The 126,835-nt window shown below is 32.8% G+C and overlaps 9 protein-coding genes, 3 long non-coding RNA genes, 1 other non-coding gene and 1 pseudogene across 19 annotated transcripts; 10 read left to right on the top strand and 4 right to left on the bottom strand.

The window, feature by feature from the left end:
- Positions 1-1,304: 1,304 nt before the first annotated feature.
- Positions 1,305-3,124, top strand: LOC146919444 (metalloendoproteinase 1-MMP-like). The gene has a single exon (XM_085712802.1). It carries the CDS (start codon positions 1,913-1,915, stop codon positions 2,984-2,986), a length of 1,074 nt encoding a protein of 357 aa, XP_085568928.1. The 5' UTR covers positions 1,305-1,912; the 3' UTR covers positions 2,987-3,124.
- A 2,099-nt stretch (positions 3,125-5,223) lies between these two features.
- LOC146919443 (Pentatricopeptide repeat (PPR) superfamily protein) lies at positions 5,224-8,220 on the bottom strand. Its single transcript, XM_085712801.1, has one exon. It carries the CDS (start codon positions 7,934-7,936, stop codon positions 6,377-6,379), a length of 1,560 nt encoding a protein of 519 aa, XP_085568927.1. The 5' UTR covers positions 7,937-8,220; the 3' UTR covers positions 5,224-6,376.
- A 1,094-nt stretch (positions 8,221-9,314) lies between these two features.
- LOC146919442 (WAT1-related protein At5g47470-like) lies at positions 9,315-12,811 on the top strand. Of its 2 annotated transcripts, XM_085712800.1 has the most exons (8): positions 9,315-9,699; positions 9,808-9,873; positions 10,095-10,208; positions 10,385-10,628; positions 10,714-10,875; positions 11,145-11,296; positions 11,964-12,058; positions 12,308-12,811. In XM_085712800.1, the coding sequence occupies exons 1-8, from the start codon at positions 9,518-9,520 to the stop codon at positions 12,313-12,315; spliced, it is 1,023 nt and encodes a 340-aa protein (XP_085568926.1). In that variant the 5' UTR covers positions 9,315-9,517; the 3' UTR covers positions 12,316-12,811. The 2 variants fall into 2 exon arrangements, with proteins under 2 accessions (XP_085568926.1, XP_085568925.1); XM_085712799.1 differs by lacking the exon at positions 12,308-12,811 and having other exon boundaries at positions 11,964-12,297.
- Positions 12,812-27,161: 14,350 nt separating this feature from the next.
- LOC146919441 (uncharacterized) lies at positions 27,162-30,926 on the top strand. Its single transcript, XR_015011496.1, has 4 exons — positions 27,162-27,538; positions 28,784-28,845; positions 29,577-29,643; positions 30,498-30,926. It is a non-coding gene; the product is annotated as an uncharacterized LOC146919441 (long non-coding RNA).
- Positions 30,927-31,964: 1,038 nt separating this feature from the next.
- Positions 31,965-33,224, bottom strand: LOC146919440 (uncharacterized). Its single transcript, XR_015011495.1, has 2 exons — positions 32,898-33,224; positions 31,965-32,242 (listed from the first exon to the last, which is right to left on the bottom strand). It is a non-coding gene; the product is annotated as an uncharacterized LOC146919440 (long non-coding RNA).
- Positions 33,225-33,256: 32 nt separating this feature from the next.
- LOC146919439 (uncharacterized) lies at positions 33,257-34,523 on the top strand. Its single transcript, XR_015011494.1, has 2 exons — positions 33,257-33,590; positions 34,246-34,523. It is a non-coding gene; the product is annotated as an uncharacterized LOC146919439 (long non-coding RNA).
- Positions 34,524-39,191: 4,668 nt separating this feature from the next.
- On the top strand, positions 39,192-40,238 carry LOC146919438 (zinc finger protein ZAT9-like; annotated as a pseudogene).
- Positions 40,239-41,773: 1,535 nt separating this feature from the next.
- Positions 41,774-41,874, top strand: LOC146919437 (small nucleolar RNA Z157/R69/R10). The gene has a single exon (XR_015013075.1). It is a non-coding gene; the product is annotated as a small nucleolar RNA Z157/R69/R10 (small nucleolar RNA).
- Positions 41,875-56,807: 14,933 nt separating this feature from the next.
- Positions 56,808-66,262, top strand: LOC146919436 (protein transport protein SEC16B homolog). 3 transcript variants are annotated; one of them, XM_085712786.1, is made up of 14 exons: positions 56,808-56,979; positions 57,185-59,333; positions 59,529-59,849; positions 60,270-60,398; positions 60,476-60,598; positions 60,743-60,913; positions 61,049-61,174; positions 61,256-61,390; positions 63,304-63,431; positions 63,503-63,611; positions 63,685-64,005; positions 64,101-64,229; positions 64,344-64,642; positions 65,236-66,262. In XM_085712786.1, the coding sequence occupies exons 2-14, from the start codon at positions 57,264-57,266 to the stop codon at positions 65,756-65,758; spliced, it is 4,584 nt and encodes a 1,527-aa protein (XP_085568912.1). In that variant the 5' UTR covers positions 56,808-56,979; positions 57,185-57,263; the 3' UTR covers positions 65,759-66,262. The 3 variants fall into 3 exon arrangements, with proteins under 3 accessions (XP_085568912.1, XP_085568911.1, XP_085568910.1); XM_085712785.1 differs by having other exon boundaries at positions 57,088-59,333; XM_085712784.1 differs by having other exon boundaries at positions 56,808-59,333.
- Positions 66,263-68,996: 2,734 nt separating this feature from the next.
- Positions 68,997-69,638, top strand: LOC146919435 (small ribosomal subunit protein eS30z/eS30y/eS30x). Its single transcript, XM_085712788.1, has 3 exons — positions 68,997-69,082; positions 69,179-69,316; positions 69,416-69,638. Exons 1-3 carry the CDS (start codon positions 69,079-69,081, stop codon positions 69,460-69,462), a joined length of 189 nt encoding a protein of 62 aa, XP_085568914.1. The 5' UTR covers positions 68,997-69,078; the 3' UTR covers positions 69,463-69,638.
- A 2,774-nt stretch (positions 69,639-72,412) lies between these two features.
- On the bottom strand, positions 72,413-75,809 carry PME5 (Pectin lyase-like superfamily protein). The gene is made up of 5 exons (XM_085712783.1): positions 75,359-75,809; positions 74,958-75,147; positions 74,355-74,561; positions 72,944-73,182; positions 72,413-72,839 (listed from the first exon to the last, which is right to left on the bottom strand). Exons 1-5 carry the CDS (start codon positions 75,649-75,651, stop codon positions 72,683-72,685), a joined length of 1,086 nt encoding a protein of 361 aa, XP_085568909.1. The 5' UTR covers positions 75,652-75,809; the 3' UTR covers positions 72,413-72,682.
- Positions 75,810-79,626: 3,817 nt separating this feature from the next.
- Positions 79,627-83,678, bottom strand: LOC146919433 (putative glucuronosyltransferase PGSIP8). The gene is made up of 5 exons (XM_085712782.1): positions 83,195-83,678; positions 81,781-82,039; positions 81,242-81,443; positions 80,985-81,132; positions 79,627-80,554 (listed from the first exon to the last, which is right to left on the bottom strand). Exons 1-5 carry the CDS (start codon positions 83,479-83,481, stop codon positions 80,014-80,016), a joined length of 1,437 nt encoding a protein of 478 aa, XP_085568908.1. The 5' UTR covers positions 83,482-83,678; the 3' UTR covers positions 79,627-80,013.
- Positions 83,679-94,406: 10,728 nt separating this feature from the next.
- On the top strand, positions 94,407-104,961 carry OWL1 (DNAJ heat shock N-terminal domain-containing protein). Of its 2 annotated transcripts, XM_085712776.1 has the most exons (12): positions 94,407-95,034; positions 96,087-96,284; positions 96,377-96,491; positions 97,005-97,091; positions 97,325-97,413; positions 98,717-98,801; positions 99,691-99,744; positions 100,496-100,576; positions 101,195-101,272; positions 102,435-102,674; positions 104,169-104,276; positions 104,373-104,961. In XM_085712776.1, the coding sequence occupies exons 1-12, from the start codon at positions 94,604-94,606 to the stop codon at positions 104,427-104,429; spliced, it is 1,623 nt and encodes a 540-aa protein (XP_085568902.1). In that variant the 5' UTR covers positions 94,407-94,603; the 3' UTR covers positions 104,430-104,961. The 2 variants fall into 2 exon arrangements, with proteins under 2 accessions (XP_085568902.1, XP_085568903.1); XM_085712777.1 differs by lacking the exon at positions 99,691-99,744.
- A 1,079-nt stretch (positions 104,962-106,040) lies between these two features.
- Positions 106,041-111,137, top strand: HINT4 (histidine triad nucleotide-binding 4). 3 transcript variants are annotated; one of them, XM_085712780.1, is made up of 7 exons: positions 106,053-106,234; positions 106,313-106,359; positions 106,532-106,608; positions 106,915-106,981; positions 109,747-109,824; positions 109,916-110,015; positions 110,817-111,013. In XM_085712780.1, exons 1-7 carry the CDS (start codon positions 106,148-106,150, stop codon positions 110,862-110,864), a joined length of 504 nt encoding a protein of 167 aa, XP_085568906.1. In that variant the 5' UTR covers positions 106,053-106,147; the 3' UTR covers positions 110,865-111,013. The 3 variants fall into 3 exon arrangements, with proteins under 3 accessions (XP_085568905.1, XP_085568906.1, XP_085568907.1); XM_085712779.1 differs by lacking the exon at positions 109,916-110,015 and having other exon boundaries at positions 106,041-106,234; positions 110,817-111,137; XM_085712781.1 differs by lacking the exon at positions 110,817-111,013 and having other exon boundaries at positions 106,060-106,234; positions 109,916-110,134.
- The last annotated feature ends 15,698 nt before the right edge of the window (positions 111,138-126,835 follow it).

Genomic DNA, 126,835 nt, shown 5'->3' with positions numbered 1-126,835 from the left:
TAATAATAGTAAAAAAATTGGACATTTTTCAAAGATTCATATTAGATTGATACATAATAATAATAATAATTATTATTAATGTTAATTATAAACCGATTTGTCATAGATCATAAGTGACCGCAAGAGTAAGTGCGATGCGGTTGAGAACGATTGCTCACCGGAGTGGGGTGATTTACCTACAAAGACACTGCAACACTTAAGACAATGATTCTCCAAGAACTTTGAGTTTTTTTTTTCTTCTCATATTTAGACTGTGTATCATTTTGTGTTAACGGTTGCTCCTCTTGTAGGTTGTTGAGAACTTCAAGTAAGCATTGCAGTTAGGTGGTTGCGCCCTTTACAGCGCGCTGGTAGGACGACCGTTTGATCGTAGTTTGAGGGATTAGATTGATATGGTGTCTTATTCTTTGTTTCACAACTCGTCATCGATGTTGGTAGTATGTAGTTGGACTTATGCACCTTATTGGGCCAAAATTGGACCGCTTGGAGAAAAATAATTCTTTCTTTCGACCTTTTCCTATTTGTGGAGCCTAATAACTTAGATTTGTAGTCGTGATCACACAAAGATCGCTAGTTGTTTATATATATGTTTCTCAATAATAAACAAGTATCTTCTTTAAAACTTAACATCCGATCTAAATACGACTAATTTGGAGGATAGTTTTCACCGTCGACTAACGAGGTTCGTTTGAAATCAGAACAAAACATTATATAAACCAGTCTAACACAAAAATTGTTAGCACATGTAGAAACTAAATATGAGACTTTAAAGAGTATACTCCGAGATCACAAACTTACAACATAACACAATATTCTGGATTAGTTTGTGTTGCATATTTAAGAAATTTTAAGAGATTATCACTTAATATCATTGTTTTTTGCTATTCAAAAGTAGAAGTGAGAAAAAATTATGAGATATTGAAATGGAAAATTATATCCGTGAATCTAACAACTTGATGATGAAAGAATGAAAATTGAGTTACATAACATTGAATCATCACGTATTCTCTTTCATTGATAAATTTAGAGTGCTTATACATAGACACACATAAGTGACATACACCCCTTAAACCCCACACATAAATGCAACATGTGGTAATGTGGGTTCAAAATAACTACATATCCTTTGTGGCACATTACCAAAATACCCTCTCACATAGGGTGTGTACAAATGGTGTAAAAAAAGGGGTCTCTATCTATATTTTTCCTAAATTTAAGTTTAGATCGTATCTATAATCAAATGTGGGACTCATAAGTAACACACTCACCTCCTTAAAAACTTAAAAGTGAAGTAGTATATACCCTTGGAATGCCATGTCCAGATTCTGCTACGAGTACCATAGAAATAGAAAAAATGAATAGAGTTTGAATCAATTGAGGAAAAAATTAAGCAGAGAAAGCCTTATTTGTCACGCAATGCGTAGTTATTTCCCAAATAAAATCCAAAATCTTTGTCGCGTCTCTGACGAGTTAAACCCTTTTATCGCCACCAAATTGGGTCAACCAACATTAGTCTACTTCTTCATTCAACTCAACTAAACTTGAACAAATCATATTTTCTATGCAATTTCCATTTGACAAATCAGTTACCTCACCACCAACAACCCAAACAACAAACAAAATTAAACGGCCAAACTTAAAAATATACTATATACTATATACTACTACTTTATATACAAACAGAAACATTAGTAGTTTACCCACCCATCACACTTCAAAAGTCAGGATCTCCCTTCAAAAGGGTCAGAATCTTCTTATCTTTACATCATCATCCTAATATTAACTTCCCTATACGCATGTATATAAATGATTCTAAACTCATAATCATATGATACGATACTACCATTAATTCATTTATCATAAGGTTCATATTCATAATAATAATTCATCTAGCTACACATAACAAATAGTTATGTTTCAGTTTTTCAGTTACATCAACTTTTTGTTCTTCTTTATGACCCTCTTTTTGCAACCCTGTTTTCCCGCGAGGATTATACCAGAATCTGTAACTGTAATAACCACCACCCAAAAACACAACGCCACGTGGCATGATTTCTCGCGGTTTCTTCACGCAGAACCAGGCAGCCACGTCAGCGGCATGGCGGAGCTCAAGAAATACTTCCACCGCTTCGGTTACCTCTCTCCGCCGCTAACCACCGCGAATTTCACGGACACGTTCGACTCAAGCTTCCAATCCGCCGTTGTACTTTATCAGAAAAACCTCGGTTTACCGATCACTGGAAAACTCGACTCTAATACTATCTCAACGATCGTTTCTCCGAGATGCGGCGTTTCCGATACAGCAACTCATAGAATCCACACCACGCAACACTTCGCTTACTTCAACGGTAAACCACGGTGGCTTCGTGGTTCTCCGATGACTCTAACCTACGCTTTCTCACCTTACAACATGATCGACACGTTGAGTTTATCAGAAATTCAAATGGTTTTCGAACGTGCTTTTGCGCGGTGGGCGAAGGTGATTCCGGTGAGTTTCCGGTTAACGGAGAAATATCAATCGGCGGATATTAAGATCGGATTCTACAACGGCGATCATGGTGACGGAGAACCGTTCGACGGAGTATTAGGGGTTTTAGCGCATGCTTTTTCACCACAAAATGGAAGGTTCCATTTAGATGCAGCTGAAAACTGGGCCGTTGATTTTAATCATGATGATTCAAGAGTAGCCGTTGATTTAGAATCAGTTGCAACGCACGAGATAGGTCACGTGCTTGGTTTGGGTCATTCTTCTATAAAAGAAGCGGTTATGTACCCGAATTTGAGTCCGAGAAGGAAAAAAGTTGACTTGAAAATTGATGACGTGGAAGGGGTTCAATCTCTTTATGGGTCTAACCCGAATTTTACTTTCAGTTCTTTGTTGCAGTCTGAGAATTCGTTTAATCTTGCGGTTCGGTTAAAAACCGGTTTCTTTAAATGGATATTCTCCTTGTGTGTTTCTTGGTTGGTATTATTTTTGGGTGGTTGAAGATTGTATTCATATACATGTATTTTCATTCTTTGATCTTTGTATGTAAAAAGAAAGAAAGAATACGAAATGATAGAAAGAAAAAAGAAAAGTTGAATCACATGGGCTAAACCCTAATGATTCATAGTTTATATGATATATTTTTTTAAGATATTTTTCCTCTTTTTATTGTTACAACATAGAAGAATAGATATTTATTTAATCTGTCAATTTTTTGAATAGAAAGAAGATATAACTTTTGAGGAGGGAAAGGTGTATGCACTTTAAGTGGATTTTGAGCTGTGAAGCCCCGATACTTCAAAATGGATGACGTACCGTATCCCCTGCGTATCCTGCATCGATACCTGCCCGATACTTCCCGATACGTATCCGGAGAGTATCCAAATATTAAATTTTATTTTTTAAAAATTAATTATCCGATACTTTCCGATACGTCCCGATACACACGGATACTTGTGTTTTTTTATATTATTTTGATTTCTGTTTTAAAAAAAAAAAAATAAGAATAAAAACATTATATTACTATAATATATATATATTCCTTTTATCTTTCTTTGGTGCCAGTACGACCCACACCACACCACACAAACAATTGCATCTTTCCCTTTCTAAGAAATTAGGGTTTCAACTTTTTCTTTCAAAGTGGTCGCCGTCCACTTTGGCCACCGTCGAAGTCTTGGTATCGGACGACTTTGGTATATATTGCGTATGTAATTGACTAATGACCACTCTCTTAATCGTCAATATTATTTATATTTATGTTAATGTGCTACGAGCCTGGTTTCTTGTGTTTGTTAATATATTTGCATATTAAAAAAATGGTTATAATTATATTGTACATTTAATTATATAATTTTTTTTATTAACGTATCCCAGCCGTATCGTATCTTGATTTTTGAAATTTTTCCGTATCGGCGTATCGGTGCAGTATCGTATCCGTATCGTATCTCGTATCCGGGCTTCACAGATTTTGAGAGTTGAGACAACACTCATATAAAAAGGCCCACAAAGAGTGTAATGGGAAACCAATGAAAAAAGATAGGAATTGTTGTTAATTGGTATATAAAGGATGGAATAACATTCCTAGAGTATATGCCTAACCCAAATAGTGGAAGGAAGGAACTGAGGTATCTTCTGCTTGTTTGTTTCAGCTTATTTTTAGTCCAGAAGCAATTCTAGAGCTTCAAAATTGGAAAAGGCAATTTCTCACATGTTTGGTTTAGCTTTACAAAAAGCAATTTTCTTCTCGAAAAGCAATTCTGACTGAAGCTACAATTTCTAACTTTTGAGTTAACTAGAATCAATTCTCCATCAAATTTTATATTTTAATTATTACAACTCATTATTTTCCTTTATCGTCCCTTATCAATTCTCCTTCTTTTTGGTTTGTATTTAATTTGATGAACCAAATTTAATCAAACAATTTAACAAACCAAATTAGCCTCAAAAATATTTATAGTCAAGAGTTACCAAGTTTTGGATTTTTCTTTACGGTTTTTCCGTTCAGATTTACTGTATTTTTCTTTTACGCTATATTTATCATTTTTGGCAACCAGCTCTATTATTATTTAACTTAAATATATTTTATCAAAAAAATATAAAATACATAGAACAAATATTTTGTCAAAAAAAATTTGGTTTAATGATCGTATTTATTATTAAATTAATATATAGAAAAAAAATTATTAAATTAAATAATATATCTATATTTAGTATTGATCTACGCATACATTCAACTATGTCCATTTATTTGTATTTAACTATGTCCATTTTAGTAATTATACATTCAAAAGCAATTTTGATCAAAACTATCCAAACAACATTCATTATGTTTAATCAATTCTACATTATTGTATCCAAACATAAATCAATTCTCTCAAAATCAATTATGTCACAATTAATTTTATCAGAATCAATTCTATCCAAAGCTAAACCAAACACATAACTATCATTTATCAATATCATACCAGGACACCTTTCTCCCAAGTTGGTTGCGGACAAATGAAACTGATTCGTTCTCTGTCCAAAGTGTGGTCCAAAGCTACTTCAATTTGGCAGCAGTAGTTGTGATAATTGTTCGCTAGGATACGGAACGAGATAGCTAGAAGGACACTTCCACACTCAAGAGAGGAATTAAATATGAAAGTATATGTCAATTCTATGATGTGCAATAAGATAAATCTTGCATCATACACAAATTAACTTCAACTATTTGTTAAATAAATCACACTATTTGATTGAATGAAATATGATAAATTTATTGATCAAATAATGAAAAATACATTTGTTCATAGGCTCATAGTGCAAGACTAGTTTACTAGTGCACATTAGAGAAAACATATATGAGAAAAAAATACCCAATATACTCCTTAATATGTGATGGTGCCTTCAACAAAAGGCCACGTAAATCATAAACTAACTAATGTCTATTGCCAAATAAGAAGCTATCGCAGATTCGGACAGATGGGATATATCCGGAAGTACAAAGCAAGTGATGTGTATAGACTTGAAAGTTGATTTGATAATTATTGGAACATGATAAATGCTTGCTGTTTTGAAGGTGGGACCTTTTTGTCTGACCTCTTAAAGTGTAGGATAATACGAGAGAGAAACTGTACAAATGCTACATAAGCGCATTTTATAAACCATAGATAATAAGCACAAGGTTTTATACTCAAGCATGTTATCAGTTGAGTCTTTGTTTCTTTATATATTTCTGTGTAGATTGATCTTTCAGTTCCAGGGTAACCTATTAGAAGAAACTGAAGAATGCATTCTAACTTTTGTAAGGTTGGATAAGATGCTATATTCATTGATTCTTTCAGGATAAAAAAACAGTACATCTAGTTCACATGCATTTTCTTATTAAGCATAAAAGGGAGGGAAAACTGTGTTAGGCCTACCTCTGTTTTCTAATTAGTTGGTTAACTCTATCAAGTTGAAAAACCGATTACTCATCTCACACCCCTTCCACTTCAGGTTGATCTCTTGGAATGCATATCTCCTTTTGTGTGTAATTTCTACTTCATTTTCCTCTCACTCAAACAGACTGTTCTGATATCCGATTGTCTATTTCATTCTCTAATGTCTTCTCTCATGCTTTCCATATTCCTTTTAATCATGAATTTCTCCGAAATTCTAAGTGTGTAATTTGATACCAAGGGATTGAGCCTGTAATTTTTGCTCGAGTTTTCACTTAATCGAACCAGTTGAGTTAGGTTGTGAGACCACCTTGGTTGATTCTTAGGGGTGCGGGAGCCAGAACTATACTCCGGGGCATTGCCAACTGTTCAAAAAGCTGGAAGAGAGCAGATAATTGAACAAATGACTCAATATTTATGATCAGGCACACAGCTTCTTTACTGTAGTTTAATATGGGACAAAGCTATGCTATCTATTTACTTCTATCCAGCTAGAACCTGCTTCTTTCCTAACCCTTTTCTTACTCATGAGGCTCCTAATTACATTAACATCTTCCCATCTTCCAAAAGATGCATACATATTAGACAACATCACGTAGACGTAATCTTCATCCTTCTCCAGTTCAATCACCTTAGCAGCTGCAATCTCTGCTACTTGTAAATCTTCCTGAGTTCCACAAGCAGCAAGCAAAGACCTCCAAACCACTCCACATGACTCAAAACCGAGTTCATGTATCATCTTTTGTGCTCTCGACAACTCTCCTTTTTGCCCCATTAGCCGTATCATTGAACAACAATGCTTAATGGACGGTGCAATCCCATATTCATTAATCATATCATCAAAATACTGAATACCCATCTCAAATGGTATTTGGCTATGTGAACATGCCGATATAACATTAAGATATGTGATACCATCAGGTTTTGTGTCTCTTTCCATTTTCAACAACTCGAATAGGCTAATAGCTTGTGCAGAATCACCGTTGCGAGCATACCCATATATCATTGCATTCCAGCTTACCAAATTCCTATTAGAAAGCACGTTGAATATTGATTCGGCATCGTTCACCTGCCCACATTTTGAGTACATGTCAATCAGGGAACTCCCTACAACAACCGATGAATCCAAACCATACTTTATTGTACAACAATGAATCAGCATCCCCCATGTTAATGCTGACAGACTAGCAATTCCGTTTAGAATTATTGAAAATGTGAACTCATCCATCTGCAAGTTTCTCAAATGCATTTTACTGAACATTTCCAAAGCTTCAGGAACTCGACTCCTATTCACAAATCCAGTAATTACAGAGTTCCAAGAAGATGAATTTGGGCACGGCATAGTTGACAAAATCCGAACAGCGTCTTCTATCTTCCCAGCTTGAGCAATTCCATTTATCATCCCATTATAAGAAACAACATCAGGGTTAGGCATGAGTTGCAAAAACTTGAAACCAAGTCCATTGTTTCCATTGTTTGCACATGCGGCTATAACTGAATTCCAAGAAATAACATCCTTGTCAACGATATCAGAGAATATCCGAACAGCACGTTCAACAGATCCGCATTTGCCATACATATCAATCAAGCAGTTAGCAACAACGGTGTTATTATCCATTCCTAATTTCACTGTCTTGGAATGAATTGAACTACCAAGTTTCACCAGGCTAAGTTGGGCACAAGCAACCATAGCAGACGTGAAAGAGAACGCGTCAGCACGAATTTGAGATCTTTCTAGGTTTGTGAAAAGGGACAATGCTTTTTTAAACTGGCCAGCATGGACATAACCAGAAATCAAAGTGTTCCAAGAAACGACATTTGGTTGAGGAATTTCAACAAACAGATTGTGGGCATGAGTGAAAAAGTGCATTTTGACATAGAATTTGACGAGGGAAGTGGAGACATAGATATTTGAATGATGATAACCAGAACGTATTGCATAACTGTGGATTTGTTGTCCGAATTTGAGGCAGCAAAGGTCAGTTGCAGTTCGAATGAGGTCAACAAGAGCCAAGGCATTTGATTTCATCCCAATTCCCAATGGTTAACATAGGGCAGCTATAACTCACCAATCATTAGTTTCACAAGTCACAACCTTTGCCTAATTATAAGTTGAGCCATTTTTACTCATCTAAACTATTAATAAGTCCATTTATGCCAACATGCAGAGCATAATGTTTGTGATTCGATCTCTTGAAAAGTCTCTAATATAATCTTAAAATTTAGATTGAGTCTAACTCGTTATAGAAGTCGTATGATGAGGAACGTCTTCTGCTTATAAATGAATTTAGTTTATGGAGGTATTCTTACATGGTCATAAGACTAAATCAATAATGTTTGGACACACACAAAAAGATTCTCCTTAAAATATTCAATCATCTTTTTTACTAATTTCCTCCTTATTATTAAAAAAAAATATTTTTTTATGTGTGTGTGACCAAACACTATTTCTTTGTTCAGGTGACCATATTAAAATTTCTCTAGTTTATGTTCCTTTTTAAGTTGACATCACATCACATCAAACATGTGTCTACATTGAAGTTCTATTTTGTAGCTTCGATGGATTCCCTATAGGAATGCAGGATGCGAGATTAAAGATTTCACTGTAGATTCAACAAGTGCTTAATAAAAAAAATTAAAGAGCTAAGGGTGAGTTTGGTTCGAGGAGAATGAAAAGGGAGATGAATGATTATTTCAAGAGTTTAGACACATGTTAAAGAACTCAATATAAAAATCATGTATTGGAAATTGTGTCGATTTATTATGCTAAAAGTATAAAATTAGTTTTTATCAATAAATATTTTTTATTAGTAAAATATTTAACACGAAGGTTTATGTGTATTCAAATCTACGGTCTAACATATCAAATAACCATTTACCATATGAGGTGCACTTAGGGACTAAACTTATTATCATATATTGCTCACGTAAGATGACTAGCAGCTCATGGTGGAGAGTATGAGATTTTGTTGTTAATTGAAAATTGTGTAGAAGATCATAATGTAACGCTTTATATTTATATTCTAAAAGTATTTGAAAAATCTAATATATTTTGTAATTTTGTAGAATTTCTGTCAAATAAAGTACTACGTGGTCTTTTATATTTCAAATTTATCACCATATGTAGATGTGGTGGAATTGTTGCAGGGTCACCAAGGCACAAGAAGAGGCGTATGGTATGCATTTTTTGAATTCATATCGTTCATTGCATTTAATAATGTTTTAGAAAAATGATATGTCCAAATTCATCTGCAAAATAAAAAACGAGAGTGATAAACCTTCTCTATTTTTAAGGAACAAAATCTAGAATTAGATAAGACAATATTCCAACGTTAACCAATTACCATTGCTTAAATATAGGAAATATAAATAACAAAACAAATCAAAGAGAGAGGTTGGTAGAAAACGAAAATAAACATCATAATGATTATCTGGGCTTCAACATGGAACATAGCTTCCATTTTCTGAAACAAATAAACCTTATATGAAATTTATTTCTTGATTGATGAGAATTTGAAATAAAGGATAATAGGAGAAAATGCAAAAGAAAGAAAGAAAACAAATTCTAAATTTGATATAATTGGTTCAATTTGATTAGAAGAAAGAAAAGATGGGGGTGGTGGAAGATGTGACATTAATTGGAGGGTTAATAGGAGTACAATTTATCTATGCAGGAAATGCTGAGATAATGAGTTATTCAATGTCATTAGGAATTAGTCCTCTTACCATTGTCATTTTAACTTCCATTGCTACATTCCTTATTCTTTTACCTGCTGCATTTTGTTTTGAAAGGTAGGTCCTCTTTCTAAATATAAAAATGTGAATTTTTTTTCTCTCTTTATTTTATTGGGATGGAATTTTTGAAGATTAATTTGATCATATCATGTGTCTATTTTGTAGGAGTAAGTGGCCTAAGAATTGGAGTTTAAAGTTTATTATGCAGATATGGTTTCTCTCATTTGGAGGGTAAGGTATCTTATAGCTTAATCTTAATTTCCTCTATTGTTTTTTTTCTTCATAAGCATTGGTGTGAAAGTAGGTTACTATTTTCAAAGTCAATGTGACATTGTGATTTTGAGAAAACTTACGGTGTAGTTTTTGTTAGAATTATGATGACTCGATTCTCCTAATTTTTTAAAAAAGTACAAAGATGTTGATTTAAAATTATCTTGGCAATTGTGATGCAGATTAGCTTTTCAGTCATTATTCTTGAAGGGAATCAATCTAACTTCACCAGCAATGGGAACTGCTATGCCAAACCTTGCCCCAGGTTTTATCTTCATCATCGCATGGACTTTTGGGTAATTTTATTATAATGGGTTTTGATCATATTTTCACCAATGCTATAAACAACCAAGGAGGAATAAAATGTTATAACTCACATCTAAGCCAAAATTAAGTATGCTCTCAAGAAAGACAACAAAAGCCTTTTAACTTAATCCCTTGGTAACTAATTTGAAATTTTTGTATTTGCCAGGTTAGAGAAAGTTAACTTGAGCAACAAGTATAGTATATTAAAAATCTTAGGAACATTGCTATGTGTATTGGGAGCTTTCACAATGAGCATAATGCAAAGTATTTCTGCTTCTATAACCGAGAAAGAGGCTATACTTCCATCATCATTAGCACCATCAGATTTTCTCTTTGACATGCAAAAGATTATCGGTTGCCTCTATCTAATGACTTCAGTTTTAATATTGTCAAGCAATGTTGTCCTGCAGGTAACTAATTTGTAATGAAACAAGATAGATGACACAAAAATATACTTGAATTTCTTTACCTTAGCAAAAATTGTTGCATTCTTAGGCTTTTGCTCTTGGTGATTTTCCTGCACCGATGTCATTAAGCGCGATAACGTCATTGTTTGGAGGGTTCATGACTACAGCTGTTCAATTATTTGACAGCGACAGTCTTAAAACTGGTTTGCAACTTGTGAGTTATGGAGATCTAATTGGCTTTTCCATTCTGGTAATTTCTACTATTCCTTATCTAGCTCGATTGCATTTTGATATTTCTGTGAACCATCGGTCTACTCTTTGAAATTGTAGTATTTAGCAATTTGGTTAATGAAGTTAACGAAATTTTAAAATGATCACTGAAATTAAAAATATTCGATAACATTAATATTTTTTAATCGGTCAATTTATTTCTTAAATTGTCCCAAAACACTAATGTAATCAATACTTTTCAATTTCATGGACAACAAATTGACACACCCTACAATTCAAAATTTATAGGCTGGTTCAGTGAGTGGAATAAGCTTAAGCTTCAATGGGTGGGCACTAAAGAAAAGAGGACCAGTATTTGTCTCCATGTTTAGCCCAATTGGAACAGTGTGCTCAGTTATTCTCTCTGTCTATACCATTGGAGAAACTATAAATACTGGAAGGTAACTTATAAAATGTGCAAACTAACCTACATACTAAATTGGGCTTAATGGTGTCTTTCGCCCCTGCAAATAGGCGGCGTTTAAAAATTGGTCCCTGTAATCGCTAATCCTGGCATTTTACCCCTGCAATTGTTAATCATTTAAAATTTGGTCCTTTGACCAACTTAATCACTGCCACGTCACCAGATTAGCAAAAATGGCATGGGAAATGACGAAATTACCCCTGGCTTATTTATTTTTTTTGTTTTTTTTTTCCTTAAAAAAAATTCAGTTTTTTTACGATTTTTTCCCGAAAATTTTTCAGTTTTAATTTTAACAATTTTTTTTTGACTTTTAATTATTTTTTCAGATTTTTTTAATTTAAAAAAGAATTTTCAAAATTTTGAAAAAAAAAAAATTTTGAAGGAAAAAAAAAAAATTAGCCCAGGGGTATTTTGGTCAATTCCCATGCCATTTTTGCCAATCTGGTGACGTGGCAGTGATTAAGTTGGTCAAAGGACCAAATTTTAAATGATTAACAATTGCAGGGGTAAAATGCCAGGATTAGCGATTACAGGGACCAATTTTTAAACGTCGCCTATTTGAAGGGACTAAAGACATCATTAAGCCTACTAAATTGTATAATCTTATAGTTCATCAATTTTTAACAGTGCATTTAATATTGCAGCATTGGTGGTATGTTCCTTATGTTCAGTGGACTCTACTTAGTTCTTTGGGCCAAAGGGAAAGAAGGATATGCAGATGCTGGAGACTTCTCAGAGAGTGAGTTTGATGCAAGCAAGCCTCTCTTATTATGTTAACGTGTTTGTTTTTCAAATGTGAATAAATAATAATATGTACAATGTACTAAACATAATTATTATGTTTATAATTACACAAGTAATAAATATTAAAAATCAAAAATGATTATGGCACATATTCTAAACAATGTAGTTTAGAATGTAATGGCGTGTGTATGTAACAATAACATAATATATATATAAAAACACCTATGTTTTCAATTTTTTGCAGAAGATTGAAACAACTGCTACAGTGGTGTATTGTGACAAAGAGCAATCCGAAGAGTACCTGATTAGAGGTAGAATTGAAGTCTCTTGGGTTTGAAGGAATGAAATGTTATGGAATTGTAGTTTTTTTTTTTTCTTTATACAATTTTTGGGTCAAGTAGATAACTAGATATGATAATTTAATTAAATAGAGATGGAGCAAAATCACACCTCTAGGTGGTAGGAGCTAAAGAGAAATGATATTTTGACAACCATTTTTTGACAACTTTTGGACAACTTTCTCTCTCATACTCACATGATGTTGTTATCCTCTCTCTTCCTTTTTCTCTCTCCATTGTTTTTGACCAATAAGAAATGAGAAAAACAAGGTTGTCAACAAAGTTGTCATCAAATGGATGTCAAAATATCATTACTCGGAGCTAACGCTGCCCAGCTAGCTATTTTTTCGTCAATAGTACGTAAATAAGTATGTTATTCATGTGTGAAGAATGAAAATTATTGTTTTGAATTGTGGTTTCTTATTTTGTTTAACAAGTCTCTCACGGGTAATTCTTACATGATCACAACCTTAAATAAATTTTATTTAGGCACACACGTGAATTATAAAATTTAAAAGATGGATGATATTAAAATGATGTGACTAAATTATTTCTCTTTTAAATTTTATGATTCATGTGTGTATCCTCAAATAAAATTTATTTGGGGTTATGACTATTCAAGAGTTGTTTGACTCTTAATGCCTCTTCCAATATTAGTCTAACCAAATCTCTGCTTTAGGAATAAGAAACTATTTTATAAACAAATAGAAAATAAGTTTATAATGTTTACCATCATGTTAAGTGTATTTTTCTATAAAAAAAATATAAAATATAAAATCCAAAATTTATAAAATATTCCTTCATTTCAATTATTAATTTTTTATTTAAAAAAATAAAATTACAAATTAGAAAAGAGAGGAAAAAAAACAAAAATTAGAAAGGTTAGACTTCCTCCTCTTTCGCCAATCGACTACAAAAAATGAAAGAAAAAGAAAGACAACAAGCATGTGTTTTATTACTGGCTCCGACTGCTATTTTGTTGAGCTTCATCCTAATTCTTCTTTTTCGTTTGTTTTTTCCTTATAGAATGTGGCATCTTCCTCATACCTTAACATACTTTTTTTTTGACCAAACCTTAACATACTTTTTAAGTATATATATGAACAATAAATCAAAGTAAAGTGATGAGACAAAAATAAAAAGGAGAGCGGAGTTTTTAGTAACCGAAACAACGTAGAATCAAAGAAAAATAGAGTATAGTAGTTTTTGATCAAATACACAAACCCTCATCCCTATTAAAAATCAAATACACAAACTTCCACTAAATGAATAAAATTCAGCCGAAGATCAGATTGATCTTTTCATTATGATAATTTCTACTATTTCCCTCGCACGATTGCATTTTGATTTTCATTTGAAGCATCGCTCTACTCTTTGAAATTGTAGGTGGTATCCAGCAATTTGGTTAATGAAGTTAACCAAATTTCAAAATGGTCACTGAATTGTAAATATTTGATAACATTAATATTTTTTAACTGGTTAATACTTTTAAATTTCATGGATAACGAATTGACACATCCTACAATTAAAAAAATGCTTACACCCTATGGTCACTATTATAAGCAAAAATTTACATTTTAGATTCATACAATTAATGATGTATATAGTCTTTATTATAAACCACATATATCATTTACTAAATGAATATAAAATGTTGATTTTTGTTTATAATAAAGATTGGAGAGTGTATGTTGGTTAAATAAGTGGAATAAACTTAAGCTTCAATGGGTGGGCATTAAATAAAAGAGGGTCGATGTTTGTCTCTCTGTTTATCCCCGTTCGAACAATGTATTCAATTATTCTCTCTATCTTTATTATCCGAGACACTATTAATATCGGAAGGTAACCTATAAGATATGTAAACTGCATATTAAATTAAATAATCTTATAATTTACTCCCTTTGTCCCTGATTATAAGCACTCATTAGGAAAAAAAATTGTCCCTAAATATAAGCTCTCTTCCAACATTCAAGATGCATTTATTTTATTTTTTTTCAAACATAACCCTAATTAGTATTACTCCCTCCGTTGCACAATACTTGTCGCTTTTGAGGATATTACACATACCAAGAAAGAAATCAAATAAATTTTGTTATTTTTTATGAAATTTTTTGTGTTTTTTCTATAATACCCTTACCCATTTATTATTTCATTCTATTATTTCTCTCTATAATAAATAAGTAAGGGTATTATTGATAAACCAATAATTAATGTTGCATTGAAACTTGAAAGTGACAAGTAGTAAAATGAAACAAAATTATTCTCTAAAAGCGACATGTATTGTGAAACGGATGGAGTACTGTTTTACCTTGGAATTTGAAATGTCAATATTGAATACACTACAATTTAATAATGTTAACACACAAAATAGACACATTAATTATACTACCAAAACTTGGCTCAACACACTTTAATCAACTCTTTACAAAACACATTTGTATATTTTAAAAGTAAATACAACTCCAGAACTTCATTATAGCTCTTTTAACTAGTCTCTACAAAGTAAAATGTTCACATTACTGCGAATTTTAACCTTTAACACATTAAAGAAATATAATATCTAATATTGAAAACATAATTAAAAATTACTTGTAGCAGATAATTATTTTGTGAAATAATACAAAATAAACAACATATTATTCCATTGTTAAAAATTATATGTAGCGGATGATTATTTTGTGAAATAATACAAATAAACAACATATTATTCCCTTAGCTCAACGCACTTTAATCAACTCTTTACAAAACACATTTGTATATTTGAAAAGTAAATATAACTCCAAAACTTCATTCTAGTTCCTTTAACCAGTTTCTACAAAGTAAAAGGTAGACATTACTGCCAAATTTAATCATTAACGCATGAAAGAAATATAATATCTAACATTGAAAACATAATTAAAAATTATTTTTAGCATATAATTATTTTGTGAAATAATACAAATAAACAACATACTATTTCTTTGGCTCAACTCACTTTAATCAACATTTTACAAAACACATTTTTATATTTGAAAAGTAAATACAACTCCAAAACTTCATTCTAGTTCCTTTAACCAATTTCTTCAAAGTAAAAGGTTTACATTACTGCGAAATTTAACCTTTAACACATGAAAGAAACATACATTTAACACGTAAAAAAAATATAATATCTAACATTGAAAACATAATTAAAAAAATTTTGTGGCAGATAATTATTTTGTGAAATAATACAAAATAAAAAACATTAGTTCATTGTTAAAAATTATTTGTAGTAGGTGATTATTTTGTGAAATAATAGAAATAAACAACGTACTATTTCTTTGGCTCAACGCACTTTAATCAACTTTTTAAAAAAACACATTTGTATATTTGAAAAGTAAATAGAACTCCAAAACTTCATTCCAACTCCTTTAACCAGTTTCTACAAAGTAAAAGGTTGACATTACGGAGAAATTTAACCTCTAGCACATGAAAGAAATATAATGTCTATCATTGAAAAAATAATAGTTTAGACTGTGAAATATTTACATTTACATAAGATCAAATACACAAGTCCAAGAACACAATAATTTGATATAATTTATCATGCATTTTTATTCATATGTCATACAACATTCCAGGTAACAATTTTAGTATTTTTAGTAGTTCCATGATATTTGAGCTGCAATCAGAAGAGAAAATTAAATATCACACTTGATAATTTACCAAATTTTATTAAGAATATGTATATTGTTGAAGGAGGCAACATATGTATCAACCAAAGCAAGTTCATCCACTACAATAATATTTAAATCACTTAAAATCTTATTTGTTTTATATTGTTGTTGCTCCACAATCTGCCAAGAATTAAAATATAAAGTGAAAAATCACATGCACACTTATTAATATATTACGTAACATACATGTTTGAATTTTTACATTTTCTCATCAAGTCACAAAATGTTGACCCTTAAAAAATTAGTCACTTTCTCTTTGTTCAATATTTGAGGGTATCTCGGTCTGGACACAATTTAAAAAAGCTACAACGAATAAAAACACCACAACAGATTTGAAATATAACACAATATCATACAAAACATTAATATAAATAAAGAAGATTGTGGGGAGAAACACTTTCACCGGCAAATATGTGGGCCTCGTGTGACTACCAGTTTGGAGAGCATGAAGATGTGATTGTGTTGTGTTACTTTTGTATTTGTCCTCGATATAATCAACAACCTTCATGCTTACGATGTCATCTAGCATTAAGAGTGAGATCAAACCTAAAGATGTAAAAATAAAGCTCGGTCAATAAATATACAACTCCGCCTCAAACAAATCGATAATATTACTTTTTTAAGTATCACACAGTACCCACATTTCAAATGGTGACTAACATTTCAAACTCTTGGTATGAAATTATTTGAAAATAATGGCTTATTTTCAATCACCCCGTTTAATAAAAATTCATTACATAATAATAAAAATAATAATCCATCACAAATACTGTCATACCCCAAATTTTGACAACCTTTCTCGGTTTTTACCCATTTTTATCCGTATTTTAAAGCGGTTCAAATTCTCTGTTTTTCGTTTTAACCAGTTAAAGTTTCGTTATTCGTTGTTTAATCCCTTAAAACCTTTTATCTTGTATTTTAAAGCAAGTAAATTTTTATTCATGTTTCATGTGTTTTAAAATCATTTTATTTGTTTTCAAAATTTTCACGCGTACTTTTACAATATTTGAGGACGTCTTAGTTCGTTTCTTTTTAACCTTTTTAATTAATTTCCTTTTCATTTGTAATTAACACGGTGTTTTTAACCGCTTCAGTTGGTTTTTCGGCAGAGAGGTATTTTAAAATACCTCATTTATGGTAAACTTTTGGTCTATCATTTATTTTATTATTATCTTTCCTTTATTTCCTTTTATGGTTATTATTATTATTATTATTATTATTATTATTATTATTATTATTATATAGGTGTAATTGGTGTTGGTAGAAATCACGTGGGTTGTCCCACATCCATAACATTTTATTTGTTCATTTTATTAGTCCATTTGTGTCCACGTGTCATTTCCTTATTGGTCATTGTAGAATCTTGGTCCCCAAACTTCATTTTGTGGTGCTGGCATTTGGTATCAGACCCAATTGAGGGTATTTTGGTCCAGTGAAAGGGACACCTAATCTGTTGAACCTGCAGGATTGACCTAATTTTGCACAGTATATATAGTAGCATTTATTGCAGAGACTGACCGGAATCACTGCCAATCACTGTAGCGCCGCAGAGTTCCTTTTCAGAAACCCTAATTCTTCTTCTCATTTCCCAATTTCGAATTAAATACCAAAAAATAAAAAAAAATATGAATGTTCATAAACATTCATGAACATTCATCCTCAAAATTTTCAGTAACACTAATATCAAACCCAAACCGATTTTAACAATATAAACTCAATTCTAAGTTCGAATCCACCGTTCAAATTCGTTTCAAAGCTCATAGTCAACCAGATCGAAGCTTGAAGGTATCAACAGAGAGCTTTTAGTTGAAGTATTCCGAAGTTTTCCGTTTCCAAGCAGTTTTCTCCGATAAAATCAAGGTAGACTTTCGATTTAAATCACTTTTGAACCACTTTGGATCGGATTTTAAAACATATACGTTCATAGATCTAAACCCTCGGTTTTCATCCATAAAACATTTTAAAAAAAGAACACAGAGGTTTAGAAATACGAACGTTGCTCAAAGTCATGTGTGTCCTTAGATCCGTGAACAAAAACTCGTAGATCTATTCTCGGTCCCGAACTCCTTCGAACAAAAAACTTCGAATCTAATGTTTAACTGAAAAGAAAATATGAAGTTGATTTGTTCGAAGTGTTCGCTGGAGTCACCGGTTTGATCCAACGATGAAGATGAAGCTCAGCTTCATATTCATCCTGAGTTTGCAGATCGGATTCAAGAGAAATAGAGTAGTCTAAATGTGTAACATATGAGTTTGTTATGTTTAAGAAATTTTTTTGAAAAAAGATGAAGAAACAAAGAAGAACTAGAAAGCCTTTTGCTGTGGGTTTAGATCTATATGTGTTTGTGTTTGGTTTTGAGAAGCACCTAAAAAGAAAAATGATGAAAGAAACAGGAAGGAGTAAGCAGCGCCGTTGGCCTAAAAGGAATATGAACTTGTTGATAAAATATGTTGTAAACCCTAAAATTGTGTTTTTATATGGTGTTGATATGGGACCGGTTCGGTTGACCCGCTCCAGGTCCTGAACCGGTCCATGTCCATGTCCATGTCCCTTGGCCTGGCCCATTCCTGCTCTCCTTCAGCCCTTTCTGCTTTGTCTAGTACTTCTGCTATGCACACACCCCCCTTTACTGCTACTGCATACCCCCCTGTTTTATGATAAAACTGATTTGCTTTTTGTTTTACCATGTTCGTCATTTGCATCCTAGCATATTAACTCTACTTCTACATTTATGTGTTTTTGGTTTAAATCATTTTCCTTCTATCATGCACTCACTTAATAGCCAAATTTTTATATATCATGCATACTTTTACTTGTTTCATGTAGACCTTCGAAAGAATTTACATCATGTAATTTTTCTGTGTGTTCAAACCATTTTATTAATTCATGCATTTGTTTTTACAATGTTTCCTGCTTTTTATTAAATGTTTTAACCGTTATATCATGCATTTTGGTTCATTATGTAGACCTTTTATGCTTTTTGTGTCTATTCCAAGTGCCGTAACACTTTGGTACATGCATATTCTTAATGTTTTGTTTTGCATCATCTCTAATATTGCATCATGCATCTTTTAACTCTTGATAAGTAATTTATTCTTTTATTTTGCTTACCTTTTAGTGTGTATAATTAGGGAATGGATGTAATTTATTTTTATGTTTTTATTTCTCTTAGAATGCCCCTAGGATGGTATGTAATAGCTTAGTAATTGCACACACCGACACAAGCACCGACATTACACCATTTTTATTCATACTTGCTTTACTTTTCGCATCATTACGCTAATTTACCGTTAGTTTAGTAAAACCTTTTTATCCCAAAAATCAAATGAGCAAAAGTCAAATTATTTTCTTAATAAACCTTGGATCCAAATCCAAGTGATTTTCCCTTTATTTTCTTAATCAAATTCCTAATTGAACTTTAATTAAACTTAGACTAAATTTCTCAAATAAAACGAAACAACCTCACTTCTATTTTCTTTCTAGAGCCTTGAGGCCCCTCAATCCCCTTCTTAAAAAACCATTTTCAAAAAAATTAAAATCAACCTAACCCACAAAAAATATTTTTATAAGAATGAACTACGGCGGTTTTGATCCCTTTTAAGGGTACGTAGGCATGGGTTTATTCCTTCCAAATCGATCAAATAAAAATAACCAAAACTCCAACTTCTTCTCCCTCCATTCTTTCACTTCAACTTTAAACAATAAATTTTCAAATAAAAATAAAGTTAGAAAGAGGTTCTCACGGAGTACCGTGAACGACGCGGGTGCCTAACACCTTCCCGAATCGTAACCGACCCCCGGATCCAAAAAGGGTTTTTCAATCTCATTTTTCCCTTCCCAAGAATAAAATCGAGCAAGTCCGGTAGATTGAAGGTTCAAGTCCAATCAATGGATTGACACCCGAAAATCTTGGTCTACAAATACCTTGACATGTTTTTCAGTAGATAGTTACCTTGAGACATTCAAATTCTTAAAAACAAAATCGTATACAAGAATTGGTTCATAAAATACACTTAGACAGGACAGTCTCATATGTGTTGGAATAATGCTTTGATAATAGCCTCTGAAACATTCTGTTCCATCGCAAGTTAATTTTTCTCAAAAATGGGAGGAAAAAATTGACCATCCTACAATAGGAGACAAGAAAAAACCGTTGATTAATTACAATAAAGTTACATAAAACACAAAATTAGTAAATCAAAATATACAACTCACAAAAACAATAATGTAATTTTTCACAAAGAGACACCCTCAAAGTAATACTAAGGGCTTATATGAACTCATGAACATAATCCCACATTGAACAATAAAGAAACTGAGTAAGATTGTAGTTGTTTAGGCGTGAAACATGAACATAATTGTAACCTTAAATTATTTTTCACGTTTTTTTTATGACAATATAAAATCAACAATCCATAACACACATTAAACGTAAAAGTCATATTAACAACAAATTCATATTTATATAATCAAGACATTTGCAAGGTAATTCACCTATAAACATCAGATGATGATCCTTCTTTGTCGTCAACAAGGTTAATAAACGACCAGCAATAAACAACCTTCGTTTCCCCTATCAAATGCAATAAAGAATCTTTAAGGCATTCATTTTTGATGTCTTTTAAGTTTTAACTAATTAATTCATAGTGTCTTTGGAAAATGATTTCAAAGTGATTTTCTAAACAAATGATACCTAAAAACATTAACTCAAATTTTTAGCCTTTTAAAATCCACAAAACACAGTAACTTTCTAGTTTTATTAAAAAAACTTCTGGCAGCCAGAAGTTAAGAAAAATATAAAGCTCAAAGATGTCATCCTGCAACTTTGACAGTGTCTTAGTTATCACTATTCAATTTTTTGATTCAATGCTCATCAATGTTTTCGACAGCATTGTGTTCTCTTTTAGCACTAGATGAATATGATCTACTATGGTGTAACACCATTCAATTTTAGGGAGTTTAGACTCCTTTGCGATACAAATATCAGACCCAAACTGTGCAAAGGGATCTTCAGTCTTCAAATCAAGATACTTCACGTTTTTAGGTTGGGAATGATACTATTAATCTTATTAACCCAACAGTCGACCATCAACTTAGGTGTCACAATCAAATGAGGACCATTAATATCCCTGATTTGGTGCAAATATGACAGAAGATAGAACACTTGGAGAATATTTTGATACATCTTATCATGGGCTAACACCCGACTCATAGATCAATTGAAAAGATTTATTAGCCAATTAATACTTAAAGTATCATGATATTCCAGCTTCACTTTACTGCAATATGGATATGATTTCGTAAACTTGTCTTCCTCTTCTGTGAAGCCTTCTTTTCTATGTGGTTTGCTATTCATTAGATCAAGAGTCTGTTGCAACAAATCCTCAAACACGACCTTATCATTATCGGAGGAGCTATCGTCGTCCGACATAGTTTGTATTTCATTTGAAGTTGCTTCTTCTTGGAGTCAGTTAAAAGATACCATAATATTAGGGGTTTTAAAACACCATTTGGGGGAAGATAATTGTGTTTCAGAAGCGCAATTTTCTAGTTTTATTGTTTCAAAACAACATAACAGAAACAAACCTAACCACTTTTAAATAAAAATACATCAACATAATAAAAAAACTCCAATTTCTCCAAATCCAAAAACATATTATGCCAACCAATAACATTGAAAGGTAACTTATAAAATGTACAAACTACATAATAAATTGTAGAGTCTTATAATTCATCAATTTTTAACACTGTGTTGAATATTCTAATCATGGTGGTATGTTCCTTTTATTCAATGGAGTCAACTTAGTTTTGTGGGCCAAAGGAAAAGAATAATATGCAGATAGTAAAGATTTCTCTGAGAGTGAGTTTGATACAAGCATATCTCTCTTATTATCTCAGTGTGTTTGTCAATTGAAACATTGTGCCTAGTTACTCTCTCTCTACCATTTGAGACCTTGTCAATATTAGAAGATAACTTATATGATAAGCAAACCACATTCTAAATTGTAGAATATTATGATTCATCAATTTTTAACATTGCATTCAATATTCCATTATTCTTGGTGGTATGTTCTTTATGTTTAGTAGACTCTACTTAATTCTTTGGGCCGAAGAGAAAGAAGGATATGTAGATAATAGAAATGTCTCGGATAATTAGTTTGATACAAACAAGCCTCTGTTATTGTCTTGTTTGTTTTTTCAAGTGTCAACAAGTAATGATATGTACAATGTATTAAACATAATATTATGTCATAATTACACAATAAATTTAAAAATACAATGATTTGACACATATTCATAGACAATATAATTTAGAATGTAGTGATTTGTGTATGTGACAATAACATATATAAAAACGCCTATTTTTTCATTTTTTTTTTGCAGAAGATTGAAACAAATGGTACTATGGTGTGTTGTGGCAAAGAGCAATCTCAAGAGTACCTGATAAGAGGTAGATTTTAAGTCTCTTGGTTAATAGTACGTAAAAAAAAGCATTTTATTGTTATGTGAAGAACGAACATTATTGTTTTGAATTATGGTTTTTAATTTTGCTAAACAAGTCTCTCATTATCTCTTCAAGTACTATCCAACTATGAGGATGTAAAATTTTTTGCTTCAGAAATAAAAAAAACTATTTTATCAACAAATATAAACTAGTTTTATAATGTTTACATTGAGCATCATCATATTTTCACAATATAAACTAATTTCAGTATTGCGGTGTTCATTTGATTGATATTCAAAGATCGATCATTCAATCAAAGATTTGGGCATCAACGTTGCAGATCCGGAGGCATGGGTATATCCCGGTCACTTTAATTTGAGCATTGTGTCATTATATATTATTAACTTGGATGTGAGTTTGTTCGCAGATTCAACTTTTACGTTTTTAGCTGTGTTGAATGATGTACTCTATTGATTTGAATGAATGAATATCGTTTTTTTGTAAAAAAAAAAAACTCTTGATTTTTAATCGTAGTACCTATTTTATTTTTAATTTTCAAGATTTGCAATTAATTTATTTTGTAATTTTTTTAGACATCTTGGAGACACAATATTTAGGCTCGAATAATTTAGGTTGGTTGACTAAACTTCGTCGGTGAGCATAACTCAAGTACCATTATTTTGTTAGTTTTGTTTCATTATTTTTTTCGTATAATATTTTCGTGAAAACATGCATTTGATAGTGAAAAAAATAGGAGGAGAAAAGAGTGTTAGAATTAACATGATCACAAAAGGGAGCAATAGATAAATTTGTATGTAAACAAATAGAAGAGACTTCCGTTTAAAAAAAAAAGTAGAAGAGTCTACAAATAGCGATGGATTGGCCGTAGAAGAAGATAATCCTGAACAATCTAATGAAAATTTGAATAATGATAATGTCATCATTGACCATGAAAATTTTCCTCTACCAACTTCAAGATCCTCTCCTACGAACCCCCATACTTCGCCTTACTCCCTCCTTAAGTATACATTTTAACAACTTAAGCTTCTCCTTTAACACATAGCCCATCCACCCCGTCACACTTTGACATTTGACTCCTCCAAAACTTCTCCATCACACCTTTAAAATTCCGATTCTCCAACCAATAATTATTAAATTGAAATGGTTTTGCCCCCAATCTCAACCACCACCTTTAAGCACCAAAGAACAATGGTCCGACACATCACGTGGAAGCACCCGAAGGGATGAGGTCCCAAAGCATGGGTCCACTCTTCCAAAACGAGGATGCTATCTATACGGCTCATCGTTCTACCATTTGGGTGATTTCAAGTAAAACACCTCCCAACACATTCAATTCGCATCCTCCAACTCCAACTCCACCCTTTGTTGAAGGACCAATTCTTTCACTTTGCTTATCTTCACCCTCCCACCCAAACCTCTAACATTAAAGGTTATACCAATCATTGATAACACGTTCTCCCTTTCTTCTTTCCTCATTACTTCCAATTCTTCCAAAACAATTAATTTATTAATCATAGCGTCATCCACCATTGTGAAGGACAACTCAGCTGTTTTTTGGATGCCAAGAACCCTTGATGCCTCCAACACTTTCAACTGTGAAGTTGCGACTAATGAAAGAGGGGTTTGGGGCACCTTCAAAAATGAATCCCTTATTGGTATCTAAACCCCTGACGTTGAACTAGATAGTATCACATTCCTTTGAGCCACAAAATTTGAGTTCTATGCACCACTGACCCCTTTTACCTCCACACTAGCACCCGACGACCTATGCCCCTTGACCTCCTCTGTACTCTCCATCGACCCAAAAACAATCTGACTGCAACTCCAACCACCTTTCATGCCTCCTATGTGTTCCTTGACTGACTCCGCCAAATAAAAAAAATTTATGCGACCCCATATGGTTAAAATAATTCCACGCTTTTTTGACGCGGCCTTCGGTTTCTTATTCCTTTTTGTCTTCCGCATTCCTGCGAAATTACTTAATTATATGATAGACAAAACTTGCATCTTAAAGTTTTAGTTTGATGAGTTACTAGGATGTGTGATAACATGTAAAATACTTTGTTGGGTTGCATGACACCCTTAGTTGGTGCTTTGATAGCTTGATATATACCTTGTTTTCATTAATTCATTTGCTTTAAAAAAAAATGTTTGAGTATCTTGGGGAAATTTTGAGACATATGAATGACTAATTTTTTGTTTTTTAAATAATTTTTATCTAAGGTAATCCTATTCGGGATTACTAAATTTATACGGTTACAACTTATTTTTTTGATGAATAAACAATTAGAATTTGAAAACCAAAACTGTACAATAAATATAATACACAAGTAACAAAACTGCAATTAAACTTTTTAACAAACACATTAACTTCAATTAAACAGTGAAAAAGTAGTTATGTCTCATGTCTCCATCTAAAAATGAAAAATTAACAAAAACATATTTCTTTTGGTATTTTCAGCGGAGAAATAATATTTGTATAATCATTTTATGACAATTTTTGTGATAAATTTATTTCTCGTATTCATATTATGTTTTAATTTTTTTTTCTGTTGATTTGGTTTTCATGTCAATATACTTTTGTTTTTGTTTTGTAAATTTATGGTTATTCCAAAAGTTGTCTCATAAATAGTTTTTCAAAGGCAAAATTACTCAATGTGTCTTTTATCTTATTTTTTGTAACAATTGAGTCATTTATCTTTTTTTGTCTCATTCAAATATTTTATCTTATTATTTATAACACTTGAATTCTTTATCACTTTTCTGTCTTTGTTCAAATTCTTTATTTGTTAAAACTTGTACAAGTTAATCATTTCCTCATTTTTTATTAAAAAAGTGTTGAGGTGGCTTGCTGCGTATGATTGTTAGTAATATATTTTTTTATAAATATTTTTATCGTTAAAAAAACTTAGGAAAAACAAATATTCATCTTCTTTTCCATATGTTCATCATCTTCACCATCATCGCATTTTTCATCAAATCCGTAAAATTCAAATCAAAACACCAAGTTTTAGTGTTTCAAATCAAAATCTAGAAAACACCAACCCTGATAATCATATGTGGCTAGTCTCATCAATGTTTTTTTTTTTAATAAGGCTAGTCTCATCAATGTTTTTTTTTTAATAAAAATGAAAAAAAAACTAACTTACAAACATTTCAAAAGATAAATAATTTGAATGAAAAAAAAAATACTCAACTAAAGATAAAAAATTATGAAATAATTTTGTCTTATTCAAATAACATATCTCTTTTCTGTGTGTGTATGTGAGAGTCACGAGCCCAATAACAAAAATCATAATTTGAAAAAGATATTTCATCCAGGGCAAAGTTTCCATGTTGCACATTGCTCTTTCCATGTTCGCGATCATGCTTTTCTAACTTATTCTTTTGCTTAAATAAAACAAAAATCTCTCACCATTTATCTGTATTATTCTCAGTACTGCTATGGCAAATAAAATATTTGCAGCAGTGTTGACCGTGCAGTTAGTAGTAGCAGTATCACGCCTTTTTTTTTGAACGAGCATCACACTTTCTTAATTATGTGGCACTCAAAAAAAATTATTCACCTGTTTGTTAAAGTTTAATTTGATTTAGTGTAATTTTTTTTTCCTGTACATTTTGCAAGGATATCAAATTTTAATGTAACTTTTTTTCTGTCATTTTACTTAAGTAAATAACTAAAATTTTCCAAATAAATGGATATAGCTGCTGCTCATCTCTACACTATTAATCTTTATAAAAAAAAATATACACTAATAATGGATAGGCAGAAAAAATCAACGAAGGTTTATTAGGTTGATAAGGAGTTGATTCACTCGCAAGTTTGTAAGTTAAAATTCCGTTGTCGATGTAGAAACTTCTATAGTGGGTGATTTGTAAGTATCTATATTCTATATGTGTTATTTGTGTCTTATGGTTTGCCCCGACCCTAATAAGTCATCAGATGATGATAATAATAATAATAATAATAAGTTTTAAGTGACATATGTGTTCATGATATTTGAACAACAAAAAATGTTAGAACTTTTTGGGACACCATAAAAATACACATAAAGTAAGTGTTAATTTGATCAAAAAGAAAAGGAGAAAATTATTAAATTGACAATCATATAAAAACACGGTGTAAGATAACTTTTGAGTTCTTAGATCCACTATAAACCGATACTTAAAATTAACGAAAAATCCCAATGAAGGTCTTTAATACTATTCAAAAATAAATAAATAAAAACTCATGACATTTCTCGTATTTACAACCAAGACACTCATTTGATTGATGTCTATTTAATATGAGCTGCATATTTATTTTATGTTCTTTTAATCAAAATAGTTTCAATTAAATCATTTTTTAATTATAAAAATGAATTTTAAACATTTTTTAAATATTAATCAACGGTAGGAGTGTTTATGAAGGTGATACATATTATAATATAACTTTTCTCAAACCAAAAAAAAATAACAACCTTACTCTATCAAGGAAAAAAACAAAACCAAACCAACGTAACTTTTGGGTTATGGGTCGCATTGGTGGTGGGATTCTTGTGTGCTGCTACTCCTTTTTAGTTTCCAAATTCCTCTAAACACATACTATCACAAGAATGCTGATACGTGAACCACCTTAGGTGGACGTACCACTTCTACACCCTTCCACTTGTCACAATAAAATATAAAAAAATGAATCATAATCCATGTCAAACCAAAAAGAAAAAGGAAAAAGGAAATCTGAAAAAAGAAAGTCCTCTCTCTCTCGTCTCATTCATCCTCGCCTCCTTCTCCCATCCCTGTTTTTTGCCCCTCGTCGATGGAAGTTCTCCTCTCCATTTTTGTGGATTTGATCGTCAGTTACTGAAAGCTTTTGTCTAGCAGTTCCATCTCCTCCCGCATGTTTTCCGTCACCGTACTTTTCGTTCACTCTCTGTCACCGTTCTTAACTCAATCTCTCCATTTCATCTCAATCCGTGTTGCTCCACAATTGAAGGTGTGTCTTTTTTGTTTTTGCTTCTTCAATTTCTGGTTTTAATTGTTTGCATTTAGGGATATTTGAGTTTTATATGGTTTTGTTAAAGAGATTGGGTTAGGGTTAAGATGATTTTTTGAGTTTGGTACACATGCTTGTTGAGAAAGAAGGTTCTGCTTAACCTTGTGCTGATTATCTTCTTTGTTTTTAGATGTTGGGTTTGTCTCTTATTAAATCCATATTTTTGCTAATTAGTTTGTTAGATTCATTTGTACTTAATGATTGTGGGGTTATTGTTTTATCGAAGGCTTGTTTTAATTTGTTTATTTGAGATTCTCTACTACCCTTAGAATTTATGAAATTCTCTAGGAGAGATTATTGAAACAACCTATAGCATGTACATTCGGTGTTTTTAGCTTTTTTTCCATTAGCTCTCCAATGTAGAATTTATGATCTCTTTTATTATGAAGGTTGTTGTTTCTTTATTATTGCTTTCACATCTCTCTATTTGTCAATTCAAGCTGCTCAATCTTCACTATGGCGCAGCCAATTTTTTTTATCGTAAGCTTGTGTTCTGGTTCAGTTTCTGGTGTTGTATTGTGGGACTGTGATGCAGGTGTTAGTGTTGAAATGATGGCCTCTAATGTTGTCATATTGAGCTCGGTAGAGAGTTAATTGGCTAGAGTATATGGTTGGTGTTGTGATTCATCTATTTGGCCAGAGTACGATGGCCTTTTATGTGAAGATAGCAATTTGAAACCCTTTGTATGAGATTGTAGTTCACAGTGTAAACCTTTTTATGCCTAAATAGAAGATGAAAGGTGCTGTCTTTTTGGATCTGCTATAGTGATTTTTGTGGCTCGACTCCTCTGTTAGCTAGTGCAGGTGTTTTGTTGGTTAGCTTGTAGGATTGGTCTTTGTACATTTTTGTTTTTGGCTTTTAAGTCCTTTCATGTGGCTATTTTGGTTATGTGCTAGCTCTGTTTGCAGCAGGTTTCTTTTGTATTGTTTGCCTGTTTGTTTGTTCCTCTGCAGCCACTTTGCACTGCTGGGGCTGGTAATTTAGATCTGTGTGTATTTTAGTGATGAGTGGCAGATTATGATCCTTTGATTTCTTGCTAAAAGAAAATTAACAGCTTTCACAACAGAAAGAACTACAGCAAGATAAGTTGTTTGATTGGATTACAAATACGTTTGAGTGATTTCACATTACTCCCTGGTACTTAGTACATAATATTAATGACAGTTGTGAATTGCTTTTTGCAGAATTGGTGGTGTTACTATCCTAAGAAAAGGAAAATCTGATCTAATAAGCGATGGCGACACAGGTAGATCTTCGATAACTATAAAATCCCGGTTTTCCTTCTTGTCTAGTTTCTTAGTTTGAGCGGGTGGGATAATGAATGTCATTTCCTTGTTCTTCACTTGACCGACACATTTTCAAATCCAATCTAGAATGTAATGTTCTTTTTGGTAGATGAAGCATGAACATTACATTCTGAGATTAGAAAATGTGAAAATGATTGCATTTGTTTGACCATTTTTATTGAGAGAAAAAACTCTTGAAAACTTAGATGGTCTAGATAGGATTTTGAAAAGAAAAATAAATCTAAAATTGTCGTATTTGTGGTTGTGTTGTGAAGCTACTTTGAATAGCTTTAGAAAGAAAAAAAAACAATTACATAAAATGAGAGAGAATGTTATGGGGGGAAATTTTTAAATTATAACCAAATGAACAATTCTGCAAAAATAAAAATAAATGAACAATAGCCTCTTTTACACAAAATCTTGTTTATATCATGCACAACCATAAAATTACTTTTTGGTTGATGTTTAAACAAATGGGCCTATAACTGTCCTCTCTGAGATTAGTTTATGGAATAGGGGCTTTACGTTATGGAAATTGAAACAGACAACAATGGTAGATGAAGCATGGCATATATTTTATGATATAGATTAGAGACTTTTAAATACTTGGCATGGGGTTTATAGGGAATTTATATTAAAGTGATCCATAGATGTTTGGAAACCATTTGATTTGGTTCTGTTATTTGTGCAGTCAAATCAGTTAGCATCTATGGTTCTCCTAGACGCTGTGGTGGCCAAGGCGATATCCTTTCTGGAAGGCAAGTAATTTTTTTTTTTTTTTGCATTATATTTGTGAAATTCCTTCCAGGAAACTTTATGATGCAGTATGCTTAAATTGCTCTTCGTTATGTCATATGGAGTTCTCATTAATCTTGCTCATCTTTATGTTACACAGAGTTCTCTATTTTTATCATTGGTTTATCTTCTCATTCCCTTGTTAGTTTGTTACTGTTAGGCATTCAAGAAACAGTTGGAAGATGTCTAGAAAAATCAGAAGAAATTTTAAAGGCTTCATCCCTGAAAAGAAATAGAAAGAGAGAAATTACTCATTCATTTCTTGTTTGTTGTGTTTGTATCTTTTGATTCATTGAAAGCGAGAAGCAAATCATACAATTACTGTCCTTGTGGTCTTTTCATGAGTTTGACCATTAGTTGTTTTAAAGTAATTAAAGTTGTTAAGCTTCTACAGTTCGCTAATTCACCAAGTCTACTGACCTTGTGGACATTTTTTGTTTGCGAATTGTGGAGTATTGCATCCTGCGGTTTTCACTTATTCCATCCCTGGCTATTCGAAAGAGGACCTATAATACTGTTAAACAAAGCAATTAGTATTCATTAAATCTAGTGATTAGTAGAAAATAAGAAATAAATGTCAGTTAAGTATTTGTGTCATATGTTTATTTTAAATAAGAAATAAATGTCAGTTAAGTATTCAGCGTAACTACTAACTTAATATTGGACTATGATACTTGAATTATTATTGTTATTTCTGCTATTCACAAGAATTTACAAGGCCTTCTGAAAGTATTGCTAGACTCTCTTGTACGTATCTATGTGAATTGCTTTCTTTGTTTTCTGGCTTTAGGTATTATACTTATCACAACTTTTGCAGGGTATATTCACAGGAAAATGTGGGACAGCATTAGACCATGGTGTTACCGCTGTTGGGTATGGAACAGAAAATGGAGTCAATTATTGGATAGTAAGGAATTCATGGGGTAAGAGCTGGGGAGAATCAGGCTATGTAAGAATGGAACGTAATCTAGCAACAAGCATGGGAGGCAAATGTAGAATTGCAATGCAGTCTTCCTATCCCATAAAGAAGGGCCAAAATTCCCCAAATCCTAGACCATCTCCTCCTTCACCTATGAACCCACCAACCGTTTGTAGTAGATATCCCAGTTGTGCTTCAAGCACTACTTGTTGTTGTGTACTTGGAATCGGAAATCTTCGCATGTATATATTTTGCCTAAAACGATATTATTTACTCATGGGAAAGATAACTAGCCAAATATATGGTCTGTATGACCACATTTTTACACATGCATGACCACTATTTTTTAATATGCGTGACATTTATTTTTTCAGAAATTAGAACTTGTCCGTCTTTAGGCGTGATAAACTCGCATATTGTAAAATAGGTTATTTATGGTTGGAAAGGCTTTTAGTGCAGTGATCAAATTAGATTATGTGTTTGATTTGCCTAAAACAAGATTATTTATACCTGGTAAAGATAAACTAGCCAAATATATGGTATGTGTGACCACATTTTTTAATATGCGTGACCACTATTTTTTCAGAAATTAGAATTTGTCCATCTTTAGGCGTGATAAACTCGCATATTGTAAAATAAGTTATTTATGGTTGGAAAGACTTTTAGTGCAGTGATCAAATTAGATTATGTGTTTGATTTGCCTAAAAAGATTATTTATACCTGGTAAAGATAAACTAGCCAAATATATGGTATGTGTGACCACATTTTTTAATATGCATGACCACTATTTTTTCAGAAATTAGAATTTGTCCGTCTTTAGGCGTGATAAACTCGCATATTGTAAAATAAGTTATTTATGGTTGGAAAGGCTTTTAGTGCAGTGATCAAATTAGATTATGTGTTTGATTTGCCTAAAACAAGATTATTTATATCTGGTAAAGATAAACTAGCCAAATATATGGTATGTGTGACCACATTTTTTAATATGCATGACCACTATTTTTTCAGAAATTAGAACTTGTCCGTCTTTAGGCGTGATAAACTCGCATATTGTAAAATAAGTTATTTATGGTTGGAAAGACTTTTAGTGCAGTGATCAAATTAGATTATGTGTTTGATTTGCCTAAAACAAGATTATTTATACCTGGTAAAGATAAGCTAGCCAAATATATGGTATGTGTGACCACATTTTTTAATATGTGTGACCACTATTTTTTCAGAAATTAGACACATGAAGGAAAAAAACGGTTAACCCTTTGTTAAAAAATGGATAAACGCTTCAAATATTTGGTTAGTTTGCAAGTTCCTGTCAAAACTTTGAAATTTCACACAACTTATCATCAATATTAGAAGACTCAAACCAAATCGCGCATAATCAATAGTTGTATCATAGCCTCACTAGTTACTACATTATGTACATTATGTCCCAAAACTACTTTACAAATTTTTTAGCAGTCAATAATCCTACATACATTCAACTAATTTTTCATTTGGCAATGAGAAAGCTTCAAATTATCTATAGTGATTTGTCCTTGGCCAATGAGAACACTTTAAATTCTTCATAGTGGTGTCAATACCTATTTGACTTTCTGTAGAGAAATCTTTGCCCGTCAACAATTGATTTTGCTTCGTTTTAACATAACCTGCATTAAACAAAAGAAAATTAAAACAATAAAGTGATAAACTACTCACCTAAACAAGTTAATATTTGGATTTTATATGAGAGCAATACACAAAGCTTCCATTATCTAACAAACATAACCCAGCAAGTTCAATGTTGAAAACAAATTGAAATAACACCAAAAGAAATTCAATATCACATATTGTCTTTACATCTAGCATAGTGAAAACAATAGCACACCACTTATCACAAACACACCTAAGAAAATCTCCAACATCATATTGTTACACCAAACTCATAATTTGTGACTGATGGTAATAAAATGAGAGGTGAATGATATTTATTGTTTGACAGACTTTAAGCAAACTAACCAAAAATGATTTGTCCTTAACCAATTATTAACAAAGGCGTATCCATATTTTTTTCATTACCAGTTTGTCTCCTTTCTTACTATTTCTTCACAAACCTCATTCATTTTCAACCTAGTAACCCATATCTTAATTCATAACCTAATCTTGCAGAAATTTACCCAAAAACTTAAATTAATTAGCTGTCTCATATCAATGTGTAACTCATATCAAATATGAAGAACAAATTTCAACACACATAAACATATAAAACCCTCAATGCAAACCCCCAATGTAGAAGTTAAAGAAATTTTTTGAGATGGAACTCACCTTCAAGAACAGAGACAGTTATGACGGTGAATCCAACCCCAAAATTCTGACAAAACGTAGAGAGGGGAGGAGACAGTGTAGGTGTGGGTGATGTATGGAGTGGAGGTGAGAAAGTTGTTGGCAGAAATGAAACTAAGAGAGAGAACAGAGAAGGTTTGGAGATGAAACAGAATGAGAGAGAGAGAGAGAGAGAGTGGGGATTTGTTTCTCTTCTTTTTTTCCTTTTCACTTAACATAATCTATTTCTTATGTTTTTTCATTTTTTTTAATGCCATGTCAAGGGCCATGTCAAGGGTGTAGCAAAGGGTGTACCAAAAGAGTGGTACATGAAACATTTTATGCCATGTCCCAATGGAAAATGTTTCATGTACCACTCTTTTGGTACACCCTTTGCTACACCCTTGACATGGCCCTTGACATGGCATTAAAAAAAATGAAAAAACATAAGAAATAGATTATGTTAAGTGAAAAGGAAAAAAAGAAGAGAAACAAATCCCCACTCTCTCTCTCTCTCTCTCTCATTCTGTTTCATCTCCAAACCTTCTCTGTTCTCTCTCTTAGTTTCATTTCTGCCAACAACTTTCTCACCTCCACTCCATACATCACCCACACCTACACTGTCTCCTCCCCTCTCTACGTTTTGTCAGAATTTTGGGGTTGGATTCACCGTCATAACTGTCTCTGTTCTTGAAGGTGAGTTCCATCTCAAAAAATTTCTTTAACTTCTACATTGGGGGTTTGCATTGAGGGTTTTATATGTTTATGTGTGTTGAAATTTGTTCTTCATATTTGATATGAGTTACACATTGATATGAGACAGCTAATTAATTTAAGTTTTTGGGTAAATTTCTGCAAGATTAGGTTATGAATTAAGATATGGGTTACTAGGTTGAAAATGAATGAGGTTTGTGAAGAAATAGTAAGAAAGGAGACAAACTGGTAATGAAAAAAATATGGATACGCCTTTGTTAATAATTGGTTAAGGACAAATCATTTTTGGTTAGTTTGCTTAAAGTCTGTCAAACAATAAATATCATTCACCTCTCATTTTATTACCATCAGTCACAAATTATGAGTTTGGTGTAACAATATGATGTTGGAGATTTTCTTAGGTGTGTTTGTGATAAGTGGTGTGCTATTGTTTTCACTATGCTAGATGTAAAGACAATATGTGATATTGAATTTCTTTTGGTGTTATTTCAATTTGTTTTCAACATTGAACTTGCTGGGTTATGTTTGTTAGATAATGGAAGCTTTGTGTATTGCTCTCATATAAAATCCAAATATTAACTTGTTTAGGTGAGTAGTTTATCACTTTATTGTTTTAATTTTCTTTTGTTTAATGCAGGTTATGTTAAAACGAAGCAAAATCAATTGTTGACGGGCAAAGATTTCTCTACAGAAAGTCAAATAGGTATTGACACCACTATGAAGAATTTAAAGTGTTCTCATTGGCCAAGGACAAATCACTATAGATAATTTGAAGCTTTCTCATTGCCAAATGAAAAATTAGTTGAATGTATGTAGGATTATTGACTGCTAAAAAATTTGTAAAGTAGTTTTGGGACATAATGTACATAATGTAGTAACTAGTGAGGCTATGATACAACTATTGATTATGCGCGATTTGGTTTGAGTCTTCTAATATTGATGATAAGTTGTGTGAAATTTCAAAGTTTTGACAGGAACTTGCAAACTAACCAAATATTTGAAGCGTTTATCCATTTTTTAACAAAGGGTTAACCGTTTTTTTCCTTCATGTGTCTAATTTCTGAAAAAATAGTGGTCACACATATTAAAAAATGTGGTCACACATACCATATATTTGGCTAGCTTATCTTTACCAGGTATAAATAATCTTGTTTTAGGCAAATCAAACACATAATCTAATTTGATCACTGCACTAAAAGTCTTTCCAACCATAAATAACTTATTTTACAATATGCGAGTTTATCACGCCTAAAGACGGACAAGTTCTAATTTCTGAAAAAATAGTGGTCATGCATATTAAAAAATGTGGTCACACATACCATATATTTGGCTAGTTTATCTTTACCAGATATAAATAATCTTGTTTTAGGCAAATCAAACACATAATCTAATTTGATCACTGCACTAAAAGCCTTTCCAACCATAAATAACTTATTTTACAATATGCGAGTTTATCACGCCTAAAGACGGACAAATTCTAATTTCTGAAAAAATAGTGGTCATGCATATTAAAAAATGTGGTCACACATACCATATATTTGGCTAGTTTATCTTTACCAGGTATAAATAATCTTTTTAGGCAAATCAAACACATAATCTAATTTGATCACTGCACTAAAAGTCTTTCCAACCATAAATAACTTATTTTACAATATGCGAGTTTATCACGCCTAAAGATGGACAAATTCTAATTTCTGAAAAAATAGTGGTCACGCATATTAAAAAATGTGGTCACACATACCATATATTTGGCTAGTTTATCTTTACCAGGTATAAATAATCTTGTTTTAGGCAAATCAAACACATAATCTAATTTGATCACTGCACTAAAAGCCTTTCCAACCATAAATAACCTATTTTACAATATGCGAGTTTATCACGCCTAAAGACGGACAAGTTCTAATTTCTGAAAAAATAAATGTCACGCATATTAAAAAATAGTGGTCATGCATGTGTAAAAATGTGGTCATACAGACCATATATTTGGCTAGTTATCTTTCCCATGAGTAAATAATATCGTTTTAGGCAAAATATATACATGCGAAGATTTCCGATTCCAAGTACACAACAACAAGTAGTGCTTGAAGCACAACTGGGATATCTACTACAAACGGTTGGTGGGTTCATAGGTGAAGGAGGAGATGGTCTAGGATTTGGGGAATTTTGGCCCTTCTTTATGGGATAGGAAGACTGCATTGCAATTCTACATTTGCCTCCCATGCTTGTTGCTAGATTACGTTCCATTCTTACATAGCCTGATTCTCCCCAGCTCTTACCCCATGAATTCCTTACTATCCAATAATTGACTCCATTTTCTGTTCCATACCCAACAGCGGTAACACCATGGTCTAATGCTGTCCCACATTTTCCTGTGAATATACCCTGCAAAAGTTGTGATAAGTATAATACCTAAAGCCAGAAAACAAAGAAAGCAATTCACATAGATACGTACAAGAGAGTCTAGCAATACTTTCAGAAGGCCTTGTAAATTCTTGTGAATAGCAGAAATAACAATAATAATTCAAGTATCATAGTCCAATATTAAGTTAGTAGTTACGCTGAATACTTAACTGACATTTATTTCTTATTTAAAATAAACATATGACACAAATACTTAACTGACATTTATTTCTTATTTTCTACTAATCACTAGATTTAATGAATACTAATTGCTTTGTTTAACAGTATTATAGGTCCTCTTTCGAATAGCCAGGGATGGAATAAGTGAAAACCGCAGGATGCAATACTCCACAATTCGCAAACAAAAAATGTCCACAAGGTCAGTAGACTTGGTGAATTAGCGAACTGTAGAAGCTTAACAACTTTAATTACTTTAAAACAACTAATGGTCAAACTCATGAAAAGACCACAAGGACAGTAATTGTATGATTTGCTTCTCGCTTTCAATGAATCAAAAGATACAAACACAACAAACAAGAAATGAATGAGTAATTTCTCTCTTTCTATTTCTTTTCAGGGATGAAGCCTTTAAAATTTCTTCTGATTTTTCTAGACATCTTCCAACTGTTTCTTGAATGCCTAACAGTAACAAACTAACAAGGGAATGAGAAGATAAACCAATGATAAAAATAGAGAACTCTGTGTAACATAAAGATGAGCAAGATTAATGAGAACTCCATATGACATAACGAAGAGCAATTTAAGCATACTGCATCATAAAGTTTCCTGGAAGGAATTTCACAAATATAATGCAAAAAAAAAAAAAAAATTACTTGCCTTCCAGAAAGGATATCGCCTTGGCCACCACAGCGTCTAGGAGAACCATAGATGCTAACTGATTTGACTGCACAAATAACAGAACCAAATCAAATGGTTTCCAAACATCTATGGATCACTTTAATATAAATTCCCTATAAACCCCATGCCAAGTATTTAAAAGTCTCTAATCTATATCATAAAATATATGTCATGCTTCATCTACCATTGTTGTCTGTTTCAATTTCCATAACGTAAAGCCCCTATTCCATAAACTAATCTCAGAGAGGACAGTTATAGGCCCATTTGTTTAAACATCAACCAAAAAGTAATTTTATGGTTGTGCATGATATAAACAAGATTTTGTGTAAAAGAGGCTATTGTTCATTTATTTTTATTTTTGCAGAATTGTTCATTTGGTTATAATTTAAAAATTTCCCCCCATAACATTCTCTCTCATTTTATGTAATTGTTTTTTTTTCTTTCTAAAGCTATTCAAAGTAGCTTCACAACACAACCACAAATACGACAATTTTAGATTTATTTTTCTTTTCAAAATCCTATCTAGACCATCTAAGTTTTCAAGAGTTTTTTCTCTCAATAAAAATGGTCAAACAAATGCAATCATTTTCACATTTTCTAATCTCAGAATGTAATGTTCATGCTTCATCTACCAAAAAGAACATTACATTCTAGATTGGATTTGAAAATGTGTCGGTCAAGTGAAGAACAAGGAAATGACATTCATTATCCCACCCGCTCAAACTAAGAAACTAGACAAGAAGGAAAACCGGGATTTTATAGTTATCGAAGATCTACCTGTGTCGCCATCGCTTATTAGATCAGATTTTCCTTTTCTTAGGATAGTAACACCACCAATTCTGCAAAAAGCAATTCACAACTGTCATTAATATTATGTACTAAGTACCAGGGAGTAATGTGAAATCACTCAAACGTATTTGTAATCCAATCAAACAACTTATCTTGCTGTAGTTCTTTCTGTTGTGAAAGCTGTTAATTTTCTTTTAGCAAGAAATCAAAGGATCATAATCTGCCACTCATCACTAAAATACACACAGATCTAAATTACCAGCCCCAGCAGTGCAAAGTGGCTGCAGAGGAACAAACAAACAGGCAAACAATACAAAAGAAACCTGCTGCAAACAGAGCTAGCACATAACCAAAATAGCCACATGAAAGGACTTAAAAGCCAAAAACAAAAATGTACAAAGACCAATCCTACAAGCTAACCAACAAAACACCTGCACTAGCTAACAGAGGAGTCGAGCCACAAAAATCACTATAGCAGATCCAAAAAGACAGCACCTTTCATCTTCTATTTAGGCATAAAAAGGTTTACACTGTGAACTACAATCTCATACAAAGGGTTTCAAATTGCTATCTTCACATAAAAGGCCATCGTACTCTGGCCAAATAGATGAATCACAACACCAACCATATACTCTAGCCAATTAACTCTCTACCGAGCTCAATATGACAACATTAGAGGCCATCATTTCAACACTAACACCTGCATCACAGTCCCACAATACAACACCAGAAACTGAACCAGAACACAAGCTTACGATAAAAAAAATTGGCTGCGCCATAGTGAAGATTGAGCAGCTTGAATTGACAAATAGAGAGATGTGAAAGCAATAATAAAGAAACAACAACCTTCATAATAAAAGAGATCATAAATTCTACATTGGAGAGCTAATGGAAAAAAAGCTAAAAACACCGAATGTACATGCTATAGGTTGTTTCAATAATCTCTCCTAGAGAATTTCATAAATTCTAAGGGTAGTAGAGAATCTCAAATAAACAAATTAAAACAAGCCTTCGATAAAACAATAACCCCACAATCATTAAGTACAAATGAATCTAACAAACTAATTAGCAAAAATATGGATTTAATAAGAGACAAACCCAACATCTAAAAACAAAGAAGATAATCAGCACAAGGTTAAGCAGAACCTTCTTTCTCAACAAGCATGTGTACCAAACTCAAAAAATCATCTTAACCCTAACCCAATCTCTTTAACAAAACCATATAAAACTCAAATATCCCTAAATGCAAACAATTAAAACCAGAAATTGAAGAAGCAAAAACAAAAAAGACACACCTTCAATTGTGGAGCAACACGGATTGAGATGAAATGGAGAGATTGAGTTAAGAACGGTGACAGAGAGTGAACGAAAAGTACGGTGACGGAAAACATGCGGGAGGAGATGGAACTGCTAGACAAAAGCTTTCAGTAACTGACGATCAAATCCACAAAAATGGAGAGGAGAACTTCCATCGACGAGGGGCAAAAAACAGGGATGGGAGAAGGAGGCGAGGATGAATGAGACGAGAGAGAGAGGACTTTCTTTTTTCAGTTTTCCTTTTTCCTTTTTCTTTTTGGTTTGACATGGATTATGATTCATTTTTTTATATTTTATTGTGACAAGTGGAAGGGTGTAGAAGTGGTACGTCCACCTAAGGTGGTTCACGTATCAGCATTCTTTCCGAATAGAATAAAAAGCCTTTCTAGTTTTCTACCTTTTTTCTCTCTCTCTATCTATGTAGTTAGTGCCAAAATGGAGAGGTACAAATGCAAGCTTTGCTCAAGAACATTCATCAATGGTAAAGCATTGGGTGGACACATGAAGGCTCATTTTGCCACCCTCCCTCTTCCTCCTCCAAACCCCCAACCACAAACACAGTCTCACCACACTCCTTCTATTTCTACCTTACTCTCATTTTCATCTTCTTCTGAAAATGAACAAGACCAACAAACAGTAGAACAAAGAGACTCAAATGAAAAGAGTCTAATGTATAGGTTGAGAGAAAATCCCAAAAAATGTTTCAAACTTTCAGATCCCAAGTTTTCTTTCTCAACGACAGAAACTATTGTTCATGACAGAGAGAGTGAAACCGAGTCAAAGAACCCAACTCAAAAAAGAAAACTCACCTTTGTCCAAAATTCTGAACAAAAGAAGCTTAAACAAAGTTTGAAAGATTCACATTCACAACTAACAGAAACTGAACCAGAACCTGTTACTTCACTTTTCAACTTTTCCCCTGAAGAAGAAGCTGCTATAACCCTCATGATGCTATCAAGAGATAAATGGAAGATCAATGTTGCTGTCAAAGAAGAAGAACAAGAGGTTTGTGGGAAGTATAAAAGTCACAAAAGCATTTGTCTTCAAAATGAAACAAAACTTGCTTTAACAAGTAGTAGTGATCATAAAATATTCCAATGTGTGTTGTGTCCTAAGGTTTTTGGGTCTTATCAAGCATTAGGTGGTCACAAAAAATCTCACCTTTATCCATCTTTGAAGAAGAAAGTCAAGAAACTACGTTTTTTTGACCTCAACTTGCCACCTTCACCATAAGAAGATGATCCTAGTGTTCTTTCTGATGCCTAACTAAGCAACAAGTTCTTTTAGGAGTAGTAATCCAATTCGGTACGTTAGAGTTTACAACACTCACACACATCATGCTAGACCACGATGGTGGTGTGGTATGGATATATCACTATATTTGAGTAGTTGTTTTCTTACTTTATGACATTTGGGTAAAGTTAGTATATGATTATTATTTTTTGTTTTGTTTTGAAGTAGCTAGGTAAGAGCATTTTATGCTGTATCTTTTATTGTTAAGATCAAATGTTATTGGCGGTACAATCTTTATCAGCAGCATAACTTATGATATGTTTTCACCAACTGTATAGTATAGTATGATTTATGATAGATAGTTATTGATTTGATAGTTTCCTTCATTGCACTCAATTTGGTTTTTCTTCACATAGTAACTAGAGTGGTGCTATATAGCACGACACTCCTAATGCACGAAGAAGCACGACACGTTAAACAACTTACAATTTGCTTGGTAAAAAAAAAACACCGTAAAAGTCATAACCGTATAACATGTTAAAGCAGTGCTTAGTTACCAGTTATTAATTGTGAGAATAATGTACACTCATAATTACTATGCTTCGTTGGTCATATTCCATGCAAAATTAATGAAAAGGAAAAGAAGATGAAGTGAATATAAAACCCAAGCAAAAGCCACGATATAGAGGTTGGTGACCGTCAATGGAAGGCACTAGAGAGGTGGAAAGATACTCATAAATATTGTTGGGCAAATGAGAATTGAATTGCAAGCTCACTCTTTTACGGACTCGTGCAATTTGCACGACTTTTTTTGTCGTGCACATTAGCATTTTTCTAGTAACTAACTAACTAGAAGCAATACTTCCTTTGTCACAAGCCTAAAGATTTAATCACATACATCAAAATTCATATTATTTGATTATTTCAAACAAAAATATAATTTAATTCATTATTCTTTTATAATTTTTTCAATGATGTGTGTGACCAAATTCATTTTATTTAAGCTTGTAACCAAACAAGAACTAACCAGATGCCTTCAAACTTGCAATGCAAAAATGTGTGTGTATGTTGGGGATTTGGTTGTGGACCTGAATGACCGACCAACAAACAGTTTTTTCACGTTTGTAAGGACTGAAATATTCCAATTTCCATTTATGTGCTCTGATTTTGTTCCAGCTAGTCTTACCAGCTGCTGCCTTTCCACTTTGTACAAAATTAAGTTAAATCCATTTTTGGCTTCTTTATCGTTTCCTTTTAATTATATCCCACTGTTTCTATTGTTTTCGATTGAATTTCCATAGTTTCGGATTTAGAGCAAACCATGAAATCATTTTTTTAAAATAAAATCAGAAACCTTGAAATTATTTTGGAGAATTATTTGATACTCATAAAAAAGGCGGGTACACAGTATATATAAGGCAAATAACTCCATATTTAAATTCATTAAAAATGTGATGTGACATTAAATCTATGAATATTGTTCATTAGGATTTTTGTATTCTGAATCTTAATTTCAATAAGATATATTTTGTTGTATCGTTGTTCTTTTCAATTTATGTATTTTCTGTTTGAATGTTGTGCTGTGACTATACTTATGTGACTAGAGTTTCTGATCTGGGAATCTTCACCCAGAATTTGATTACAAACCCTTGGCTGTCTGAGCACACATAATTTTCTAATATCATGAAAATTAGATCTTGATTCTTCTCTGTTAATTTTTTCTTAAATTTCGTTGCTTTGTCTAATAGTTTTGAAAAAACTTGTCCCAGTGAGTTTAACTCAATAGTTGGCAGAAACAATGCATAATATATGCAGGGGTCGGATTCGAATCCTAGACATCCCAATTCTCCACATTTAAACGTGTGAGCTTCAGTGACTAGACTACTTTGAAGAAAGAAAAAAAATTATGAATATTGGATGGATACCCAACAAAACTTTATGTATTGTGTGTTCAACATTATTCTTTTACTTGAGCTTTGAAGATCCTAGAAGAGAAACAACGTATAGAAATTCATATAAAGAAAAATATCAATTTTAATTTTTTTTAGTGAAAGACAGTTGTATCTTTGTTTTAGAGGACAAATTGCTATTTTTATAAATACTCAGTATTCAGCTTAAACAGACTAATTCTATGGATTCAATCATATCGTTTACTTGTGGAGTCCCATTTAAAGTCAAAGCTAATTTTATATATACTAGCCCACTTAAATTAGCACAAAGGAGAATCAATCATAAAACCTTAAGAAGAGCACACTCCAATGTCATAAACTAACACCACTAGGTCAATCCAAATGAATTTTTAGAGGACAAATCCTAGTTGAAAAAAGGGCAAAATTGATCGGATGATATTTGTGTTATGATTAAAACATGGCTCTTGTTAGTGAATCTTCTAAGGACACTTGTTAAGAAAATAAAAAGTATTAATTTTGCGTACAGACAACAATTTTTAGACATTTAAAAGGGTGGCGATGGGGGAGAATAACTTCGGTGTGGTGGAGAAACTTGCTTAGCATTAAGGGTGGCGATCGAGATAGGGTTGGCGGTTGGTTTAACAATCACAGGGGATGGAATAGACACTTTATTTTGGTGGGATCATTGTTTGGAGGAAGGTACTTTGAATAGTAGATTCAATCGTCTTTTTGACCTTTTTATGACAAAACGGCAATTGTGTCGGATGTGTATCTCAAACTCTTGGTGTCAGAAAATAAAGAAAAATAGCATAAGCATGAAATTATTAGAAAATAATATCTTATTTTCCATCACCTCATTTAATAAAAATGTATAATATAATAAAAATAAAAATTCATCACAAATACCATGCTCTTTATTACACAGTTGCCTTGAAACATTCAAATTCAATTTCTTTATAACAAAATCGGATATAAAAATTGGTCCATAAAATATCCTCCAATAAACATCTGAAACAAACAAAATATCAATTGTCACAAAAAATGAAATATAGTTCTAATTGTAACTACTAAGTAAGAAAAATACTAGTAATTCAATTGTAACTACAAAGCAAGAAAAATATTAGTAATGTGAAGTAAACCAAATATTAACTGCCCACGGATTAAGACACCATAAATCGATGTTATAATCAATACTACTTGATTTAATCCTAATCCATCATATATCTCATTCATAATTATCTCTTTAGTATTTTTTTATTATTTTTTTCCATTTGTTACACTCTTATTTATTGAATTTCATCCAACTTAATTATTCCATTAACTATAATTAATAAGGATATTTTATTAGATAATATTAATCTTATCATTGAAATCAACACAATTAATTATTTTCTTAAAAATGTTGCACAAACCTGTATTATTTTGAGACGGAGGGAATAATTTTATAGTTTCATTTCCCAAATCATCATTTATAATTACAATCTTACAAGTTTTTCCTAAAAATTTCCCTCCTAAACTCTAATTCTATTTTTTTTTAACCAAAAGAAGTAGCTAGCAAAGAGCTAGACTACTAAAAGATATATATAGAGAGAGTGAAACAAAGAAGAACCAAGAAACAAGAGAACGGGGGGACCATACCAAAAAAAACCCTTAAAAGGTTACAAATCTAAAATTAGGTAACCCTAACGTATCCTTAACATAAGAAGTTATAATACAGTCAGGTAAAAATAACCAAACAGTTAGGTTAGAAACATTAAAGCCAACACTTGCAAGGGTATCTACGCATTGGTTACCTTCCCTATATATATGAGTAGAAAGGAAGTTCATCTTGGAAGTCAACAAAATACAGTTCATCCATCTGGTTCTTAGTTTCCAAGGAACCAAAGAAGGATTTTTGAAAGCTTTAATAACAAACTGAGAATCCACCTCTAACCAAAGATTCCTCCAATTATGAGATTCAGCTAGCTCAATAGCCCTCAATGTACCAGAGATCTCTGCATGAATAGCATCACCAAATCCAGTGTTTTCTCCAAAGCAAAGAAGAAATTACGAGTTACTATCTCTAAAGATTCCCCCACAAGAAGATAGACTACCATTTGTTGAACCATCAGTGTTGCATTTTGTCCAGTTTGGGGAATGAGGGATCCAAATTACATCAATCACCTTAGGAGCTCTAGGGGGTGCAGCTTGACACTAAACATCCTTAACAACATAAAATTAGAAACGTTGCCATGGGCAACAACTTTAGATAAATTACCTGAGAGGGTCGTGTTTGACAGTATGACATTAAGAGTGGTTTTCAAAGGATTTTTTTTGTTTTGGAACCTAAGCTGGTTTTTAGCGTACCAAACTCCATTGAAAATGTTTATTAAGGTAGCAATCAAAACAATCATGCATTGTGGATTCCAGGAACTATTGCACAGATTCCAAACATCTTCCTTCGTTTGGAAGCTAAGATTACCATTGATTGCGCCAGCAAACCATCTCCATAAATTAAGTGCGTAAGAACATTCAAAGAAAAGATGAAAGGAGCTTTCGGCTTTTGAATGACAGAGAGAGCACATTGATGGAATCTGACAGCCCCTGGATATCAAGTTATCATCAATGGGAAGTTTGTCAAGCATCAACCTCCAAACCATAAGAGACTTGGATGGAGGAACATCATTGGACCAAATCAGCTTTGCCCATCTCGGCTTTGTGAAGTTTGATTTTTTAAAATTGTATGCTTCCTTCAAGGTCATCTCACCATTACTGCTATGCTTCCAAATTAGTTTGTCCCTTGTAGGCTGAATAGGAATGATAACCTGATCAGCAAGAATTTTCAAAGTGGGGAACAATGTTATCAAATCATTAGAAAATTCCAATGATTAGCAGTAATAAACACGCTTAGTTTTTTTTTGGAAGAGTAGTAAACTGATAATGGGTTAGCTGGAGAGATTGAGCAAGAATTTCCCCACACCAGTTATCTTGCCAGCAGTTGATAGTATGACCATCTCCAACAAGCCAGTTAGAGTTGTTAAGAAGAACATGATATTCAGCTCTAGCTCCATTCCATATTGATGAAGAGACATGATGATGAATGCAATTTAAATCTCTGAGAACTCTACTTATGAGAATATGCGCCCATTGCTCATCTGACTGAATTAAATCCCAGCAAGTTTTAAGATTAGTAGCATTATTTAAAGTAACCAATGATCTTAAACCAAGGCCACCTTCTTCATAACTAGTGCAAACTTTCTTCCACTTTCTTTTATGGATATCACCACTCCATATAAAAAAATTTATCCATCTTTCCATCTCTCTTAACAGGATGACAGGCCAAGAATAAACACTCATGGTGTGAATCAGCATGCCATGTATGACAGATTTTACCAATTGAACTCTACCTGCTATTGAAAGAAGTGATGCCTTCCATTTTGCAAGTTTGATCATAACTTTGTCAACTATTGGTTGAAAGTAAATCTTTTTTGGCCTTCCTTTGAAGATCGGAGCACCAAGATAAGTGAAGGGAAGCGAGCCCACGGAGAAGCCTAGCAATTGCACCATATTATTCAATCTAGCATGTGAAACACCACCAGAAAAATGGAGGATTTTTGGAGATTCATAACCTGACCTGATGATAAGGCATATCTAGTGAACAATTCTTTTAAATCTTGGAGGGTGGAGACTTTCCATTTGCAAAAGACCATTAGATCATCCACATAGAAACAATGTGAAGGAATGCTGGCATGTCTATAAGCCTTAATCAAATCAACCTTTCCATCTGCTACCAACTTGTTGATACCTCTGCTTAAGACCTCTTCAGCTATACATAAAAGAAGAGGGGACAGTGGATCCCCCTGCCTCACTCCTCTATTACATGTGAAGAACCCTTGCTGATTACCATTGATGGATATTGACATGTTTGCTGATTGGAGAACAGAGCAAATCCAAGAACAAAAAGTTTGATGAAAACCAAAACCTTTCAAAACCTTTAATAAGAAATCCCAATTTAGAGTATCAAATGCTTTTGAGACATCAACTTTAAGGGCCTGATTCCCACCAAAACACTTTTTATCCAAAACATTGACTGCTTCAGAGGTTAGAGCTATGCAGTCTTTTATATTCCTACCCTTAATGAATCCTCTTTGTTCCTTAAAGATTAAAGAAGGAAGAATCTGTGACAATCTATCTGCTAACACTTTAGATATTATCTTGAATTTAAAATTAGCCAGAGCAATGGGCCTGTACTGATCAATACTATTAGCATTTGGAGTCTTAGGAATGAGGATGAGGGTGTTAGAGTTATAGTTAGGGGGTAACCAACCAGATTGAAAGAACTGAACAACTGCAACATGCACATCCTTAACCATTAAATTAAGAAAATAGAAATTTAAATCAAAAAGTAGAAAAAATAACTTATATATCACCACCAACTCATTTTCTTCACAAAAAAAAATATCACCACTAACTCATATCACTTACACATACAACACAAAAAAAAAAAAAACATTCCTTTTTTTTTAAAGGAGAAAAAAAAAATTCCTATTATCCCACTAATCCACCATTTTCATGATCAAATTGTTCAGAAACAACATCACTGATAAATACACTTTATACATGAGTAAATTCATAACCACCATTTTTTTTGTTATTTTCTTCTTTCTTCATGTATCATCTCATCATTCTCTCTTCCTTGTATTAAAGTTGTTGTTTGTTGATTTTTATTTATTTTTCAGTGGCTACACTTTTGATGCACGCAATATTTGATGAAAAAGCTCAACAACTTATTTAGTCATTCTTATCCCATGTTAATACTTTCTATAATAATATGCCCAAAACAAAAATAAAGAGAATTAGTATTTGGTTTTCGTTTTGCAATGTTTGATACAATCTTAGTCCATCTTTTTCCTCTTGGGGATTTCATTTTCATTTTTCCATATTCCTTTTGATTTGATTTTAATCTGTTTGATACAATCTTAATCCTACTCTTTTGCATAACTATAAAACTCTGTTTTCTATCGTTCTTATTTGTTTTTCTATCTATACATTAATTACGATCAAATTTTACAAATGTGTCATTTTTTTTAAACAAAAAAACTAGAGGTGCCGGAGAAGCCAAGTCATCCCTATTGTATTAACACCCTACAAGTGATACAACAACTTTTCCATCCCTCTCTCTCATTATATTAATTAAATTATAAACAAATCATTTTTAGCTATAATCATATAGATATCCGGTCTCCACAATTCAATTATTACAATCTCACGAGTTCTACCATAACTTTTCTCTTCAAAACTCTCATTTTATTATTATAACTTTTTTAATTTTATAATCCTATAAATTATCCCATAAATTGAAAATCATTTGTCTTAATATACTATGTAGTTGTGTGTGTAATTTTTTCATTAGAGTTATATGTTCCAATAAAGTTACAATATACTAGAAGATTATTATAATTTATAATTTATTGTATGATAGTATATTCTTATTTCCTCATAAGATATAAAATATTAAATTTTGCATATTTTAAATTACAAAACTTTCTTATACACAACAATAATGATTCAAACGAGCTCTACAAATTTCATGATTTACCTTCTACCGTTTAAAAAGTTTAGTTTTTATCCTATTTTCATATCACTATTCTACCTCTCTTCTATTTCATTTATTTTTTTTATCTAAGAGTGCGAGAGACATTAAATGTAAGTGGTTTCACTTATTTTTTATTTTTATACAATTTTTATTTTCAGTATTCAAATAATTGTGAAAAAAAATTAAAACAATTAACTTATATTCTTGCGTAAAAAAACTTATATTATAAATATATCCAATAATATATTTATACAACAAACATTTATATCATACTTAAAATAAAAAAAAAAACTTTTCTATCAATAACTCCGGTGTGGTGGAGAAACTTGCTTAGCATCAAGGGTGGCGATCAAGACGGGGTTGACGGTTGGTTTAACAATCACTTATGAAGGAGATGGGGATGAAGTAAACACTTTATTTTGGCAGGATCCTTGTTTGGAAGGAGCTACCTTGAAGAGTAGATTCAGTCGTCTTTTTGACCTTTTTACGACAAAATGGCAATTGTGTCGGATGTGTATTTCAAACTCTAGGTGTCAGACAGGAAATAAAGAAAACTAGCATTAGCATGACATTATTAGCATGCTCTTTAATAAAAATAAAAATCCATCACAAATACCTTAGCATGCTCTTTAGCAGACAGTTGCCTTCAGACATTCAAATTCAATTTCTTTGTAACAAAATCGGATACAAGAATTGGTCTATAAAATACCATGGAACAAACATCTGAAACAAAGTATCATTTGTCAAAAAATGAAAAATGAAATATAAATTCAATTGTAACTACTGTGCAAGCAAGAAAAATATTAGTAATGTGAAGTAAACCAATATTAAATACCCACGGATTAAAACATCACAAATCGATGTTATAATCAATACTACTTGATTTAATCCTAAACCATCATATATCTCATTCATAATTATCTCTTTAGTATTTTTTATTATTTTTTTCCATAGTTACACCCTTATTTATTAAATTGAATTTCATGTCACCACCAAAAAAATTTTGAATTTCATGTAACTTAATTATTCCACTAACTATAATTAATAAAGATATTTTAGTATATAATACTAATTTTATCATTGAAATCAACACAATTCATTATTTTCTTAAAAATCTTGCACATACCTGTATTATTTTGAGACGGAGGGAATAAATTTATAGCTTCATTTCCCAAATCATCGTTTATAATTACAATCTTACAAGTTTTTCCTAATAATTTCCCTCCAAAACTCTAATTCTATTAATTAACCATTAACTTAAGAAAATAGAAATTTAAATTAAAACGTAGAAAAAATAACTTATATATCACCACTAACTCATATCACTTACACATACAACACACACAAAAAAAAAAAAACACTTCTATTATCCTACTAATCCACCATTTTCATGATCAAATTATCCACAAACAAAATCACTCATAAATACACTTTATACATGAGTATATTCATAACCGCCATTTTTTTTTATTTCCTTCTCTCTTCATGTATCATCTCATCATTCTCTCTTCCTTGTATTAAAGTTGTAGTTTGTTGATTTTTATTTTTTATTTATTTTTTCAGTGGCAACACTTTTGATGCATGCACACAATATTTGATGAAAAAGTTCAACAACTTCTTTAGTCATTCTTATCCCATGTTAATACTTTCTATAATAATTTGCCCTAAAAAAAAAATAAAGACAACTAGTAGTTGGTTTTCGTTTTGCAATGTTTGATACAATCTTAGTCCATTTTTTTCCTCTTCAGGATTTCATTCTTATTTTTCCATCTTTTGATTTGATTTTAATCTCTTTGACACAATCTTAATCATACTCTTTTGCATAACTATGAAACTCTTTTTTCTATTGTTCTTATTTGTTTTTCTATCTATACATAAATTATGGTCTGATTTTACAAATGTGTCATTTTTTTTAAACAAAAAAACTAGAGGTGTCAGAGAAGGCAAATCATCTCTATTGTATTGACACCCTACAAGTTCTACAATAACTTTTCCCTCCCTTTCTCTCATTATATTAATTAAATTATAAACAAATCATTTTTAGCTATAATCATATAGATACCCAGTCTCCACAACTCAATTTTTAGTCCTCAAAGTAGTCCCTATAAATTAAAGGCAAAATTACATTTTTAGTCTCTTAACTTAATTTCATGTAACAGTTTGGTCCTTTATCTTTTTTTCATTTCAATTTGGTCCTTTTTGTCCATTTTCATATACATTTTCAAGCTTCAAATTTAATATTCTTATGCAAACATAGACAAATATCATAGATTTGAAGACTGAAAAACCATAAGAAAATAAAATCATGAATTTTAAGCTTAAAAACTCATATGAAAATGGATCAAAAGGACAAAATTGAAATGAAAAAAAGATAAAGGACTAAACTGTTACCTAAAATAAAGTTAAGGGAGTAAAAGTGTAATTTTGCCTAAATTAAAATATGGATTAAAAGTGACTAATTTTTGTTAAAGGCTAAAAATGAAAGTTCATGATTTTGTAGGAACTAAAAACATAGAATCATTCAGTCTTTTTAATAAAATTTTAAAATACTTTTTTTTCAATTTGTAAAATATTATATTTTTTTATGATCAAGACTTTCAATAAAAAAATATAAAAAAAAATAACAAAAAATTATTAGTTTAAGGATAGCTTTTAAGTTAAAAACAATATAAAATTGCCTAACAACTTTAACTTTATTATTAAAGGGGTTATATGCAAGGTCTGGGGTTCGAACCCTGGCCACCACAAAAAAAAGGGTGGCTGAAATGGAGTTCAACCGTTTTTTTTTTTAACTTTCTGACAACAAGATGGCTACGGTGGCTGAAATGGAGCACTTACGGCGGAGTGAGAGTGGAGAGTCTTAGAAGTGGCGTAGGCCTTTACGGGCGTGGGAGGAGGAGAAACTGAGGGAGTGTAGCGCTTGTTTGAACTCAATTATTTTGCAGGATGATATTACTGATATGTGGTGGTGGAATATTCACATTTCAAAATACATCGTCAGCAGTGCCTACAATCTACTCCAACAATCTTCTACTCAGCATACCAATGTTGATGGCATCCATGTTCCTTGGCACAAAGATGCACCTCTCCAAGTCAATCTTTTTGTGTGGCGCCTTATTCTCAACCGCTTACCAACAAATGACAATTTGGTAAAGAGAGGGGTGCTTCCGTTACTTCTCAACGATGTGTGGGGGGCGGTGGGAATCTAGAGGACGCCGCTCATATATTTCTTCATTGTAACTTTTTCCGTCAAATTTGATTAGTTGTATACGATTGGTTAGGCTTTGTCTTGGTTAATCCACTTAACATTTCACATCATTTAGCTTTGGTTCCTTTGGTGGTTTTTCTAAACGAAAGAAAGATATTATTCGTTTAGTTTGGTTTTCTTCAGCTTGGGTCTTATAGAAAGAAAAAAAATGCCAGAATCTTCAAGAACTCAAATAATTCTATTGACCACTTGCTTGACAAAATTAAGACTCAATCTTTTGGTTGGTTGAAAGCGAAGCACAAAAATCTTGCTTTTGACAACTATTCGTAGTGGGTTATTCCTTTAAATTTCTTGTGACGATTATTTTATTTTCATGCAGGCGTCCCTTACCTATTTCTGATGTAACTTGAATTCTCTCTTTACTTCTCTTCAGCACGCCTTGTGCGGAGAAAACAAAGAGGTTTGTTTAATGATATTCCATTTTAGCTTCTTAAAAAAAAAGAATTGAAATAAAATGTTGCACCAACAAAAAAAATTGAAATAAATTTATTTTGTTGTGTATGTCATGAATAGTTATGTTGGTAGAATTATTGATATCTGTTTAATATTGTTGGATTTATGATGGTGGAGTTATTGTTTGACCTTTTTTTTTTTAACATTAACATATTTTTTCAGTCTAAAAATAATTAAAATTTATTTGTTAGACGGACCAACTCGTCAACCCGTCTATTAGCAGGGCAACATATGTGTTGGAGTCTACTCCCTCAAGTTGGTCTATCCACAGTGTTTCTCGTTAATAGCGGAACAGGTCCAAACATGACGGATAATTCCACCTATTTTATTTATTTACTAGTGTTTTAACCCGTGCAATGCAAATTATTTTTTTCATTTATCATTGGAAATTATTTATCCCGTGAATTTTTAATCATGTTCGTATTTTTTTTGCCACAATGATGATAAATATGTGTCCCATATTTTTTTATGTTTATTAGTGATAAATAAATGTCCCGTGTTTTTATGCGTAAATGAAAAATATATTTATGGGTTTCGGATCGTCACCAGTAAAGCGCCGCCGCGGCTGTCCTCTCACAGTCTTGGTGTGAGTTGATTTTGTTGTCGTCATTGGTCTTGTACTGCTTTGGCGCCGACGCGGTTGTGAGCTAGTTTTTTTGTGATTGATTATGTCAGATCGTGAGTTTCTCGATATAGTTTTTGCTATTTTTTTTTTCTTTCTGTTTAGTGGTGTTTGTTTTTGTCTTGTTCCGTGGTGATGAATATGGGTGGTGGCTTTGTTTCAATTCTGTGATTTAGTCTGAAAATCTTGAATCTGGTTTTCAGGATTGAAGATTTGAGTTCTTTAGCTTTGGCATTGTTCTGTTGGATGCATATCTCGATTCAACATTACTGGTTTTGTCCTGATGTTGCTCGAAAGGGCGAGGTGCGTAGATGCTCTGTGTTGACGGTAGTAGTCGTTCATCGTACCTAAGGATTTTATCTGTCGTGGTCGCTTCTTGCTTAGTTGGTGGACTGTGATAGATTTATGTCGTTTGTCCATCCCTCGATCTGGAATGCGGCCCTTGTACTCACATTGTATTTCTACTTTTTATTCAATTGTTTTGGTTTTTGTGACAATCCTTATATTTCTTTGTATATTTTAGTTGTCTAATAAATTGTCTCAAAAAGTGACCGTTTAAACAACATTCCTCATAAAAAAATTACAACGACATTTAAATCTTTGTATATTTTAGTTGTCCAATAAATTATCTTAAAAAGTGACCGTTTAAACAACGTTCCTCATAAAAAAATTACAACGACATTTAAATGCCGATGGTATGTGAGAGTGACAGTTAATTGTCTTTGGAGAGCGAGCAACACTAAAGTCTAAACCGTTGTTAGAGGCATTTTTATCTTTTTAGAGTAACCGGGAGAAAAAAACGAAACCTAAAGAATAATTTTCAATTTTTTTCATTTAACTATCCAGTCTCAAGAGTATAGAACAAATATCCAGTCTCAAAAGTATAGAACTATTGAAAATTTGAAAGAGTAGTCTTGACCCATAATTTTTTTTAGATAATTATATATCATACTTTTTAAAATGACGAAACATTGAAAATCCAACATAAGCCAGTAAAGTTTAAAAAATTAAATTAAAATAAGTTTAAGTTTTCTTTGAATAAATTATGTCTTTTAAACTTTGCTACCATGTAATTGAATTTTTTACTCTACCTCGTGTAACCTTTACCTTGGTTTAAAAAGAACTTAAATTTTTACTTTTTTTTTAAGAAGCTAAATTAGCCAGCACACTCCCAGATCCCAAGCCAATGCCACTAGGTCAACCCAAATGGGTTAGAACTTTAATTTTTACTTATTTTTTGTTGTAAACACTATTATTAAGTATAACTCATCTCCATTATCATTGCCAAACACAAAAGAGATCTGTTTGCTCAAATGCACATACTTGTCTTACTCAAAGTCACTTTTTGGATAACATAGGAGGATGCCTCTTTATTATGCTACCCTAACAAATGTAGACAGAATGCCCCGAATGTGATTGTAATTTGTAGCATTGCATAATTCATCATGTTCCCTTTTTCTAAAAGTTTCTGTCTCTATCTACTTTTTTCAACGATGGTACACAACTTTGACCAACTTGCAAATCACCAAAAAAGTTACTCCATTTGTTTGTTTATTTCTTTATTAATTATGCAAAAAAGAAAAAGTTTAATTTTGATATGTGTAAAAAATTTTATACTATTATCAACAGATAATAATTACTTTTTTGGTAAAAAAAATTACAATTAATTATACACTAATTTTTTTCGAGGAATTTATATACACTAATAGTATGCAGATTTTTTATGATTGTCAAATAAAGATATTTACTTATAAAATTATGCATATGAATGATTGTAATTTGTTTTTTTTTTAAGAAATCAAAATGAAATATATTAACAACCAGCTATCCCTCTAGTACAAGGTGTGCCAAAGAGAAATGGCCAAAGATTACAACGAGAGTTCAAACATCAATAAAACAAAAATTAAGCACCACCCAAGCAAAGCAAAGGGTTTTGGCACCAATCATAAAACTGATAAATGTAAGCTGTAAATTTTGCCTTATGCCACCAAAAGAAAAGAATTTTTATATTTTCCAAAAGCTTAAGAGTAGTGGTTTCTTCGCCCCGGAAAATTCTATTGTTTCTTTCCTTCCAGAGAACCCAAGAAGTTGCAAACCAAATCAAAAACATGAAATTTCTCCTCCCTTTTGCATAACCTGCAGCTGTACTAAACTGAAAGAAATGTTCCATCAAAGTAGACGGCAGAGTTGTGTAAACTCCTAACCACCGCTGAACCATTTGCCAAACAATACCAAAGGTACCGCAATTTAAAAATAAATGAACAACAGTCTCCTGCACTCCACACCCACCAACACACAATTGATGATCCTGGTGAATAATCCCACGACGGAATAAATTATCCTTAGTAGATAACCTGTTACGAAATGTCCGCCACGCAAAAATCGAGACCTTAAGCGGAATGTCCTTCCCCCACATAATGTCATCAGGGACCCAAGCAACACCGAGGTTGAGGGACGCACCATCAGTAAGAGTACGGTACGCTCCTCTAACTGTATTCAGTAAGAGTACGGTACGCTCCTCTAACTATATAACCTGTCGAAGGATCTAATTTGTTTTTTTTGACCGAGATTGTAATTTGTTAATTGTGTAAAAAATTTATATTCATAATGAACTATATTTTTTTTTAATTGACTTCAAGAAATATAATTAAACTCTTAATTAAATACGTGATATTAAAAATTGTTATTATTATGTTACATTTTGTTTCGTTCAAATTGATATTAAAATTTGTTATTATTGATATTAAAAAAGTTGATCCAAAAATCATATTACGGTACTCTTCAAGAAATTTATTTAAATTTATTTAAGATTTTAATGATATAACAATTATGAATTACTACTTCCTTAAAAAAAATGAATTATTACATAAAAAAAATTATGAATGTTTGACTTCCTAAAAAAATCTTAATCTATTTCAAAAAAAATATATCTTTATCTATACTTTTTTTGACTATATACTATATATAAATAAAATAGAGGATTTTAGGTTCTCTTTTCTATTCTTCCAACTATACCCTTAAACAAAATTATCTATAATAATGTTAAATTGTTGACGTCACATGTACTATACTCCCTCCGTCCCTTAATGTAACCTCCATTTACTTTTTTCACATTTCTTAAGAAAAGCTGTCAGTATAATTAATATGTCTGTTTTGTGTGTTAATATTACCAAATTGTCCTTTGTTTGTATATGTATTAAATTTGACTTTTCAAATTTCAAGATAAGTTAGTAGTATTAATTAAGGGTATGTTTAGGAAAAAAATAATAAATGCATCTAGTAATTTGAAAATGGGTTTAGATTTAGGGACAAAAATAAAGTCAAATGAGTGCTTAGATATAGGGACGGAGGGAGTATAAAAGAGGAGGCATGATTTTTGGATCAACTTTTTTATTATTTCAATTATAATCTTAAATAAATTTCTCTGTAATAATATTATATTGTCGGGGTTATTGAAAACGATAAGAATTTGTATTGTATTTGATATATTATTGTTAAAAGAAAAATATTGAAAAAAGATAATAATTTATATTATATCCTTTATTGTCGGGGTTGTCGAGAATTGTTAAAAAGTAATCACGGATTGTTATAATTAAAAAGTAACAAACATCTATATCAATAATTTTAACCAATATCATAGTCACAATCTCATATAAACATTACTTATAATTTATACGCGTTAACACATTAAAAACGTGGACATACTGACATGAAGAGTTCGTTTAAACGTTAGTCAAAGATAAGAACTAAAAAAAAAAGAATTTATATTATAATTTTTATATTATTGGTGTAGTTAGAAAAAGATAAAAATGACTTATTTTGTTGAAAGATGATAACATTGTTTTGTTTGTTACAATTTGTATCAAAGTAACAAAAATTTATAGTACATTCCTAAAAAAAAAAATTATAGTACATTATATATATATATATATATATATATATATATATATATATATATATATATATATATATGGGGGCTGTTAACTTGCACCCACCTAAAAACACTAAGGTGCAAGTTAACAAGCTGCACCTACTAGTTATTTACCCCCACTGTTAACTTGCACCCACCTAAAAACACTAAGGTGCAAATTAACAAGCTGCACCTACTAGTTATTTACCAAAACACCCATGTTTTTCTATTATAAACAAATATTATTTATGCTATTTACAAAAATGTCCTTTTAATTAAAATAAAGTTTAATAGAGACAAAAGGGTGTTTTAGTAAAGTACAAGTAGGTGCAGCTTGTTAACTTGCACCTTAGTGTTTTTAGGTGGGTGCAAGTTAACAGTCCCATATATATATATATATATATATATATATATATATATATATATATATATATATATATATATATATATATATATGGGGTTTGCTAGAACACACCCACTAGTTTTTATGTGGGAGTGTTTTAGCAAGTAAATAACTAAAAAGTGATTAAATACACCCTAAGGTGTATGTTGCTATAACACACCTTCTAACAATAACAAGTGGGAGTGTTCTAGCAAATCCTATATGCATTTGCTAGAACACACCCACTAGTTTTTATGTGGGAGTGTTTTAGCAAGTAAATAACTAAAAAGTGGTTAATTACATCCTAAGGTGTAGCTTTGCTAAAACACTCCCACATCAAAATTAGTGGGTGTGTTCTAGCAAACCCCTATATATATATATATATATATATATATATATATATATATATATATATATATATATATATATATATATATATATATATATATATATATTTATGTTTTTTTAATTAAAAAAAACTTAGTTGTATTTTCACTATTTTGTTCTTGATGAGTTGTGGTGCAAACAATTTTCCTCTTTCCACTCTCTCCAAATATTCTCTTTACAGTTTCCTGCAAAATTCTCAACGTCGATCTCTCTAACCCCTTTCTTCCTTCAATTCATCAAACCCTAAAACCATTATCTCAATTTCCGGTAATTTTTTCTTCAATTCTCAATTCTCTATATATTCCGATCCCTTCAATTCTATTTAACAATTCTCAGATCTCGTTTTCTGATTTAGTTATTGCTCCTTCTACTTAGGGTTTATCTTCAACATCGAGATTTTTCGATAATTTCAGATTTTTCAATTACGATCTCGAGGTTTAGCTATAACATCGAGATTTTTCGATAATTTCAGATTATCGGAATCGGAGCTTGAAGTTTTTGAAGAATTTTGTGAGATTCAAGTGGAAGTGTTAGGTTTAGGGTTTTAGGTGATGGCATCGAATCCTCCATTTCATATGGAGGATCAGACGGATGAGGATTTTTTCGATAAGCTTGTTGAGGACGATGATGATGTGGGGCCTGTTAAGCCTGTTGTTATCAAGTCTGGTAATGATGAAGGAAATAATTCTGATGACGCGAATGCGTTTGCGGATCTGAGTATAAGTGATGTTGATGCTGGTGCATTTGATAATTCGGTTGTTGGGGAAAGTGGGGTTGAAGTCAAAGAGGAATTGGGTGTTGTGAAATCTGATGTGGATTTGGTTGGTGAAGGTGATGATGTTAAGGAGGGGAATTTGGTGATCGGTTCTAGTTCAGTTGAGTGTGATAATAAGACGGAGCTCGGTAAGGAAGAGATTGGGATTGGATCGGAGTTCACTGCCGATGCACCCATTGGCGAGAGCAATGAGGTTGCTAGTTCGGGGTTCACGGACATTGCAGCTGTTGGCGAGAGCAATGAGGTTGCTAGTTCCGGGATTAAGGAGAAGGATTGGAATTGTTTCAGTGCTGATGATGCAAATGGAGGTGGCGGGTTTGGATCATATTCTGACTTTTTTAGTGAGTTAGGAGATCAATCCAGTGATTTTCCGGCTATTTCACACGATAATTTAAATAGTCAGGTGAGTCCTGTTATCGAAGCTCATAATGTTGTCTTAAATAGTTCGGTGGATTACTCGCAATATCAAGGAGTTCAAGGTTATGATACGTCTTTTGATAATCACACGGGCAAGCAAGGTGATGGCTTAAATACTTCAGTCAATTATGTGCAATATCAAGAGGGTGGTGGAGCTTATGATGCATCTTCAAACCAACATAATAATGGACAAGATCTGAGCAGTAGTCAGAATTGGGAGGATCTTTATCCTGGCTGGAAGTATGACCATTTCACTGGGCAATGGTATCAGATAGAAGGCTACAATGCAACAGCTTCTAGTCAGCAAACTTCTGAAGCCAATACAGCGGTGGATTGGGCTGCTGCTTCTGATGGAAAAACAGAGATCTCGTATTTGCAACAAACTGCCCAGTCTGTTGCTGGAACTTTGGCAGAAACAGGCACAACTGAAAGTGTATCTAGCTGGAATCAGGCTTCACAAGGAAATAATGGGTACCCGGAGCATATGGTTTTTGATCCTCAATATCCTGATTGGTATTATGATACAATTGCCCAAGAATGGCGCTCATTGGCAACTTACAATTCATCCGTTCAATCTTCTGTTCATGGACTTCAAAATGGGCATACTTCTACCAGTACTTCCTCCTTTAATGATAATAACAGTTTGTATAGTGAGTATAGCCAAGCTGGTAATGATGTATCACAGGGTGTTGGTAGTCAGGCGGTAAATGGTAGCTGGAGTGGTTCACATGGTGTTAATCAAGCTGGTAATTATGATGGATCACATGGTGTTGGTAGTCAGGCGGTAAATGGTAGTTGGAGTGGTTCACATGGTGTTAACCAAGCTGGTAATTATGGCGGATCACAGGGTGTTGGTAGTCAGGCGGTAAATGGTAGCTGGAGTGGTTCACATGGTGTTAACCAACAGCAGGGTTTTGATATGTATAAGACTGAGGCTTCCACTAAAATAGGGAATAATACAGCTTCTGGTGGTAACCAGCAAGTTAACCATTCTTATGGTAACCAACAAGTAAATACTTCCAGTTCCTTTGGATCGGTTGCATTATACAATAATGGATCTTTTGAACCCAAAGCTTTTGTCCCTCACAGGGACATTGCTCAACAGTTTAATTATCAAAACACAGAGTTTGATAATGGATCTTTTGCTCCCAAAACTTTTGTCCCTCATGGGGACATTGCTCAACAGTTTAATTATCCAAACACAAAGTTTGATGAACAAAAACAATTCTCGAATGTTTTTGCTGAAAATCAGAACTCCCATAGTTATTCCCAGCAACCAATCCAGGGTGGACATCAATATTCTTATGCCCCTCATTCTGGAAGATCATCTGCTGGTCGTCCTTCTCATGCCCTAGTAACTTTTGGATTTGGTGGAAAACTCATCATAATGAAAGATCCAAGTGCTTTGAGTGCGTCATATGGAAGCCAGGTTAATTCTTGATTCTTCTTTTCAGTTTTGATCTAAATTTGATCTGGTTTCTGAAAGACTTGGAGGTTGCTTTTGTTTTACTGTTTGAAAATATTTTCCCTCGTTTCTCTTCTTTCCACAAAGTAATTCTTTAAATTATTAACTGATATATTTTTATTTATTTATTAACTGATATATATTTATTTTTATCTGAAGGATTCCGTACAAGGTTCTATTTCTGTGTTGAACTTGATGGAAGCTGTAACGGGAAGCAACAATTCTTTGACTATTGGAAATGCTACTGGTGATTATTTTCGTGCTCTAAGCCAGCAATCTTTCCCAGGTCCATTAGTTGGTGGTAGTGTTGGAAGTAAGGAGCTGTACAAATGGTTAGATGAGAGGATTGCACGCTACGAATCACCTGACATGGATTATAAGAAAGGTGAAAGGTTGAGACTCCTCCTCTCCTTGCTTAAAATAGCTTGTCAGCATTATGGAAAATTACGTTCTCCTTTTGGTACGGATACCATACTAAAAGTAAGTTACATCTTCAGGCATTCATTTGTTTTTGTTTGCTTTATGTATCATTTTTAATTTTAATTGATTTTTCTGTACCACACTTTCCTAGTTTGATCAACATTCTTAGGTTAACTTATTTTTAGTGTAAAATCTTAGGTTAACTTTCATAAATGCAAATCCTGGAGACCTATGTTTGCTATATATTGCAATATTTCAATCTTATAATCACTTCCTTTTGAAGTGGTTTTTGACGTTATAATTACAATTGCTCTGCAAATGATTATGTCTTATTCTTTCTGTTTGGCTAAAACATCATGATTGGCTTTACTAATCACATCTTTAGGTAGCCGGCAATTCTGGGTCATATTATTGCCTGAATACTACTCATGGGATCACTTTCACATTTGGTAACGTTTTGTGGCTTTCATTTTGAAACAGGAAAATGATGCTCCTGAGTCAGCAGTTGCAAAGCTTTTTGCATCTGCCAAGGTTAATGGGACAGAGTTCACTCAATATGGGATGCCAAGTCATTGCCTGCAAAATTTTCCTTCTGAAGAACAAATGAAGGTGTGTATTAATTTACTCCTGACACGATCCCCCTTTCACATTGTTTTGTATCTTTAACTGATTTTGAATTGATCTAGGCAATTGCTTCTGAAGTGCAAAATCTTCTTGTCTCTGGCAAAAAGATGGAGGCTTTACAGCGTGCACAAGAAGGGCAATTGTGGGGACCTGCACTTGTTCTTGCTTCACAACTCGGTGAGCAGGTCAGATGCCAAAATTTCAGAATGTTTAATACCGCTGATGCTCATATCTCATATCTGATCTAGACGGTCCCTTTTGGGTCATACAATATTTTTCTCGTGCCTCCTTTGTTGGAGAAATAAATTCGGTCCGTATTTGCGATGCAGTTCTATGTTGATACAGTAAGGCAAATGGCACTTCGTCAGTTGGTTGCAGGGTCACCTCTACGCACATTATGCCTTTTAATTGCTGGGCGACCAAATGATGTATTCCCTACTGAAGAAACCTCAATTAGTGGGCATCCTGGTGCTTTTGGTATGCCTCAGCAGTCTGAACAGGTAATCCCAATAGGATAATGGAAGAAGTCATACAATCTAGTTGTTCCACTACGTACATTTGTTCAATAGTTGCAAAGGGTAGTGCTTTTTTTTTGACTTGGAAGCCAAAACTTATGTTGTTGCTTGCAATTTCAGGCTGGATCTAATGATATGCTTGAAGACTGGGAGGAAAATCTGGCTGTAATAACTGCAAACAGAACCAAAGGTGACGAACTTGTAATGATGCACCTTGGTGATTGCTTGTGGAAGGAAAAAAGAGAGGTATAATTCTTGTTCTTTCATTTTTTCTGTTATGATTTTGTACTTTTCCATTCTGCTTCTGATTTGGGAGTCATATTTTAGATTACTGCTGCACACATCTGCTATTTAATTGCTGAAGTAAACTTCTCGTCATACTCGGACGCTGCAAGACTTTGCCTAATAGGAGCAGATCACTGGACATGTCCTCGAACTTATGCTAGTCCAGAAGCTATTCAGGTAATTTGGAATCTCCTTAGTTCTTAAGTTGCTTCGACCACAATATTTTTCCGTTCTGTTGCATGCACGTGTTTTAAGTCTTTTTCCCAGAAAGTATCAAGTATCCTGTGTTTTTCTACCCCTTCTCTCTTGCTTTGTCAGAAAAAGTTTTTCTGGTTGTCAATCACTTGAGTTCTAGAGATTTTGCAAGGTTCAACCAAGGGTGTTGTTTCATATTAGTATATATGCATGCTTAGGAAGCATTAAATTTAGATAGCCTTAATACTAGATAAGAGAGACAAAATCCAAAACTACTACAACTAAAGAATCAGAGGTGTAAAAGCACTGAAGTTGATGATAGATGATAAAGCAGCAGCGCAAAGTAATATACTTATTGAGGTCAGAACAAAGCTGAGAGTGAAATGCATAAGTTGATTCACAAGTTGTTCGATGAGATTTTGAACTCAGAGCATATTGAATGAATGGAGGCACAATATGATAATATGTATCTTCAAGAACAAAGATGACATACACAATTACACAGACTATATGGGGACCAAACTCGTATTTTATCTTGAAGCTTTTGGAGGGGGTAATTGAGTGGAGATATAGTCAGGAGAGCTGCATTACCCATAATCAATTTTATTTTTATGTCGGCGAAATCGACCATGAAAGCTACATATTTCTATGAAGATTGACGCATAGTATCAGGAGTATCAGGGGAATAAAAAAAGGCCTGGCCACAGTTTTCTTGTTAATTAATTGTGAGGAGACAAGTGATAGGGGAGGTGTCATGGAAGGATTTAGAAGAAAAAAGGAATTTGTATTGTGTATATTTGAGTAATTTAAAATTTGTATGAATGGTCACTACTAATCTTATGAACACAAGGTGGAAATACAGACTTCCCTGCAGCTAAAGGGTCATCTTTGTACCTATTTTTTTCTAGCTTGGTTTTAGACGCACTTACTGATCATATTCAAGAAAAAATGTTGCAGCACATTTTGTGTGTGCAGATGATACGGTTTTAGTTGGATAATAGAGAGAAGAAACCAATGGAAAGTTTATAATTGAGTAACATGCTGATTCCGCCTGTAGCAATAAAATATAGTAATATTGAATGCGAGTTTAGTAAGAAACATAAATATTAGCTTAGAGACAAAAATGGTAAAAGATACCATACCACAAATCTAAGGTTCTAAACATCTTGGGTCCATCCTACAAAAGGACTAGGTTGGATGAAATGAAGGTACTTGTCACTGTAATTTGTGAAAACTTGAAGGAAAATTCTACTGCACAACTATTAGACCTGCATTGTTGTATTACGCGGAATGGTGAACAAGTAAAAGACTAAAAGAAAATCAGATTGGTGTTGCCAAGATGCGACTGCTATCGTGGATGCGTGTTTACACAAGAGAAGATAGAATTAAGAATGATGTCATTATAGAGAATGTATGGATATAGCTCTTAACGTAAAATATATGTAAAATCCCAACTTAGGTGGTTTAGGCATGATGGGAGAGAGGCATACACGCACCCAAAAAAAATCTATTTGTCAGTCCAGTGTGCGATATTTTAGAGTTCAATGGTCTATCTTCATATATGATTTATGACAGGGCGTTAGAGGCATACACGCATCATTTGATTCATTTACTAGAAAAAGCTTTGGTGGTTGTTACTTGTTAGATGGTCTACATGGTTAAGAAATCACAATTTCTTTCTTAATTATCTCCAGTCCTGGTTTTATCTTCAAATGAATAATCTTTTTTAAATCAACCTAGTGATTTGTAAGCTTCATAAATGATCTATCTGTATGGTATATTAAGCCACCTCAGCAACTATTGCTTTCCAAAAGAACATGCTCAGTTTGATTTGATATTTTCTTTTGTACGTGTCTCTGAAATAACTCAAACTTATCTGATGGGTGCTTGGACAGAGGACAGAGTTATATGAATATTCAAAGCTGCTTGGAAACTCTCAGTTTGTTTTGCATTCATTTCAACCATATAAGCTTATATATGCACATATGCTAGCTGAAGTGGGAAAGGTTTCGGACTCATTGAAGTAAGTACACAGAGTATTATCTGCGACATTATTCTCTACATGATCTATCTCATTGTTGTTTTTGATCACAGGTACTGCCAAGCAGTACTGAAATCCTTGAAAACTGGCCGTGCTCCGGAAGTAGAAACGTGGAAACAGCTGGTATTAGCTCTCGAGGAGAGACTTAGGACCCACCAACAGGTACTTCCCTGCCCTTCATTAATTCTTAATCATTTTGATAATTTGTTACTTATCCTCTTGTATATTTGTTCAGGGTGGATATGCTGCAAATTTAGCTCCTGCAAAATTAGTTGGTAAATTGCTCAACTTTTTTGATAGCACTGCCCATCGGGTTGTTGGTGGTTTACCACCACCTGCTCCAACATCATCACAAGGAACTGTTCATGGAAGTGAACAACATTACCAGCATATGGCACCAAGAGTATCCACTAGCCAGTCAACAATGGTCATGTCATCTTTAGTTCCGTCTGCTTCTCTGGAACCCATAAGTGAGTGGACAGCTGACAATAATAGAATGGCAGCGAAGCCTAATAGAAGTGTTTCAGAGCCAGATATTGGTAGAAGCCCAAGACAGGTGTGTGACTACTGTAAAGATTTTCACCTTCCTGTGTTTTGATTGACTAGCATATTATATTTAAACTTGAAAAAAATCTGGTTTATTTATCCTAGGAATCGCCATCGCCTGATGCACAAGGAAAAGTCCAGGTATCAGGAGGTGCATCACGCTTTTCTCGATTTGGTTTTGGGTCACAACTTCTGCAAAAAACAGTGGGGCTAGTCTTGAGATCTGGAAAACAGGTATCATTAGTTGTTCCATACATTTATTCTGTTCTATTTTATTTTTCTTCTCAAATGTACTTCTGAGTTCTGACTTTGCCTATTCAAATGGTTCCTATTCTGCTCTATCCCAAGGCTAAATTGGGAGAGAAAAACAAGTTTTATTATGACGAAAAGTTGAAGAGATGGGTAGAGGAAGGTGCTGAAATTCCAGCTGAAGAAGCTGCTCTGCCACCACCACCTCCGACAACTGCTGCTTTCCAGAATGGTTCAGCCGAGTACAACTTAAAATCTGCATTGAAGACAGAAGGTTTGACTCCAAATGAGTTCTCGAGCACAAGAACTTCAAGTCCTGAACTTAGTCCAGGGATGCCACCGATACCACCTAGCTCAAATCAATTCTCTGCTCGCAGTCGTTTAGGTGTTCGGTCAAGGTAATAGCTTATTTTTCATATCTTGTTAAATCAAGTAATAGTTGCAAGCAGTTGCCACTTTTGTTTTAGTTATATTGTCATCTATGAATCATTATAGAATGGGCCTCCTGTTAGCTTCTCTTTTAGATTATAAAATTTGAAGGTGAATAAAATTGAGGGGAAGTGGGTGTCTTTTACCAACCTTAAATGACATACAACTCCCTTGAGATATGTCTAAATGACACAAACTCGCCTCTATTTCTTAAAGTTCTATTTAATTAAGGGGAAGTGGGTGTCTTTTACAAAATAAAGGAGATCCATGTGTTATTTAGACATATCTCAGGGAAGTGAGTGTAATTTTTCCCTATCTCTAATATTTTATGAGGACCCAAGTGTTATAATATAGAGGTTTGTCTGGTTTGGAGTCCTAACTTAAATGAATGTAGAAATACCATAGATGAAAAAAGGATAGATAATTAAGAACCTATGAGTTCTGGCTATTCTGCGCAGCTACTCAGTTCCCATGAAAAATATATGTTTTATCTGTCTGTCAATTATCATCCACAGAATTTGAAAGGCAAAAAATATTGATGAAATTGTTTATGGATTATTAGATATGTTGACACCTTCAACCAAAATGGTGGAAGCTCTGCAAACTTGTTTCAGTCCCCTTCCGTTCAATCTGTGAAACCTGCTCTTCCCGCCAATGCAAAGTTTTTTATTCCAGCTCCTGTACCATCATCAAGTGAGCAGAATATGGAGGCTATTGCTGAAAGCAACCTAGAAGATAGTGCAGCTAATGAAAACCCTTCTACATCTTCCACAAATGATTGGTCATACGATCCTCCAAAACACGCACAAACAATGACCATGCAAAGGTTTCCAAGTGCGGGTAACATCTCAAAACAGGGGCAGACAGATGGCAATGACTCTCATTTTTCCCATTCTCGTCGAACAGCTTCATGGAGTGGAAGTTTTAATGATTCATTTAGCCCTCCAAAAATAGGTGAAATTAAGCCTTCAGGGGCAGCTTTGGGCATGCCACCATCAACGTTTATGCCTGATCCTTCATCTTTAATGCAGGCGCCTACGAGAAGTGGTAGTTTCGGTGAAGATCTTCAAGAGGTTGAACTATGAGCATATACTCTAGCTTGTAAATATCAAAATTTGTTTTGATCATCAGAATAATTGGGACGTCCCTGCTTCTGCATTTCTCTAGAAGTACGGAATAGTGGAACACATCAGATGGAGTTTATACAGAAAAAAAATATCCATCTCCATTCCCCGTTCCCATTCTCTTCTCAGAATTTTTAAAGTTCCCAACTCCCGACCTGGAGATGTAAGATTAACTGTGGTCTGCTCACTTGATAGTGGGTGCTGTTTTGTTTAAAATGTGAAGGAGTTGACCCCAGCTACCATATCAGGATTATGGAACTGGTGTCTGATAGCAAGAAATGTGGCCTCCTGTTTAGGACTCATTTGTTCATTTTATTTTATCAAACAAGAAACAAAATGCCCTGCCAGGGAGAAAGATGGCCTCAAACAGATCAAGGACAAAGTATAGTTCATGGAATTGTAACATATAGATTTATACCTTTTGTATTTGTTTCAGTTTTTAATCGATATTAAATTTTCAGATCACCCTTAAGTATTTATACATGTATGATCTTATGATGTAATGATGGGGCAAGGGAAGGTATGCAAGTAGGGGTGGGCAAAAATAACCAAAACCCAATTCGAACCGGTTAACCGAACCGAACCATATCAAAATTAACTGAACCATTTAACCAATTCTCGAACCGAACCATTATTTTGATAACAATTCACTAACCGAACTGAACCGTTAGTAACCACAATTATCCGAATCAAACCGAACCATTAACCATATCTATTTTAAAAATCAGCTTATTTAAAACAACTTATTTTAAAACAGCTTATTCTATGCAAAATAACTTATTTTAAAAAACAGCTTATTCAAAACAACTTATTTTATGCAAAACAACTTATTTTAAAAACAGCTTATTATAAAAACAGTTTATTCAAAACAGCTTATTTTATGCAAAACAACTTATTTTAAAAAACAACTTATTCAAAATAGCTTATTTTAAAACAACTTTTTTTAAAAAAAAAACAACTTATTCAAAACAACATATTTTATACAAAACAACTTATATTAAAAAACAGCTTATTCAATCTTAATTTCTTAATGTGCCAACCACTGATTGAAAAAGAAATTCAAATATTCCAAGTATAAAATTACCTCAAAGATACAAGTGCATATTCCCATGGCAGGGCTAGCCGGTATCAGTATGCCAAATTGAAAAGACAATCAATCTTCAAGAAAACAGAATTCAATAGAACTAAGTTAAAGATAAATTTAAATCTCTAAAATACACAGGCAAAAAAGATAAATTTAAATCTCTAAAATACACAGGCAAAGTAATTGTTGATTATTTAGCTATAGTATTGTCACATGCCTGCTCTAAGTTCTATGAATATTTGGATCGTGATCCTCGACAACACTTATATGCTAATAATGCATGTGTTTTTACTTCTACTAGTGTTCTTCAATACTCCGATAATATTTTACTAAAACCAACCAAGTACTGCAATCTACAACAAGGTTAAATAGGGTCTGATGGCCAAATGAAAAGGAATCCAATCATAATGTTTCGAATACACTACAATTAAATTTAAAAAGGACAAAAAACACAATTAAATTTGCAAAAGGATAAAAAAAATACATTTCAGTTCAAAATTTTGATTTTGGTTCAGTTCGGTTCGGTTAATAGGTAAGTAAACGGTTAACCGAACCATAACTTTGGTTCAGTTCGGTTAGTTCCAAAACTTAAACGGTTCGGTTCGGTTATTCCGAACCATTTCAACACTTTGGTTCGGTTCGGTTCGGTTAATATGGTTAACCGAACCATGCCCACCCCTAGATGCAAGGCATTTGCTCGTCAGTGATTGTTTTACTCAATGTCTAATTATATCTAGTACAAAGTTGCAATAATCCAAGTTACTGATGGTTCTTTAGCAATAAGAATTTGTGGAAATTAAAGATACATAAACATTCACGGTTTTGCTATGTAAGGTCGATAAATATATTTAAATTATTTTTTTATATAAACCCTAATTTGTAACAATAAATAATAGCATTTTTTTTATACATAAATTTGTGAAAATAAATAAAACTATAAGCACGTACTTTCTAAAAAAACTGTCGGCGAGCTCATAGACAAAGCCTCAAAAGTCTATGGTCTAATGTTCGTTCAATACGATCATATCACGTTTAAGTATTTATATAATCTGGATGTGGATATTGATTTTTTTTTCTTCTTTCAGGTAATCTGAATACCGAACATGAAAGCTAACACTGTCTAATCTTATCTTAGTAATAACTCGACCATTCCTTAAAAAAAAAAAAAAAAATCGACCATAAAAGTATGTTTATGGTAGAAATTACACATCTGAAAAGTATTGGATATAGTGGGAAGAAAGTGTGTGAGGGTTGAGGCATTAAATTGAGTAAAAGGATATTTAAAAAAAACATGTCTACTTAGTTTTTTTTTTTTGACAAGACATGTCTACTTAGTTGTTATTTAAACATCTCAGAATTGGTTTATATAAAAAAAAAAAAAAAATCTAAGAATTCTCACAACTCGGATAGAGAAAATATCTGTTAAAAATCAAAGTTGTATCTATATTGTATATAAATACACAACAAAGTTGTTGTTAAAATATCATTTATCTTTGTTATATGAAAAATTACTTTTTATGTATAGTACATGTAAAAGATTATATAATCAACACATCTCAACTAATTATGTGTGCGAATTTAGAAGTGATTAGGATAGAAGACAAACATTTCTAAGGAGTTGGCCGTTATAATTAATTGGCAGGGTAAAAATTATTTACACCGATCGTGACGTAATGCATGTATAATTTTATTTGCACTAAAAAAACATTTCTAAAAAAACAATTAAAAATATGTTGATCCAAATTTTCTAATACTATGTTAGTATGTTACTATATTTGTTTTAATTTTTATTCAAAGCACATTGAAGGTTTGAATTAAAAAATTCCTATAAACTAACCTAACCTTTAGCTTTACCTTTAATTTTTCATTTTGAAAAACAAAAATCCTTAACACTAGTAGGAGGCTTAAAAAGATATCAAGCATTTTAACACATTCAAGAGATAACGATTATTTTTCCTCACAGGAAGACATCGAGGAGGCTTAAAAAGAAATCTCTCAAGTAAGTGACTAGTTTTAAGATAAGGGCCCATCTTATTTGAACATAGTTAAGCCCAAAGCCCTAAAACCCTAACCCTAGTCCACAATACAAGTAGCAAAAACCAAACTATTTTCGTTAGAGCTCCGATTCTGGTTTTGCCTCAAGCCGCAGAAGCTAAAGTGTCTGTGAGTGAGACAGAGAGATTCATCTTTTTCAATCATGGGTAAGTTAAATTGCATTTTAATAAACGATGTGCGATGTTGTCATTTAATTTATTTTCGTGTATAATTGATTATAAACAATGAAATCGATTTTGCAGGAAAGGTTCACGGATCGTTGGCCCGTGCCGGTAAGGTTAGAGGCCAAACACCAAAGGTAGCAAAGCAAGACAAGAAGAAGCAGCCCCGTGGCCGTGCTCACAAGCGTATGCAGTACAACCGCAGATTCGTCACTGCCGGTAATACCTCGAAACCCTAATTTTTTAGATTTATTCATATTATTAATTAATTATTATTTTTGCTTTTCTGATGTATCATTTTGATTCTTGTTATTGTAGTTGTTGGATTCGGTAAGAAGAGAGGACCAAACTCATCTGAGAAGTAAGATCGTGGATTGAAGAATGATGTCGTTCCCCTTAGTTTTTGAAATATGTTAAGATTCTTAATTTCACTTTGATTTTCCTCTTTTTTTTTTTTTTGGGATTTAGTGTTTTGACTATGTATTGTGAACCTTTTTTGTGCTAGTTAAATATCAAACTTAATTATTTATTTTGCATACAATTTTGCATGTCTTATTCCCTAAGAAATTAGGCTTTAGTTACTTTAGTTTGTGTGCTTGTTATATCTGCTGAATAATTGTGGTGCGAATTGCATGGTAGAAGTGGTTACAGATGTATGTCTATTAGCTGATATTTTTAGCTTCAGAAAACCACAGCAAAATGATAGTGTTAACTCATCAAAGCAAAAGCTAATCCAAACACATACGTAGTCAGTGAAATTCGTAGTTGGTAAATCGACTAAATTATTTCGTAGGTGTGTTTGCTATGTATTAAGATTAGGATGAGTGGTTTTATCCATCACGGAACATATATGATGGGAAGTTATACCTTGTGTTCATATAGACTGGACATATGATATGAGTTTTTGGCGAATAGGAATGTTTTGCGAAAGATATTTGCTAAAGCTTTATCGAGTTCTGTTTTGTTTCCTGTAGGCTCTCTGACTGCAAATGTATGTTTTCTACCACATCTCAGTCTAGACTTTGACCTTATATTTTTCTTAGTAGCCAAAGTCATGGGTTATGTTTGGATTGGTAGAATAGAATGGAATTGGGAAATGGATCGAATTATTTTGTAAAAGAATGGAATGTTTCCATGCCTTCGCTTAGCCTTCTGTTTTGTTGCACCAATTTGATAGCAATAATCTACTCCCCTTTTAGCTTATTATCTTTAAGGCATGCACCGTATTAGATGTGTTCATTTCCTCTTGTGCCCTTGTAGAGATCTTGTCATACAACGTTTCTTTGCATATGTAGTCCAGCACGGGTCTCCCCTGCGTTTGTTTGTCCTTTTTTTTGCATGTGTCTGAATGTTTCCGGTTATCCTGTTTGTGCCCCATATTTGTGTTATTGTGAGTTGGGGTTTGGGAGAAGATTATTAACTTTTACAATGTCTCACTTCCCTTCTTGGTTCTGCTACCTATTTTTGCAATTCCCGCTGATTGTCTTGATATGAGTTATGATATATTGACATCACATTTGTGACAAAATACACCGAAGATTATTAAGCTTTTATTCTTTGAGAAATGATATTCTAACAACCATTTTGTGACAACCTATGTGACAACTTTATCTCTCATACTCACATTATCTTTTTACTTTCTCTCTCTAATGTTTTGGTTTCCGTGTCACTATCTACTTTTCCTTTGAAAATTGGTGGTTGTCACAAAAGTTGTTGATTTTTGGTTGTTAGAATATCATTGCTCTTAAGAAGATGCCCCCCACATACATGGTGTTGTCATAATAGTTGTTGCAAAGTAGAAAGTTGTTCAAATACTATTTCTCTGTCTACATTTCTAAATTAGATCTTTATGTATTGGTAGGATTATGAAAATTTGGCATGCGGCCCTCTTGTCTAGCAAAACCATAATCAAGATTATTAATGTGCTGATGTATGTCTTGATTCTACTTCGTTGACAAGCCAAAAAAAATGCAAATCAGTGAAATTGCTATGCTAAAGTTGTTTTTAATTCTCCAATTGCAATTTAGATGTCGTACTTGTTTTGTTTTTTATATATATTTAATAAGAGTAAGAAACAAATGTAAATATCGTCTTATTTTGGGTGCGTTTGTTTCAGCTTTAAAAAAAATAGATTTTGTGTCAAAAGAATTTAGAGATTTTTTTTAGAGATTTAAAAAAAATCTGAAGTTATTTGTGTTTGCCTACTATCCATAAAAATTAATTTTTTTTAGAAAAATGAGTTGTAACATGCACATGTGTTATCTCCTTGTTGTTGAAAAAAATAGATTTTGAGAAAAACTAATCCTAATAGCTTTTCATTTTAGGGTCAAAATAGATTTTTTTGATAAAATGATTTTTCTAAAAATCCTAAACAAACACTTAAAAATGAAAAAAATGATTTTTTTAAGGGAAAAAATAGATTTTTTTTTTTGGAAAAAATCTGAAACAAACGGGCCCTTTATTTCTAATTCTTTCGTCCATTTTGCTCTAGATTTAGCAAAAAAAAATTATACCTAAAGCGTGAATATATTTTTATGCGATGCTGAATAAAACTTGGTTGCATTTTGTTATGTTCTACTTATTTTCAAATATTTGTCAAAAAATAATTGATATCTGAAGTGGGAATATTTTTTATTTGATGCTCAATAAAATTTGATTGCATTTGTTATGTTCTACTTATTTTCAAATACTCACATGAGTAAAAACTTATGTTTAGTACACCACTGTTGCGTTTTTGTGCCACTATATTCTATTTTGTTATGTTCTAATTCTTTTTAATCATCAATATATGTAAGGGCATCATTTTTCTGTTTCCGAGAGCTAATTGGTTGTTTTTAAGCTCCACACATAGAAGCTTGTGTTTTAGAAAGCCATTGTTGCGTTTATGTCAAATTTACATACTTTGGGGATAGCCTCGTCCTCTGCGCTGGCTTAGTCTCTGTGTTCTTCCCCTGTTTCTTTAAAACCATTTTTAGTATAGCTCATAACTGACTTAACACCACTCTCAACTATCTCCCCGTGAGGCAAATTGCTTAGAGCTGTTTGTCATGCTGATGGCTCTTTTTAGGCTTTCATCTCTTATTCAACTTAAAAAGGACCGCAGTTAAATCTTATCTCACTATAATGATCTCATTCTCTTAGACAGGCACCTCTCATAATCAATCCAACTTCTACGGATGCCTAGAGCAGTGTAATCACTGATGGCACTTTAGGTCTAATCTTTTCTTGGTCCATCTTTCAAATTGTTTTATGAATAACAAAAACATATAGGATTCTCATTATGTTGTAGATACTTTGGAAAAATATGCAGTACTGTTAGTGTTAACATCACTTTTTCATTAAAAATTGCACCTTTATTATTTATTACAATTGAAGGAGGTCAAGGAACACTCAATAAAAGAATCAGACTCAACTGCTCAACAACAGTCTCTCCGCAGAGAGGATAACTATATTATCAACAAACGAATTCCTATGTTGAAAAGAACAAAAATATGACAACTCTTTTGTATGGGTTGCATCTTATAATTCTTTTTGTTTTTCCTTTAAAAATGTGAGTAGGGAAGTCAAGAATAATGCTATATATGGCTAAGCATCCGTAGGTGCGATCCAATGTCTCCCATTGACGAAGCTCTTCCTGATAAATGGATGTGCTGTTTCGAAATCCAACTCTCGTGCCCATGACACACCACGTACTGCCTCTGCTCCTGGTCCCCAACATTTGTACACTCCAAAGAACACAGTCCTAATTAAGTTTATCCACAAATCAACAAGACAGTTAAAATTCAGAAAATCAGTGTGGTAATAATGTCATCATCACCAAAACGATAAGAAGGATAAAAAAGTTACTTGTTTTTGTTGTTAGCGTGGTCCCAATCATCCCAACCACCGTGTGCAACTATATCATCAAAGTATGTATATGCATAAACTATTCTTGAGTATTGCCCCATTGCACGTCCTACATATAGTGGACCTGAGCCTGTCACCTTGCATCGTACGAATGTGAAGCCTGTCTTCTCGTCTGGGTATTGCCTATCCTGTGCTGCTATGGATCCGAACCTTGTTGCTATTGAATGCAGCTCACAATCCTGAGAATCTCCAATTAAGAGATGTTTTTATTAAGAGATGGAGTAGTTTGAATTTTAGGGTTAAGATACAACAATTTCAGTGTTTCTTTTGAAACTAGTATAACTTTATGTCAATTAATGAGATACATCAATTTTAGTGTTTCTTTTGAAACTACTACTCCCTCCGTTTCAAAATGAGTGTCGTTTTAGGTGTTTACACACATATTAAGAAATGCAATGATTAAAAGAAAGAGAATGGTTATTTTACCAAATTATCCTTATTAACTATTGGTTAGTTTTAAAAGTAATACTTTGAAAGTAGTGTGCAGAGTATTAATTGGAGGGTACAATTGAAAAGAAAAAGTTATTATTGCATTGGAAACTGAAAGTGACATTTATTTTGAAACAATTTTTTTTGGCTAAAGCGACACTCATTTTGAAACGAAGGGAGTATAACAATGTGTTCTTGTTCAACAAAAAAAAAAAACAGGAATATTAGTGTTTGAAAATTCAACTTATAAGAGCATCCACTCTTTACCATTTAAGACCCGGTACCTAATAGGTACCTCCAATGTAGAAAAAAATTAGGGGTATCTTAAGTGGACCCCACACCACTTTTCAATAAAATAATCATTATTTGAATTGCTTTTGTTGTTTTTCATTAATAAATAGTTATTGATGAGACTCATTTAGACCTTTTGATAGATGATCTCCATTGGAGAGGTTGAGTACCTATTAAGTACTATTATTAAAAAATAATAAAAAGGTGATGTGTCTATGTGGGACCCGTTTAAGACCTCAAATGTGAGAGTCTCGATTGTGGATGCTCTAATGTTCTTTTGGGTTAAAACAACATATATTAGTTCAATGCCTGGTCATTAAAAACGTGGTAGATTTCTACTTCAAAGTGCGACTCTATTCTTGTTGAAGTTTTGAGCGATGTTCAATAGTCCATATTCATAAACACTTGGCAATTACCTTACTAGTATCCCTTTACGCATCTCAATGTTTTGGATTCCACTTAATGAATTTTGATGTTACTGACACAAAAGTGCAGTGTGACAGAGAAATAAAAAGGTTGTTTTCTTTTCTTAACTTCAACTTTAACGAACCCATTATTAAGGTAATGTTGCCATAATTGAGATAAATAAACTAGTAGAAATGTTATCATAATAAGTAATAATGAATCATACCTTGTACATGGATCGGCCATTTCCAAAAATGAAATCAATGGAGCCCTCAATGTAGCATTCCTTGAAGTAATGCCTACCAGCATCGTCACAAAGTGTGTCTTGTGCACCGTGGAAGCCACAGCCAGAGAAGTATGCTTTGTCCCCTGATATGCGAAACGCCACCGCTTGCAATCCTTGCATCCCGGGCATTGGTGCCGGCGCTGTATTCTACATGCTCAGCATTCATTTTTTGCTTTCTTAGTTTATTATTCAACAAAACTTTATTTTATTTTTTTACCTAAGTTAAAAAGCTGGTAAGCTAAAGAAGTTAAAAAAGGTTTGACACTTTTGTCACTTGTGTTCCACTCTTACATTGAAATGAAAGAAACTGAAACTTCTCATTTTGAATCTTATCAAAATTTATTTTTGAGAAAAAAACAAGTGAAAGATCACGAGTGTGTATATATATATATATAGCTATATATTTACAATAACAATATTGGTAGGTAGTGACAACACATGTCGTACAATCCTTCCTCCCTTTGTTCCCATTGAGGTTAATTATCAGTTAAAATATTTACTGATAGTAAAAACAGTAATATGAACAGATATACTAATATTTACCTTGAAGGTGATATTCTTTGCAGAGAAATAGTTGGCAAAGACAGTAACAGAAGCAGTTCTATAAGTACGTAACTGTTGTCCGTTGGGACCAGGATCACAAGCTCTATCATGCCATTCAATCACTGTTATTTCTCTCCCTTCCCCTTGAAATGTTATGTACGGCTTTGTCACGGGAACCACCACCTTCTCTCTACACCATCAAGTTTATATGCACCACCAAATTATTACTTTCATTCAAATAATTAATTAATGAATATTACCAACAATATTAAGAATTAATACTAGTATGTATACAGTATATACTATACAAAACTTAATTAATGCTAAAGAAAAGGAACATGTAACACCACTAAATAATGGTGCAAGTTAAGACTAAAAGCTAGCTTCAAGCTAAGCCATACTTGTAGAATCCAGCACTGATTTGAATAAGGACATTCATTGTATTGTTATCTGGGACGGAATTTACGGCGTCTTGGACGGACTGGAACTGACCTCCACCGTTAATATCAACCGTTATTACACGGTTACCGACAGGTTCGATCCATTGGTTCTTGGATGAGTTTGTAGTAGACAATGTGTTGAAGGTGGTGTGGTGATGATGGCGTGCAGCAAGTGTCACTATTCCTGCATTTAACAACATGCAAGTGAAAACCAAAAGCAATTGCAAAGAATGTAAAAGCGTAGGTGTATCCATTATAGAGAGTTGAGAATTGAACGCAAACAAATAAGAATAGAATGTTTGGAAGAAGAAACTGTTTGATATGTTGTATTGTATTTATACTATATTTATTGAGAGCATGGTGATTAAAATATTTGTGGAATATTATAGTATAATATACAATGTGTGTAAGTAAAGAGGAAGAACAAATGAGAGGCACTTTGTGTATTTTATAGTAAGAGGTATATTTGGCTGCATTATTATATTATCGTTGTGATATATTTTATGAGTTAATATTGGCCAATAGATAGTGGTTTTTCCAACGGTCATTTTTACCAATAGACTAGCCTTTGGAAAATTGATTGGTTAGCATTGTAGTACCCAAAATCTTGCAACTTGTGGGTCATTATCCTCTTGGCTTGGTATATACTACTACCAGCGGAGAATACTGCCTAACTAACTAGGTACTATATAAGATTCTCTCTAAAGTCCAAAACCAACAGCCTAATTGATAATTTTCATCGTCATGTGTGTAAATAAACTACACTTCTTAATTGGTAGATGAATCAGTCCTTGTTCAATTTTCTTTTTTTCCTTTATACTTTAAACTTTAAAGTTCCAAAGAGTCAAAGGGGAGATCACATCACATTGCATTATCGATGCTTAAAAAAAACATGTGATATAATTACCCCAAGTTTTACCTTCCATAGTGTTGTTTAGTCGGTACATTTACCCTTGATAATATTTTCAGTGCTTTATTTTGACACTTTGGTTAAGTAAATTAAAAATAAGGAAAAAATTACTAAAATTCAAGATATGGTAGTAATATTTTTTGACAAGAATATTTCATTAAGATAATAAATAATTAGAAAAGTATAGTAATATTTCCCCTAAAAAAACGTATAGTAATATTGCTTACTGTTGTGTGTGTAGATGTTTAGCTAATTTAGACTGATCGTTATTTTCATTTGAGTGAGCAGCCTTAAGTTTGTTGAGAACATTGAGGTGTTTACAAGTTTGTTGAGAACCTTTCCATTCTATCAATTTCAAATAATCAATTTTTTTTATTTAATTGCACTTTCATCCTCCCAAAATTTTGTTATTCTAAGATTTTTTTTAGGTCTTGTGTTTACCTTTTTGTGATTAGGTGCTCCCTCTCCCAATTTTTTTAAAAATTTACGCTAAAGTGACATCATTTATTGACTTGATATTTAAATATTACTCCCTCCGGTCATATTTATAAGCAAAAATCAACTTTTTAGATTCATTGAATAATTATTGCATATAGTCACATTTATAGACCAAGTACATTAGTCATTCAATGAACCTAAAAAATTACTTTTTGCTTATATATGTGACCAGAGGGAGTATCATATTTAGCGTGAATTTTTTTCAAAATTAATTAATAACTCTATAAAGCATCAGAAATTTTGAAACTTGAATTAGGGATTTCATATGCTCTCATTTGTATAACCTAACCTTAGCATTTTTTTACTTTTTTACTTTAAAGAAAAGTCTCTCTCTCTTACAATGAGAGTTGGGTGTCACCTTAATAAATGATGACATGTTAATCTATTTAAGTTTGTCTGACGGTGTTGACTTGAGATTTTGTATTGTACTTCTATCAATGTCTCAAGTTCGATTTTCGCAAATGCCAATTTCGGTGGGCTCGTTTGATTTCTTAAAAAAAAAAAGGACATTTTAATGTTTGAGAGGAGGACTATCAAATTACAAAGAAGAAAAACATTAAGTGTCAAATCACGGTATTCGAGGGGTTAAAAGTGCAATTAATTCTTTTCTTTTTTTTCAATTTGTTGGACTCTACCATTTTACTCGATAGATTTAGTTTGTTGGGTATATACAAAGAAATACTAATAAGCAAAATCTACCTCTCATTAAGATGTTTTCTTAATCAGTGTAATCTCAGGTGTGAATTAAGTCTCACAGTCCAAGAACTTTGTTCCTCAAGTCATCCTAGCCGAAAATATGTTTTCATCGTACTATTATTATCTTAGTAGTAGTATTGTGCTTAGAGGTAATGGGGCCAAGTCTAAGAATTCATTAGTCCCTTTTCACTGTAATAACATTCTTAATTATCAATAGCTTATCTTTTCTGTCCACCTCCACTGATTCACCACAAATGTAAAGAATCTACATTATACCTCAACCTCAAACGGTCATTTGATGGTGTGATCATGATGTGATATGTTCATGACACACACATGCATGATGGTCCTAGCATGGCTTAAATAGTATTTTTGTATTTATATGCCCTTTCAACCTTTTTATCTTAAAGTTGCAGACAAGTTTGGTCCCACTCACATTTTTTTTTTAACGTTGGGGTCACGATGTCTTTTCTCTTTCAAGTTTCCATTTTCATTTGGTGGGGCATGAGACAAAATTTACACAAACTTATAAACAAGGTCCTCAATAATGATTATAGAAGAAATAGAATAATCTATGATGATTGCAATTCACGGGAGAAGGAAGCCATGGCTTTGCCCCACGCCCAGTTCCAAATATCTTTTACAGAAGGTGATGAGAATGTGCTTAAAAGAGTATGTTTAGTTAAAGGATGCGTCCTTAACATTTCTTCTATAAAGAATGTAGATGGCTACAATAATTTTTTGAAGAGTTAATCATCATTTAAATCAACGAGTGTAGAGTATCAATTTGGTGTTTGAATTAAATAATTATTGGCTTAAATATGTTATTCGTCCCTGCAAATAGGGGTCGCTTAAAATTTCGTCCCTGCAATCGCTAATCCTTTTTTTTTGCCCCTGCAAAGTTTAATCAGTTAAAAATTCGTCCTTTGACCCAGTTAATCACTGCCACGTCAGCAATTTACCAAAAATGGCATGTGAATTGACGAAAATACCCCTGGCTTATTTTTTTTTTCCTTCAAAAAAAATTTTTTCCCAGATTTTTCCCGAATTTTTTTTTACAATTTTTTCTCCGAAAAATTTCAGTTTTTTAAGTTTTAATTTTATGATTTTTCCCGAATTTTAAGTTTTAATTTCAGTTTTTTTTTCCCAGATTTTTATGATTTTTAATTATTTTTTCAGATTTTGTTTAATTTAAAAAAAGTTCAAAATTTTGAAATTTTTTTTTTAAGGAAAAAAATAAGACAGGGACCAAAATTTTTTTTTATGAATTTTGGCCATTTCTCTCAAACAATATGCAACATCATTTTGATAAATGAAATTAATTGTTAAATTTTACAATTTATCATGTGAGTTTCTCTCAAACAATATGCAACATCATTTTGATTTTTTGACAAATTTTTTTTTTGAAAACTCAGTATCCGATCCAATAATCGACTAATCCGAAGGGACCAATCCCACCGCCCACTTGCGGGGGCTCCGTTTAAAGCCAGAGCAAGCTCTGTATGGACTTAGCCCACCGAAACTGGCACCAGAGGGAATCGAACTGAGATCTCTAGAGGAGCAAACTCCAAGATCCCAAGCCAACCACTAGGCCAAATCATTATTTTGATTTCACTTCTTAGTGTGTGTTTGATTATTTAGTGACAAAAATTAAGTTAATGTTAAGTAATTTTTTTTTAACTGGATATGTTTTGTGCGTAACTGCAAAGATTAATCCATCGAACCATGATAGAATCACAATTGGTGACAAAACTCATCCACAAAAGATTTAACACATTCATAACGTTGGATTCAAACTCAAGATCTCTAGTTAAGTTGAAATAGGTCTCTTACTTATGTTGGGTCAAGGTTGATATTCATCTCAGTCTCGAATCGAAAAGTGTGAAGAAACAAGAAGTGGAAAGTTAGTACAAATGTAGAAAGTTACTTTTAAGTTTTCTTCACCATAACATTTCTAGCCTTTTGGAGGGTCGAGGGACTTGGGGTAGTTGTATGTCAAGAAAGAGCTTGCAATTTTTCTTGTAAAATTCGAGGTTGAGTAATAAATATTTTGTTAAGAAAGTAGAGATATAAGTATGAAGTGCCGAATCAAAAGGATGAGTTAAAAAAAAAAAAAATTAGACAATGAGTGCAAGTGAGACTTGATAAAATTTAATGTAAGTGAACAAATGAATACAATTTTAATCAAATGGAAATTAAAATGGGAATTGTATGCCCAGACAAGGCATAAAAAAGGTATTCTCCTCTTCTAAATCACTCTTCCCAAAATTTAAATATTGTAACCAATTACACAAACGATACACTTATAGTTATATATGACTGTTATGAAAATTTTGTGTATCTTAGCAGGGGCAAAATGGCCACTGCATTTTGTTTTCAGTTGTAACACTTTCATGATGCAAAATCTTTGTCACTTCTTCAACACAAACAAATGACAACAACTTCTCCCAAGGTTTTTCTTTCACTTCTTTGTCCTATCCTAGCATATTAGTGTTTTTCCCAATTGTACATCTCAAAATAACTTGTTAAACCAAGATTGTGGATAACATTCTGCAAATCTTGGTAGAAAAGCTTCCCTCTCTAGAGATAGTTGAAGACCTGTCACAATCCTCACTAAAGATATCCACAAAAATGGAGCAAAACAGAATGCATAGCCAAACACAGACATAGCTCTTACTATTCCATCAGGATACCAAGGAAAAGCCATAACCATAAGGACTCCAAGAATCCCAAGCCAAGGTACCAAAACTGGTAACATTGGTAGTAGAAAGATATTAATTGCAATTGAGCAAAATGCAAAAGAACCAAGAAAATACAGGATCCAACCAAGTAGAGGGTGAATTGTGTGAGGTATGATAAAGATTGGTGTTACGTAAGCAGCAAGTATGCACCACAATGCTACTAATTTTAGGCTGTTGTGTGCCAGGGTGATGCTCTTATCGGAACGCCTAAAACATATTTTTGAGAGGCTTGGCCTTGCCAAACGCGTCATTGCTATTATTCCTATGTATATTGCAGATTGGATAAATATCGCAGCCATCTCCGAAGCATACCTGCACCAATTGTAAAGTCAAATTTTACATCAGCTTTCAGATTCATAATGTGAGAAAATTATCTAGAAAGAGTATAAAGCAATGGCGCGACAGAAATAAGGACTACCAGAAACAAATGAACATAATGCTAAGTAAGTATATGACTATCACTTAACATATAAATATATTCTGAAATCTTCTGTTTAAGAAGTTATAGACTGTTAGACCACCTTAATATCAACATTACGTAGATTCGAGTGAAATTGGATTCAGATCCTTAAACAAGGTCTTGGATTTGAGCTCGGTGGATGGAAAAAAAACATAATCGAGAGGAGAGACTCCACTAAAGGGTTTAAATAAACTATACATATGGACCAAAAAAGACCACCTTAATGATTACTTGCACCAATAACATGGTTACAAAGAAAAAACAAAACACTTTCAAACTTACCCTATAGTTTGGCGACGTTGTTCATGCCATTGGATGCCTAGTGGTAGGACAGGCCAAGACCACCAATACCATGGCTTCAACCATGGTGCCCCCGGGAATGTGATCACACTATTTGGTCCACATGGTATGCTCCAACGAAGTTTAAGATCTGAAATCAGGAAGGGGAGATATCAGCACAAATTACTTATATTCCAATGAGCCACTGCATTAGTGCATATTGCAATGTTTAAAGAACTCCTCTATTTTAATTTACTTACAGTAGTAAGAAGCATCCATCTGATAACCTAAAGGAAGCCTATATGTTCCCTCAAGCTCGGTGCCATTTGAAGGCGGATGAAACAATGGCTTATCAAGCAAGTCAGGGAAGTAGCTATCTATAAAACCTTGGTCTGCCCCATCTGGATTTTCTCTCCCATTTCGTAATTCGTTAACCATGTCCTTGAACACAACCGTCGATGGCTGCAAAAACCAAATAATTAGAAGCCATATGACATAGATCAATTAGATGCTACAATAATGTATTTATAAGTAATATCCATTTCTTAAACTATTAGCCCAATTTTGCATTAACATTGCCTTTCTATATATTACCATGTCATATAAAATAGTAAAATGTTTTTACTATTAGTTGGTTGTTGCATATTTGGATGGACCATGAGTTTAATGGAATCATAGTGAGTCGCCATGATTCTAAAATCATGATACCATTATGATTTCACCAAATTCATCGCGATTTCAAATATGCAGGCAACTTGGTAGAATTTTTTTGTGGACCTTCAAGGCAATGTGAATTTACCTGCAAGACGAAGAGACCGGTATGGAAGACACAAGGATTGATAAAGGTGGCACAAAATTGTCCACATTGAAACAATTCATCAGTGTTTTGAAGGAAGAGGTTGTCAGCATCTAGCATAACAACCCTGTCATATTCCACTAAGCTCCATGCATATAGTTTATTCAGTGATAACTTAAATCTTTTGTCAAAATTATCTTGATGCTTGTAGGGATTGTCCAAGTTTGACACCCTCACGACTTTTGCACCATCTTCCTCTTCCCTGATATAATACAAGCAAAATTATCAATTCAATGTTGAATTTATTTGGAGACAAGCAAATGAGTTGGCCTAAAATCTTGCTAAGACGGTCACATTTTCGGCTAGTTTCTAAGATTTGGTTGATATACCACATTATATCGAACATTTTAATTAACGAAATGTAAGTCGTCAGAAAGGAAAAAGTTAAGTAGAAAAATACTTGTAAAATGACTTTAATCATTTCTAATTAACATATATATGAATACGATGATTATAATAATAATTTGTTTAACACTGTTTTTATATTCTAGCCCATATATCAACAAATATTAGGAGTATATGAAAGTATTCATAAAAATAATTTTAAAAAATAAAATAGGATCGAGGACTATATTACAAGTAAGACAACGACACATTTCCTATTTTATGAATATCCATATGATGAAATAAAATATGTTATGTCGGTATGTTTGAAATTTTGGAAAAATCCTAATATTGAATTGAAAGGATTAAGTACTTTGACAAGTAGTTGGTGTCTTGACTTGGTGATAACTTCCCAAGTGGAAGACTGGGGATACAAGGCCTCCAACTTCTGCCATTTGGTAGACAAATGACAAATAAAAAGGATAATAATGGTCAAATTAAGTAATCAAGAAAAATTCAAAAAAAAAATCATTTAAAAATGTAGATACTTTTTTTTTCGACAGGAACAAAACACGCGTTCAAGTTCTAACACAACGTGCTTTCGTATTAATATTCAACTCTAAACAAAAAGTACAGACAAACACAAACTAACAGTCAAATACTTGTACTAATAAAGTGAAAACGGATATTCTCCAATTGACCCAAAAAAATATCTCCAATTTGACTAAGCTACACTTTGTTCATAGTGGCTACTCCAATGCTAACAATTAAACATATGAATTAACGATGATAATATTTAATTACCCAATTTTTGTTATTAATCATCATAATTTTAATCCGAAAATTTAATCTAATATGGAGCATCTCTCAATGTAACATGGACTGAGTTTTATGAATATCTAGAGAATAAACGGTCAATTTAGTTCCTGAACAAAATTATCACTATCTCGTCAATTTAGTTTATAAATTATTAAAATCAACTAACCGAAAAAAAATAAAGAAATTCATAAGATAATGTAATGGAAGCACTCACAAAGCTCGAATCCATGGAAGAGGAACATCAATGGAAGCAATAACAACAAGATCAGCTTGAACATTAAGTTTTGAAAGTGATCTAACAAGAACACGAACAGCAACGTAGAATTCATAGTCTCTTGGTGTTCCTACATACATCATTGTCGCGTATGCATTCTTGTATTTGTATTTCTGTATAGATGTAGATGACGTAGCTTCAATGGAAGGTGTTAAGGCGAAAAAATGACATAACACAAGTGATAATAGCAGCAGTAACGATTTGAGAGTATTTGCATTTTGACCCATTGTAAAAGGATTAGTATTTGTGTCTGCACTTATAAGAGGATTATATAGTATAGTAATGGTAGTAATATTAGCGTGTGGCGTGTGGGGAATGCGAAAGTTTCAAGTGGAGCAGTATTAAAAAGACTATACTGGCATTATAGAGAGGGGAGAAGAAGAGTCAGCCAGCAAGAGAGGACTTTTTCTTGAGGACACCCACTAGGGGGGGAAAAGATGCATCCACCTTTTAAATGGTAGTTGGGCCGGTACATGGTAGCTTAGGACTCATCAACTCATGTTTTTTTTTTTTTTTTTAATGGAAAATGTGGGACACTAGTTAAGGAAACCAAATATAGTATAAGTATTTTGAAACTTCTGTAGTCAAAGTTTAAAAAATGTAAAGAATAATGTTTTCAATGCAAATATTTCCTTTTTTGTTTCCTTAACTAGTGCTCGAGGACACTAGTTAACAAGACCTTTTTTTATACTCTTCTTTATCAAAACTCATGTTGATTTTTTTTGTTACAAGACATTAAAAAAAAGAGAGAAAGTATGTCCTAATAAAGAACAAATGGTGAATTTAGTCCATAAAATATCAATATCTTAACAATTTAGTCTCTAAATTATTAAAATCAACTTAAAGATCCATAAACTATTCTCTCAGACAACTAATTAATCTCTAACATTTTTGTTAAGTTGACGTTTAGCGGAACTATGAAAACACATCAATTTAGTCATTAAACTATCATAGCGGTAAAATTTAGTCTTATAACATCAAAGTGTTGGGCTTGAATCCCTTCGAGGACGGTTATAAAATGGTTAGCATTGTTACTTTAGTTGTTCTGATCGTGAACATAGGTTTGTTGGATAAGATAGGATATCTCACAATGAGGGTAGATTAGTGAAAAAATTGCTCTTCGATGGAGGTTTTGATCGGAATCCACGGAGGTTTTGTAGTTCGACGGTAGAGGTTCCTGCAAAAAAAAACACTTTAATGTTCAGGTCAGTTTGTGTTTAAGGAGTGTGGAAGGTGTATAATGAATCATCCATTGGTTGGTGGGGATGTACGTCGTATATATAGCTATTACTTTTTTCATCATATGCGTTACCCGCACGCCCTATTTTTTCCCCAAAATACCCTTTGCTCGAAAAATATATATGATATGAACTGCTTTGTAAATATTGGGTTCACATCACTTATGTTCTATTTGCCATAAAAAAAATGCAGCGTGTGAGGTAGTTCTTGGATAAAAAAATGAATTCATTCTTCATATTTTTCATATCCATCACTTCTTGGATGGTAAAGAGCACTTGCAGCAAATACCAACTTTATCATACTTAAAGCTCTCTGGTCAAGAATTATTTCTGACATCAACTTCAAATCTTATAACAAAGTATTAAATGCTTACACGGATTGGAGGCAGGAACAAATTGACTTGCTAAATTGTTATGCTAGCCTATCACTGTTCACTAGGGGTGTCCGCAGGTTTGATTTTGAGGCTAAAAATCATCAAACCAATCAAATGTGGTTTGGATTGGTTCAGTTTTGTTCAAGACAATACAATTTTTTGTTTCCAACATTAAAATCAATTTAAAAAGCTAAAGCAAAACATATTTCCAACAATGTTTTAAATTTCATTCAACATTATATTTTCATTTTCATCCAACAATGTTTCCAACAACATAGACCAAATTAAAAATGTGGACAAAACGTAATCATATTCTATAAGAAATACAAAAGACTCAGATTTATCATTCTTTAAAAGTTCAAGTAACACATAAATACATTTTTGAAATAAAAAGCAAAGAAGAATCTTAACAAGAGAAAAAATATGTCATTTTATAAAGTTTCCATATAATTTTTATGAGTATTGGTCTAGGTGAAATATATTTAATTATTGTTTTTTTATGTCGCGGTTTTGGTTTGTTTGGTAAAATAAAAACCACTAACCAAACCAAACCATGCGGTTGAGTAAGAAAATGATTCAAATACATCTGAACCAAACGCGGTTTTTTGTGATTTCAGTATAGATTTGTTCGGTTTGTGGGTTTTCTATTGGGTTGGTTCTGTTTTGAATATGTTCATTATTCTTGTGTGTGTTCTAGTATTTGTTAGTTGAAAATGTTGTAATGGTATGCGTGTGTTGTGTTCTGGTTTGTATGTGTTACGCATGGGTGTAACTAACATAAATTAAAATATTTTAAAGGGATAATTGACTATAAGTGGCAACTTTCAAGGGGTATTTTGCATGTTAATTTCTATCATGTTTACTTAGTTTTTCTCCCATGAGTTAAGTCGTCATAGTGTAAACATTAATATATCATGTAAGCATTGTCTCATAATGTAGGCATTAATCTATCATGAATTAAATTACACTAAAGCATCATAAGAATTATGGCAAAGCATTATGTCTTGGCAAAACATTGTGTTCGGTTCATGTTATTAATAAATTACACTTTTATATGGCGGGGGTGAAAGAAGTTATTATTATGAAATCTGTTACAATAAAACTAAAATCATGCAACATCATTTATGAAGTGGTGGATATAAAAAATATGATGAATGGATTTATCTTCTATCCAAGAACTAGAAGCATGCAACATCATACAAGATTTTACAAACTCTATTTATAAACAATACACATCATACAGTTGTAGTGTTTTGTATTTCGTTGATTTCACTGTTAAGAACGAAGTCGCAAATTGCAACTCACATATTTGTAGATGGCTCTGAGCGACAAGGTCGTACTATCGACGGTTAGAAATTATTACATATTTACTATTACTAACTTGGTCGCTTATCGTTTTCTCTTTGCAAATATAACACAACATTTCTAAGGTGGCAAAGTATAGAGTTTGATCAATATTTTAAATATTAATCGATCCATTGTCAAGCATAAATCCAAATACATTATCCTTCATAGTGGTTGATCATTACTCCATCTTTTTAATTAAAATAAACAAAATTAAAACAAGTACAAAAAATATAATGCAAAAATGCAATAGATAAAACAAATTAAAGGAGAAAACAAAACAAAACAAGAGGAGATACGATCTATTTTTAGGATAAGTCCATAACATTTTATCTTATTTCTCTGCATAGTGCATACTTCCTCTTTAATAGAGATCAAAAGTTTGACATGGTCTAAGGTGGTATTTTGATCAATATTTTTAAAATTAATTCATCCGTTTCTAGCATAGGTCTAACTAACTTTTTTTACGATCTAATCGTGTTGTACATATGTGCTTCTTTCTTTTGAGGATTTTTTTATTTTATAAAAATGCATACAAATAAACAGTATAATCATTGCCAATTTAAGCGGCCTCATCTATTCTCTCAATTCACTTCACTAATATTTTCTCACTTAGACTATATACTAATAACATGTCGAGAGCACAACTAGCAAATAAGAAACAGAAAAGAGGAGGCAACAACTTGCCTTTTGGAATCATCGAGTATATGTCTAATGATGGTGTTAATGTATTCAATTGGCCATTTCATACTTCTCTCTTTCTTATTCTTCCTATTTTTGTCTTTTTTTTAAACAAATTCAAATATGATAAGTTTTCTTTTTTGTTTCTAGCTTTACCGAAGTCATGTGAGTGAAGCTCTTTCTTCAATACTTGAGGTGGAGGCACACATTAAAACTGAAACATATCTGAAATGAAAGGTAAATCAATGCAAATAGTAGAATATTTTAACAAAACACAAATTAAAAATGTTTAAAACAATGTTTAAAAATTCATATTTAATTTATGTTTTGTTAAAAAAATTCTAATATTTTTTGGAAGAGATTCTTATAATTTTCTAAACATTCTTGAAAACTTTCATTTACATATATGAATATTACACATGAATTAACGTAAAAACAAAAACCAAAATGATAATTAAAATTTTATAGAGGACTAAAAGTCAATAATTTGTTTTAGATTGTTCAACAACACAATAACCTTGTTTTGAGTTTGTTCAACAACGCAAACTTACAGTTACAAATATCTCACCGTTGTTTTCAAAACTGAATTTCGTCACTTCCATCGACTTGTTAGTTTGATTGTCTTTGTTTTCATCTTCGTTATTCTCTCGGTTGGTATTATTGTTCTCTTATCTATATTGTTGTTCTTATTGTCTCCGTTCTGCAATCGTTGTCGTCATTCTCGTTGTGGTTTTCATCGCAAAACTATCTATGAATATCAACCTGCTACTGCCTTTGTTTATCAACGATGCAACTCTGGCATCAACCATCAAATGAAATCTGATTTTCGAATACATTTGATTTTAGTCAAAATATATAATATAATGGTTGTATAATGTTTAATATTTTTTTCAGTTTTGTTTGAACATTGCGAAGTGGAATCCAAAAGCGAAAGAATTCTTCATTTTACTACACATAATATGAAACAAATTCGGTAATACAAATTTAGAGAATGAATTAATTTTTTCTTGGTTAGTTGAAGACATATTTTGTAACACCCTAAACCCCTTTAAAGCAATAAAACATGCAAATAATACAATTATTCAAAAGTGTTTAGATGCTACATCTTCAATGAATTCAAACATGCATAACTATGCTTTCAAAAGTTCACAGCAAAACCATGTCATAGGTCTTATAATTCATTACCAAATATAATCTCAATTCTCAAATATAAATGAGTAACAAGTCCCAGCAAGACAAAAATAATAACATAAATCCGACACTCTAAATCAGAGTCTTAAATCTAGACCTCGAGTAAAATAAAGAGAGGTAACTTCAAAGCTAGTCCTCGAGCAACTCACAAGCAAAAGCAAATCAATCTTGCAAGCCCTCTACCCATTCATACAAATAGGCAGGCGGTCAACCAAACGACCACTGGGGGTTAGATTATATTCCACAAATAATATACAATCGAATACAAGTAAAACAATAGATTCTTTTTCAATAATAGATAAATACATATTTAATTAATTCATTCAACAATGAACTTCCACGTCAACATTTTCATCAAGCATTCTTAAGATCATACAAGTTTCGGAAAATTTTAAGTTCTTTACCATTTTCAACAAAGTTTCATAAAAATCATTTTGATCCAATCCAACTGATGTTCTAGTAGGTTTTCAAGTTAAAACAACAGTTAAACATATCAAAAAAACACTTAGAGGTGTCCGAAAACAGCCCCAACTGCCCGGAACACCAAAAACCATGGGTTATGTCCTGAACAACTCGCCATGGCAGAGACTGGCTTGCCAGGCGAGTTACCCAGGAACAGGGAACCCAGATTTTTGGGTTCCTCTCGGGAACTCACACAAAATCATATCAGAAACCCTGATTTTGATCCCTATTGACCCAAAAACGTTACCCAAACTTTGTTATTAGTTATTATACATTAAAAGGCAATCAAAATACTTACGAACACGAATTCATAACATCGTTTCATCACAAATTCAACATCAAACTCATTTTTCACCAAAAACTCATATTTTCTCAATTTTCATCCAAACTCCACAACAACACCAACAATTCAAACCTCAACAACATACAAACTTAAACAAATATATATTGAGTGATTTGGAACATGTTTGAACATTAATCACGTATAAAATTCATGGTTTACCCCTAATTAATCAAAAATCACCAAAAACAACTTATTTCAAACATCAACTATGAACTTGAACATATAAAGACCTCAATTTCATAAAATTCAACATACCCATAATTACACATCAAATATGAGCACGAAAATTAACATTTAAAATCATAATTCATACAAACGATCTAAATTAAAAACACAACCAATATCAAATACATTCACGCTAATATATTGAGAATTATATGTTTAAAGTACACCAAATATTAATAATAATTCTATAATTACTGCCCGTGCATCACACGGGTAGAGGTCTAGTTATTAGGATAACACAAAAAAGTACGGATGGTTCTCAATTTCATGTATACAAACTAACTAACATTAAGTGGTATACAATTCATTTATAGAATAAGCCCAAACAAATTAAAGGAGAAAACAAAACAAGAGGAGGTATGATCTATTTCTAGGGTAAGTCCATAACACTTATCTTTATTTCTATGCATAGTGCATACTTCCTTTTCAATAGAGACCAACAATTTGACCTGGTATAAGGTGGTATTTTAATCAATCTTTTTAAAATTAATTCATCCGTTTCCATGATAGGTCTAACTAACTTTTTTTTTACAATCTGATCGTATTGTACATACGTGCTTCTTTCTTTTGAGTTTTTATTTTATTTTATAAAGATGCATGCAAATGAACAGTATAGTCACTGCCTATTTAAGCGACCTGATCTATTCTCTCAATTCACTTCACTGATATCTTCTTACTTAGACTATATTCTATTAATATGTCGAAAGCACAACCAACAAATAAGAAACAAAAAAGAGGAGGCACCAACTTGCCTTTTGAAATCATCGAGTATATGTCTAATGATGGTGTTAAGGTATTCAATTGGTCATTTCATACTTCTCATTTTTATTCTTCCTATTTTTGTCTCTTTTTTTTTAAACATATTCAAATATGATAAGTTTTCTTTTTTGTTTTTAGCTTTACCGAAGTCCTATGAGTGAAACTCTTTCTTCAATGCTTGAGGTCGAGGCACACATCTAAATTGAAACATATATGAAATGGAAGGTAAATCAATGTAAAAAGTAGTAGAATATTTTAACAAAACATGAATTAAAAATGTTTTTTTTATGTCTTTGACGTTTAAAAATTCATATTTAATTCATGTTTTGTTAAAAAATTCTAATATTTTTTTAAAAAGATTCTTATAACTTTCTAAACATTCTTGAAAACTTTCATTTTCATATACGAATATTACACATGAATTGACTTAAAAGTAAAAACGAAAATGATAATTAAAATTTTATAGAGGGCTAAAAGTCAAAAATTTGTTTTAGATTGATTAAAACCAAAAATTAGTATATTGAGAAATTACACTCCTCTTCCCTCAAAGATGCTTGAATTACACTCTCCTCCCCTCTTATGTTAGAATATACACTCCCCTCCCTTGAAAAGTAAAATTTATACTTCCCTCCCTTATAAGATGCTTGAATTACAACCCCCTCCCTTAATAATTGAATGTGCACTACACAATAATCTATTTCAACATAAATAAATATTTTTATGATATACATTAATTTTGAAGCACCATTTAAGAAAAATTAATTCATTTCTTTATAATTTAAATGTCAATGATAATTAAATTTAAATTTTTGGCTATTGATTTTATAATTTAGGGTATAAAATTAACTTTTAAATAACCATGTTTTATTGTCTTTAGTAATTTTTCACATATTTTATTTTATTTTGGGTTGTTTCATATTTTATAACAGAGTTTAAAACTACAAGTTAAATTCTCTCAAAAAAAAAAAACTACATGTTAATGAAATTGTGAATAAAAAATAGTGAAAAATATGTATTCAATTTTTTATTATATTAAAATAGAATCACAATACTATTTTCTCCGAATTGTGTTAGATTATTATTTTTTTGCTAGATTATTAGAAATAAAAAAAATATTGAGGGAGTAAAGTGTAGATTTTAACATAGGAGGGGAGGGGAATGTAATTCAAGTTTCTCTCAGGGGAGGGGAGTGAAAAAATTTCTAATATGTTTTGAATAAGAGGGTAAGGAAGTATATATTTTAACATAAAAGAGGAAGAGAATGTAATTCAAGTATCTTTGAGGGGAGATGAGTGTAATTTACTCTAGTATCTATCTATATATAAAAGTTGTCCCAAGCCAATTTTGAAGCCCTAATTTTTCCAAAACCCTAATGGCTACAATTACTGTTTTACCCTAACTAAATCGTTAATCTTTTTATCTATAAAAGTTAACCCGAAAGCTTATTTTAGCCCTAATTTTAACCTAAACCCTAATGCTTAAATTTACTGTTTTAACCCTAATGCTTAATTCCAATTTGTTTAATCTATCTATATATAAAAGTTGTCCCAAGCCAATTTTGAAGCCCTAATTTTTCCAAAACCCTAATGGCTACAATTACTGTTTTACCCTAACTAAATCGTTAATCTATTTATCTATAAAAGTTAACCCGAAAGCTTATTTTAGCCCTAATTTTAACCTAAACCCTAATGCTTAAATTTACTGTTTTAACCCTAATTCTTAATTCCAATTTGTTTAACCCTATTAACCCTAATTTTTCCAAAACCCTAATGGGTACAATTACTGTTTTACCCTAACTAAATCGTTAATCTATTAATCTATAAAAGTTAACCCGAAAGCTTATCTATCTATATATAAAAGTTGTCCCAAGCCAATTTTGAAGCCCTAATTTTTCCAAAACCCTAATGACTACAATTACTGTTTTACCCTAACTAAATCGTTAATCTATTTATCTATAAAAGTTAACCCGAAAGCTTATTTTAGCCCTAATTTTAACCTAAACCCTAATGCTTAAATTTACTGTTTTAACCCTAATGCTTAATTCCAATTTGTTTAACCCTATTAACCCTATATTTATCTATAAAAGTTAACCCGAAAGCTTATTTTAGCCCTAATTTTAACCTAAACCCTAATGCTTAAATTTACTGTTTTAACCCTAATTCTTAATTCCAATTTGTTTAACCCTATTAACCCTAATTTTTCCAAAACCCTAATGGGTACAATTACTGTTTTACCCTAACTAAATCGTTAATCTATTAATCTATAAAAGTTAACCCGAAAGCTTATCTATCTATATATAAAAGTTGTCCCAAGCCAATTTTGAAGCCCTAATTTTTCCAAAACCCTAATGACTACAATTACTGTTTTACCCTAACTAAATCGTTAATCTATTTATCTATAAAAGTTAACCCGAAAGCTTATTTTAGCCCTAATTTTAACCTAAACCCTAATGCTTAAATTTACTGTTTTAACCCTAATGCTTAATTCCAATTTGTTTAACCCTATTAACCCTAATTTTTCCAAAACCCTAATGGGTACAATTACTGTTTTACCCTAACTAAATCGTTAATCTATTTATCTATAAAAGTTAACCCGAAAGCTTATCTATCTATATATAAAAGTTGTCCCAAGCCAATATTGAAGCCCTAATTTTTCCAAAACCCTAATGGCTACAATTCCTGTTTTACCCTAACTAAATCGTTAATCTATTTATCTATAAAAGTTAACCCGAAAGCTTATCTATCTATATATACAAGTTGTCCCAAGCCAATTTTGAAGCCCTAATTTTTCCAAAACCCTAATGGCTACAATTTCTGTTTTACGTACCCTAACTATGAGAATGATGCTTGATTATATTTTGCTTTCTTTAGTCTTTAGATATACATTGATGAATAATTTGGAGGCTTATTACTTATCATGTTTTTTGGTTCCTGTAGGAATTTTGGAAGTTGTTTTGATGTATTTTACTTTTTCACATGCCCTGAGTTTTTCATGTCTCGATAGAGAAAAGATATATGATAATAGAGTATGTTGTTTTTACCCTGACATATCACAACCAAAACCTGGCATAATGTGGTCAACTAAAGCTATATTTGATGAGATGCTCTACATGTTTTCTTTAATCTTATTGTTTTTGACATGTTTTCTTATCCAAAAAAGGGGAAGTCAAGTCATGATAGTTTGGTCATTTTGCCTTTGATTTAGCCTGTCTTCGAGTTGGAGTTGTTCTGTCTGAGTAGTGTGTTGTAGTTTTTGCAGTGTTGATATATGCATACTGTTTCAGGATTTTGGTTGCTGTATTGTATCTTCAGTGGGGAGTTGATGTATCAATCAAGAGAGACGTAGCTAGCAGACTATCCATATCACTGTTTTTCAGCTTGCCGAATTCATTTAGACTGTTGTATTTTGTGAGAGGTGCCTTATAACTGTGCAACTCATGCTTCTCTGTGGCAGAAGTTGCCTCTGTATAGTTTGCTGAGTATAAGTGATCAAGTTTCTTTCAATTGAGGCAAATAATGTGTCTTGATGAATTTTTTTTAGTGGCTTTGGTGTTATAACACTCTTTTTCCCACATTGTAATGATGTAAGTCCGTGACCAACTTATTGGTGTTGAATACTTATGTAAACTATAGTTATAGTTATGCTGAAATATTCTAATACATTAATTTTACTAACTATATAAAGAACAACCATCAATTCTCCTAAAAAAGTCATATTGTTTTAAGCCAAGAGCACTCCCACGTGATTTTTTATAGTGAAGTGATGTCATCTTGGATCAGTGGCTTTCACATTCTTATAAGGGTTCTATTGTTGTCTGATGTATCAAATTATTTATTTTTTAACAGCAAGTGAAGTATCAATTTATTTCCAAGTTTTCAAAAACTACAGGTTTTGCATATTAGGTATGTTCCTAATCAATTGGCACACTTTTAGTAAAATTGAAAGAGAATAAAGAGTAAAATACAATTGTAGTCCACTGAAGTGTGTTTATGTCACATTACTAATTCAATCTTAAAAATCATAAATCACTGATATTGAACAATGCATTAATAAGCTTCCTAGACACACTTTTGCGACAAGCTATTGGTTTTTTTTTTTTTTTTGAAACAACAAAATAAGCTATTGGATGTATAGAGAGTGAACTGAATTGGATCACAGAGGAAACAATCAAACATGTGGAGGACATTAATATGATTAAGTTGTGATCAAGTTGTCTAAAAAATATCAAGTAGTGATCACGTTCCTATTACCCCATCCAGCAAAAACTTATAACTTAGACTACTTTTGTAAGATAAAATCTTATATTAGTGTAAAGTTGTGATAAATTTATTTTGTTTCATGTCATTATATTCGATTGTCTTATTGCGAATATAATATAAATGTCATACATGTTAGTCGCAACTAGCAATTTAAAAATCATTTGTTCAAAAATAATCTTCATCTATATCAGACCCGTGCGATAGCACGGGTGAAAAGTCTAGTATTTATTAAAATGAGATCAAGAATATATTTAACCTTATTTTTATTTATTTTCTAGTGGCAACATTGTCCGAGACTCTCCAAGGAAGAGAAGAGAGTGGACCAAGATACCTTGTGGATGTTTTGTTTGGGAACATTAGTGACGTAAGCAAAAAGTTCCTTTCACCCTTAAACCCTCGCCATTCACAATTTCTCTGCAAAACCCTAATAACCCTCTCCCAAATTCTCCACTACCTTCAATCGCATCATCCCAATGATGGAACAAAACTCTGAACAAGACAATCGTGAACTCTACGCAATCCTTAACCTCTCACCCGAATCCTCCGACGAAGAAATCCGCAAAGCTTATCGCCAATGGGCACAAGCTTATCATCCAGACAAGTACCAAAATCCTCTCATGAAAGATGCTGCCACTGAGAATTTTCAACGAGTTTGTGAAGCTTATGAGATTCTTTCAGATCCGAATAAGAGACAGGTTTATGATATTTATGGTATGGAAGGATTGAAATCTGGTTTGGAACTTGGTTCGAGGTTGGACAGAGCTGAAGAGATTAAAGCTGAGTTGGAGAGGTTGAAGAGAAGAAGGGAACATGAGAAGATGGTGGCAAGTTTTCAATCTTCCGGGACGATTTTGGCTAATTTGTCTGTGCCGCAGTATTTAGATGGTGACGGTCTCTTTAGAGGGTATGGTATTTCTCTTTAATTTCTGAAATGTGTGCGTATTGTTTGAATACAACCGATAGTTGATAAGCGAACTGATCGTGGATGAGTTTAAGCGAATAGTTGATAAGCTAGCTTGTAGTTGGCAGCGGATAAGCTAGTGTATTGAAATGGCAGTGTTTGGTAAAATTAGTTGTTGAATTAGCTGATAACTTTATTGTTTTTAAGTTTTGAAGTGTGTGTGTAAATATTGCTAAAAATGCATACCTTTTTGTTAGAATGGTTTTAAGTTTTGTTTGTTAAAAATAACTGATAACTGATAAGCTAGTTGATAGTGAATGAGCTTATAGCGGATAGCAGACAAGCTAGCTTGTAGTTGATAGTGGATAAGTTAGCGACAAAAGAAGACCTATAAAAATTATTAAGAGAAACTACTAAGAAAGGACTAGAGATTAATGAGTTGTAGATTAGACGGATAGTAATCAAATCACTAGAGGCAAAAGAAGACCTAGAAAAACTATAAGATAAACTATTAAGAAAAGTCCAGGGATTAATGAACTGGATATGGATATGATAGAACATTGCGGCATCGTTTGAATCATGTAGCCGACCCCACTTAATGGGATAAAGCTTGATTATTGTTGTTGTTGTGTGTGTACTGCTAAAAATGCATACCTTGTTGCAATAGTTTATCGATATTGGAACTCGAGTGTTAATGTACGCAATGATGGACAAAAACTGAAATCTCCTGGATGATATTATGCCCTGTGTTCTTGATTGAATTTTTATAGAAATATGTTCGTGGTCCAAGAGGTGTCAGTTTAATGGTAGCTGGACTTTGTAATCTCAAGGGACAGAGTTCGAATCCCACCTAAGACAATTTAAAATGGTCATTAATGCCACTTTTATAAATAAAAAGTTTCCCCTTCCTCAATTATTTAAAAAAATAAAAAAATAATGTTCCTGACAGTTAAATAATTGCTTCTTGTTGCGATGCATGTGTTGAGTTGAGATACCCATCCTTAGGATTTTATTTGAATGTTGATGTTTTTGTGTGTGATGTTTCTGAGCATCAGAATGGCAATGACGAGTGAAGTTCAGTCTCAATTGTCAAAACGAAATGTTGTTGGGATTGGCGGCAATTTAGCAGTTGAAGGACATCAAGGTGGTGGAGCTGCTAATGCTGTATTAAGTCATCAACTTTCTGAGGCTTCGTCAATAGAATTTATTGCTTCAGCCGGTTTACGTTCACTAATTGGAGTGCAGACATCACGGTTGGTTATTTGCTTTCTGCAAATCTATTTGAACAGTGTTCTTTTGTCAGTCCTAGTGATGATTTATGTGTTTCTCGTGCATCATGCCCCAGCGTTATATCATCACACTCATCTGCAACAGCAGGCTTAACAATGTCTTTGAGAGATGGTTCGTTGAATCTTTCTAATGCATGGACCCGCCAGCTGTCAGAAACAACAAATGGACATGTATGCTCTTCTATGCCTTGGACTTTTCTTTCTCATCTATGTTGTCATAACAAGATGAAAAATTGTACATAACTTTGTGCGGATATGCATATATCAGCTTAAAATAAGATCGATTTAATGATAACTATGGAAATGATTAATTTTACTGTGAGATTTGTTGATATCAAAATAATGTCCACTGCATCTGGCTTTCAACCAGAAAACCAGGATTACTTTGTATAAGCAACATACTAAATTCAAGGGAACAAAGGAATGATCTGTCTGCATGGTTTAGAATTTCTAAATGTGGGGGCATATTTTCCGACCTTGTAATAGATGAGTGTCAACAAAGTTTGTATGTTTGGTACTTTATCTAGCCAAGTTCCTTAAAATATAATTTGCGCCAGAATTGGCTCATATAAGTGTTGGCCAATTCAAAGCATTGGTGAGTTTGGCTTTTTGTTGCCTCAGGGATTATGAAACAGATTTGGAATATTCTCTATCTGTGATATGTTCTTCTCATGTGTATTTCAGATACAACTCATGTTGGGATCACAACCATCTGTAGCTGTAGGGTGGAAGAAAGAAGACGAGAAAAGGACTGCCACTGCAGATGTGAAGGTACTTCTTTATTTTCTGCAAAATCAGTCATTTGTACCGGACATTTTACGACCATATATTGATTAAAAGTTGTACAGTATGATCCACCATTCTACTCTGAAAAGGGGAGAGAAAAAAGTGACAGATCATGTGCTTCCATCTTTAGAATAATGGTCTTAGATGTTGCTAATCTGTATAGAAAAATTTATGCCTTTTATCTTTTCCTATACTAAATTCTTTCTCAACTCCTTTAGCTCGGCACAGGTCCTTTCGAGACATCAGCTCGGTATACTCATCGATTTTCTTCTAAATCTCATGGCTGCATTGGAGGAAGATTTGGGAGGTATGCAAATCTGATTAGCTGAAAATTTAGTATACCATACCGTCGTACTTAGATTTTGGTGACTAAATGCTTGCAATGTCACTGTATTGTTGGCAAAGGTCTATTGTGGATACTTGATAACATAAATATTTTGTTTGTTGAATATTGACTCGAAATCCAACTAATTTTACTCTGTTTCCATTGTTCATACCTTCTTTTTTATCTTAATGGTATATTTATAAAAAATAAATTATTGCTGTAGATTTTTTTAAAGGTCAATAGGGTTAGTTGATCCATCTAGTCAACACCTCCTTTTGAAAATCGATTAGGAATGGTTGCATATTACAATTGCCCTTGACATTGAATAATAAGAGGTTCCTTAGCCACTGACATTCCATACACCATCGTTTCTTTTGTTTTTATGCTGGGGTCTATTTTCTTGTTGGGAAAACTGCAAATATATAAAAGATGGCATCTAAATTTCCCTCTTTATGGGAATCAAAATGAAAGGATGAATTTTTTCTTCTCTTGATTAGAATTAAATTGAAAGGGAAAGGCCAGGATAAAGTGTGGAGCTGCTGCATTCGGATTCTTAAAGCAGTGGTTTCATTGAACATTTTTCTATTGAGGAATCTCATTCAGCATATATAAGAGATGGTGTCATGGTAACTGCTTTTCTGCAGATGGTAGTGTTGGAGAGTCAAAAGAATTAATTAATGAAATTTGAAGATATTGATAAAGGTATTAGGAAACATGTCTGTTGTCTAGGTTGAAGTAAAATAGAGCATATGGAACAAAAATTTATCAAGAGAGAAATTTCAGTGTAGAGGTGAAACTTGGAGAGTATACAACTCCACAAGGCGTTTTAAAATGTTACAAAGATGACGACGTTGCAATGATAAGTGATTACACAATAAAAAGTAAGATTGTGAATTGAGGTAGCTACAGTTGTAAAAAAGATGATACAGTCTCATCTTAGGTGGTTTGACATGCGTGGAGACGACCCAGGGAAGCACTACTTAGGAGAGTTGACAAGATTAAACATGAAATTTAGACTGGACAGGCCAATAGTTAGAATTTAGAAATGTAGGAGACCAAGAAAATTTATATCCCAAACCTTAAAGAGAGATCCAGAGATAAATGATATATCTTTTAAATTAAACAAGAGTTGGGACAACTGCACTATCTTTTAAATTAAATACTTGATAGCCTGTAGGTGGTTATGCTAATAGATAAATGCTAATTTTACTCATTGACATTAAATTTTTGGATTTGTATGCAATTTGATTTTGAGTTTTTGACATTAAACCATTTGAACTTTTAGCTCTTCCATTGAGATGGAAGTTGGTGGTGGAAGGAAGTTATCCAAATTCAGTACTGTGCGCTGGTTGTATGTAGTAGGACTTCAGGTAATGCATTTAATGATTTCTTTTACAATTAACCATGTTTATCGTTCTTGTCTTTGTTTCCGTGATTAATTATAGCGGTTTAGGCTTAGGGTGAAAATCTTGTATTAACTGTTACTATTTAAACTAAAAACAAGAGAAGTGCTAGCAACACACTCTCTAACATACACTTTCTAACACACTCTCTATCATACACTTTCTAACACACTCTTTAAAAGGGCAGCCGGGTGCACTAATGCTCCCGCATACGCAGGGTCCAGGAAGGGGTCCCACCAATTGGTGTGTTGTAGGCAGCCTTACCCTGTTTTTTACACATGGGGCTGTTTCTAGGTACCTTTGAGTCACGTGACAACAACTTTACCGTTGCGCCAAGGCTCCCCCTTTTCTAACACACTCTTTGATTGGTTAAAATTCACATTGTTTCCACTGAATCATGTTGGACCCGTATAAATATTGTGGGACCTACACTAGCCTTTTCACTCCCCTTTTCCTCACCATACTAAAGAGACTGGCATGATTTCTGGGGCTCTACTTGTTAAAATACCCTGCTAAAATACTATGCAGTTTGTTTAGTTCTAGATCCAATCATCAAAAAGTTTGTCTGGGATGTGGTACTTTAATGGTCCAAAAAATAACTTTTGCTCTTAAAGTACCCCATCCAAATTTTGAATTAAGCCATATTATATTTTTAATTTGTCACATTGATGGTTCCTTGTTTCCAGTTTCCACCTATGGAAATTTAAAGATTCCATTTCATGATCCTCCCTTCCCAACACTTTAGGGTTCCTCCCTTCCCCACGCGTTAGGGTTCAATGCAAGATGTTTTTTTTTCTTCTCCCTTTGTTAATGATTTCTTGTATAAACTATCATACCATTTATTTAACCTTTTCAGGGTATTTCCTGGAGATTTGAATTCTGTCGTGGGGGTCAGAAGTTGATTATTCCTGTAAGAAGAGTCTTCTTTACATGTTTAACCTGATAGATGCTAGACACCATTTTGGGATTTGACTTTTATTCAGATGTTTTATATATGATGGTTTGTGTGTAATTTCTTTCTGATTGTTAAGATAAATCCCACCATTAGATCAAATGAGATATGATATGACTTGTTGATCCAATGGTGGAAAGAACACTTGTGCATGGTGCAAGCCATTTTACTTGTGTATGTGAGACAAGCCTAACAATTTTATTTTAGATAGGTTTTTCTTTTAATCGACTTTGGTAATTTGTCCAAAATTAAAGAAATAATTGCATTACAAGTTTGATTATATTAAAATGGACGTAAGATTTTATTAAGGGATGGAAGTGTAGATTTTAATTTAAAAGGGGAGGGGGATGTAATTCAAACTTCTCTCAGGGGAGTGAACTCTAATTTTCTTTAGTATGTTTTACATAAGAAGGAAGAGGGTGTATATTTTAACAAAAGAGGGGAGGGTAGTGTAATTTAAGCAACTCTTAGGGTAGAGGAGTGTAATTTACTCTTACTATTATTACTAATATTGATTTTGACTATCCTACCCTGTTTAGCTTCCTTTGTGAACTTCGGTACTGTAATTACCTTGAAACCTAATGTAATTGCTGAAAAATAATTTAGAAAATGTGTACATTTTTATAATCTTCATATAGTGCAGCAATTTAAATTTGCTTGTTTGACTTATATTGTTTCTTACTTGTTATATATGTATTATTACTTGCAGATTTTGCTGACGAATCATTTGAACCCTATGTTTGCTACTGGAGCGTTAGTTATTCCAGCATCGTTTTACTTTGTTCTGAAGGTGAATTCATATTATCTTTACGTTTATAACCTACTTGTTGAACCGTTTAAGTATTGTCAGTGCTATCTGGTAGTTTATTTCGTGAAGACCTATAAATATTTTTTATTCATGTTATTGTTAGTATTTTCCGTAAGTCATCATTATTCAGCAGGGTGAATTTTGGTTATTTAGAGTTTACTTTTCAATACAAATTAATTAAAAACTATATGGTTGCTTGCAATTGTCTCCATTGGAACAAAATAACACGCACAACTTACATCATCGAAGAATATAGCTTGCTCCATACCTGTTAATAAATTTCCCTTTCTAAATTTTGAGTGTACCTTTTCTAGTTCACAAGGTTGTCAGCTATTTTCGCTGCTACATTTATATTGATTCTTATTGTCTTTTGTTTTACCATTAGTTACAGAAATCTTGATCACCACTTTTTATCACAAAATATCTCTGGTGCAGAAATACCATACGAAGAATCAAGATAACTACTATTTTTTAGCTAATATGACATATGCACTCGTTTGATTTATTGAACAGCTTGGTGACATGTCCCTAATATTTAGCTAATTTAGATAACTTGTTTTGCTCAGAGATGCGCTTCTAATATTTGAGTTGTGTTTGCAGAAATTTGTCATTAAACCGTATTACCTTAAAAGGAATAAGCAGAAGGCTCTAGAGAAGGAGGGAAAAACTTCTACTCAGGTATGGGTGATTTTTATGGTATTAACTGAGTAGTGGTGTTAGGATGCAATACTTGTGTGTTGTTGTTTCTGGTGTGTAACTTGTACTCTTCTCATGTAAGATGGTCTATATTTTCTGGCTGTGTGATAACTACGTTAATAATTTGGGATTTACTAGTCAATGCATGATACAGGCACACCTTCCTATAATGAATGAAAAAAAATACTGTATCAGGAATTAGATTAACAGAATATATAACAACTTACAAAATGAAGCAAATAAATATTTAAGATTTGAAAAACCAATATTTAATAAATAATGAAAAAGGAACGGACATTTTATTTTATAATTGGGAAAAAATGCCGCAGAAAAAGGAGGAAGAAAGAAATATATAAACAAATGGAAAAAAGATTAACACTTCCTAAATGGTGGTGGTTGTCGGAGGTGAAGAGAGAAGAGAGTTGAGATGCAATGAATGAGAAGAGAGAAGTTGAGATGTAAATATTAGTTTTTTTGAAGAAATTCGAGATGTAAATTTTAACATAAACAGCCTATGTTTTTTAGGGTTTTTAACCCATTTGGGTTTCTAGTAAAAAAGAAACATGTTGGCCTGGGTTTGGGTCAGGTCTCAAGGCCCAATCTCAGTTTTCTCTGTTTTTTTTTAGTTTTTTTCCGCTATGGCCATCCAACTTCATTGTGTCTGCCATGTGAAAACCAATATGCTACTGCCATAGTTGGACAGTAAGATTTTTTCCTGCGAGTCACAAGTTCAATGCCTATTTGGATGGTGAATCTTTATAAATTTTCAATTGTACAGCCAGTGGCCTTTAGTTCCCCTTTCATTTCATATCTAGGTATCTAGCACTAGCCCAAAATACAGAGGGAGCTAGAATATGATTACTCCAAATGCCTCCTTTTAGTTCTTGGCTGTGATATCAAATAGTCAAATACAAATTCAGTTTGAGTCCTAATCATGAGGCTTACAAATGAGTTTTTCTCCGTTTGAGTCCTAATCTTGAGGCTTACAAGTTTTCTCATTTATTTCCTGTCTGCATAAATGTGTGCATTTTGTTCCACTTTTTAGAAGTTACATGTCTTCCATAGAAGACATATCAGATCTGTTTTTGGTGAATAATATTGAGTTAACTTAACACCCCCTTCCTCTGCTTCCCCGGTTGTGCAGGTTCAAGAAGCAAGGGCAGCAGCAGAAAAAGCTCAGAAATTACAACAAAATGTAGCTAATAGGAAAAGAAACAAGCAATTAGAAACGGGTGGACTGGTTGTTATGAAAGCGCTATATGGAAGTGATACAGTTTTGAACAACTTGTATTCGTCAAATGGAACAAGTTTTGAATCTACTTCAGGAGTCATTGATGTTACAACACCTCTGAATTTTCTAGTTAATGATTCTGGTCAACTTAAGGTATGGTTCCTTGCTTTCTCTCAAAAAGTTATTCTTGACGTATGTTAATCACGAAGTTTGATTATTTACAACAATTAATTGTTCTGCTTGCTTATCAACATGAATAAAGATAATGCAATATATATATATATATATATATATATATATATATATATATATATATATATATATATAAGTCAGGATCCGTTGACACCAGGTGTAAGTCTTTAGACTTACACCAAATCTCAACCGTTAAAACTAATAAATCATACGGTCATTATAAAAATTGGATATTGGAACACGGCTAGCTCTTTCCCCTTCCTCATCGTAGTTTTTTCTCCAACAATGAAACTTGTGATTCCGTTTACTGTGGTTTGAGATCCATTCTGTCATCAACAATCTCACTTCTGCCATCACTTATGAATATTCATTGGTTCAAGACCTAAATGTTCTTAGTCATCGATAAACCTCCTAATGTGACAACAAATTTTTCTATGGACGAAAAATAATGAGATTCAATCAATTTAATGAATCCAAAGTAATTAAAAAAAAATCAATTTATCTTTTTATCCCCTTTTAGCGTTTCTTTTCATGATCGTAGAAAATTGTATGGGTATTGTACTATATATGATTATTACTGTATCAATTGAAGTTTTCTATTTTATACACATATTGCAATTATGATTGTTTTGAGAATTCAATAGTTTCAATTGCAATTAAATCCTTTGATTTCTGATCTGTCCACACACAACCCTTGGTTGTTGTTTGTTCTGGCAAAACTAACTGAAGGTTGCAGTTCGTGTAATGCTCTAACAATATCTCCTGTGATGTGTTCCTTATGTGGATATATTTTAAACCACACGATCGATTAAATTTAACGGTTGAGATTTGGTGTAAGTCTTTACACCTGGTGTCAACGGATCCTGACTCTCTCTCTCTCTCTCTCTCTCTCTCTATCTATCTATATATATATATATATATATATATATATAGGATGGAATCATGGAATGGAATAATGTGCTGCAAACTCCTTTAATTAGGCATGATGGGTTAAAATTGAAATTTTGAGATGGAGACAGTAACTGAAAGTTAAGTATAGGGTTATACTTTTCTGTTTAATTTCTTGGACTGACATTAAATTTCTGGACCTTAAGTTTTACGTCAAAGAGATTTATGTTCTAAAGATGTGGTGAAGTTGTGTTTTCATTTTTCAATACATGTATTTGTTGACCAATTCATTAAACTCAACTCTGAAGTCTTAGACAATTTATCAACAGTGTAACCTTCCTTTATCGCGAAGATGCAAAAACTTACTTGAAAGGTCTTTCAACCACTTGTATATTTTTCATAACAAAAGCTAGTAAGCTACTACTTGTGTGAATTAAAGGCTGAATTTTGAGCAATTAATATAGTAAAATCCTATTTAATGATATTTCTGAGGCCATATTGTAACTTCACCAAAATTAAGTTTTGGGAGCACACCTGAAATAATGGAAGTTCTGTTTGTTGATGCAGCTTCACGAAGGTGTAAAGAAATCAGGAATCATGGGATTTTGTGATCCTTGTCCAGGAGAAACTAAACTGTTGTATGTAGAGTACGCTCATGCCGGCAATCAACACAAGGTATTATCAGTTGCTCTTTTTACTGTTTAAGAAGTTTGGAGTATAAACCTTTTGCATCTGGTTGGTTGTATGGGCTAATTAAATTCTTTTAAACAGGTATTGGTTGGTGACTATGAACAATTAGTGATACCCCAGGGCATCCACAGGATATAAAGAAATATTACTATACACATTTATATCATTGTTACCCTGCAGTTTTGCCTTGTTTACATACTTGAGGTAAATTATTTTGTACTGTTAGATGGAATGCAAGAGGTACCTTCAAGCTACAATTTTCAGGCCAGTGGGTATCTTTAATTTTTTAGCTTAATCTTTTCCTTCTGTTACGCCCTGCAAATGATGAAATAAGGGCGTTTTAGGATGTCATCGTAGTATTCGTCACACTGTTGTGCTCTATGCTGTGTTAACCCTGCTGCTGTACCACAATTTTGTGTGATGTTCCTTTTATTGTTCATTGGTTGCATTTGCCCAACCATACAAGTTCATTCTTGCCCAATGGCTGTAATTTTCATTTAAGGTTTGTTATTGGTAGTTGATACACAAGAAGTGACAATAACAACCGGTAATAACATCGAGTGCCGTGACATTTTTGTATCAGTTCACTTCATTTTCCTTTTATCAGCCAAGGCACTTATTTTACATTTGTAGCTTAATAATCAAAAGGCTTGATTACCGTCTCATGCAACTTCTAGTTGGCTCGTGAATGACAACTAAGTAAGGAATTAATGTTCTCTGAGTAATCTTTTTGTAATATATCATATCATCTTCACCACTTCATGCATTACATCGTCGAGAAAAACCGATTCTATTCAAAGCTCCGTTTCTATCTTTATTTTTGTTCCGCTGAAAAATAAGTTATGCTTAGCTGGTTGGTCGAATGTCTAAGGTTACATATATAATTGTTCGATTTTAAAATGCAATGTTTTCACTTATGTATATACGTATCAAAGATATGAATTCAATAGTCATAAATCTTTCAGAGCAACCAACCAAGCTGGAAATAATCATTTGGCAAGGATGACTTATACACATTTTCAGCACCAAGACTTCCTGCTACTGAATTTGAATCAACTACAATTTTCTTAATACCTAATCTGCAAAGCAATTTTTAAACCGGTGTAAATTGGATGAAATTTTAGCCATGATGGTTGAGCAAGCCTGAATTTTAGAAGAAAAATTGATCATATATACATACCTTCCTAATCGACTCCAAAAGAACTCACAACAAGTCTTGATTCTGCGTCTTGTCAAAAAAAAAAAAAATCTTGATCCTGCGTAATAGCTAACAATTAAGAACAAATTTTAATGTTAAGTGAGTTAATCTTTTTTGGTTACGTTAAGTGAGTTAATCTCTTCTCTCATAAATTTTCCAGAACAAATTCTAAAAAATTGATTTGTTTTTAAAAAAATGCTAACAAATGTCTCTCGAGCCGAAGTTAAGATGATAAATATAATAGAAATATTTTAAAATCTGTATAATTAAACTTTTAAAAGTGTAAAAAAAGTTATTTTGACAAAAAATGTAAAAAAAAAAAAGTTATTTTCAATATTTTTTTTTTCCTTAACTGATGTCTATGAGACATTAATTATATAAAACAAGCAAAATTATTTACTCTCCAATCACTATTATAAATTCCCTCAAAAAAAAAAAAATCACTATTATAAATAAAATTTCTTTTTTAGATTCACTGCATAACAAATATATCGGGTTTATAATATTGACTATATCCATGCCAATCATAAAAACTGAATGCACTCGTTAACATTTCCCGGACCCAAAGAATCACAGTAAATTTTTTGTTATAACTGTAATATGGTGAGTAATTACAAAGCAAAGTAGTAAAAAAAGAGGTGTTGTATGTTTGTGGACAATGGCGGGAATCATTGGAGCGACAGGGTCGTGTGTTTTCTGTAACATAGCGACCAAATCCAACTCCAATACTACCATTCTCCACAGTGTTAGTCGTGTGTTTATCTTCAATTTTGTTGTTTCTGTTTCCTCCTTTCTCTCTAACTTTCCAAATCCCAAATTGCAGGATGATAAGGTTGTTGCTTTTCGGGATATTAATCCATCTGCTTTCAGGTATTAACCTTTGTTTGATTCCGATAGGTTTCTGTATCAATTTCATCATTTTCAATTTTAATTAGTGTTATAGAAATGACTTATTCATAAGCGCTTATGCCATAAGCTGCAAAATAATTTGTTTATTCAAAATTGACTTATTGAGGTGATCAATTTGAACTTGGCAAATTAGGCATTACTTAGTGGTTCCTGTGGAGCACATTCCTACTGTTAAGGATCTTCAGAGAAGAACTGAAGATCATTCTTTGGGTAAATAATAAGCTTATAGTTGTAAGTTGGAACCACTTCACAATTCCCCGTTTGTATTGAGCTTATTTTGAGCTTATGCAAATAAATAGACTTTTATATTAATTCATAAGTTCTCACTAACGAAAATTTAATCTTCATAAGTTGTTTTTGACTTTTTTCATAAACTGCCTTAACAAGCTTATGAAAAAGCTTATTTATTTGCATAATCTGTTTTGCATAAGCTCAAAATAAGCTCAATCCAAACGGGTCTTTGTGTAGATTTTCAAATCTGATCAGTTAAATTTCATGTTTGCCTTGTTTATACAGTAAGTCATATGTTAGATGTGGGGAAAATGTTATTAGTCAGAGATGCACCTCACTCAAAGCAGTACAGGTATTTGAGTTATATATAACTGTAATTGCTTTATTACTCTATTTGTTTCTTTTTAACTGTCGTTTTTGCACATAAATTGTTTTTGTTTACTTGTTGTTTTCAGAGTTTGATACTAACACTAACAAATGTTTTATTAATAATACCCTTGTCTATTTATTGGAGGTAGAGAAATAGGTGAATGATATAATAAATGGTTAAGAGTATTATAGAAAAAAGACAAATAATTCCATCAAAAGTAATACTGTAAAATTTATTTGTTTTTCTTGGTATGTGTATATAACCTTAAAACAACAACTAAAAAGGAATGGAAGGAGTATTACACTGATCCTGAATGCTGAATTCAACTGCAAAATTGCTGCCACTAACTATAACTTGCATCATTGGTTTCATGCTCATGTCCTATGACCACTAAATATAACTTGGTCGCATTCTGATTTCCACTAGCAAAGCCATATGCTCCCATGTTGTTTTGTTGTGTTAAAGTTGTTTAACTCGGGATATAATCAGTAGCTTTCTATGAAGTAGAACACTTTACTAATTGGGAAGCTCATTTGTATGCTGCAATAGAGTGTTATATGTGAATTGGGATTGTCCATGTGCATGAAATATTCGAAGATGTAGATATCTTTTTATCAACCTTTTGCCGATGCATAAACATTTTAGACTTTATTTCTTGATGTTTGTTGAACATTAAGTTAAGGCTCTCTTCCGTTCAAATACTTGGGTTTACCGGTGGGAGCGAATCCGAGGAGGTTGTCTACTTGGGAGCCCTTGTTGGATTGTTTGAGGAAGAGATTAAATTCTTGGGGCAATAAGTATGTAAGTCTTGGAGGGCGTGTGGTACTTTTAAATGCGATGTTGAATGCAATCCCAATTTTTTACCTTTCTTTTTTCAAGTTACCAGTAAAGGTGTGGAAGAGGGTGGTGAGAATTCAAAGAGAATTTCTTTGGGGAGGTGTGATGGGGGGTAAGAAGGTTTGTTGGATAAAGTGGTTGACGGTATGCCTACCTCGATCTAAGGGGGGTTTGGGAGTTAGAGACATGAGGATGGTGAATTTTAGTCTTTTAGCTAAATGGAGGTGGAGGTTGATTCAACCGGATCAAGCTTTGTGGAAGGAGGTCCTTTGTTGTAAGTATGGGAATCAAATTAACTATCTTTTGAATCCGGGCGAAAACTGTTGGCCATCATATGCTTCAAGGTGGTGGTTGGATGTTGTGTCCTTGGAAGGGGTGGTGGGGGTGAATTGGTTCAATACGGAGGTAGTGAGGAAGGTGGGGAATGGGGAGAACACTCGGTTTTGGCTAGATCATTGGGTAGGTAATGAGGCTCTTTGTTTAACATACCCGAGACTTTTCTTGATCTCTAGCCAAAAAGATGCTACGGGGAGGGAGGTTTGGATGGATGGCGTTGAAGGAGGATCTTGGAATCTTCTTTGGCGGAGGAACCTTTTTGTGTGGGAAGAGGGTCTTTTTCAAAGTCTCCTTGGGGAGGTAGAGGGGTGGGTGAAAACGGTGTCGGTTGACTCGTGGTGGTGGAAGTTGGAGGATGAAGGGAAATTTACGGTAAGCTCATCCTATGAGTTGCTAGTGGGTTTGGTGTTGCCTCATGAGTTTTTGTCGGAAACTAAAGAAATGGTGTTTGGGTCGGTGTGGAAGAGTCCGGCACCCTCCAAAGTGGTGGCTTTCTCTTGGCAATTACTTCTCGATCGGATCCCCACCAAAGATAACCTCTTAAGGCGGAGAATTTTACCCCCGAAGGCCTCGGTTAGGTGTGTGTGTTTGTGATCAAATGGGAGAAACGGCGGCACGTCTTTTCCTTCATTGCAATATGATCTTCAAGGTTTGAGCAATGGTGTGTGGGTGGTTAGAGATTAATTTTATTAGAGATTAATTTTATTCACCTCAATCTTTGTTTCAACATTTTGAATGTTGGAGTGGGGAGATTGGGAAGAAAAGGCTTTGCAAAGGCTATTGGATGGTTTGGCATGCTGTCCTATGGACGATTTGGAAAGCACAAAACGATAGGATTTTTAACGATCTTGTGAAAGATCCGGGAGAAATTGTTGATGAGATTAAGGTGCTCTTTTGGAACTGGGCGCTATCAAGATTAAAGAGTCCTCCCTGCCTCTATCACGAGTGGTGTTCGAACCCCAAGGAATGTTTACTGAGATAGCTGGGGTAGTTTTAGAGGTGTTTGGGACTTTTGGTGTGGTTTGTGGGGAGGTTCAGCAGTGTCTTGCTGCTGCTGCTACTGTGTTTTTTAGGCTGCTGTTTTTTTTTCTGGTTTGGTGGCTGTTTTGGGGTAACCGATCTGTTTTGGGCCCTGTGTATTTTGGCGTTTTGCTGCCCTCCTCTTCGTACATCTTGTATAATTTGGTGTGTTAATATATATAAGCTGTTTAAAAAAAATAAACATTCAAGGTAACTATATGGAGAAAAGGAGGGTTGAAAAATTAAGGGCCATATAAAGATAGATTGGAGATTGATTGCCCATTTATACTAATTTGACTTGCCTATATTCATCAGTCACATTAGGATATTTAAAAAATAAGATTTTGATCTTTGAATACGCAAGTTAAACCTAGGTTACTAAACTGAATTGATTTTCTTGAGCAAGGACTTAATGCCATGACTAGAGAAGCAAGAACAAAAATTGAACACTGGAACTACTGCATTAAAAGCAGGATGTTGTTTTGACCTGAAGTTATATCTGTTCTTCAACAAAACACAACCATGCGGTTTTTTATCTGACATATTTCTTACAGATTTGGCTTTCATCAACCTCCACTTAATTCTGTTAACCACCTACACCTCCATTGTATGGCGCTACCATATACACCCAGGTATTAATCATTCTGGTTACTATACGCCTGCTTAAGATTATCATGTATGCTGTGTGAATACTTAAAAATGCCCCTTTATGAGTTTAAGCAGATGGAGATGTATAAAATACTTGTCTTTCGGACCACTTGGTTTCGTTGAAGCGGAGAAGTTTCTGGAAAAGATAAAGCCTTTGCCCAAAGTTCATTCAAAAGTATAAATTATTGTGAAATTTTTGTTTAAAGTTATTCTTGGCATTTCTTATTTTCAGAAAGATGCTTATTTATACCAGTTCCCATTAAAATTCACATCAGTTTAATCTTTTGTTGAGCAAAAGTTGCAGTTATCCTAGTTATTAAGATCATCATGCATGATATGATACTTTACTTGACTTTCAAATGGAGAACAACTAATAATAACAGTAACTGTTATATATTATAATACAATCCCGCTGTGCCAATTAAAACTCCAGTTGTGATGGCTATCATACTAAGCAAACACTAGCATCAACAACTTTCTCCGGCCTTAATGAAATTTGTCACACTTGAGAAAAGTAGACACATCTTAGTCTGGTACTTAGCAGCTGTACTTTATTCTTTTCTGGTTACCTAAACGTGAGTTGTCTTCGAGACTTGGGTTTGGAATGTGTTATTAAGAATCACATGCTTAGTTTAGTTTTTGTCACTGACATAGGGATGAAGCTGAAAGTAACAATAAACACTAAAAAAGTACTTAGATGAACCGTTTTTTCTCTTTAGTTGTCTCTTTCTATGAGCCCATTACATACGCCATTGGAATAGTGGCTCTAATGGAGTGGAAGAGAAGTGGGGGGAGATTGTGACATGCAGTTCCAGTATGGACGGGTTATGTCCTAATTGTGGGTTGTATCTTTTAGATTATTGCTTGAATTGTCTAATTTTTGATAGAATTGATTTGAACAATTGAAACTAAGAGAAATAGAGGTTAAAAAAATTGATTTTGCTTGGATGGTAATAATTTTATCTTTTGATGCTAGCAAGGGATGTTATTCAAACATGCTATTAAAGGTTTTGTTTCTCCATGACTTAATACCGCTCATTTGGGAGCTTGGAGTGTGTTACTCTCAAGGTCTCAAGTTCGATTTTGTATGGTGCCAATTTGGGTGGGCTAGTCTATGTATAGCTTTACTTTGGCTTTCAATGAGTCATCCGCAAGTGGATAGTGAGATGGGACCCATTTAATATATTTTTAAGAGGTGTTGTATTGATGTCTTGGAAACATAGAGTGCTAGTGACTTGAAAATTTTGTATTGAAACTTGTACATTTAATATTAAATCTAAAACTTTTGAATAAATAATTGTTGTTTTCCAAGAAAAAGTTACTACTATTAGTTGTTTTAACATGTGCAATGTTGCACATGTTAGACAAACTCATGAAGTATTATCGCTAAAAAAGGGAAATTATACAAGTGCAACTGTGACACTCTTTAAATTCCATAAATGATAAGTATTTGTAGGCGTATATTCAATGCATTGGAAATCAAAATATTTCAATTTTTAAAAGAATAATTGTTTATTTTAAAATGTTTAACGAGTGCCGGGGGCAGTTCAAGACCCCTAAAAAAATTATACACGAGAGATGTGTTTTTTTTTTTTTTTAAGGAACGAGTGATGTGTAGTTGTAAACTCACTTAGGTCTTAAAATTAGAAAAAGTTCATCATGGATACTTTAATGGGTCTTTTATTTGGAGAATAAAACATCATTTGATCTCTAAATGTGTGACACACCGACACCTTTAATGAAGTTTTTGAATGTATTGAAATTACAAAAATATCTTGATTGTGTTTGCAAATAATAACTAAGCTAAAGAAACCTATGAGATGATCAAATTAACTAATAAAAGACACATTCAATGACCAACTAACTGCAAAAAGATATTCAAGGATGCTTTTGTAATTTTATTCATCTAAAGACTATAGTTAGTTCGTTTGTTACATTTAAGGACCAAAATGATTATTTACTGTGATTTGAATGTATCTAATACCTTGTTCACATATTGAACACGACAAATCAATATGTTTTATACAACCTAAACAACAACATGATTAGTGTATTTGACAATTTTGTTTTTTTAAAATGTTGATATCCGGCAAATGACCGACTAATCCGAAGGGTTGAATCCCACGGTTCACTTAAGAGGATCCTATTTAAAGTCAGATTGTTGTGTATGGATTAACCCACCAAAATTAGTACGAGAGATATTTAAACTTGAGACTTATTATGTATTTGTCAAATTTTTTTTTTTTTGAAAAAATTATGTATTTGTCATCTTAGTAACTTTACATAGTATTTCCTCAAGTTTCAATCCTTTAGATGAGTTATGAGACTGATCTCCCTTGAGTGTTTGGATTGTAATTTAAAACTCTTCACGTATTCTCTAAGCACTAAGCCGCAGAGAGAGAACTACAACATTTTCCTACATGCAAATCACTCACTCCTTAACCAGCTGAGACACACCCATTGGATAAACCAAGTGTTTGGTTTGAGAAAACATTTTCATCCCCCGCTTTTACTTTTAATTATCGCTTTTACTTTTAATTATCAGAAACCGTGATAATATTTTTAAAGAAAATGCTAACAAGTGTTTTAGGGGCATTTGATAAAAAGTCTTATGAGAAAATTTTATCTTAAAAATTGTGCATTCATTACTTTAAAACTTTTAAAATTGACTTTTGCTTCATGAAACTCATCAATTATTTCTATTTTTGTCTTCTTAACAAGAGCATTTGTTAGCATAACCCCATTTTTAAAAACTTACACATGAAAAAATGATAATAGTTTTGTTCCTCTAAAAAAAATATAATAGTTTTGTTTTGAGTAGAAATTATTTATAAAACATAAAACAAAATAGAAACAATGCAAGAGTTTTATAATTTGAAGTTAAAACAGAAAAGTGTTTTCTAAAGCCAAGTATTGACATGGACACATGAAGTCACACATTTAGAGACCAAAATGTGTAAAAATGTGTTATACATTTATATGTTAATTAACATTTTTCAAATTGAATAAACAAGGAAAATGAACCGATTGGTGCAAAACTGATGAACCTACATGTAGTTTTCAATATCCAGGCTATCATTTTTTACATGTCCACATCTTTCAATGTGAATTTTGTACATGTCAAGTTGTCAACATCTTTCAATGTGAATAAACAAGAAAAATGAGCACATTGATGTGTAAATCTATTGAAAATGCTCGTGATTATTTTAAATTAAATTATCGAGCCAAGCCTACGACTATATTTTTACGGATATACTCTACAAAAGTGGGAGTTACTTCACTAGTAGTGAAAGATCTTCGTGGGTAATATTGTCAGAACAATCTTAAATGCTTTGCCAGAACATTTACAAAGATATTTTGCAGTATGCCAACGAGACAGTAGAACGAGTATGACAGTTTTGGATTCACAAGAAAGGAAGTATCGATAATCATGAATTCCAAAATAGTGGGCATGCTAACAGCTGTAAAACAGAAACTGTTGAAACATTTTTAGCCAAAATGGTAAAGTTCTTCAATTATGTGGTTGAGAATAATAATAATCAAAGCTAAAGATAATCTACAATGTCAGATTTTGTGGTTAAAACTTAAAACATCTGGCATTCAGGACAATATTCAAAGTAAAATTTTCCAGATGACTAGATGAGTTAGGCTTTGTAGGATGAGCATGCTAGTTTAAGAGGTGTGTACTATCTTGTGTAAGCTATTGCTAAAGTGAACTTTTTTTTTGGTGGTGACCGGGGTTTGAACCCCAGACCTTGCATATCTTGTGTAAGCTTTGTAGGATAGCTATTTGGGTCAATGTTACCAATTTTAAAGTCACTTTCTGATGACATGCTGTCATTACGTAATTTTTAGGACTAAATTTGACATTTTGATAGAGTTCTAAGCAATATAAAGTATCCAGGAGGTGTTAAAAGCAAGAAAAATGGAACAACTGCAAGCTGCCAATCGTATTGCGATTTTCACCATCGCAATACGATTTCTTGAAGTCAGAACGCATGTTTTTGAAGGAGCTTCATCGCAGTACGATCCAACCAATCGTGATACGATTGCAAGAAGGGCTTGAAAGGTAATTAGGGTTTAATGAAGCAATCGTGGTACGATTTATGTCATCGTGGTACGATTTTGGGCGAGCAGAATTGCCTATTTAAGCTAAAGTCAGTCTCAAACAAAGGGAATTACGATTTTGGAGAGCTAAAGTGCGATTTTAACACCCAGAAGGCTGCAGAGGAGAGGATTTCATCATCTCTAACCCAATTTATGTATGTTTTAATTCTTCCATTGATTATGCTATTTGTAAACTCAATTATGAGTAGTTAAATCTCTCAGAGATTAGGTCAGAGATGAATCTATGTAACCCTAATTGATATATGTTGCTGTGAAACTCTATTAGTTATTAATGATATTCTAGTTTTTATTCAATTCAATTGTTCTTAATGCTTTTTATATCCTGATCAAATATAAACATGATTTAGTGAGAACGAATGACTACTGACCATAGCTTTCGACTTAGACCTAATTGAATTGTTCTAATAAACATGGTTAGTCTAGGAATGGATAATCGTTTGTTAGTGATATTAGGTTAACGTTCATAAAACCTTCAAGGATTATTAGACCACCTAAGGAATTATGGGCTGTAGTTTAAGAAGAGGGTCCTAACTCAAGGGATTGATTAGGGCTAATTTGTTAACTATCGTGAAACTAGAGAATCATTAGTAATAATAGGTGCAGTAACCAATTAGGGGAAACATAGAGGATTCGACAGACCTGATCTCATCTCTCTCCATATTTTCTTAATCAAATCTATTTTCTCTTATTTGATTTCTTAAAATCAAACCAAATTTACTGCCTAGTGGCAAACCAAAATAAACTTTACACATCCTATTTCTATAACGCAATTGAATTATTGAAGTTAAAAACAGTCCTCGTGGGATCGATATTTTTACTACTTCGATAGTATTTGGTGCACTTGCCAATCATCTATCAAGTTTTTGGCGCCGTTGCCTGGGACTGTTGAGTCATTTCAATTTGGCAATTTTGTTTTTAATTAGGATTTCTGTCATTTATATATTTTTTTTATATTGAAAAAAAAAACTTAGAAAAAAAATGATTTATGCTCTTCTTTTTCTTCTCATTGTACTGTGCTACTAAAAAGTTTATCCAAGTTTTGCAGCTATGATAGACATGTTACGCCTCTATGACACAGAAGAGATTTGGTCCTTGCAGTATGAAAAATATATGCTATCTTTGAAGATAAAATGTTTGGGCAGTAAAATCTCGATACTAAATGAGAGTTGCGGTCGTTGTGAGGCGAATCAACCAGGTAGTGATTGTGAAGGGAAGAAAGAGGTGATCAACATCGATTACAATACTCAACTTCAAAATATTTTAGATGATTTCTTGGTGTCAAATCAAGTTTCATTTGAGAAGTTTGATGTTCAGTGTGGTGATCTTATTGAGAAAGCACATGAGTCTTAGAGGAAGCTGGTTCAGATGGAGACTGAGTGTCACAAGGTTGTGGTGGAAGAAAATCCCAAAGTGAGGAGTGTTGATATTTTCCCGAAGTCTGAACCAACGGGGATTAAGGAAATCACTCGTGTGCAGATGGATGCATATCCTTCTCTAAGGTGGGAGAGCTTAAATTCCAAAAGATTAACAGTGAGTGCATGTGAGTATCTGATTCTTTATGCCAAGTTCATGGAATTCCTGCCTAACAAGAGGAAGAAGAAGGGTGATATATTCTTTCTATCATATTTGCCACCCTAACAGTGGTTGAAGCGTCAAGCTCAATGACGTAAAAGAAAGCGCTTGGTGGGAGGCAACCCATCCTTTTTATTATTATGTTTTTATTTACAGTATTTTATTTCTATTGTTGAGTCAGAAAATTGTCAGTGTGTTAGAATAACTCAATTGTACCCCCTGTTATGTGATTGAATCTGAACTTGTTTATTATTGATGAATTTGCTTGTTTGTTGACTTTTTCCAGTTTAGTAACAATTGTCTGATCAAAGTGATATTCCAAAAGTTCAAAAGGAAGAGTGACTTGGTATTTCAAAGGCGAAGTGTACGGCAGTTCAAGATAGGTAGTCACAATTCCCAGAAATCTCAGCCATAAGGTTCATTGCCAAATTTTGTTTTTCAATTTACTTATATTATTCCATGCATTTACATTTCTAGAACTTGCGATTTTTCTCTACTGTTGATTGGTCATTGTCATTAGCACACTGAGGCAAAAGTGCTTGGTCCTTTGAGCCTTTTGAAGCCTACCCTGATTTTAATTGTTATATTTTATCCTTTTCTTAACCAATTTGAGCAGGTAGGATTAGAACTTTTTGTTCGGTGACAAACCACATTACAAGCTTAGAGATTTTTAGGTTTTATCCCTTATTGTCTTTCTGAGTTAGGCATTGTAGTATGTTGCTAAAGATTAAGTTTGGGGTTGCTATTGGAATTTGCAACCAATTAAGTTTGGGGTGGGGGTACTAGAGAATAAGAATAAGAGAACAAATGAAAGAAAGAAAAAAAAAAAGAAATTGTCATGCAAAATATACACAAAAATGGTGTATCAAAAAAAAATTGATGAAAATGAATGATGAAAAAGGGACAAAACATTGAAAATCCGAGTAACTTCAAACTTGATTGTCCCAATAGTTACAAGTATTCTCTAGTACCTTTGCATAATTGTTGTTCCATAAGGTGAATGAATGAAGAATTGAATTTTGTGCTTTAACTTCCGTAGGAATGCCTAACTCAAATTTTGTGTAGCCTACTTATCCAAATATTATCCCACCTTCACCTAAGCCCCGTTATAACCCTTAAAAGACCTCAAAGTGTGCATTGACATTGATTTTGATTGACGTTTATAAACTTTTCAAGCGTATGGTAATATGTAAATTGCATGTCGACTGTGAACCCTATTCAAATTGTTGCGTGGAGTTGTGAATTGGTGGATGCGAACAAGTCAAACCAGCTCATCTTTAGCTAGTAAGGTGTTGAACTTTTTGGTGGTATCACTTGATCAGGTATTTGTTATTTTACTGTCGACTGTCAATGTTGCAAATGAATTCCTTGAGGACAAGGAATGGTTTAAGTTTGGGGTTGTGATGACATGCTGTCATTACATAATTTTTAGGACTAAATTTGACATTTTGATAGAGTTCTAAGCAATATAAAGTATCCAGGAGGTGTTAAAAGCAAGAAAATTGGAACAACTGCAAGCTGCCAATCGTATTGCGATTTTCACCATCGCAATACGATTTCTTGAAGTCAGAACGCATGTTTTTGAAGGAGCTTCATCGCAGTACGATCCAACCAATCTTGATACGATTGCAAGAAGGGCTTGGAAGGTAATTAGGGTTTAATGAAGCAATCGTGGTACGATTTATGTCATCGTGGTACGATTTTGGGCGAGCAGAATTGCCTATTTGAGCTAAAGTCAGTCTCAAACAAAGGGAATTACGATTTTGGAGAGCTAAAGTGCAATTTTAACACCCAGGAGGCTGCAGAGGAGAGGATTTCATCATCTCTAACCTAGTTTATGTATGTTTTAATTCTTCCATTGATTATGCTATTTGTAAACTCAATTATGAGTAGCTAAATCTCTCAGAGATTAGGTCAGAGATGAATCTATGTAACCCTAATTGATATATGTTGTTGTGAAACTCTATTAGTTATTAATGATATTCTAGTTTTTATTCAATTCAATTGTTCTTAATGCTTTTTATATCCTGATCAAATATAAACATGATTTAGTGAGAACGAATGACTACTGACCATAGCTTTCGACTTAGACCTAATTGAATTGTTCTAATAAACATGGTTAGTCTAGGAATGGATAATCGTTTGTTAGTGATATTGGGTTAACGTTCATAAAACCTTCAAGGATTATTAGACCACCTAAGGAATTAGGGGCTGTAGTTTAAGAAGAGGGTCCTAACTCAAGGGATTGATTAGGGCTAATTTGTTAACTATCGTGAAACTAGAGAATCATTAGTAATAATAGGTGCAGTAACCAATTAGGGGAAACATAGAGGATTCGACAGACCTGATCTCATCTCTCTCCATATTTTCTTAATCAAATCTATTTTCTCTTATTTGATTTCATAAAATCAAACCAAATTTACTGCCTAGTGGCAAACCAAAATAAACTTTACACATCCTATTTCTATAACGCAATTGAATTATTGAAGTTAAAAACAGTCCTCGTGGGATCGATATTTTTACTACTTCGATAGTATTTGGTGCACTTGCCAATCGTCTATCACTTTCAATAAATACTTTTTTACTACTTTATATTATAAATTTTAAGATGCAGCGTGTGTTTGGTAACCAATGAAATCACTATTGTTATCGTCTGAAAACACAAATTTAGATCATTGTCACCGTTTAGGGTTAGTGTTGTCATAATTGAAAGTTAATCTAGTATTTTGAGATCGTCTTTAATAGTGTTCTCTTTTCAAAGTTGAGATTTTTGCATAATCCGGGGGTATAGGTCCACCAAAGATTCTTCCTTAATCGACATGATAAGATAAGGTACAAGGGGACATACACATACCTTTTTAATGTAAGAAGGATATTTGACCATTATGAGTATATCCTATGTGATCGTGTGACGTATATATGAATGACCACATACTTGTCATTAGCTATTCTTGGTCCCCTTCCATGTTCTAACTTGATAGTTAGAAAGGGCGAGGGTGGTTGCCTCCCTATTATGTATGTGTTTGGTATAGCTTTTTCTCAACCAAAACCACGGCAGCACAGATACCAAAGCAATTCTGCCGTGAAAAAGCAGAAGCTCCAAATTGAAGCTTTAGCCAAAACGCCGTTTTTCTTGCTTCCACCAGTATACCAAACAGGCACTATGTTTACTCAACCCTTTTATGAAATTACATCCAGCCATGTGGTTCAAATATTTATCTCCGGACATAGGTCACAACGTGTGTCAATTAGACTCTTCAATCTGTAGTTTTTAATAGAGGTATTGGAGCATTGGGTCATTTGGTTTTAAAAAAAATAATGAAATGATATGATTAAATAGAAAGGCTCTCATTGGATATCAAATATATAAAATTGTTTTAGAGTAACTGCGGATGTCTCTTTAGCTACATAATAATCAAATTTTTCATAGCCTCCAAATTGTCCACATACTCACCTACATGGCCAAAATTATTTCTATTTATGTTCAAGCCTTTGCCTACTACGCATGGAGGTATTATAATTTAAAATTCATGTTTTTACTCTTTAAAAATAAATTAAAAAAAAAAATCATATACTTTCAGCTCCTTATGATTGCCTTTCGATAATTTGGACAGAACCAGACAATACAGAGGATTGGTGTACCATCCATTAGGTAAGATAGACAATGCTATGGATGAGTCATTAGTTTTTCACTTGTTTAGCCTAAGCAGCCACTCTTGTGCTTATGCTACTCTGTTGACCTTATTAATTAATAATCGCAAAGAATAAAGTTAGTATTTGCTTTTCCTTTATGTGGACACCAATTACCAAACACACAATTATAAAGAGAAAAATGCAAATTATATTGACGTAAACTTGAGTAAAGCCAAAGCATAAGGAATTTCAGCAAGGGAAACAAAGTATTATTTTGCATGTTTAGAGACAAATAATTGGTAACATTGACTCAAATAGCTATCCTCCACTAATATTAATTAATATTATGAAAGTGACTTGAGTAGGTAGGAGACACGGCTTGCGAATTGAGGAGCATCTCTTAATCTTTTGCATTAGACAACTTTTTTCCATGGTATGTATAGTATTAGACTTGTTTATAATTGATGTTTCTTTTATATAAATTACAATTTGTTGTGGATTATTATTAATGATACAACACTTTTTTATTTTTGATTAAATGATACTAGAACACTTTCAATGATCAGCTTCATGGTTTGATACATTATCATATATATGGAGAATGTTAACAAGTACCCTATGGGTATTGATTAAGCAATTAAAATAGATAAGTTTTTATAAAAAGGTAATATAATGATTACTTTATTAAAAGTAAAAATCTACATTTTTAAGATAAAATTTTTATTTAAAGATTTCTCAACCAATACCCTTTCTCTTTTACAGTTTTTGTTACGGATGAGCCGATATCCATACACTTCTTATACGCCTCGACAGACATAGAAATAAATAGAGTAAAGTCATAAGTATATTTTATGATGCGACAATAAGAGAGAAAATGAGATGTAAATGAATGTAGAAGAAGTTTAAGGTGTACAAACAAATTCATTACTAGTCATTTTACTCTAGCAAGGCCCTTAAAAAAGTGTATTCTAAAATGAAAATAAAAACCAACTATATTTATAGATAAAAGAAAAGGTTAAACTAGTATTTAGTTCCTATAAATATATCAAATTTTGTTTTTAGTCTTAGTAAAAAAATTGACATGTTTATGTCTCCATGAAATTTTCATTATGAATTTTTTAACAATAGTACAATTTAAAGAATCAAAAGGTAAAATTGAAATTGACAAGCCAATAAGCACTAATCAGCACAATAGTTGTCCTCCTTCCAAGTGTGATTAACTTAAATATGCCAATTCAAATCCAAAGAGATTGTGTGCATCAAACCAAAATATGAACCTTCCCATTAAATTTGCAGTTATCCGTCATTTATATCAATCTAATATAATTGGAGCAATGATAACTTGACACAAAAAAACCAAACACAATTTAGACACCGTATCCTTATACAGTATTTTTATTTTATTTTTTCTTTTCTTTCAACCTGTATTATGTCATCCCTGTACTGTCTCTGTTTCTTTCTCTCGTAAATCACCACCACCACTGTTACACACTCTCTCTCCCCCCCTCTCCAAATCTCCGGCCACCGGCGACGACAGTCTACCGTCGTCGTTCTCCTCTCTAATCTATTTCTCTGCAAAAACAAATTCAAAAAAGATACCAAGGACGGTGGTAGTGATGGATGACGGAGACGGTGGTGAGAAAGGTGTGTTCAGATCTGAAGGGGTTGGAGGTCGATGACGACGATGGTGAGGACGGTATAAAGGTGTGGTGGCGAGGATGATGGTAGTGACAAGGACGGAGGGCGCGGCGGCAAGACGGACTGACGGCGGCGGTGGTAATTGACGAGTACAGAGGTGGTGGTTGTGACTGACGAAGGCGGTTGCGGTGGTGGTGGTCAGAAAGGAGGGTGTGGTGGTGAAAATGCAAGAGAGAAGAAGAGGTCGGGAAGAGAAGAACAAGAAAGACAAAGAAAATGGGAAGAATGAAGTGGAATTACCAAATTAACCCTATAGTTCACACCAAAATTACCGTTTTGCCCATGGTGTTGTATTTGCGTCACAAATTGTGTGTCCATTTATCATTTCTCTATAATTGAAAAACAAAACTCGCATTTTACTTTTTTTAATTAATTTTTTTTTTGAAGGAACTTTTTTTAATTTATTTATTACGTTAGCTTGTCCAAATAAGTAGTCGACATAAGGGATTTTGACTGGTCCATTGACTTCATGTTGTGATTGATAAGATGTGAAGATACATTTTTTGACTAGTTAGCGAAATGGGTCTGTTTGGTAAACACCAAAAAAGAGCTTTTAGCTCTTAGCTTCTAGCTTATAAGCTCATTTGACAAATAGTTCTGTTTGGTAACACCTTTTGACCATGAGCTTATAGTTTATTTCACAAGCTTATAAGCTATTTTTCAGAAGCTATTCCAAGTAGCGTTTGAGCTTATAGCTTATAGCTTCTTATATTTTCTTCCACTTTTACCCCTATTGTTTTATCTAAAATCCATTTTTACTCTTTTATTATAATTTAATTCAAACCTACAATTCCCTAACATACATCCCTCGTTTTTTTCCCCTAATAAATATACATCCCTCGTTATTTTATTTTTTTTTGACAAATACATCCCTCGTTATTATTTATCTCACTTGTCTTATGTTGCTGACAATATATATACCTCCATTTATCTTTTACCTTATGTTGCTGACAATATATACCTCCATTTATCTTCTTGTTTTTTTTTTGACAAAATACCTCCATTTATCTCTCTTGCCTTATGTTGTTGACAAAAAAATATATATACCTCCGTTGACAAAAAAGTATATATACCTCGTTATACTTAAATAAATTTTTTAGTGAATAAAATTTAATTTACAATATAAAAGATATATTAAATTTATAAATTTCAATTACTTTTTAAAAAACAAAATTGAATTAAGAATTCCTGAATATTTAAATATCAAGTTATATAAACTTTATATTTTGAATTAATAATACCCTTTTATGTCATTTTACATTTATCAGCTAGTTAAACCGCTAATTTTACCAAACACTTCAACTAACTTATCAGCCATCAGTCATCAGCTAGCTTATCAGCTAAAAGCTATCAGCTAGCTTATCAGCTATCCGCTATTTTTACCAAACAGAGCCTAATACGTTCACATATCTAAGCAATTAAAAAAATTTATAATATGTGTATAAAATTATTTTATACAGACATATTACCTAAATATTTATAACGAAATTTATACATGTTAACAAAATATAGAATTAGAGTTAGTGCAATACTTTTATGGGAGCTTCTACGGCGTGGTCAGGAAACTGATTTTTTTGAAAAAGTTAATTTTGATTTTAATGTTTGATTCATTTTTAAATTGTTGATTACTGATTAATGATCGATAGTAATTCATCTAGTAATGCTTGCAACATCTTGGACTTACACGTACCATTTTAGGCTTTTGAATTTTTAACATGCAAACAGAGTTGATGATATTATGTGATAGTCTTAAGTGTTACACTTTGTGGGGTGTTACGCTTATAACAAGGTAGGATAAAATTAGATTAAGTGTAGTCTTGTTAATCTGATGAATTGATGATACTATGAGTCTATGAGGACTGAACTTTTGATGTCATTGTACAAACAGTGGGATGTTACTCATTACATTTTTGATGTTATAGTGTTAACTTCACCAAAAAAGTTATTCTTATGACTTCACCATATAATTTTTCTACTTTTATAGTTGAGTTTTAGAGACTCCCCGAGATCAAAGAAAATTTGAAAGTTGAGAGAACGTCGTCATAAGTATTTAATGTAATTTTATTGTCATTTGTTTAGAGTTTCTTTCAATAATTTGTTGAATTACTGATTTCGAAAATTTTAAAAACTGATGAAAACACGATTATTGTTTTTTTTTCTAGGGAAAAACTCGATTTGTAGTTGATTTATTTATCGGAGAATTAGTCACTTTAGTCCCTGAATGGGGAACGATTCGTCAATTTAGTCCCTGAATGCAGATAAATTGCAAAATAGTCCCTGAATGTAGACTTTGTTAGTCAATTTAGTCCCTGAATGCAGACTCCGTTAGTCGATTTAGTCCCTGAATGTAGACTTCGTTAGTCACTTTAGTCCCTGAAATTGACCATGCATGGACTGTTTTGCATATTATCTGCATTCAGGGACTAAATTGACGAATCGTTCCCCATTCAGGGACTAAAGTGACTAATTCCCCTTTATTTATCTGGCTGGAAACCTTTATTCAAAGACAAAGATGTCAAACACGCAATTACTAGTTTGCAGTCAACATTGATGTTGACTTCTTTTGCCACGTTCTTCTTTAATTTATTTTTTTCTTGCCTGTTGGTTTTGTATTTTTCTTATAATTCAAAAAATTCGTCGTTACTAATGCTTTCTATAATCTATGATAATAGGGTTAGGACCCATGATAATTGGATTAGGACCCATCGTCATTAATATGATGATGCTAAGTAGTCCAAATATTTTAAATTGTTGAATGAATGAATTGTCATATTTTTTGCTTTATCCACCAAATAACAACAATCCTTACAATCAAAGCATTTTTGTCAAATATTTAACTACTTTAATGTAACATTACTCTTATCCGCATCATTAGAGTATGTTTGGATATAACTTATTAATAACTTATTGAGACATGATTAAATTTAGCTAGGATAAAAGCATGATTAATCACTCTGTCTTCATGAATAAAGATAGAGTGTCTTGAGTTCTGGTTGATTTTATAGTGAACATGTTTGAACCTGTAATGCGACAACTTGCCTACCAGCTTAGTGATGGGAGATAAAAAAGAAAACTAGAATGGTTAGTAATACAATCCTTTTAAGATTGAGAACACATCAATACATTTTGGCCTTTTTCAAAATAAAAAATAAAAAATACACACATCAACATAAGAATCTGAAGTACCATTACCTTTCTAACAATCCAAGTAAGAACTAACTCAACACCCTTGAAATTTTTTTCATCACTCTACCATTGTAATGGTGCAAATACTTCTTACTTACAAGTAGAAGATGAGAGATTGATCGTGTACTGTAAGGACCAATCTTCCGACACACGTCCACGATCCTTGAACACGTGACAAAGACTCTCACAATCTTCATCACATAAACGAAAAACATCCTTCTAACTCATCCTTCTCCAGAAAAATTTACACGTTATTCATTGGTTAACGTACAACCTCGAGCCACCTTCCTCACTAAACAACACATGCGCTCAAGACAATACTAACTCCACACCCAACGAAAGATATCAACCCTCTCTCTACCATCAAAACCCTTTAGGCTTTGTCTGGGAGTTGGAGGGGAGGGGAGGGTTTGAAAAAAAAAAAAAGGAAAGAAAAAGTGGAAGAAATAGAAGACATCGGGATGAGAGGGTTTTGGGGACAAATTTTTATTCGTAATACAAAATCTCTTTTATTTGAGGTAACTAAAAATTGTATTGAAGGAGGGTCTGGAAGGGTTTATATGAATTTTTCAAATTCAATCTATGTTTTATAATATTATTAAAATTAAAAATACATTAATCATAAATATTAGTTTATCATTATCTAAAAAAATTGCTCTTTCAAATATTGTGAAAGTTTGAGTAATGCTAGCAACACTCACTTTTCAACATTCTCTCTAGTACTTACGCTTTTATGGGAAGAAATCAATGTATGTCTCACCGCTTTGTGTATGTTCAATTTTCAAAGTGTAGACCCACAATGATTTAAACCAACAAGAGAGTGAGTATTAGAGAGGATGTCCAAAAGAGAGTGTTACTAACATTACTCTTTTTCTATATAGTTCACACCCCTCAAAGTTATCTCTTCCCTTTCCTCCAAACTTGCAAACAAAGCTTTAAGAAACATAAACTGGACCGAAGGTAAAGATACCATTTAGCTTCGCTCAACCAAATTTAGAAAGATAGTCATGTATAAGGAATGAATATATAATATGGCATTAAGCATATACATGTGTTTGTTTGTGCTGTATTTAATTTTTTTTTTTTGGTGACTGAGGTTTGAACCTCTAACCTTACATATATTATGCATTGTTCTTACCAATGATGTAAGATTTTTCCTACATGTCATATAACTATGTACACGTGAGTATATATAGGATCGTTTCCACAGGGAGTTACGTTTAATCATAAGCATTTACACAATCGTTCACATTAAGGGTTTGGATATAATTTGTTTGTTTGTAACACTATATCCATATTTGACACTAAAGTAAAAACGAGAGGGGATCGAACTATTTCGCTTGCGGTATAAGATAACGAGCAAGCATAACAGCAGCAATCTCTCGATCGATTAACAGACTCTAGCTTTATAACCAATATTATTACAATCATTTCTACAATATCCTTCGTGTCCAAAGCGACATCGTTATTTCCAAGTTAGCGTTTAAACATTCGTGTCCAAATTCCTTAAACGATAACAAAGTCGATCGGATAACTTAATCGACCGTGTCCAGCCTGATTAAGTATCCGAAAGCATTAAAATCTTGATTAAAAGTAATTATCAAAGGTTTACAAACTTGTCAAGAGTGATATAACATAAGATAGATTGTTATTCTAGTTCTAGATTCAAGAGTTTGTGTCCAAATCATCTTGAATCTCTTTGAAAGCATTAAAAGCAAGAATAACAACAATATTGAATCATTAAGCTAGAACCTTATATATTAAAAGATCAAAAGATTACATAATAGCTTGATAGTTACCTCAATACTACAAAGAAGGTGATAGTTACACATAGACATGTAAACTAATGCAAGGAATGAAGGAAAGATGAAGATTCCATGCCAAGATCCTTGATGTCTCAATGAATCTAGGGTTGAATCTACTCCTTAATCACTTGCTTTGTGTTTCTCTCTATGAAATAGCTCTAACCTCTCTCTAGAAATGTATAAAATGTTTCAATGGAATAGTGAATAATGTTAGAGAGAGGGAAGAATGCTATTTAAATGGGCCTGCATTTTTGCACCTGCGCTAATAGCGCAACTCACGCTAATAGCGTGGTAAGGCGGCCTATAATCTGGCCAATAGGAGTGTGCCACGTTGGTCCTGCCCTGATGCTACGCTCCAGCCACGCCATTAGCGTAGCTCTCTGGAGTATTTACGCTAATAGCGTAGATTACGCCAATAGCGTAGTTCTTCATGGTCTGCTACGCTCCAGTTACGCATATGGCGTAGCTCTCTGGACAATGTACGCTAATAGCGCAGTATACGCTAATAGCGTAGCCTTCAAGAGTGCTCCAGATCCTACGCCCCAGGTACGCTAATGGCGTATCTCTCTGACCTTGGCCATTTCTTCATCACGCTAATAGCGTAGGACACGCTAATAGCGTGGGACCTTGAACTTTGACGTTTCTTGCTCCTTGCTTGTATTTTCCTGCACAAAAAGGGTAGAATAAGGCTCAAAAGCATAAATGACATATTTACACAATAATTGGAGTTTTCCATAGAGAATCTTGCAAAACAAGTCACTAAAATGCCTAAACTCCTATATGAAATATATCACTTTTAAACACTTATCAAACTCTCCCCAACTTGGCTTTTTGTTTGTCCTCAAACAAATCAATTGAAAAGGAAACTAACAAGGCTTTGGACAAGGTTTTCAACATGGTGTCAAACAATTCAAAACAAAAATAAACAAATGGTGATTCAAATATGATCGCGTGGATAAGCATGAAGTCCTCC

Source organism: Medicago sativa, chromosome 5 (genome assembly GCF_051527215.1).
Source record: "Medicago sativa cultivar Bolivia chromosome 5, Bolivia_mono, whole genome shotgun sequence".
NCBI classification, from domain to species: domain Eukaryota; kingdom Viridiplantae; phylum Streptophyta; class Magnoliopsida; order Fabales; family Fabaceae; genus Medicago; species Medicago sativa.
This window is presented reverse-complemented; position numbering and strand designations above follow the sequence as displayed.

Coding starts and splice junctions, on each gene's coding strand:
- LOC146919442 (XM_085712799.1), top strand. CDS start 9,518: ATGGGGGTGGTGGAAGATGTGACATTAATTGGAGGGTTAATAGGAGTA. Junction 9,874..10,094: donor TGGTTTCTCTCATTTGGAGG/GTAAGGTATCTT, acceptor ATTGTGATGCAG/ATTAGCTTTTCAGTCATTAT. Junction 10,209..10,384: donor ATCATCGCATGGACTTTTGG/GTAATTTTATTA, acceptor TGTATTTGCCAG/GTTAGAGAAAGTTAACTTGA.
- OWL1 (XM_085712776.1), top strand. CDS start 94,604: ATGATGGAACAAAACTCTGAACAAGACAATCGTGAACTCTACGCAATC. Junction 95,035..96,086: donor GGTGACGGTCTCTTTAGAGG/GTATGGTATTTC, acceptor TCTGAGCATCAG/AATGGCAATGACGAGTGAAG. Junction 97,092..97,324: donor CTGCCACTGCAGATGTGAAG/GTACTTCTTTAT, acceptor CAACTCCTTTAG/CTCGGCACAGGTCCTTTCGA.
- LOC146919435 (XM_085712788.1), top strand. Junction 69,317..69,415: donor CCGCAGATTCGTCACTGCCG/GTAATACCTCGA, acceptor TTGTTATTGTAG/TTGTTGGATTCGGTAAGAAG.
- LOC146919433 (XM_085712782.1), bottom strand. CDS start 83,481: ATGGGTCAAAATGCAAATACTCTCAAATCGTTACTGCTGCTATTATCA. Junction 82,040..83,194: donor CTTCCATGGATTCGAGCTTT/GTGAGTGCTTCC, acceptor GTATTATATCAG/GGAAGAGGAAGATGGTGCAA. Junction 80,555..80,984: donor CAACGTCGCCAAACTATAGG/GTAAGTTTGAAA, acceptor CAATTGGTGCAG/GTATGCTTCGGAGATGGCTG.
- LOC146919443 (XM_085712801.1), bottom strand. CDS start 7,936: ATGAAATCAAATGCCTTGGCTCTTGTTGACCTCATTCGAACTGCAACT.
- LOC146919436 (XM_085712786.1), top strand. CDS start 57,264: ATGGCATCGAATCCTCCATTTCATATGGAGGATCAGACGGATGAGGAT. Junction 60,399..60,475: donor CTTCTGAAGAACAAATGAAG/GTGTGTATTAAT, acceptor GAATTGATCTAG/GCAATTGCTTCTGAAGTGCA. Junction 61,175..61,255: donor TGTGGAAGGAAAAAAGAGAG/GTATAATTCTTG, acceptor GTCATATTTTAG/ATTACTGCTGCACACATCTG.
- PME5 (XM_085712783.1), bottom strand. CDS start 75,651: ATGGATACACCTACGCTTTTACATTCTTTGCAATTGCTTTTGGTTTTC. Junction 74,562..74,957: donor CAAAGAATATCACCTTCAAG/GTAAATATTAGT, acceptor CTGAGCATGTAG/AATACAGCGCCGGCACCAAT. Junction 73,183..74,354: donor ATGGCCGATCCATGTACAAG/GTATGATTCATT, acceptor GGAGATTCTCAG/GATTGTGAGCTGCATTCAAT.
- LOC146919444 (XM_085712802.1), top strand. CDS start 1,913: ATGTTTCAGTTTTTCAGTTACATCAACTTTTTGTTCTTCTTTATGACC.
- HINT4 (XM_085712779.1), top strand. CDS start 106,148: ATGGCGGGAATCATTGGAGCGACAGGGTCGTGTGTTTTCTGTAACATA. Junction 106,235..106,312: donor ATACTACCATTCTCCACAGT/GTTAGTCGTGTG, acceptor CCCAAATTGCAG/GATGATAAGGTTGTTGCTTT. Junction 109,825..110,816: donor GCGCTACCATATACACCCAG/GTATTAATCATT, acceptor TTTTGATGCTAG/CAAGGGATGTTATTCAAACA.